The 144,179-nt window shown below is 34.4% G+C and overlaps 2 protein-coding genes across 7 annotated transcripts; both read right to left on the bottom strand.

Moving 5' to 3' along the window:
* Window positions 1-19,997: 19,997 nt before the first annotated feature.
* On the bottom strand, window positions 19,998-46,262 carry LOC129231612 (uncharacterized). Of its 3 annotated transcripts, none has more exons than XM_054865975.1 (7): window positions 46,062-46,262; window positions 36,690-36,879; window positions 33,125-33,381; window positions 30,461-30,614; window positions 29,474-29,735; window positions 23,323-23,454; window positions 19,998-20,340 (listed from the first exon to the last, which is right to left on the bottom strand). In XM_054865975.1, the coding sequence occupies exons 1-7, from the start codon at window positions 46,063-46,065 to the stop codon at window positions 20,182-20,184; spliced, it is 1,158 nt and encodes a 385-aa protein (XP_054721950.1). In that variant the 5' UTR covers window positions 46,066-46,262; the 3' UTR covers window positions 19,998-20,181. The 3 variants fall into 3 exon arrangements, with proteins under 3 accessions (XP_054721950.1, XP_054721952.1, XP_054721951.1); XM_054865977.1 differs by having other exon boundaries at window positions 30,461-30,609; window positions 33,312-33,381; XM_054865976.1 differs by having other exon boundaries at window positions 36,690-36,864.
* Window positions 46,263-59,005: 12,743 nt separating this feature from the next.
* On the bottom strand, window positions 59,006-138,746 carry LOC129231361 (proton channel OtopLc-like). Of its 4 annotated transcripts, XM_054865656.1 has the most exons (10): window positions 122,999-123,051; window positions 118,109-118,236; window positions 95,057-95,276; window positions 92,231-92,498; window positions 86,696-86,804; window positions 79,819-79,884; window positions 73,993-74,278; window positions 71,622-71,797; window positions 69,487-69,649; window positions 59,006-60,055 (listed from the first exon to the last, which is right to left on the bottom strand). In XM_054865656.1, the coding sequence occupies exons 2-10, from the start codon at window positions 118,172-118,174 to the stop codon at window positions 59,103-59,105; spliced, it is 2,307 nt and encodes a 768-aa protein (XP_054721631.1). In that variant the 5' UTR covers window positions 118,175-118,236; window positions 122,999-123,051; the 3' UTR covers window positions 59,006-59,102. The 4 variants fall into 4 exon arrangements, with proteins under 4 accessions (XP_054721631.1, XP_054721629.1, XP_054721632.1 ...); XM_054865654.1 differs by lacking the exons at window positions 118,109-118,236; window positions 122,999-123,051 and adding an exon at window positions 138,537-138,746; XM_054865657.1 differs by lacking the exons at window positions 118,109-118,236; window positions 122,999-123,051 and adding an exon at window positions 102,871-102,929.
* Window positions 138,747-144,179: the final 5,433 nt, after the last annotated feature.

Here is a 144,179-nt window from a genome sequence, read left to right as displayed (position 1 = left end):
ATGTCAAATTTTTTGTGTCAGTAAGTTTTCAATGGAGATTATTTCTCTAAATATTCGTTAGGGGAACTGAGTCCCATATTAAAAGTTAAATTTTGTACTTTTTGACTCATTTTTATTTTTGCACCAAACTTTCAATAATCTTAATTCTGCATTTGATGTTGAACATTTTTGCAATTGGAAGATCTAAGACTAACGACTACGAAAATAAAGGTCTTGCAGATTAAAACGGAGCACCCTGTCTATACTATAGTACCCGCACGGCGATGCCCGTGCTAAGAAGTTGAAAAAAGTCCGTTGAAGAAAAAAAAATCCACGCCCCCCTCCTTCTGATGTGAAAGGAGCTTTTTTCTTCAACTAAAATGCGTACACAACTTTTTAAAAGACCAAATAAAGTCTCTTTGGAATATAAAACTATTCGCCAAAAAACATAAAAATATTAACAGTAGCTTTAAAACTCAAAATAATCCTTCAACAACATAGTTCATTGCTTAACGTGCCAAGCAACCACGCTACCGTAACCCTGCCCTTCAGCGAGTGAAGTAGTTTTTTTCCCTACAATTTCAAATTTTCGCCAATTAAACAATGCTATAATAAAAACGTTATAAAGGGCAATCAAAATTGAATAAAACGAAAAATCAAACTATTTACTTAGATAAGTAACTATCTTCAACTATAAGAACAAAAACAAACGATGAAGAAGTAAGGAAAACAAAACATAATAGAAAAATCTTACAAAATCAAATTATGTACTTGAACATCGAAAAAAAAAAAAAAAACGCATTCAAAAATCTGTTCGCTGATCATAACAACGTAACATGGGAATGGTCTCGGAGCTATCGACACTGTGGGCCAGCACCCTCTCGATGAGTTAACTTACCCCACCATCTATTAGAAATTCATAGAACTAAATAATTAATTAAACATTTAATTTGCAATTACAAATATTTCGGTCAATCTGATTTTTAAAAAAATAGCCTTCCTCAATAAATTTACTATTCAACACAAAAAGAATTTTTCAATCCGAACCAGTAGTTTCTGAGAATAGCGCGTTTAAACAAACAAACTCCTCAGCTTTATATATATATATAAACATTATTTTAAAACATTCGGCAATTTCTTGTTGAAAACACAGTACCTTCAGTTCAGCCTTTTTATTTAATGATTTTTCGCTGCCACGTGTTATGCGTATATAAACGTTTTGCTGTAATTGAGCAGCAATCTTTTCTGTTCAAAAGTATGCAATAGAAAGACTATTGAACAAAAGTACAAAATTATTTTTAGTAAAAATATGATTTATCTATTGTAATGCTCGGCACACTGCATAGTAATAAAAAAGCAACATCCACGGATCATATGCCGCTTCAAATTGTCTCTGACTTTTGTTTTGGCATAATGAAGTATACTTTCATTCAGATTTATCAAAAAATAGAAGTAATTTAGCACGATCATTAGTAAAACCAGGAAAAACTTGTCAAATACCACACGACAGGAGAGTTTTTACTTTTTCCTGAGGCAGAATCCAAAATCCGGATAATTCTGAAAGCCGGAAAGGTTGTGGTTCCGAGCATTCCGGATTTGGGGTCCCATACTGTATTTCTCGAAATGAAAATCATCAACATGAGAAATAATTCCGAGCAAAATACGTAAGTTATTCTCTTTCAGGCAAAGCAGGGCATCTCCAATGACCATTGTATATTAGTTTGCCAGATGGTGCCGTAGTTACAATATAGAGACATACAAACTCCCAAAACTAGAGGGTTAGTCAAAATGAATATAGTGATTACAAATGGCTATAACTATTCAATAAAAAATAATTTATCGATAATACCAACACAGAATGTAGACGAAACTTCAAACAGTTTGCACAAGTTATAGATGTTCTGTGTGACTTCCCTTGGTCTCACGGACAACATCAAGACGGTAGTCCCTTTCACGCCATTCATTCTGAAGCATTTGTTCAGTCACCGATGAAAGTGCATTACAAATGCATACTTTGAGTTCTTCAATTGTTTTACAGGGGTAAAAAATGTACGTGTCATCCTCTTCCATGCCCAAAAAGGCATAAGAAGTAATATATAATGCTAGTAAACTAATACATAATGAAAGTAAAACTAATATCTGTATCTTTTTTTTTTTTTTTTTTTTTTTGTAGCATAAATAAATCATTCTTTTGCTTGTAGAAAAAATTAGGAAAGGGTTTTTTGTTCAGATGATTTCAGATGAAGACTGGCAACACTCTACTATTCACAGAATATTTTCTGTAATTTATACTGAAAGAGAAAAGTATTAGCTTGAAATTGATACCTAATTCCGCTTAGCTGATAGAAAAATAAAGAAATCGGAGATTTTTCTAAATTCATACCAAAAAAGTGACCCCAAAAAGTGATCAAAAAACACATTTTTGAAAAAAATTCTCCAAAGTTTAGTTTTTGTTCAAAATGTCTCAAAAAAATAAATTTTATTTTTCTTATAGACGTCTATTTGCAAAAAATTAATGGACAAATTCTGAGACATGACGGCACATGACATTAGGCGATTTAACGTGAAATGACCCATAGGCGAGTCTCAAAGGCACATCTCTACGTCTCTATAAAATTGCATCCAAATCGGAGAGGGTCAAGAGGAAGGATTTGAAAAAATAAAGCGACATAGAATGGCTCAAATAAATATAGAGCAGGGGTTCTCAAACTTTTCCACCTCCCAGCAACCTTTGATAAATTAGAATTTTTTTACAGCACCCTAGTGCATCTCTACATTTTGAGATAAGTGCATAAGTGTATCAAATAAAGCTACCTCAAAGATTCAAAAGCTAAAATCTGGTTCCTTTATGGTTGAATTGCTGCGGCTTTTGCATATTAATCCCATGGCTCATAAAAACTAAGAAAAATAAACAAATAAAACCACATGAAAGTTTAAAATTCAACTATGCTTTACAGCAGTTTTAGCAAACCGATTTGGCAATTTTAGGAACGGCCCTAATGGGGAAAACTTTGGGCAAATATTACATCATGGAGAATTGAAGACAAAAAAAAAAAAAAAAAAAAGCCAAAAGAAGTATCAAACTAAAACAAATTGAAAGAGTTCAATACCAATGCATAGTAAACCACATTTGATAAATTCAAAACCATTACCAAAAATTCCATTTTTACTTTCATGGAAAGGAGAAAGATCAATCATCATTTTTGGGGCAACTGATGATTCTTTGTTTTCTTTGGGGAGGGGTCCGTACTCATGCATATAATTCGTGCACGTATGTGCAGCATTTTTGTTGCACATAATCATATACATCTGATACTCCAGCATCATATTATAAGGACACCGCACCGGAGTGCTAAGAAAGCTAACCATGGTCTTAAAGGAAAACAATCTACTTTTCTAGGTGATCAAATTACAGGAAAAAAAGATGTGCACTACAACATTTATCTTTGTGAATTCATCAACTACATAAATTAAGCAGGGCTCATAGCAAGTGGAAAAAAATATATAGGAGTTTAAAAAGAAAAATATTAGAATTTGGTACAAAAATATATAGGAATTTCGAAAAATTATAGGAGTTTGGTAGAAAAACAAATAGGAATTTCGAAAAAATATATTATGTAGTATTTATGGACCACATGTTAGGAAAAAAAAAAACATTGTCAAACCGATTCTACATTGCATGAAGTCATGGCAATGTGAAGAGAAACATGTATGAGAGCAAATGAATTTTCATACCCATAGGAATTAGTGAAAGTGAAACACTCAAACAAGAAAGTAAGCCGTCGGAGCACAACTGGAAAATCATTAAAGTCCTACTATAGTGACCACCGCTTTTATGAATTACATTTGTTAAAACAACTTTGAATCAATGAAGCAAAAATGTGCTTTTTTCTACGTGGAATTTTACATACAATTGAAGAGAACTTAATTAACTTTTTGGTCAAACAAGATATCATTAGAAGTATGCTGTTCATCAAAATATCCATACTCTGATTATTTAAAGAATTTTTTCCTAAACAGGATGAAAAATGAATTATAAAATTCAGATTTTTCGTTATGTGCTTTGAAAAATTCATCTCTTATTGATTACTAAAAAAAGTTAGAAATTAATTCAGACATTCTTTTTTCAATGTCATAAATCTGCCTATAGTCTTTGGTATTGGTACCTCTTTGCTTCAATGTTAACACTAAGGATGAGAAAGCCAAGTCCCGTCGACTCCATGTCTCTCTTAGTCTTACCGGTTTTGTTGAACTTTTCCTAAGAAAACTCATCAAAGTGTGCAACACTCTGCCTCCCCCCTTGTTTCACTATTTACAGGGGGGGGGAATCATTTTACTAAACGAAGAAAAAAAAAACTTCACTTATGCATCACATGTTTGTGGAAAATGGTCAGTCATATACGCTCAATAGGGTGGGTCGAAAAACAATTTTTTTTTAATTTCGCTGACGGGTAGTGTGGAAAAGGTGCCATTGGTGACACATAGCAGTACTCACAAAAAATTTGAACTTTTTTGAACAATTCCTTCACCTGACGCAATTGCGTTAAAGTTTTGGAAAAATGAAATTTTTTATGTTTTTTGAAAATTTTGTAAAAAAAAAAAATATTTCTTTTAAATGATTGATGGTGCAGAAAAGGTGCTACTAGTGTAACAAAGTTCACATAAAAAATTTGGATTTTTTTGCAAAATTTCTTGATCTGCCATAAATGCTTAGAAATTTTAGAAAAATGCTAAATTTGATGTTTCAGCTAAAAATTGTGGAAATATTTTGTAAAATATTTTTAGTGATGGAGACGGCAAAAAAAGTTTATTATCCGCCCTAAAGTCACATTAAAAATTAAATTGTGAATGATATTTATTTAATTTGCTGCAAATACGGGAAAGTTTTGGCATTAAAAATAAATAATGATAATATTTTTTTTAAGGTTTATAAAAACTTCCTCCAAAAGATACGAGACATTTGATAATCTGCAATGATAAATAGTTTGACAAATTATCTGCTTTTTTATTTTTAAAAGATCGTTTGTGTTACAAATTAGTTATTTATTACAATTGAATTTCAAAATGTGAAGTAAATTGATTAAAAGTGCTACACACTGCAGTGCACAGCTCTCAGCCTGTTATTCATTCAAACCTTACGCAACAACTATTCAGAACTTACCACGAGGAGGTGACTGTACAACGAGTTCCGCCCACCCTCCCACCTACAAAATATTATATTCACATTGTTTTGCATTCTTTACACAACAAAATTCTTCTTCAAATCAAAGATTGACATTTCTTTCCTGGATTGTATCTTTGCTCTGATAAAGGTATCTCTGCCTTCATGGCCACATACGTGCATAGCCGCTTCTGTCAATATTTTAATTGTTCTTTCCACAGCTTGCGTGTGACTTGGAAAATGGACTGAAGCTTCATCTAAAATCGAGCCTGATTCTATATTTCTCCGGATCTCTTCGGATGTAAGATTCTTTGTAATTGAAGGCTCACAAAGATCGGTTGAAAGCCAGTCAATGCTGTCGTAGTACTCAGTGGCCATAAAATTAAGTTTTGGAACCTAAAACTGCCTCACTTTTCTGATCTCTTTCTTCTTTGAAAGGCGGCATTCTTTGATTCTTTTCCATGCCAATGTTCTGATTTCTTCGTTTTCGTCAGTCACCATTGCTAATAGTAAATTCTCGGGTTGACTATATTATGCATTCCTTTGAACTACCGAATGTACTACCTTCTTTAACTCTTCAGGGAGGAAGTTAGAGAGTTGAACTATTTTCCATAAATGTTTAAGTCCATCCGCGCACCCCGGTCGCTTCTTCACTGCAAACCATACAGGCGCAAAAACACGTACTACGTAATTCACAAGTTATTTCAGGGTTTCACTTAACTCCAAGGTACTAACGTACAAGCACAAAATTCTGTAGGCAGTCATGAGCCATCTAGACTGCGTAATGTGCCCTGGTTTTTTGTTCTGCAGCTCTGGAGAGAAGAGTCCAGTCGAAACAGCTTCGCAAATATCAAACAGATATTTTTGATCAGTGATCAAGTTTTCTGTGTTTTTCCTTTCTGATATCCATGGCATAGGAATAGGCTCGAATGATTGCACAAGCAGTTTTTCACACTCCATTAGTTTGACTCCGACTGGGCCGGAAAAAAACTTAGGTCCACTTGTTCCCCCGTCCAACTTGTTCATCAGATGTCGGAGTGGGAGTTCATTTGTGTGTAATATGCACACTAAATGTTGCAGTTCTTTTTTTAAATTTTGTTTCGAGACATGCTATAACACCATTGTTCTTCCCAGTGTTAATGGAAGTTCCGTAGCATCCGACTGCTATTAGTTCAGATATATTTATTTTGTTCTTATCAAAAAAATCAACTAATGATGCAGCTATTTCTTTGCCATGACCAGATCGAGGTGTCACGTGTCCCATATATTAAAAACGAGGTTCAGACAACAGAGTGATATGCTCTTCAGTTTTCTGTCGACGATATCGCTTGTGCTTTCTCTTTTCAATAAATAACGTTTTATCTTTTCTTCCATCAAAAAATACGCTTTTTATTTGTAGTCTTTCTAGATCTTCTTCCTTCTGTATCTTTTTTCCTAGTTTAATTTTTTCTCTTTTGATCTTACTCTTATCGACTTCTTATGTTCGTCACACTAATAACTAATTGTTTAAAAAATTTAATAAAAATTCAACATCATAAATGCATTCTAGGCAGCTCTTGGGAAGAGAATAAAGCTATTTTTCTTTTTAGAGTCCTATAAAAAGTGTGGAAGGGAAAATCAGATATTTTGTGACGAGCCTAACAGGCCCTTCAACACATAATTCAAATTAGGCTCAATGAAAAAGAAATAAAAATTCAATTAAAAAAATAAAGAAACTGAAATTTCAAAATGTAAATAATAACTGAATATATATATATATATATATATATATATATATATATATATATATATATATATATATATATATATATATATATATATATTTACATCAAATGTATGCTTGAAACATTGCAGGCAGCGTTTCTTGAATGCTTTATTGGTAAAATTTTCATGTTGTTCTTGAGGATTTTCAAGCAGCAATTATTCGTCGAAGGCATACATATTGAAAAACTTTTTACCAGATTCAAAAATTTAGATTGTTATCTCAAAAATGATTAACACCTTAACATTGATTGAGTTTAAAATTTTGGTCTATATATGTACAGGTTGACATTTTCATGGAATGACCCAGCAACACTTGCCATGTGGTATGAAATATTTACTAGTCAATTAGAATTTTATTAAATGACACCGCCAGAAGAAAATAATTTGATATCAACTTTTGAAATGAATTGATTAGACACATAAAAAAAGGAGTAGAGTTTTTTTTTTTTTTTGGAACATCTTATTGCAGCCAAGAAGGGAGGTCCACAAATGGACACTTGATAAACCACAACTTTATAAGACGTACATGTATATCCGGGTTAGACAATAAGTAAGAATATACAGATGCCTGAATGCAACCAACATACATAAATACATACAAAACAAAACAAAAAAAAAACCTAATTAAAGAATTCATTGGTGTTCGAAACGGAAATATAGGTTGAATTTTAAGTGGGAAATTTCTCCTGGACACAATTCTTCCTTTACTTGTCCAAGAAGTAATGTACATTCATTAGTACTTCTAAAAGTGTCGGATTTTAATTGATGAGAATTATCCGAATAATCTAATTTTTTTTTTTTTGTGGTCTGAGGTGGCATCATATAAAATTATATCAGATTTTCAAGACTATTTTACAAAGAGCATAGAGGTACTCTCTTACCCCAATAAATATATTGTAACGGATCCGGCGCGACTTCCACTTTCTTGAAATGAAGACACAGTTCTTGATAAAAACACAGGAGCTTTATTTACACTATGTACAGGAGAAATCGTTAACAACTGCTAAATTATTCATCAGCAATTAAGCAATTATCACACAACACCGTAAACTCAACGTTTACACACGTATTTACTTCCAAATACGAAAACAACACAGCGAAATGCCTCGCTATAAACAGAGCCAATACACTAACGAATTCTCAATCGAAACTCAACTGTTTATCCATCGCTAACGGCTTATACACACCGAAAGAAATCTCTCAAATATTCCACACGCTTCTGGAAAAAAAAAGTAGACCGTTATCAAATTTTATCAATGAACAAAAAGGAAATAGGGGGGTCGTATCCTTTCGCCATATGGTAAGGGGTTGTATATTCATTACGGGAAACTATTTACAGGTTACGTTACTACAATAATTACTATTTACAGGATTTGTAACATTGCCCCCTTCCTAAGGACTGCACGTCCCGGGCAGTACAATCCCCAGAAAGGGTGTCGAACTTCTATCACAAGTTTACAAATATTCACATTAATTAATAACTAACAGATACAGAAAACACAATAATAACAAGAAATATTACTAAACACTAAAAGCAAAAATTATCTACAACTTTTATGTTATCAACCACGGTTGTTTACGTAATACTCATGAACTATGGCCATAGTATGGGGCTAACCGATCATAATGTACAACCCTAGGCTTTGCATTAGGTGATTTTTGGATCCTCACTACGACGTCATTCAGTCGGTTAAGGACTTTGTAGGGTCCATCCCAATGCGACTGCAATTTGGGTGAAAGACCTTTCCGTCGGATGGGATTCCATAACCAAACCTTGTCGCCTTGGTTGAATTCATGTCCAGTAGACCTTGTGTCGTATCGGGTCTTCATCTTCTCTGCCGCGATGTTGATTCGCTCTCGTGCGAAGTTATGAACGTCTTCCAACCGGGCCTGGAGATCCTGGATGTACTCCTCAGGCGATGAAGGCGCATCCGGAGGACGACCGAAGACGAGATCACATGGTAGCCGAAGCTCTCGTCCGAAGAGCATCTGAGATGGGGCTAATCCAGTTGTCTCGTGGACAGCACTGCGGTATGCCAGCAGGAACAAAGGTAGCTTCTTGTCCCAATCCTGTTGATTTCTGGATACCATAAGCGAGAGATTATTCAGGATTGTGCGGTTAAATCTCTCCACCATGCCGTCCGATTGTGGGTGTAGTGGTGTTGTTCTAGTTTTCTCAATTCCGAAAATTTGACAAAGGCCCTTAAACACAGCAGAGATGAAATTCCTCCCTTGATCGGAATGAATCTGCAAAGGTGTTCCATATCTCGAGATCCAATGTTGGACTAGAGTCTCTACTACGGTGGTAGCCTCTTGATCTGGAATGGGATATGCTTCCGGCCATTTGGTGAAGTAGTCGATGGAAACAAGAATGTATTTGTTCCCATCAGCAGTTCTTGGTAGAGGACCCAGGATGTCGATCCCAATTTGTTCGAAAGGAGCTCCAACGTTGTACAGATGTAGCTTCCCTCTGCTTCTCTTCTTCGGTCCTTTACGAGCAGCACAGGCGTCACAAGAATGGCACCACTTCTCCACGTCATCCTTCGCCTTGCTCCAGAAGAAGCGCTCCCGAACTTTATTGAGGGTTTTCAAGACACCAAAATGTCCTCCAGTCGCACTACTATGTATTTCTTTAAGAACATCTGAAATCCTTGATCGGGGAAGTAGTAACTGCCACCTAGATGTTTTGCCGTCGTCAGATTCCCATTTCCGGTACAGTACGCCGTTCCGTAAATGGAGCGAGTTCCATAAAGCCCAGTATCTTTTTGTTGCAGGAGTGAAGGTGGAAACGTCCTGCCAGCTAGGGCGTCGACTGTCACTTTCCATGAACTCCAAAATTGGTTTTATGTCGGGGTCTTCAAGTTGATCTTTTCGAACTTGGTCATCACTCCATGGATCAGGTTCTGATGAAGTTGGAGTCACTGTCACCTGATAGGCAGTAGGGCTATTCGTTCCATACTGTTTCTCGATTCGGGAACAATAATTGCAGTTCTCAGGACAGGGTCTCCTTCATAAAGCGTCTGCATTACCGTGAGACAACCCTTTTTGGTGCTTGATCTCCATGTCATATTCCTGGAGCCGCTGTATCCATCTGGCTATCTGGAGTTCCGGATTTTTGAAGTTCAAAAGCCAAGTTAATGAGGCATGATCTGTCCGAAGCAGAAATTTTCGGCCGTAGAGGTAATGATGGAAGTGTTCTACAGCTTTCACTATGGCCAGTAACTCCTTTCTGGTGATGCAGTAATTTCGCTCCGACTTTGATAAGCATTTGCTCCAGTAAGCGATGACATGTTCATTTCCGTCAATTTCTTGGGATAAAACAGCTCCGATGCCCTCGTTGCTCGCATCAGTGTCCAGGATGAAGGATTTTTCAGGCTGAGGATAGGCGAGGATAGGCGTTGATGTTAAAGCCTCCTTCAGTCGTAGAAATGCATCTTCGCATTCTTTGGACCATTCAAACTTTTGCTTGCTCTCCGTCAGCTTATGCAAAGGTCGTGCAATGTTGGAAAAACCCTTAACAAACTTCCTGTAGTAGGTGCAGAGCCCCAGGAAACTTCGCAGCTGATGGATGTTTTCGGGACGACTCCAACTCTTGACCGCAGATACCTTTTCTGGATCGGTTTGTACACCTTCAGAAGAGATGATGTGACCAAGATAGTTCACTTCCCGGCGGAACAAATTACATTTTGACGGGCTTAACTTCAGATTGGCTTCCTTAAGCTTTTGCAGCACCTTCCTAAGATTTGCCAGATGTTCTTCGAAACTGCGTCCCACGATGATGATATCGTCTAAGTAGACCAGACAGGATTCGTAAGAAAGTCCTCTTAACACTGTCTCCATAAGACGCTCGAACGTAGCTGGTGCATTGCAGAGGCCGAAGGGCATCACTTTAAACTGCCATAAGCCTTGTCCAGTTGTAAACGCTGTCTTCTCTCGGTCATCAGGGTGTATCTCAACCTGCCAGTAGCCGCTCTTCAAGTCCAGGGTCGAAAACCACTTGTGTCCGGACAGAGTGTCCAAGGTGTCGTCTATCCGTGGAAGAGGGTAACTGTCTTTCTTGGTGATTTCATTCAGCCGCCGGTAATCGACACAAAATCTGGTGGAGCCATCTTTCTTTCGGACCAAGACGATGGGAGAGGCCCAAGGACTGGATAAAGGTTCGATTACATCATTCTCCTTCATCTCTTTCAGGAGGGTCTCTACCTCTTCCTTCTTGGCGAACGGTAGTCGTCTTGGATGCTGTTTAATAGGGGGTGTTCTCCAGTGTAAATCCTATGCTGCGTTAAATTCGTACGGCCAACATCCTCCGATGTAGATGAAAACAGATGCTTGAAGTCATCCACCAATTGTTCCGCAGCAGTTCTTTGATCTTTCGATAACGGCGCACTCCCAATTAACTTCGATGTCAAGGACTCGGAAGACACAGTCTCGGGGGAAATGATTCTTCTAATGATGCAGTTTACTGGAGTACAAGTTGCCAACACTTCACCTTTTCGGATATTCCTTGGCCTTTCACTCACGTTGGCGACTCTCACAGGAATTACATCTGTTACAAATTCTGTAAATAGTAATTATTGTAGGAACGTAACCTGTAAATAGTTTCCCGTAATGAATATACAATCCCTTTTTCATATGGCTAAAATATACGACCCCTATTTTCTTTCTTTTCATTGATAACGGTCTACTACTTTACAGAAGCGTGTGGAATATTTGAGAAATTTCTTTTCGGTGTATTTAAACCGTTAGCGACGGATAAACAGTGAGTTTCGATTCAGATTTCGAACGGAGAGCATTTTGCTCTGTTTATAGCGAGGCATTTCGCTGTGTTGTTTTCGTATTTGGAAGTAAATACGTGTGTAAACGTTGAGTTTACGGTGTTGTGTGATAATTGCTTAATTGCTGATGAATAATTTAGCAATTGTTGAAGATCTTTCCTGTACATAGTGTAAATAAATTTCCTGTGTTTTTATCAAGAACTGTGTCTTCATTTCAAGAAAGTGGAAGTCGCACCGAATCCGTTACAAATTGGCGCCCAACGTGGGGCTACTTCAGGACTTTCTTGCAGTAAGTGTGACTTTGGACATTTTTTCATAAAGACTTTTTAAATTTGGACTTTAATTTTATGGTGATTACTCGCGCAATGGATGAACAATTAAAACAACTGCTTGATGCAATCAACTCTGTGAAGAGTGATATGGCGTCTAATCAAGAACAATTAAAAAATGATATGGCGGCTAATCAAGAACAATTAAAAAATGATATGGCGGCTAATCAAGAACAATGGAAAAGTGATTTAATGGTGCTGAAAAAGGATTTAGCTTCTAACCAAGAGGAAATTAAAAACGACCTTACTTCGGTAAAGACTGTGATGGAAAATAAATTTAATGAGATAGAGCATCGAGTTGATGCTTTTGATGAAAAATTTGAAACAGTAGAAAACCGTATCGCAACAGTTGAGAATCATGTGGATGAGAAAATTAAAGACATGGAAAGGAGATTGGCGACCGCGGAAAGCAGCTCTGTACAGTTTTGCGCTCCCACATCTGCTGCTCGACCGTCCATTAAACTGGCCACATTTGATGGGAAAACTTCGTGGCAGGTTTACAAAACTCAATTCATGATAGTGGCGGAAGCGAACGGATGGGACTTTGCTACCAAGGCCTGCCATCTTGCAGCATCCCTGAGAGGTGACGCAGCGAACATTCTTCAGACCCTTCCGGACAGCCAGCGCCTGGATTTCGCCGCCCTCACATCTGCGTTGGAGCTTCGCTTCGGTGAGAAGTGCCAGAAAGACTTCAGCCGACTCCAGTTGAAGTCCCGTTTCCAGAAAACCGGGGAAACACTGCAAGAGCTAGCGGCGGACGTCGAGAGACTGTCTCATCTTGCTTTTTGCGACTGCCCTGCGGATGTTCGAGACCACCTGGCACTCAACTACTACATCGACGGGGTTCGAGATCCGGAAATCCAGAAAGCTCTACGGATGGCGGATGTCAAAGACCTGAGTTCTGCTGTTGTGTATGCGATGAAGTGGGAGGCCGCCCAGCAAGCAACTCGTGTGGATCGCCATCTAATCCGGACTCAGGAAGCTGATGAGTCTGATTCCAGGTCGTCCCACCTCGCTGAACTTGAGAGACAACTCGGTGACTTGACAAGACATTTGAGCAGCACAACAGCCCAAAAGAAACAAGAGCAGAAGTGCTGGAAATGCGGTAGTGAAGGACACCTGCGAAGGAGTTGTCCGGCTCGCCAAGCTACGCGAGGGCAGGAAATCACCACCACTAAAGCTCTGCAGATTTCCTCTTCTAGTAGTGGCAGTGATGGACTTTTCATTTACGCACATGTAAATGGGAACCCCTGCAGACTGATTGTTGACACTGGAGCCAATGTGACAATCATTAGGACAGATGTGGCTCGTGAATTTGGATTGAAACTGCTGTGGACATCGCCACGCGTAAGTCTCCAGACTGTGACAGGCGACAAAATTGAGATTGACGGTAAAGTGGACTTGGAAATAGTGTTTGGGAATGCCACCTACCATCATACGGCATTCGTCGCTAATATCACGGACCCCTTCATTCTCGGATTGGACTTCTTGAAGAAATATGACTTCACTCTCGACTTCAAGACTAATGAGCTGCACTCGATGAGAGAAGACATAGCCGTTTTCCCTGCAGAGAGTGATGTAAAATCCGCTCATCAAATAATAGCTCAAACAGATTTATCGATTCCCTCAAGGTCAGAATCATTAATACCTGGCTCCCTTGAAGAAAGCAATAGTTTTCGATTTGGACTCATTGAATACCCTAACCTAAGCAATAGCCTAAAAGGAGTACTGGTAGCATCTACGCTTGTGGACCTTTCTAAGGATGTAATTCCTGTGAGAGTCGCCAACGTGAGTGAAAGGCCAAGGAATATCCGAAAAGGTGAAGTGTTGGCAACTTGTACTCCAGTAAACTGCATCATTAGAAGAACCAATTCCCCTGAGACTGTGTCTTCTGAGTCCTTGACGTCGAAGTTAATTGGGAGTGCGCCGTTATCGAAAGATCAAAGAACTGCTGCGGAACAATTGGTGGATGACTTCAAGCATCTGTTTTCATCTACATCGGAGGATGTTGGCCGTACGAATTTAACGCAGCATAGGATCTACACTGGAGAACACCCCCCTATTAAACAGCATCCAAGACGACTACCGTTCGCCAAGAAGGAAGAGGTTGAGACCCTCCTGAAAGAGATGAAGGAGAATGATGTAATCGAACCTTCATCCAGTCCTTGGGCCTCTCCCATCGTCTTGGTCCGAAAGAAAGATGGCTCCACCAGATTTTGTGTCGATTACCGACGGCTAAATGAAATCACCAAGAAAGACAGCTACCCTCTTCCACGGATAGACGACACCTTGGACACTCTTTCCGGACACAAGTGGTTTTCGACCCTGGACTTGAAGAGCGGCTACTGGCAGGTTGAAATACACCCTGATGACCGAGAGAAGACTGCGTTTACAACTGGACAAGGCTTGTGGCAGTTTAAAGTGATGCCCTTCGGCCTCTGCAATGCACCAGCTACGTTCGAGCGTCTTATGGAGACAGTGTTAAGAGGACTTTCTTACGAATCCTGTCTGGTCTACTTAGACGATATCATCATCGTGGGACGCAGCTTCGAAGAACATATGGCAAATCTTAGGAAGGTGCTGCAAAAGCTTAAGGAAGCCAATCTGAAGTTAAGCCCGTCCAAATGTAATTTGTTCCGCCGGGAAGTGAACTACCTTGGTCACATCATCTCTTCCGAGGGTGTACAAACCGATCCAGAGAAGGTATCTGCGGTCAAGGGTTGGAGTCGTCCCGAAAACATCCATCAGCTGCGAAGTTTCCTGGGGCTCTGCACGTACTACAGGAAGTTTGTGAAGGGTTTTTCCAACATTGCACGACCTTTGCATAAGCTGACGGAGAGCAAGCAAAAGTTTGAATGGTCCAAAGAATGCGAAGATGCATTTCTACGACTGAAGGAGGCTTTAACATCAACGCCTATCCTCGCCTATCCTCAGCCTGAAAAATCCTTCATCCTGGACACTGATGCGAGCAACGAGGGCATCGGAGCTGTTTTATCCCAAGAAATTGACGGAAATGAACATGTCATCGCTTACTGGAGCAAATGCTTATCAAAGTCGGAGCGAAACTACTGCGTCACCAGAAAGGAGTTACTGGCCATAGTGAAAGCTGTAGAACACTTCCATCATTACCTCTACGGCCGAAAATTTCTGCTTCGGACAGATCATGCCTCATTAACTTGGCTTTTGAACTTCAAAAATCCGGAAGGCCAGATAGCCAGATGGATACAGCGGCTCCAGGAATATGACATGGAGATCAAGCATCGAAAAGGGTTATCTCACGGTAATACTGACGCTTTGTCAAGAAGACCCTGTCCTGAGAACTGCCACTATTGTTCCCGAATCGAGAAACAGTATGGAACGACTAACCCTACCGCCTATCAGGTGACAGTGACTCCAATATCATCAGAACCTGATCCATGGAGTGACGACCAAGTTCGAAAAGATCAGCTTGAAGACCCCGACATAAAACCAATTTTGGAGTTCATGGAAAGTGACAGTCGGCGACCTAGCTGGCAGGACGTTTCCATCTTCAGTCCTGCAACAAAAAGATACTGGGCTTTATGGAACTCACTCCATTTACGGAACGGCGTGCTACACCGGAAATGGGAATCTGACGACGGTAAAACATCTAGGTGGCAGTTACTACTTCCCCGATCAAGGATTTCAGATGTTTTGAAAGAAATACATAGTAGTGCGACTGGAGGACATTTTGGTGTCTTGAAAACCCTCAATAAAGTTCGGGAGCGCTTCTTCTGGAGCAAGGCGAAGGATGACGTGGAGAAGTGGTGCCATTCTTGTGACGCCTGTGCTGCTCGTAAAGGACCGAAGAAGAGAAGCAGAGGGAAGCTACATCTGTACAACGTTGGAGCTCCTTTCGAACGAATTGGGATCGACATCCTGGGTCCTCTACCAAGAACTGCTGATGGGAACAAATACATTCTTGTTTCCATCGACTACTTCACCAAATGGCCGGAAGCATATCCCATTCCAGATCAAGAGGCTACCACCGTAGCAGAGACTCTAGTCCAACATTGGATCTCGAGATATGGAACACCTTTGCAGATTCATTCCGATCAAGGGAGGAATTTCATCTCTGCTGTGTTTAAGGGCCTTTGTCAAATTCTCGGAATTGAGAAAACTAGGACAACACCACTACACCCACAATCGGACGGCATGGTGAAGAGATTTAACCGCACAATCCTGAATAATCTCTCGCTTATGGTATCCAGAAATCAACAGGATTGGGACAAGAAGCTACCTTTGTTCCTGCTGGCTTACCGCAGTGCTGTCCACGAGACTACCGGATATGCCCCATCTCAGATGCTCTTCGGACGAGAGCTTCGGCTACCTTGTGATCTCGTCTTCGGTCGTTGTCCGGATGCGCCTTCATCGCCTGAGGAGTACATCCAGGATCTCCAGGCCCGGTTGGAAGACGTTCATAACTTCGCACGAGAGCGAATCAACATCGCGGCGGAGAAGATGAAGACCCGATACGACACAAGGTCTACTGGACATGAATTCAACGAAGGCGACAAGGTTTGGTTATGGAATCCCATCTGACGGAAAGGTCTGTCACCCAAATTGCAGTCGCATTGGGATGGACCCTACAAAGTCCTTAACCGACTAAATGACGTCGTAGTGAGGATCCAAAAATCACCTAATGCAAAACCTAGGGTTGTACATTATGATCGGTTAGCCCCATACTATGGCCATAGTTCATGAGTTAATACGTAAACAACCATGGTTGATAACATAAAAGTTGTAGAAAAGTTTTTTTTTTTGCTTTTAATGTATAGTAATATTTCTTGTTATTATTGTGTTTCCTATGCATTATTGGTTATTATTTAATGTGTGTATTTGTGAACATGTGATAGAAGTTTGGCACCCTTTCTGGGGATTGTACTGCCCGGGACGTGCAGTCCTTAGGAAGGGGGCAATGTTACAAATTGTGTAAATAGTAATTATTGTAGGAACGTAACCTGTAAATAGTTTCCCGTAATGAATATACAATCCCTTTTTCATATGGCTAAAATATACGACCCCTATTTTCTTTCTTTTCATTGATAACGGTCTACTACTTTACAGAAGCGTGTGGAATATTTGAGAAATTTCTTTTCGGTGTATTTAAACCGTTAGCGACGGATAAACAGTGAGTTTCGATTCAGATTTCGAACGGAGAGCATTTTGCTCTGTTTATAGCGAGGCATTTCGCTGTGTTGTTTTCGTATTTGGAAGTAAATACGTGTGTAAACGTTGAGTTTACGGTGTTGTGTGATAATTGCTTAATTGCTGATGAATAATTTAGCAATTGTTGAAGATCTTTCCTGTACATAGTGTAAATAAATTTCCTGTGTTTTTATCAAGAACTGTGTCTTCATTTCAAGAAAGTGGAAGTCGCACCGAATCCGTTACACATCCTTAGAAAGGTCCACAAGCGTAGATGCTACCAGCACTCCTTTTAGGCTATTGCTTAGGTTAGGGTATTCAATGAGTCCAAATCGAAAACTACTGCTTTCTTCAAGGGAGCCGGGTATTAATGATTCTAACCTTGAGGGAATCGATAAATCTGTTTGGGCTATTATTTGATGAGCGGATTTTACATCACTTTCTGCAGGGAAAACGGCTATGTCTTCTCTCATCGAGTGCAGCTCATTAGTCTTAAAGTCGAGAGTGAAGTCATATTTCTTCAAAAAGTACAATCCGAGAATGAAGGGGTCCGTGATATTAGCGACGAATGCCGTATGATGGTAGGTGGCATTCCCAAACACTATTTCCAAGTCCATTTTACCGTCAATCTCGATCTCGTCACCTGTCACAGTCTGGAGACTTACGCGTGGCGATGTCCACAGCAGTTTCAATCCAAATTCACGAGCCACATCTGTCCTGATGATTGTCACATTGGCTCCAGTGTCGACAATCAGTCTGCAGGGGTTCCCATTTACATGTGCGTAAATGAAAAGTCCATCACCGCCTCTACTAGAAGAGGAAATCTGCAGAGCTCTAGTGGTGGTGATTTCCTTCCCTCGCGTAGCTTGGCGAGCCGGACAACTCCTTCGCAGGTGTCCTTCACTACCGCATTTCCAGCACTTCTGCTCTTGTTTCTTTTGGGCTGTTATGCTGCTCAGATGTCTTGTCAAGTCACCGAGTTGTCTCTCAAGTTCAGCGAGATGGGACGACCTGGAATCAGACTCATCAGCTTCCTGAGTCCGGATTAGATGGCGATTCTTACGGGTTGCTTCTTGGGCGGCCTCGTATCTCATCGCATATATCAAAGCGGATTTCAAGTCGTTTACATTCGCCATCCGGAGGGCCTTCTGGATCTCAGGATTCCGAACTCCGTCGATGAAGTAGTTGAGTGCCAGGTTGTCTCGAACATCCGCAGGACAGTCGCAAAAAGCAAGATGAGACAGTCTCTCGATGTCCGCTGCAAGCTCTTGCAGGGTTTCCCCAGTTTTCTGGAAACGGGACTTCAACTGGAGTCGGCTGAAATCTTTCTGGCACTTCTCACCGAAGCGAAGCTCCAACGCAGCTGTGAGGGCGGCGAAATCCAGGCGCTGGCTGTCCGGAAGGGTCTGGAGAATGTCCGCTGCGTCACCTCTCAGGGATGCTGCAAGATGACAGGCCTTGGTAGCAGAGTCCCATCCGTTCGCTTCCGCCACTATCATGAATTGAGTTTTGTAAACTTGCCACGAAGTTTTCCCATCAAATGTGGCAAGTTTAATGGACGGTCGAGCAACCGATGTGGGAGCGCCAAACTGTACAGAGCTGCTTTCCGCTATCGCCAATCTCCTTTCCAAGTTTTTAATTTTCTCATCCACATGATTTTCAACTGTTGCGATACGGTTTTCTACTGTTTCAAATTTTTCATCAAAAGCATCAACTCGATGCTCTATCTCATTAAATTTATTTTCCATCACAGTCTTTACCGAAGTAAGGTCGTTTTTAATCTCCTCTTGGTTAGAAGCTAAATCATTTTTCAGCACCATTAAATCACTTTTCAATTGTTCTTGATTAGCCGCAATGTCATTTTTTAATTGTTCTTGATTTGCAGTAAAACTTGCAGTCAAATCACTTTTTAATTGTTCTTGATTAGCCGCCATATCATTTTTTAATTGTTCTTGATTAGCCGCCATATCATTTTTTAATTGTTCTTGATTAGTCGCCATATCATTTTTTAATTGTTCTTGATTAGCAGCCAAACTTTCAGCCAAGTCGCTTTTCGCAGCATTAATTGCTTCCAGAAGTTGTTTTAATTGGTCATCCATTGCGCGAGTAATCACCATAAAAACAAAGTCTATAAATTCAAACAGTCTTTATGAAAAAAAATGTCCAAAGTCACACTTACTCCAAGAAAGTCCAGAAGAAGCCCCACGTTGGGCGCCAATTGTAACGGATCCGGCGCGACTTCCACTTTCTTGAAATGAAGACACAGTTCTTGATAAAAACACAGGAGCTTTATTTACACTATGTACAGGAGAAATCGTTAACAACTGCTAAATTATTCATCAGCAATTAAGCAATTATCACACAACACCGTAAACTCAACGTTTACACACGTATTTACTTCCAAATACGAAAACAACACAGCGAAATGCCTCGCTATAAACAGAGCCAATACACTAACGAATTCTCAATCGAAACTCAACTGTTTATCCACCGCTAACGGCTTATACACACTGAAAGAAATCTCTCAAATATTCCACACGCTTCTGGAAAAAAAAAGTAGACCGTTATCAAATTTTATCAATGAACAAAAAGGAAATAGGGGGGTCGTATCCTTTCGCCATATGGTAAGGGGTTGTATATTCATTACAGGAAACTATTTACAGGTTACGTTACTACAATAATTACTATTTACAGGATTTGTAACAATATCTAATCTACTACCCCAAGAAATTAAATATTTTTTAGTACTCTCAATGTCCTTATTTCTTTATCAAAAATAGCTTTAAGTAATAATTTGTACGTCAGGAATAACACCAAAATATTTATTTCATAAGGTAAACTAGTACATACTGCAAAAACAATAGTGCATGTATAAAGTTTTATAATATTAATGTACTGCAACCTGAACAGCAAAAAAGTAAATTACTTAAATATTGACATTAAACAAGATCATGATAGATAATACTATTAAATATTCTTTCTTTCGGAAGCTAAGAATTACAAATATTTAAATCTCTCTTTTTATGATATCTACAGCCACATTGACTTTTAGCGCCAATTGGGAATTCTCTCCATTTTTTTCTCCACAACATTCTAATCTTTTAACAATTTTTTCCAAGTTTTCAATTTTCTTCATTAGTATTTCTATTTTATTTTCAGATAGAGCCTAAAGATGAAAATTGTAAGAATTATACAAGAAGAAAAAGAGTTTAACTGAAAATTAAGAGATAAAATCAAACATTTTTAACACAGTTTAATACTTAGAATCATTTTACATTTATTTTTGGTTACAAACAATTAAATATGAGGCAAACAATTGGATTATAATTAATAACACATAAGATAACAAATTCATTGCTAATTTTAATAACCTATATAGATAATAACATATGAATAATGGTTGGAGGAACTTTTACAACATTCCTACTTTCAAAATTAAGAGTTTAAAATATGTGCAAACTTATTTCTAGTATGATTGTTTTGGTCAAACCTTACTCACTCTATTTAAAAACTTGTTAAAGCTGGCCAAATGTGCAAACACTGGTTATGTTTATGTGAGTGGTAACAGCTTAGTAAAAATATTACTAGTATAAGTTTTTCATGAAGGTAAGTAGACTCTCTATTTTAAAGTGCTTGGCTGGCTCACATTGTGTGTAGATGCAACTGTAGGACTCTAAATACTACATATAAAATGTTCATACCACCAGTTATTGGCCACACTAATGAAGTTCTCAGTACTGCTCCCAAAAGTACCATCTAAAAAAGTCTTCGAGGTTTTTTAGAATCAAACCCTCCGAATCCTACCTGGTGCAGTAAAATCCACTCCTGTTGTTGCTATAAAAACCTTTACCAAGATAGAACCATTTTATAAATTTTAATCTCATTTCATCTGTTTTTATCTCATTAAATCTTATTTCAAAAACTTAAAAGTTTGCCTGATGATCCTGGTATTATGAAATTACAAAGTCACTAAAAATACCAGAATTCGGCATACCGGTATTGCAACTATTACAAGGTAAGAGGCATTGTAAAAAAAAATTCTGGCAACCAAAGAGAACTATCTAAAGGCAATAGAATATTTAACTAACTGCTTATTGCTTATAAACTTTAAAATTTGAAATATTCTATCAGAAAACTTTGCGCAGCTGTATTCAACACTATGGTTAAACAGTACAGAACTCAACAAAAAACAGAAGGAGTGAATGTATAGAAAATTTAGGTTTATCCTACTATTTGAATATATAAGCATAAAAACTTTTTTTTTTAAATGTTTCGTAGCCAGTATATTATAGGCTTTCAAAAGTTTTTGAGCTTTTTTAAGCCCAAAAAAGGCTTTAAAGTTATAAGTAAATTTTCTGCAAAACATACTTTATTTTTTTATTTAAAAGAAAAAAAAACACTCTTCTCTTTTGAACAAAGCAAGAGCATGATATGTTCATACAAGAAACAAAATATGATTCAAATGTTATTTGGTACTCCGGAGTTGACTTATTAAATCTACCAGTAGGAAAAACATAAAAACTGAATTTAGACAATAGGTAGGACCACTCTACTATCCACAGGGAACTTTTTCTCACTTTTACTGAAAGTTTAAAGTATATTCTTATGTCTCATATGCAAATCAGCTAAATTGGCTGAAAACTAAATAAATTGGAGAGATTGGTCTAAATTCATACCAAAATGGTGACTCAGTTTAGTGGTCAAAATTCAAAATTTTGAAAAAAATCTCCAAAGCTTTGTTTTTATTTAAAAAATCTCGAAAAAAAATTTGAGGTCACCTTATCAGATATCTATTTATTAAAAAAATAATTAACAAAATCTGAGACATGACGGCATGTCCCATTTGACACAGAAGGATCCCTTTTCATTTTACAGTCATTGAAATGTATCAACCCAAAAGAAGTCAACAAAGGTTGAGCAACCCACAATCAAAACCTTAAGGGCTCCACTGCCATTGGCTCAAAAAAAGTAAAAAAAACATTTTTGAAAAACAAAATATTTTTATAACTACAAAATCAATAAAGCAATAATCTTAAAATTTCTAGCTGTTTGCCCAATTTTTTCCAGAACAATAGAATTTCTTGAGTTCTAAAATACAGCTTCATGATAAGTAGTTTCTTAAGAACTTTATAAACCAAATTTTTGGTAAGTCAAGTAAAAATTAAGGAAGTTTTAACTTGGATGCAATTGGATTGAAATTTTTGAATGATTGGAGTGGAAAAAGAATGAAAGTGTTTGTCTTCAACGGAAGATACAACATGAGGGTTAAAAATAATTATCAGCATAAAGTTCTCAATGTTTAAGCAATAGAATTGCATAGTGGACAAAAATGATCATATTACCGAAAAGGGTGCAATTAGATTGTGCAATGCATAAAAAAATTAGGCCTGGTGGGCAAAAACATAATAGCACACAAAATGCAAAAAAATGGGGAAGTAATGCTTGTACACTAAAATCCCTCTAATGTGGACACTAACGGGACAAATTTTTTTGTCCGCAATAGAGGTGTCCGCAGGACAGAGGTTTAATAATGTTATTTGCATTGGAACTGGGAAATTAAAAATTGTCTGCATAAGAGGTGTACCCGCCTTTGAGGGGTGTCCATTAGGAGGGGTTTTACTGTATCATGAAATATTGTTTTAAAATTATAATTTAATGTTTAGGAGTTAAAAACGCAGCCAGCTTGAAGTATACTTTTCTGTTTGGCACAATTGGAGCGGGAGTGGGAGTCTGAAATCCTTTCAAAAAATGGGATAAAAATACATGTATTTTGCACCAGAATTCCTTTTTGGACAATATTGATTAAAACCCAAATTTTGTCCATTGGACATGAAGCTATAAATGATTTAATCACACAAATCAAGTTAAGTTTTTGATTTTTATTCAAGTTTAAATTTTGAATTCTACAATTTTTATATGAATAAATTCAGATAAAATTTTAATTGTTTACTAACTTTTATGTTCTTTTCTTTAGTTTATTTATTTACAAGAAAGAAAGCTACATTAGAGAAATACAAACTTCAATGTTTATACAAAAAAACTGACAACCATGAAATTAACCTATAATGCTATGGTTAAAATTAACTCTACCTATAGTTTAACAACGCATGTATGCACTAAAATACGGAATATCAACGAAAAAACATACCAGTTTTTTCTTGGATTCAATATGTTTGAACTGTTCTTGAACATTTTGAAATAATTCAGTTTCAAGCAATTCCGCTGGTTGTCCATCTGATACTATCAACATTTTATCCCAATTACCCATAAATTCTTCCACCTGAAATTGATAAATTCTTTTAAACGCTTTTGTCCACTTTTTCTTTCTTTACAGTTTACTACAAAAGAACAAGTCAACTATCTACTCAACAACCAAAACAAAATTAGCAAAAAAGTATTTTATAAGTGACATTTATGGCATTTGAAAACTTGCCTCTAATTAACCAATTTAGATCAAACAATATATAAGTGACAGAGAATCTTCCTGTTCTACGAAAAGATACATTCACAGTGATTGAAATCAATTGATTAAAAGATCAATTGATTAAAATCAAATGATTTTAATCATGATTTCATTCAACTATTAAAAAAAATATATTATAGATTTGGATAATATTCTAAGTTAAATCCTAAAAACCCTCTTAAAAATTCTAAACCTCAATATTTATATATCTTTCTTAGTCACAGTAAAAGCATTCTTATTTATCTTTAATTTTGTTCCCAGGATTTATCTTCATTTGATTTTTATCCATAAAAAGCAGAGGAATGTGGGGCAAATTGAAATGGCGGGCAAAATGAAATGGTGAAAAATTTACTCTGCTTTTAGGGACACATATCAAGTAATATTTTATTTATGTTGTAACACATGTAGTCATTCCAGTCAAGAAAAAATTACCTTTGAAAATCAAAAAATATAATAATGAAAGCAAATTTTCAAAAATTGATACTCATTTTGTAATATTTAGTTGTATGCAAAAAAATATATTTTGGTAATATTAAATGATAAAGTTCTTGTTATTAACATTTAAAATAATAATTGAGATCTACTAATATTCAGTATTATTTGTTTAGTAATAATATTAATAAAAATTTTTTAATAATAATTTATTTGTTTCATAGTAAGCTTATTTGTGCATGTGGGGCAAAGTGAAATAGTTCATTTAATTTACTTGTTCTGACTTTTATTAATTCACTTACGTTATTCATTTATTAATTAGTCATTTACATTTATTTATTTAATAATTCCTTTATTCATGCATTCATTCACTAAATATTTTATTCCTTCATTTATTTTTTTCTCGTATATTAACTTATTAATTTATGTATTTGTTTACTGTTTCGTTTCCTTTTCATTTATTCATTCATTTTTTTTATTTACTCATTTGTTTGATGAAAAATATCTTTGATGACCAAATAGAAAACAATTAGTTAAAAAATATCCTATATTTCACTTTGCCCCATGAAAAAAAAGGGAAAAATTTCTACCTTTTTTTTTGAAGGCACAAACTTACGGCCAAAAATTAAAAGTAATGTTTTAATGCAAAGTTTGTGGTAAAATACATTGCTCTTTCTTTATGAACTGCAATTTTTAGAATAAACTCCCAATTTGTTCATTATAAAAAAAGTAAGTTATCTTAACTATTTAACTTTGCCCCATATTTCCCTACTCCCCACCCCCTTACAATACACCATCTAAAAATTACAATGTTTAGCTTGTAACAAAGGGCCAGCAGACGCTTTTAAGTAGCAAGCAAAGTGTTTTCATCTCAAAGTCAGAGCTAAAGCATTTCAAAAAGCAAATACCAAATAACTCACTATGGCATCCAGAGACTGGAGTTTTACCCTTGTTTAAGACTCATTCCAGACTACTAAACCTTAACAAGTTTAAACTACAGTCTCTGAACAATGTAATAGGTTTTAGGTACTTGCTTGTACTTTTGAGTTAGTCACTATTTTTTATTATTAATAACCACTCTAACACTTTTTCTAAATGAAAACAATCCGACAATTTTATGGCACTATGATGAAATGTGGGTGAGAAGCAAAGAACAATAAAATTTCATAATGCTGAATATAAATACAGTGGTAGACATATTTATAAGACACCTATCTAATTTTACAAACAGAGAAAGAAAAGATTCAGAGCTTAAAATGCTTTATCAAATATATCAAAAACATAAATTAATTCTGTTATCACACGTAATTGTTTTACAGAAATTTTATTTTAATGGAGTTTAATTAAAAAATACATAAATACCATGGATAAAATTATAAGACACCCTAACGTTTTAATTAAAATACCTGCCTTTTTTTGAAAATAATGTGTAATATGCAAATTTTCGGCACGTTGCCGTAACGTCAGAACACATTTTACGCACTTACAAACATGCCATGAAGTACAGAATTAAAATAAAGTGAAATTTGCAAAATTTGGTGATTAAATGGAACGGGTGCTTCAATTAGTAATATTTCAAAAGTTATTAAATGCTCTGGATGAACAGTTAGGAATTTTTTGGAAAGAAGAATTAATGGATCGATGATTAAAAGAACTAGACGTACTCCTTGTGTTTGTCATCAAGAGACAGACGTCATGTGCTTTCGCTCACTACACAGAATAAAATGACCACTACAGGCATTAAAAACGCTTTGAAACTGAATTGTTTAAGGAGAACCATTCGCAGAGTGTTGCATAAAGCTTTTTATGTGAAATATAAAAAAAAAATGAAGAAAAAAACACTGCTTCAAAGCACGCACAAAATGGACCATCAAAACTTAAACTACAAAACACTAAACAAACTATGGCCTGGACCTCTAAATGGTACTGTGTTCCCTTTTGATGAAAAAAAAAGTTTAACCTGGATGGTCCTGACGGGTTTCAATATTATTAGCATGATTTACGGAAGTCTCCTCAGGTACTAATGAGCTGCCAAATGGGTGGAGGCTCAGCAATGGTTTGAGCTGGTTTTTCGGCACACGGGAAAACGGATATTGATTTTGTGGATTCATGAATAATTTTCTAAAAGTATAAGAATTTTCTTGAAGATCAACTGGCCATATACGGTGAAATTCTTGTGGCCAAAACTACACGTTCAGCTGATAAAGCGCCAATTCATGCTTCACAAAAACAAAAAAATGGCTTTCAGAGCAAAGTATCTATGTTCTCCCGTGCAGGATTTTAGTTTGTGCAATTTACCAAAATAGGAGTCAGTTTATATGTGTCAAAGACCAAAAGAATGCTATGAAATGTGCTTGGGAAGAACTGTCTTGAGATATTATGTTAGAATTGATAGATGCGATGTCGAATTTCACTTTTCATGTTATAAAAACCAATGGCAGCTTCACTAAATATTGAATAACCATGTTAGAGGACTTTTTTAAGATTCGAGTTCCATTAGTGTCTGCTCTGCTAACTATGTTGACCACTGTATTTAGATAAAAGAGGTTTAGATAAAACGGTAGGTCTCTTATAATTTTGTCCATTATGTTTTTAAGTTTGCCATTGTATAGCCAAATATCATTAGAAAAAAATTAATTTTCAGTCCTGTTTTAATCACCATTATGAATAAGTTAAAATATCATTTTAATGAAATGGTGGTTGCACAAAATATATTCTTCAAATAAAAAGACTGAAGTTCTAAAATTTATTGTAAAATGTATACTGTAATGGATGAATGATGGGATAGGATGGGATGGGACGGGACAGGATAGATAGATAGATACAGTTAAATCCTATTTCAGTGAAATTCAAGTGACCACAAATTTTGTTTGTTTTAACAGGAATTTGTTATAATCAAATTAAAGCAAAGTAATGACAATTAAAGAGAAACTGAACATTTGCTGGAATAGATATTTCATTGAATCTGTATTCATTAATATAGAAACTTTATTATGCATATACATTCACAGCACAGTGGGCAAATAAAAATAGGCAACTGTGATTTTACGGAATCAGTTCTACATATAAATTGTTAAACTTAATGTTCAAAATTTGATTTGAAAAAATCCAAATTGAAAAATGTATATACATATTTTACTCTAATTTGAATTTTATCTAACAAAACACTACCCAACAAGTTTATTTTTCTATATTTTTTGGCACAGTGTACAGTACCATCCATAGTTTGATTACAATACAATTCCTTGTCATTAGAATTGGTTTTACATCTATCTGATTTTGAGTGTTTTTTTTTTTTTTTTTTTTGGTGAAGTAAGTTTTAAAAATAACAATTTTGAATTCTGTTAAATTGAAAAATGTACGTTAATTAATAACTGTTATTTGTAAAATCCATCTCATAAATAAAAGAAAACAATTTAAATATTAAAATTTTGATTTCAATAAAAAGAAACTGATTTTTTCAATTAAAGAAATCATGCTTGTTTTAGATCCTGCTTTGTCTTAATCCCTCTGTTTGAGCAGTTCATCAAGTAACTCAGTAACAGAGTGGTTCAGTTTTATCCATTTGAATGAAGCTACAAAAATTATTACAAAAGAAAAAAAAGCTTTCAAATGCCTACATAAATGACTAAGATTTTATTTAAGACAACCAACATAACAAAGAAAATAAGATTCCATTTTAGGATCCTTATTCTTCTTCTTCTTCTGTGTTTAAGATAAACTTTATGTCCTATTTTATACTTAAAAATGGATTTAATGAAAAATTGTGAAGAAAAGCACAAAACATAGTATCAGCATCTTAAATTTATCAGGAAGATATAATCAAGTAGTTGCTTCTTCCTAATAATGCATCAGCAACATTGCAAACTAATGTACTAAACAAAGTACAAGAGTTGCACAACTGAGGTTAAACAACACTCAAGAGAAATGCTTACGTTTGAAACTAATAGGACTGAATTCAGAGGTAATTGTTAACTATACATTATGAGAAAGCATTAACAAAGTTCCACTGAATCAAAAATTTTTGGTGTCAACCCCAAATTCTTGCAACTAAATGAAGTCAACCCCAAAATGTTGCACAAGACGAATAATTTGTTATAATTAGTGAATTCTTTAACTGTAATTTTGTTCTAATATTCTCTTTCACAATGACTTAACCCCTTAACAATCGGATAATTTTCAAGAAAACGGTCATAAGTGTCTATTTTTTTATTTAAGAAAATTATATAGAAATAAGTGTATGAACAACATGTGCATTCAATTTTTCATTTGCAATATGTTTTAGATTGAAATTAAAAAAAAGAAATAAAATTTTATGAAAAGTCAACAAGCAAGCCCAAGCAAGCAGCGAAAATTTAAGAAACACGTCTTTTAAACATTAAAAAAGGATTTTATTAATCTTTTGTGTAATATAAGTAAAGATAAGTAAATTTTTCTTGTGTGGTAAATTTCAAAGCTTGAGATACAGAGGCCAACATCACAATCTGGTAAGTTAGTACCAAATTTCCTTTCTTCATCTCTGCAATTACATTTAAAATGGACTGGTGCTGCCATCTAGTGTATAAAGAGAGAAATAAAATGTATTCCGGGCAAAATAAATGAATTGGTTTTAATAGTTTTGTCTCGTTAATATTGCACACCCCAGCACGGCAATATCATGGGAGCGAGAAATGGAGGTCGAAACCCCAGCACAGCATTTTCACGGGAGCAAGCGGGAAGGGGTTAATAAAATGACAAACATTAACAGATATAAAAAATATACAAAATAAAAGTAAAATCAACAATGTAAAAAGGTATTAATTTGCAAAGAATGCCGACTCATTTTACGAGGCTGCAAGGAGTCCCCTTTTCAATGCAAAAAAGTGAATGTGCGGCTGCATGCTCCAGCCAGGAAATCCTAATAGTTTGGCACTCACCAAATTGGTAATACCCTTAAACACAGCAAACCCCAAGCGTGAATAGCATAGCTTCAATATAGAATGTCAAAAATCCTGAAACAATCTAAAAAAATCTGGTCTTGTTAAAGTGTTGTGACAATCTAACTTTGGCTTTGAATAGCACCTAAAAGTTTTCTAACAAACAGTTTTGAAATTATCTCTGAACCCCAGAAAAATGTTTACTTAAACAAGGAAAAAGCTACAAATAAATAATTTCTTCAAGTGTTAATTATAAGGCAATAAATAATGCATCATATGCCACTTGTTTACAAATTATATTTTTGTTAATTGTAAATTCTGTCTCATAAATTTTGTATTATGCATTTTGAATTTCAGACTAATAAATTTTTGAATATCCAAATCATGGCCACCTCTTGAAAGCGGTTATGTACACCCAGCAGTGACTGTTTAGAGGTGTTACTGAATTATATCAATGAAAGAAAAAGAAAGTAGAGACACTGACTTACTTGTAATGATGTACTAATATCCAATAAGTTTTTCCTAAAATCCTCTTCAATTTTTCTCTTTATGCTGTTCATTGTAAGATGTCTGTTAATTTCTTGATTTTGTAGAAAATACATCTTGCAATGCTCCAATGTAGAATTTAGCCAATGGGTTCCCACATTTCCACTCATAAACAAAGCCTGATAATACGAAGGCAAAAATTCAAGTTTCAAGCTTGTATCTTCAATAATTTCATTGATTGCAGAGATTAGGTCTTCAAATATCCTGTTTAAAAAAAATGTGTGAACGTAATGAAAATATAAAATGGTAAAAGCACTTTACGGAACATACAAATAATATGAAAAAAGAGAGAAACTACAACACAGAAAATTAGACTAACTTTTAATGTAGTATTTATGTCAATCTACTGTAATGCTAGATTAAAATCGTGAGTTAAAAAAAAAAAAAAAAAAAAAAAAAAAACTGGTTTGTCCCTTTCTGTTTATCTCTGGTCATGCTGGAAGTAGACTCAAGAACTCAAGCGTAGATCAAGTTTCTGGTTTTTGAAGGGGTCATTATACTGAAAGGGGTTATAAGTGCAATATTTGGGATAAACTGGGGGAGCACTAATGCCCTTACTTCTCAAAGTTGTAGTTCTGGACCTCTTCCTTCCAATTCCAGACTAGAATGGACTTTGAAATCATCATTGCAACTGATAGAAATAAACTAAACCTTGACATGCCTCCATTATAAAAAATGAAAGTTATGCAATTTAATGATGCATAAATGAGAGATACATGTGACTCACGGATGCATAACAGATAGTTAAATTACATTAGTTTATTATAAACCAAGTCCTCATGAAAAATGATTTATATTTTTTGTGAGGACTTCTGATGCACAACTGACAGAGTGCATAACAGAATTGAAAAAATGTGAGAGATAATTGACATATAAAATATAAATCACCAATAGAGTACTATCATAAAATACTATGAAAATAATTTTACCTCTTAAGGAATGTATTAAACTCAAAGATTAAATCTTGACTTGAGCATTCAAAATTTTTCTCCTGGATAGAAACACTATCTTCAAGAGCACCTAATTTGGAATTAAGTTGCACAATATCTTTTGCACCTTGTTCAACTTCTGCTAGTTTCTGTTCTGAAAATTATAAAAGAAATATATTTTAGACAGCATTCATAAAATGAAACATAAAATAATGAATCAAATCATTATGGAATTTAGAAGCTGATTGCATGATTTGAGTGCTCTAATATTGGTGATTATTTTGCAGAAAAATAGGATATGTTACAAGCTTGCTTATAACAAAACATTGCATATTTTATTTTTTACTATCAAAACAGTGCTCACATAAACCACTTGCATCGTATTTCACTTTCCAGCAAGCAAAATAATAATTTAAAATTACTTAAAACGTCAAAAAAAGAAAAAAATCCTATCTTGCTTATAACTTTGCTAAAAAAAGTCATAGAATGCATTTGTAATCCATCACCATTTTATGAATTACCTAACATAAATATAAAGACAAATATACAATCTTTAGGCCAGATTTTTTTTTTCTAGTTTTCTGATCTGTTGCATAGATTATATCAATAAGAATAAATAATTTAAAAGTAAATAAATCCAATCAATGTTGTATTCCTTCCGCATCTCTATCAGCTTTGGGGCTGATATATATATATATATATATATATATCAGCTTTGGGGCTGATATATATATATATATATATATATATATATATATATATATATATATATATATATATATATATATATATATATATATATATAACAAGATTTTTCCTCCTGCTTAAGTAAAAAGGTTTTATTGGCATTATTGTATCGCAAGCTATCAGAACAAAAAGAATTTGCAATACCATTTCTGCATTTAAGCAAGAAATTTCAGTACTCAAAAACTTACTTTTTAATAATAACTTCCCTAAAAATCTAGTTGAAAACATTTGCTTAAGTATAGCCTTTGATGAGCATTTCGCTTCTTTTGAAACTGTTTAACTGTGTAAATGTATGATACAACCGTAACAAACCATTTTTTATGAATCACCGGGGTGGATGAATTTTTTACACGTGGGAAACAGGCGACTCGGTATGTTTATGGATTGATTTATGGATATGTTTTTATGTTTTTAATGTTACGTTGACAACTGGAATGTATTTTTATCAGGTTGAACAATGGATTGGGCTGAGTTTACGTGGATTTCAAGGTAAGACAATTTTGTTATAGGCAGGTACTGTCCCGTAGAAGGCTAATTATCGGAACTTGTTTTCCTAATTAGTCGAGACGAAACCCCCTGCTTTTAGTTTTAAGTTTGAGCTCTAGTTTATTGTTTTTAGTTTAACAAGTGGTGCTTTTGCCCATTGTTACCCTTCTACTTAATAGCTGTTTGCAATTTTCCTTTTTCTCATCATTAATTATTTATAATTTGTTTAATATTTGCAATTATGTTTGCTTAATTTTTTATTTACTTGGCTTTTTAGTTTTGCTGCGTTGCGCATCTATGGGCTCTTGGTGTGGATTTTTCAATATTTTTCACTTTTATTATATATATATATATATATATATATATATATATATAAATGAAGTCATATTTTTTTCAACATTTTGAGTCCTTCCCTCCTTCGTCACACATCATGCTATTTTTCATAATTATGTTCTAATTAAAAATGTGCGATATCACACTTTTCTTACCCCCTCCCTTCCCCTTCTCAGCCCCCCCCCCCAACCCCAGAGGCTGATATCATTTGTGGATAGCTCCTTTGTCATATTCGAGCCATAATCTAGTAGCAAAAATGGAAGTAGCGAGAAAGTGGAATGGCAAAACTGCTTTTACAAGACACAATTTGTGAATACTTGTATATAGCACTTCTAAAGGTGGCACCCATCATCTTTGGAACTTAAAGATAAGTTTCAAATAATGGATAAAAAACCCTGAATTTTGAAGATGATTTTCTTTTTTTTCGCAAATTTTCTTGGTTTTTCAGTACATTTGAATTTCCATACAATTTCTATTGGATTATCAGTTCAGTCGACACCGTATATGTATGAAAAGTAGGTAACAAGTCCTCAAAATCAGAAACAATCAGGTACAAATGCCAATATTTCAAGACACTTCAGGATGTTTTTATATTTTTTAGTAAAATAAAGAATTTTAGTATAAATTAGGTTTTTTTTAGAGGAAAAAACTGCTTTAAATCAAGATAACTTTTAAATGCAACATAAGTAAGAGATAAATTTACTATCACAATTGGAATTGAAATCAGTGCTTTAAGCTGAAAGAGGCACTACACTATTGTTCAACTAATATTTCAGTTTTACTAGGGATGCATGCAAAAAAAAAAAGGATGGTTTTATTTTCTTAAAAATCACACAACTGACTGTCATTCCTAAACATATAATGTAACAAAAAGCAGGTAATATAACAGTATTAAACTCAACAAAGATTTAAAAAACAGTGTAAGTTCAAGAAATCATATATTACAAAATATTTAAAAAAAATAATAACAATAAACCAAGCAAATAACAAACCGAATAAAAACAATGAGCTGTTTTATTGGCACTATCTACCTTGCACAAAGCAGCAAAAAAAATGAAGAAAGGTGATGTGCATTGAAATTGGAAAATTATGTCATACCTAACAATGATTCTATATGGGAAAGCTTTTTTACTTGTTCTTTCCTATCAATACAAAATTCCTTTCCTTTTAAAATCTCTTCATAATTTAAATCCATTGCATGCAGTTCATGCTCTAAAAGAAAAATTTCATTTGCAAATTCTTCATAGATATTATTTAACAGCTTCATACTCTCTCTTTTTAGTACCTTTTTTTCTTTGTATAAAGCTTCATAAAGATTTTTCTTCTCTTCAATATGGAAGCACATTTGTTTTTTTCTGAAATGAATGAATTACATTTAAAAATATTTAACTATACATACATACATAAATAGGACAGCCAAAATCCAATGTGGTCAATATCAGATCCATTTTTTTCTGGTGCTGTATTGAGTTTGGCGGTATATTGAACAATAAAGTGTAATATCCCAAAGATATGCAAAACAGTAAAGTTGAGAAATAAATCAAATAAAAGTATATGATAACTTCTATAAGTTCAAATTGTATTGAAAAATAGGCAGTTACACCCATTTATGACTTAAAATGTAATAAATATTTTAGCGTTCACCCTTTAAAAATTTTATCTGAAATATTTGTGCTAAAGCAGTAATGTTCAAGATATTAATTTGACTTTTTTCTTTTTCTTTCTTTCTTTTTTTATAACGCCTATTTTTTTTTAATGCCTTTTTTCTTTTTCATTTTTTTCCCTGTTGCCAAGTGCCTGAATCAAATTTTAACTGTAAAAAAAAAAAAAATCTACCCATTTACTACACTGTAAAAACAATTTAGAAATGCTCCTGGAAAAAAATAGGCAGCTAACGTGGCCAATATGTGCAGGAACATACCTTGCAAAAAACAGGAATATTTTGCTAAAGTGCAGGCACCTGCCTGAAATTATCCTGGAATCTTTATGAAAAGTTCAGAAATATTACCAGGTAAAACCATGGTCATGTCTCAAGGAACCTTCATAGAAAGCTTAGGTAGGTTTGAAATAATAGCTTGGCACATTCCTTATTAACTAAAAAAGCTCCAAAGCATTATGGCCGAAGTTAACACATGGCCGAAGTTAAGACAGAATTGCAAGGACAGACCAAGCATTTCACTTGCCTGCAGTTCTTACAAATTCGCAGAATCCAAAGACTTATTCCCTCTCATTGGGAGCTTAGTCAATTTGAACTGGCTGTAATCGAACTGAAGCCAATACACTTAATAAATACTGAGTTAATCTTTAAATTGGTAACTAAAATAGTTTCCACAGCAGTGACAAGTCTACGTTTATGCAAATTGTAGTTTTTCAGGAAACATTATGACAATGATGCTCAATTTTCACAGTTCAATATGTGTGCATAGAATGTTTTTTCAAACTGTACAAGCTCTTGTAGTGTGTTTTTGCATATCATGACAAACCATTTGTATTTATTGTTCAATAGCAATGAAAAATATAAATGCTTTTCAGTAAGTTACCGCCCTATAGCCAGGGCTAAGGCAGAAATACATAAAATACAACGCCAGCTCAAGTCATTCCATCCGAGGACTGCAGTTTTTTGCTTATTAGCACTCGTCAGCCTGAAATAGGAAGTGACTGAGCTGGAGGTGGAAAACCTTTCAAGAAAACCAAGAGTGCCAAACAATCTAGTAACTAATATAGAATTAGCACTGACCAGACGAGTGACCGAAGCAATGGTTCGGTTCAACTCGAAAATTGAAGGCAAGGCATGGTATATTAAGTAAGTTACCGCCCATTAGCCACGGCTAAGGCAGAAATACATGAAGGAAGGTTTTGCCTTCAATCTTCGAGTTGAACCAATGTTTCGGCCACTCATCTGGTCAGTGCTAATTCTATATTAACTACCAGTTTGTTTGGCACTCTTGGCTTCCTTAAGAGGTTTTCCACCTTTAGCACAGTCACTTCCTATGTTGGCCTTATGAGTGCTAATAAACACGAAACTGCAGTCCTCGGCTTGATCACTCAAAGATGGAAGGCAAGGCTTATCTTATTTTCAGTAAGTTACTGCCCTATAGCCAGGGCTCGGATGGAATGGCTTGAGCTTGGCGGTGTATTTCATAAATTCTTCTTTTTTTTTTACTTTGATAACCTGTCAACCTTCTGAAAGGGCGATAAGTTCCAATCTCATGTTTTGCATGGTCCCTTTCAACTTTGAACTCTTAATATCTATTTGAGTTTTGGTTGAACAAATGTCAAGTTTTTTGCATTAGTAACAATTTTCAACGGAGATCATTTCCCTAAACATAAGTTGGGGACCTAGGGGTATAAAAAGATAAATTTTGAATATTTTGAGTTTTTTTTTTCTCACTTCAACTTTCAATATCTGAACTCTGCATCTGGTTCAGAACCTTTTTGCAGTTGGAAATACACATCTAGGGCTAACTGTTGGGAAAATACAGATCTTGCAGGTTAAATTTTAATACCCTATGTTTATACAGAGTGTTCAGTTTTAACCTGCAAGACTTTTATTTTTGCAACGGTTAGTCCTAGGTGTATACTTCCAATTGCAAAAATATTCGAAATCAGATGCAGAGTTAAGATATTGAAAATTTGTATCAAAAATAAAAATGTTACAAAAAATACAAAATTTAACTTTTTATACGGGCCCTAGGTCCCCTAACTTATATTTAGGGAAGTAATCTCCATTGAAAGATGTGACTAACACAAAAAACTTGACATTTGTGCGACCAAAACTCCAGATATTCCAGTTCAAAGTTTTAAGGGACCATACAAAAGATGAGATAGGAATTCGGCGCCCTTTCAGAAGAATGACAGGTCGTCATAGTAAGAAAAACAAGGTATTTATATTTTTCATTGCTGTTCAAAAATAAATGCAAATGTTATGCCAGGATATATACGCAAAAACACAAGACAAAACCTCAAATAATTTGAAAAACCATACTCTATGCACACATATAATTTTAAACACACGTTAACTGCTATATTTTACCACAAAAGGCGTTATTGACAGGGAATGAAAAGTGGTGTAAGTCACAAAACGCAGCGTTTCATATCTCGGTGAATATTGGTTGTACTATTTTCAAACTTTTTGTGTTGGAATTGTTTTTTAATGGAAATTATTTCCCTAAATATAAGTTAGGGGCCCTGGGGCCCATATAAAAAGTTACATTTTGCAATTTTTGACTCACTTTGATTTTGCTTCAAACTTTCAATATCTTCACTCTGCATCTGATTTTGAACATTTTTGCAATTGGAAGTATACATTTAGGACTAACGATGTGAAAATAAAGGTCTTGCAGGTTAAAACGGAACACCCTGTATATATCACCATTATAGAAATATATATAACCATTTTATATACATATATATTTATTTATTGTTTCTTTAATACCTCACGTAAAACTGAAAAAGTAAGGCATGAAATAAGTTTTTTTAAGCATCACTAGTGAAAAATAAACAATTGACATTGGAACTTTTTTTTAACTACCCTGAAAAAAATTGGACTTTTGAATTACCTCTGTCAAGTGTGAATGCTTTGCATGGGTCAACTAGCTCTATGTATTTTTCAAAAACATTTACACATTGTCTTTACATAAAAAGAAAAACATGCTCATACTACCTAGTAAGTTTCCTTTCCATTTCACTAATTTTAATTGAAAACATTTCTTTTTCAAGTTCTGTGATCTGCTCTTTGGTAAAATTTTCAATTTCATGCTTCGACTTTTCAACAACATTTTTCGCACTTTTCTTTCCATTTGATTTTTTCCTGCTGCCTTTTTTCTGTCTCTTTGATGCTGAAAATTCAAAAGCTATGAGTAATATTTAGATTATTCTGAATCAAATGTCAACCAATTTTACATATTTTCATTGATTACCATAGAATAACTCCAAATTTTGGGTTTAGCAGATATCTCATGCGGCAAAAAATATTTGCCGACCAAATTCCATAAAATTTGTTAAGCTTTTGAAATGAGTTGCTTTTAGGTGTAATGAAATAGAAGTTAAAAAATGAATATCAACATTAGGAAGGAAAAAGGTGCAATCAAAGCATTAAAAAAATGTTTTAAATTAATAGCATTGGCTCGCATGCTTATTATACCAGAAAAGTTTTTTTTTTGTAATTTTTTCAAACAAGAAAATCTTTAGAAAAATACAAAGCTTTTCCTCTAATTAGGTTTTCCATCTCCAGCTCAGTCACTTTCCTATGCCGGGCTGATGAGTGCTAATAAGCACGAAACTGCAGTCCTCGGCTGGAAATGACTGAGCTGGAGGTGTATTTCACGTATTTCTGCTTTAGCCCTGGCTAATGGGCGGTAATTTACTGAATATACCATGCCTTGCCATCAATTTTCGAGTTGAACCGAACCATTGCTTCGGTCCCTAGGCTGCTCTGTGCTAATTTTACATTAGCTACCAGTTTGTTTGGCCCTCTTGGCTTCCATAAGAGGTTTTCCATCTCCAGCTCAGTCACTTTCCTATGCCGGGCTGATGAGTGCTAATAAGCACGAAACTGCAGTCCTCGACTGGAAATGACTGAGCTGGCGGTGTATTTCATGTATTTCTGCTTTAGCCCTGGCTAATGGGCGGTAATTTACTGAATATACCATGCCTTGCCATCAATTTTCGAGTTGAACCGAACCATTGCTTCGGTCACTCGGCTGGTCTGTGCTAATTTTACATTAGCTACCAGTTTGTTTGGCCCTCTTGGCTTCCATAAGAGGTTTTCCATCTCCAGCTCAGTCACTTTCCTATGCCGGGCTGATGAGTGCTAATAAGCACGAAACTGCAGTCCTCGACTGGAAATGACTGAGCTGGCGGTGTATTTCATGTATAAGACATTATAGTCTAAGATCCGGCTGCAAAATTCTGCACTCATCGAATATAAAGTCAAAATCAAATTTTTATATTAGATTATGAAAAGGACAATGTGTTTTGGCTAGGTTGCCTAGCAAGAAGTGCCTGCAAGTATTTTTTATCAAATTAATATTGTTTGAAATTTTGGGTTAAAAATGACACATTTGTTATTGAAATAAACTATACTCTACTTCACAGAAATAAACGTAATGAACTTGAAAAGTTGCGGTTGCCGATGCGCAACTGGCCGCAACCTATTCACAGCCACATGTAAACGGGTACTATTGGTGCACAGTTATGCACTCATAAAGTATAGTCATCATTTATGTATCAAATTAAAGCTAATTTTTTTCTGAACGTGTTAAACTAAGGTTGTCTATGCAAAAATGGCTGCAAGTGGGGGTTGCCAGCAGTTAAAGATTGCTTAGAATGAAAGAGTTAGTGCTTTACAATATTCGTTCAACAGGGATGGCGATAGCCAGCTCTATGCATGAGCTTATCCAGAGGGGGACAAGGTGGGGCAGCTCCCCCCCCCCACTTCAAAAATAAAAAATATTTAGAATTAAAAACAAAAAATTAAATTAATGGTTGTTTCAATTTCTAAATTTATCAAAGAGTTCATTTGTAGTAACTTGTTTCTGAGTTTGAAAGTGTTATACATATTCTTTGGGAACTCATTGAAAAGGGAAAGTAATTGGTGTTTAGTTGGGATAATACCGCACTCATTTTAGAATTTCATTGCTTCCAAAATCTTGGAATAAAACAGAGGAAGGCGCTAAAAATCTGTCTCCTAACTGCCCAAATGATGGGCCTTTTCAGGTGCGCCACGAACTTCAAATTTTATCAGGTTGGAAACTCTCAATGGGCCGAATGGAACTCCAAATTTCCCCGATGATAATTCGCCTAAAGAAACTCCAAATTTTGCTGAATGATATTTTTATCATATCGTCAAACAAAACTTTCTGAATGGTGATATATTTGCCATATTGTTGAACAAAATTTGCCGAATTTGCCCATCAGGGCTTCCCTACGGCTGCTCTCCCCCTCTCCTTCCTTGGTGTAGCTGTATACGCCCTTGGTTGTACGAGTTTTTAAAGTCATCCAGCATGCGTTGATTTTTAGTGCTTTCAACCAACGGTGCAAATAGAAGTACAAACAAATTTCAAATGCTCCAAAAGAAATAAACTTAGTAAATTTTTGTTGGTTACATTAAAAATCCCATATACATATAACATGCATTTCTAAATAAAAGGTACAATGTCTTCCATCTATAAAATTAGAATGAAAGATTAATATTTGTGAATAGTTATTTATGAAAAGACAATTATATTATACAGAAAATGTTTCTGAAAAACAAGAAAATTATTTAAATATTTTTACAATACAAATTAATTTTACCTTTTATTGAGGAATTAATTTAATTTTATATGTCTATGGGATTTCAAATGTAACCACACAAAAATTTATTAATTTCATTTCTTTGGAGCATTTGAAATTTGTTTCTACAACTGTTTGTACCGTTGGTTGAGAACACTAACAATTGAAGCAAGCGCGATGACTTTAAAAACTCGTACAATCAACGCCGTATCCAGCTCAACCATGAAAGGAGAGGGGGGGGGGCAGCCATAGGAGAACCCTGATGAGAGGGCACTGTGACCTCCAAAAAATTTTCTTATTCGGCATATTTTGTTTGACGATATGGGAAAAATATCATCATTCGGAAAGTTTGGTTTGAGAATATGATAAAAATATCATTCGGCAAAATTTGGAGTTCCTTTAGGCAAATTATCATTGGGGAAATTTGGGGGGGGGGGGGGGGGGGAACATCATCGGGGAAACCTTTAACAGCTGGCAACCCCCACTTGCCACCATTTTTGCATAGGCAGCCTTAGTTTAATACGTTCAGAAAAAAATTAGCTTTAATTTGATATATAAATGATGACTATACTTTATGAGTACATAAATGTGCACCAATAGTAACTGTTTACATGTGGCTGCGAATAGGTAGCAGCCAGTTGCGCAACGGCAACCATAAGTTTTCAAGTTCTTTAGGTATATTTCTTTGAAGTAGAGTATAGTTTATTTCAGTAACAAATGTGTCACTTTTAACCCAAAATTTCGAACAATATTCGTTTGATAAAAAATACTTGCGGGCACTTCTTGTTAGGCAAAACACATTGCCCCTTTCATAATATAATATAAAAATTTGATTTTTACTTTATGCTCGATGAGTGCAGAATTTTGCAGCCGGATCTCGTACTATTAAGCTCTTGGCAGAATATGTAAGTTAAGTTTAAAGAAAATATGTGTACGTTATAAAAAGTTTAAGTGCTTGTTTAGTTTCTTCAAATAAAGAACATTAGGTAGCTAGTCTCAAAGCTGAGCTATGTTATAGAAATGTTCAATTCAATTCATTTTTGTCAATTAAGTTTAAGGCCATCTGCATAAAACATCATTCAGATAGTAGATTTCTCAACTTACCCCACATTTTTTCAGTATCACTACAAGGTGAACAAGCATGTCATTATTCTAAAGGTTGATCTCAGAAGTTTAAATGCAAGAAAGATGCAACAGAAACTTATTTTGATCTCCTTGAATTGAATTTCAATGCAGATCTTTTGAGATTATTTACAGTAATTTCCGGCAGAAACTCTGCATTAAGTTAATCTCTGCACTTCAAAAAAACAGGTCAAAATTTTTTTTAAATGCTCAGAAACGCTGCACTTAAAAACGATGATTAACTTAACTTTCGGATATCAGGGTAGCAAATACTGCCCTGCTAAATCGAATAGCATCCGTTCCAAGAAAAAGTATTCCATTAAGCGGGGTATTTCATTAAGTGAGGAAATGTTCTTTACCTTTCTAAATTGACTATATTTGTCTGAAAACATAATAATAATAAATCAATAGCTATATAAAGGAAATAGTTAATGTTACTGATAAAAAGTTTTCGAAATAGGCTAAATAAACAACAAAATAGTTTAATAATTAGTATATATATTAGATGTAGGGGAAAAGGGGTCTCACATGTGTGAACATGGCATGTTTTACTAAAATCACTTCATGTAAAAAATCTGGAACAATTCTAAAATAAGGACAGTACCAGTTTTACTTCTCGGATAAACATTTAGAGCAATGAGTCATTTTATGTTTCTGTGGTGGCAACTGCTTTGTTTTAGCAGGTGTTGAAAAAAATTGAACACTGTCTTCTTCACGTGATAACATTTAAAAAACTAACTACAAATATAAATCTAAGTACTACAAACAACTGCATGAACATTCAAGTAAACTTGACAGTATTTCAATTTTTTCATCAAATTATAAATTCTTTATTTTGCGAGTTAGCTCTAAAGTAGACGACAGGGCATTTGTGAACACAACATCTCTAGGGGCATAAGTGAACAGTTCTCATAGCCGCTCTCTGTAATATTTTTATTACTATAGGATATTTTAAGTGTTAAAAAATGTGTAAACATTTATAATTATTATTTTCCTATCTAATCAGTTAGTAAATTTATTATTAATTGTAATAAATACTGTTAAATATTTGTTTATGTTTATTTTTTAAATTTTTTTGTTATTAAACACTTGGGCAATAATTTAGTGCTAGATAATACTAACAGGAAATAAAAAGACAATATATTTTAATTTCATTTAAAACTGAAGTTCAAAATCATTTTAAAATACATTATCAAACAATGCATGAAGCTTAAAAGCAAAGTATATAAGGAATAATCCTTACATAATAAAAAAATTCTTTGTATTATGTAGTCATATAAGTTTTTTCTAGTCTATTCAGTGATCAGAACAGGCTATGAGACTTAAAAATTTGACAGTGCACAGTTATATAGTTGGGAAATTTTATTTCTTAGTGGAACAATAACTGTACAGTTGAAATTGACGCAGTATAGGTTGTAAACACTTCAACATATTTGTTCTAGGTATACATTTCATATTGAAGAATTTTCCTTTAAGCTATGATGCTTATCAAGCATTTTTTACCCATGTTCATATGTGCTCCAAGCTTGTTCACATGTGCCCCCCCTCTAGGGGCACATGTGAACAACTGGAGACATTTTTCAAAAAGACCATTAAAGTAAAGAAATATTTTTTTAAAAAATCCTGAAAAATTCTATGATACAAAATAAAGTTTATTCAATCATAAGGATACTTTAGCGCTGAGAAATTGATAATATTTTTTGAAATGTAAAGAAATGGAAAAAATTGCTCCCATGTGCCCCTTTTTCCCTTACATATGAAAATTATAAAGTTTCTTACAACTTGAGTTATGAAGTTTTTTTTTTTTTACCTTTTTGAAAAATTCCGTAATAGTGGATTGCTTGCTCAAGATCTTTTGGGAACACTTTTCTTTGACTGCCTTTTCCTCCTCCTGGTCAACTATGTTTTACATTCAATATTTATATCAATCTTTTATCTTTTAAAATGTACACCTATATCTCCTTGTGTTGTTTAATTTAGATATCGACTGCGTTTTTTTTTTTGTAACGGCAAAGACAAAAGAAAGTTGATAGAATAGTGGAAATGTTTTGATGGAATATGAATGTGGTTTTTGTCACTGGTTACCGGCAAAAAATATTACTTCATATTTTAACCACAATATATGCTCTTACTTAATTTGTTTCCAATTTATTCAAAAGTTCTCAGCAAAAATATTTGCGGAAACTGATCACTATTATTCGATTATCCGGGGAAATTATTTGAAATCTTTATCAGGAATCTTTAACATTGAATGTATGGGGAAATTTTCAGTTACAGGAGGTTTTGTTCATATTAAGCAGGGTATTTGTCTACACATTACCAGATTAAAAGGGACTGACAGTACTCATTAAAAATCATATTAAAAAGAAAGAATATACTCACCTATCTCTGAATCCCACAACTTTGAAAGATAAAATCAAGAAAAAAAAGGAATCCTGCATTTAAATCGATCATTGAATTTTGAAGAAATGTCGGGAACATTTTGCCACATTTTTTTTTGCAAATGAACTTTTAACAAAGATAGAAAGTGAAATTTTATGATCATGTTTGCTATCTAGAATGAGCAATAAACATATTTCTAAATGAAAAAAATTTGCTTTTGTTTAGTTTTTAAATGGTTTGTTTTCGTAAAAAAGGATTTCTATTCGATATGATGCTTTTATTCTGAACTAAAACCAGTAAAAAACAGGTTTTTCGTTTTATACTTCCTAACATTCCTTTCAAGATTAAACATTGATTTTTCTTTCTTAAAAATCAAGCTCCAATTTACTTGCAATCAACAGTACAAAAAATTTGACATGAGGGAATTTGACTTTTACCCAAGTTTTTTGCATCACAAACCTTACATCGGGATGCATCACTCTGTTTTTTTCCCCTTAAACTTTCTTGTTTAAAGATTACAGAATATATACAAGGAAAAAAATTGTATATCATGCCAGATAACTGTTAACAGATTTCAGCAACAGCACGAAATTATTATAAAAAGCAGCGTAAAAATGCAAGATAGCAAAATTGTAGATGCATGTTTTGAGTTAACAATGAGCCTATTTTTTCAATGCAAAAAAAAATGTTAGAGTATGGAAGGCAAGTCATGCACTCCATTCACAAGCTCACATCTTCTTGCATTAAAAAGGTTTTTTTTTTTTTTTTTTGTAACCGATAGTGTTGCTACGGGGGAGGGGTGTCATCACGAATTACCGACCTGTCTGACACCTGTCCTAGGAAATATGCTGCTTGACATTTCAAAATACCTGTCTGCAATTATTATCGCTATTTTGCTCTTTAAACTTTGATCCCCCCCCCCCTCCAAGTGATTATATTATGAACTTAGTTCATCAATGAATTTTTTGTAAAGAGCTAAAAACAAATGTGCACTTCATGCATGTTTTGGAAAAAGTGCAGGTCTAACTCTTCACTATTGCACTGTTAAGCAAGATTGGATTGACACACTACTAATTTAATACTAGTTTGAAAAAAATTAAAACAGCAACGATAATGGACTGGCATTTGTGTACATTGGTCAGGGCCGGATTTACGGGAGGGCAGGCTGGGCTACTGCCCCGGGGCCTCCACAACCAAGGGGCCCCCACAAAATTTTTTTTACAAAATATCCTAACTTTCACGGGACAGCAAAGTTTACATTTTTTCTCCAAGACTTTTTTTCTTTGCATTTCTACAAAGGATGCTTGCACAAAATTAATATTATTATCGATATATCAGAAAGGGGGGGGGGGCCTCCACTCCTTCGTTGCTCCAAAGCCTCCATACTTCCAAATCCGGCCCTGACATTGGTGCAGTATCAATGCATCCATTCAGAGAAAAATTCTAAACCGGTTTAATGATGTGGGATCCACTGTTTTTTAGTGATGCATTGATGCATCACCAAAATGCATCGATAAATCACTAAACCCTAGTAGATAGTATATAACTGCATCAGAATATGTCGGCACCTAGTTTTTATTGTTTAATTAAAAGACTTGGACAAAAATGGAGAAGATCAACCAAAGTAAAGGTCAACTAAAAATGTCTTGTCGATTTTTGTAGAGAGACCGAGTTTTTAAAAAACTCGACAATATATATTGTGCAGTTTAATTTTCAGTTTTCATCACTTATTGCTAACGTGATGGCACTTTGTAAATCCCTTCCAAGGATGCCCATCCCCTCCAAGAGCAATCGTACACCTATCCCCCCTGTGATAAGGACCCGCTCCTTATGGCAGAAGAGAAAAATACCCCTGAAAATAACGTTAAAAATTTCAATGGCAGTCTAAGCCATCGTGAGCACCCGTCATTTTCCCATAACATTTTTTTGGAGACTAAAGATGCTGTTTTGATACATCTTCTTACTTCTAGCATTTTTTTCCTGCCAAAATATCTTTAAAATAGAAAAATTAGATGATATAAGGTCTTGGAAGTATGGGGATGTGAAAGAATTTTCCTGCCAACCCCTAGAGTTTTCTGTGGAATCTCCAAGGCACATGTAAGGATGAAAATCAGCAATACTTGTGAGCTCTAAGCTCCCATACGTTCTTCAAAAATGGGATTTACAAATTGGCCTCACAGGGGAAAGAAGTCACAAGCAACAACGGTAATTGCATCACACAGAAGATATTGCTAAATGTTTTAAAAGCTAGATCATTTTCTTCCTCTTCATGAATGGTCAGAACTTTTAAACTAGATCTGATACATAAAGTCAGTTGCAGTAAAAGGAAACATGGGGGTGATGGAAACAAACCATGCGCGTCAATATGTGTAATTTTAAAGGGTGGACTAAGATTTCTTTAAAAGGTTTTCAGTAATTAATTTAAAAGGATTTTTTAAAACTTTCTGCCACAAACTTAATTTTTAAGTGATTCTGATGAGGAGTATGTCCTTTTTCAAATCGGAATTTCAAATCATTGGTCCATAGGCGACTGGTGCGTCAAAAAAGTGGGGAGTCAAATAAAATGGGAAAGGAAGGGGGGGGGGGGGCAGCTTAGATGGGGAATGCTCCTATAGCCAAATTTTTTTCTAAAAACTGGAAAATTGAATTCTCATGTCAATATAAATTAAATGACCTTCTCTACAAAATTGGAGACACAGCATCAAAAATCGAGACAGGTGGTCACATTAGACTTCCTTTTTCCAATTCAAAGATCCAATTTAATTCTTGATCAAGAAAAATATTGGAAAAGCCTAAAACACTTACTGTTAAGTCAATTCATCTCTCTTTAAACATGTGAATCAATCAATACCATTATTTTTGGATCGACCATCAATGCTGAACTTAGAAAAGAGGAGGAAGCTGCCTAATGCTGCGGTCATTTATAATTAATGGCACTTAGAAAGGTAATGCTACCCCAAAAGCCTGAAGAGGGGGGGGGGGGGTTACGAATAGAGGATTGTTGGCATTTCTATCAATTATATAACAGTCTCAGCTGTTCTTAGTTTTATTATTTAGTAGGTACTTGTTTAGTTTCTTTGTTTTTTGGTGATGATCTTGTAATAGTGTATTTTTTTATTCATATAAAAAGTTCAAAAGTCAAAATTATTAATTTTTCAACTGTTCATCAAATGAGTGGCGACTAATATTTGCACATATTTATGCAGAAGATGAAATGAACACTTAATGTACAATAAATTCGAAAACAAATACTCACACATAATATCCCTGTTTAACTGTTTTTATTTAAAAGCAGCACATTAGATGAAATGTTTAACGGATTTTTTTTTGATCCATTTCAGTTTGCGATTTTCACAGAAAATGTGCACTTGTTTTCTCTCAAATTAATATCAAGAACATATATATCGTTCTATTTGAACAATGTAAACAAAAACTACTGATGAGTGATGAAGCTCGCTTTTATGCGTGTCCTCTTCCGGCAGTGAAATTACGGATCGGGAGCTGATTTACCAGTAGAGCAGCATGAGAACTCTCATTGGTCCTGGGAGTCACAAGCTGGGATTTCTTCTTCTTTCTTAAACTTTTGAGTTGAGAACAAAACGAAGTGAAAAATTACACCCGGATTCCCAAGTGAAACACTACACAATCGCAAAAAAGACAATCGCAACCAACCCGATTTGCAATCGCTGTTGGATGTCGAATTCAAGTGAAACATTTTGGACAATCGCAAACGGGAAGTCGGAATAGGAGCTGCTGGTCGATGATAATCGCATGTACTTGGAGCAAGAAGAATAGTGCAATTATAGAAAAAAGAACGAAACACTCGTTCGTATTCGAAAACTAATTAAACTAGAGACACGCGTAAAGTGTTATTTTTTCTGATGTGCAAACTCTCTTCTTAATTCCGTTACTTAATTGTTGTCAAGGAATCGTCTGCATATTAAAATAAGCTTCAAGTTTAAAATTTCCTATAAGAACTCATCTTTTTTTTATCACATATTTGGTATCAGGATCATCATTTAACATGTATACAAAATTTTATTTAATTTGCTCCTGCCATTGCTTCCCAATTTGATTGAGAAAAAAACATCTCGTAATGTTAAAAAGATTTCTGATACTTTTTGCATATAAACCTAAACTACCTTGGGTACCGGAAATATTGTTTTTTATATCAAAGTATAAATCAACCCAACAATAAAAACGTCAGTTCTTTTTCAAAAATAAAATTTTGAATTTTTTTATGAATTATGAAATTAATATTTTTAAAAAATATATTAATTTGAATTTTTGGCATCTTGAATTCAAATTATGTTTTTCGCAAGCACGAGCGTGTGTATGTATGAATGCGCGTGTGTGTTTGTGTAGGCGCATGTGTGTGTGTTTGTGTCGGTGCATGTGTGTGGGTGCGTGTGTGTGTGTGTATGTATGCATGTGTGTTTGAGTCTGTGTGCAGGCATGAGTATGTGTATGTGTGTGTGTGTGTGTGTGTGTGGATAGGAGTGTGTGTTTGTGTCTGTGCGCAGGCATGAGTGTGTGTAGGCGTGCGTGTGTGTGTGTAGGATATGGACGCAAGCTGGAGACGGTTTTCGCAATAGGAGCAGCATCATGAGGCCGGTCGACGCGACGGTGGTGCTGGCAGAGGGTGCTGGTGAGAAAATAAAATGATAGGACGCCAAAACAATCGTGATTGCTCAAAAAGTATGATCCGGAACCATAATATTTTAATGGAAAAACAAACTAGAAGAGATTTTACACAGATATCTAAAATTTGGGCCTAAAATAATTAGTAATTTTTATTATATGCTAAAAAATCAAGTTTTCTTCTGCTTGAGGGTACGTATAATATTTTCAAACTGAAACAGTAGATGTTGATTTCTATCTGAAGAAAGAAGAAAATTGGTCAACAGAAGAATGTAATCACTTAAAATATTTCACTACTTCACAAAGAGTTATTTTTATGTCACATTTTCCTGGTCGGGGAGGTCAGGGGTTCGTGTTTCATTAGGAGAGAAAATGGGATACTTGCAATTCAAAGACCAAAAAACGCTTTCGACTTAAATCTTATGTAAAATTTGTTTGCATAAAAAAGAGGCAACCTCAGCTTCCAGCAAACTCAAACAGAGATAAACTTAGCGCAGCTGCTTCTGTTTCTTGAAAAAGAAAAACTAAACAACTTACCCAGTTTTTCATGCCGAAAGTTTACAAGAAGTCAGGCAGAGGTTACAAGAGGAAGAGGTAGTGCACGAATTTGGGGGTAAAAATCTCCTCCAACTCCAAAGGACTTGGTTTTAACCTTATTGATGATCCTAGTACTGTAATTTATACATACACTGGTGTGCAAAAATTAAGGACGAAGTCGAAAAATTAGCATATCAGCTGAACGAAGAGGCAGAGCGGACAGAAAGACCAATCAGGAGATTAAGTAAGGTGATGTACGGTAGCACATGCGCAGATATGCAGGCAGACGTAATGGGGGAGTGTCTGAGTAGTATAAAGCATGTTGTCGGTGTAAGATCAGTATTTCTGGCAAAGAGATTGCACGCCGTATAGCAGTTAAAATCACACCGAGTTGCTGCCTCAGCGAGAAATGGCGAATAATCAATCTGTTAGACGACATCTGGATGCTTTTACCCGAGGTCAAATCATTGGGAAATTGGAGGAAGGCCGCAGTGTGACAAGTGGGGCTGCAGAGTTCGGAATTGTGCTCACAGCATCGTTTCACGACTTTGGAGACAATTTCAAATTACAGGAACAGCTATCCGGGGGTTCAGTAGTGGTCGTCCACAAGGAACCACGCCCGCAGATGACCGGTACATTGTCTTACAAACCAGAAGAAACAGGCGGCAGACAGCGGGAGAAATCGCTAGACACACGACACAGGCGACTAAACGACCGCTATCGCGTTTTACCGTGGCCAGAAGACTGCACGGTGGTGGTCTGTTTGCACGACGCCCTATACGGTGTGTACCTCTAACGCCTGCCCATCGGAGAAGGCGTTCTCTGTGGTCCCGGGAACACCGGAATTGGAGAGACAATGAATGGGGACGAGTACTCTTTACAGTTGAGAGCAGATTCAGTCTGAGTAGCGATTCTCATCGCATACTCATCTGGAGAGAGCGGGGAAGTCGCAATCTCGTACCTTACCACCAGTAACGATTCGGGAGCTTCGATTGGCGCTGCAAGACGAATGGGCAGCAATGCCTCAACAACTCATTGACATCCTCATTCTCAGCATCAGCAGACGCTGTGAAACCTGCCTAGCAGTCGGGGGAGATCATATCCCCTTGTGGCATCTTCAGTCCTGTGCCCTTTTTGATGCCGCGCGTCCATTGTGCGACGGGGATGCCCGACCGAACTCTGCGGAACTGACGGACAGCTATTCTTCTACTACCCTTTGTGTCTGGGTTGGATTCCAGCACCTGAAGAATGAACCCGACTAGCTGGCGACATTTTGGACAGTTTCAAAATTGAGTGTGTCGAGTCTGCTGTCAAGCCTGGCCGGTGATCCGCTTTGACTTGCCGCAAACCTGCAGACGTGGAGGTGTATCCTCATGTTAATGAGGCGCCGGATCAACCAGCGAATCCGGGCTGGGAGTTCTCGACGGAACCACTACGTTGCGGTGCTCGTCAACATGTTCCCACCAATGGGAAATTTTAAGGGGGCTTAACTGACAAGCCCCTTGCCTTCACGAAGATTTTTTGGTCTGAACTTTGGAAGGGCAGATTGCTCTTGGACTTCACTGAAAATAGGTGCCCATAGGCATTCTCCGGTTTCATATGTGGAACCGTGATTTTTTTGTGATCACCACGAGGCAACTGCGTTTGCCATGAGAAAATTGTAACCCCATCTGTCATGATTAATCGTTTTTTATTTTTTTTTTCTCTGTAAATAAATTTTTTTTTGTTCCATTTTAAAAGGGGTTTTCCTTTTTTGTTCGTGGTGTGACTGGCGTTAAATTGAAAGCTGAATTTTTTCAACGCTACTTCTGTGACTCACTACGTCACAGCTAATTTGGTGGCAGCGGTGGGATCATGTTTCAGAGAGATTGAAACAGACCCATGTTACTTTGGTCTTTCTATTTTTTTAATGTATTTTTGAAATATAATTCTCTTCAAAACGTAAGGTTATTTTTACCTAAAGTAGTCCAAGAGCTGATCGAAACTAAGTTATTTTGTGTGTGCCTTTCCCCCTACTGGATTACTGATGATAGAAAAGGACGCAGAAAAGGGTGAGTCCGGTCTTTGTTTCTTGGTTACCGATGAGGCAGCTTTTGTGGGTTTTTTTTGAGAGAGAATGTAAACTGTGTAAAAGGTGGAAAAATTGAGGTTTTAATGTTTGTAAAAATTTTCAATGTTTTCGAAAATAGAATTTGACTAAAGGTTTCTTGTGAGAATTATTCTGTGAGTGACTGCAAAAAAATTGTTTTGCAGATCTGTGATATTCAGTTTGGAAAGGAAAGTCATATAAATTAATGATTTATTTTGATGATATAGATTTCAGGTTAATTAAATCTAGTGAAATAGAGCTGTAGAATGATATTTATGTGCATGCTGTTATTGTGAATTGTTGTATTTTGCATGTAATAATTAGGGTTTTGCATAAAAATAAAAGGGGAATGCTCTAAAAATCTATTTGTGCAAAATGGGTTCTTTTCTTTTTGAAATCGAAAAAGATAATCTGAGAAAGATAGCCTCGGAGTTTGGCGTGGAAACGTCTGACTCAGATACACGTCGGTACATAGTTAAAGCGATTGTAGGGGCTGCAGATTATGATGAAGAATTTGCAAAATCGACTTGGAGACTTTTGAAAGAAGAGATAGAAAGGGAGAGAGAGCGGGAAAGAGAAAAACTAGAGAGAGAATGTCGGGAAAGAGACAAAGAAAGACAATTTGAACTAGATAAACTGAAACTAACCACCGCTGCAGAAACGGTTAGCTTGAGTTCAAATGGGTCAGCGAGTACAGATACTTCTAGGAGATCAAATTTAAAGCATCTGGTCCCAAAATTTGACCCGAAGCAATTAGATGTCTCGTTATTTTTTGAAATTTTTGAGAGACAGGCTAAGAAAGAGGAGATAGAGGAAGAGAGGTGGGTTTCCTAGCTTATTCCTTTGTTGCCCCCGGAAGTAGCAGAGCTAATTGTGAAGGAACCCCTTGAGAAAAGCGACGATTTTTCTCACATGAAGCGCCTGTTAATGAAGAGGTTCAAACTAAATTCTGTGGAATTGCGGATTAGGTTTGAAGAACATAATCGGAAGTTTGGTTCCTCCTGGGCAGATCTCACCTTCGAATTAAGAAGCTATCTAGACAATTGGCTAGAAACCGCGGAGGTAAATACATTCGAGGAGTTAAAGGAGTTATTGCTCACGGAGCAGTTAAAAAAGAGAACCCCTGCTGAGGTGAGGGAACACTTTTTGGACTCTTGGGAAGAATTCCGTAAGGCGTCAGACCTCGCTGAAAGGTTAGATCACTACGAGAGCCTTCGGCGTACTTTCAAAAAATCGGAGGGAAAACAAAACGACCCCAAAACGCACAAAAAAGAAAAATGGGTGAAAGGAGGAAATGATCCGGCAAAAACTAGCAATACTAAATCGGAAAGTGCTAATAAGAAAGAGCCCCCCAAATGGGAAAAAAACAGTAATTTCGAAAAAAGAAAGGAAATTGTTTGTTATTTTTGTTCACAAAAGGGACATATAAAACCCAATTGCCCTGAATTTAAGAGAGCGCAAGGGGAACAAATCAATCATATTGGAGACACGAAAGAACTAAGCGAGTGTTTTGCCCCTTATATAAGTACTGGGAAAATAAATGGGGAGGTTCGGAAAATCCTTCGGGACAGCGGGGCCTCCATCGATGTCTGCCCCCGCAGTTGGATCAAAACAGAAGATTTTACGGGAGAATATGTTTACGTGAAGCAACCTTTAGATGAAGAGTGTAAATGCTTGCCTTTGGCAAAAATATACATAGAGACCGACAAAGGTTGTGTGTATTCTAAAGCAGCGATAAAAAACACGGATAGCGACGCGAGATTCTATCTTTTGGGGAATAGGACAGCGGAATTATTTTCTCGGTCAAAATCAAAACCAGAGGCCTTAAACGCAGTCGAAACGAGGGAAAGTTTACTTCGCAAACAGGGAGGAACGGAAGTGAATCCCACAACACAGGAAACTTTGAACGCAAACGTTTTTCCCCCTCCCGGAGTGGAAGAGTTGGACACTTGCTCACTACCCCCCATAGAGCCTTTTGAGGGATTAGCGTTAGCTGAAATAGATTCCAAATCATTCGAGAAAGAGCAGAAATTGTGTTCTGTTCTAAAGCCCTTGTGGGAAGAGGTTTCGAAAGGGGAGGGAAAGGATTTTAAATGCATGAAAGGAAAACTGGTCCGTCTGAGTAGATCTAAGCTGGGAGAAGAAAGGGTGCAGCCAGGGCCTGATTAACGCACGGTCCGGCGGGTCCTCGGACCTGGGCACCACAAATTTAGGGGCACCAAAATAGACCAGCCTAAATTCACTTACTTACTTCCTTTCTAAAAAAAAAAAAAAAAAAAAAAAAACTCATTTTATTTTTCTCAACTTTAAGGGAGCGGGGGCTCAAAATTTTTTAAAAATCAGCTCAAAAACTCATAAAGTTAAAAAAATTTCGCGTAAAGAAGTCGTTGTCCCTTAGCTCTGGAATTCCAAAAAAATTACTCAGATGACATAGATGAACATTTTCCAGAAGAATTAACACTTTCAAATGTTTGCAAAAGGTAACCCTTCTGCTGGAGAATGTTTTAAAAGGATAAGATCACTAAACATTACACATACATTTCCGAATGTGAATTCACCCCTGCAGCTTCTTCTTACTTTGCCTATCAGCAGCTGTTCCAGTGAACATTACTTTTCATTTTTGAAAAGAATCAAAAATCATTTGAGAAGCTGCGTTTCTCATTATAATTTACAGGTGTTTTCCTTATTGACCATTGAAAATGCTGTGACATCAAACATAGGTTTCGATTATTTGACAGACACATTTGCCTCTGTTAAAGCCAGAAAGAAGCCTTTTTAAAACTTGATGTCAGAATTAGTAAGATTTTTTTTTTCAGTTTTAAATTGTTTTTTAACTCTTTTTCGCCTTAAGAGGCAATTTTAACTGTGATTAGTTTGGTGACTATCAAGTGTTTGGTATTCAAATCCCAGGTTTCCTTTTAAATCTAGTATTGTTCCTTTGTGTAGGTTCTAGTACATTAGGCTTCTAGTATAAAACATTAACTTTAAAATCGTAAGAATTTTTTCATGGGGGGGGGGAGGGGCACCAAATTCTACTCAGGACCTGGGCACCAGTTTGGCTTGATCGGGCCCTGGGTGCAGCTCTGTATACCCTCGAGATTGACAGAAAAAATTATGAAATTTTGTCATGATGGCGCGTCAGGCCATTTGGGTGCTACAAAGATGAAGGATAAAGTGTTGCGTCATTTTTTTTGGCCGAATTGTTATGCTGAAATTGAGTCGTATGTGAGGGCGTGTGATGCTTGTCAACGCGTAGGAAAGAAAGGTGATCGAAAGAAAGCGCCTTTAAAAATCGTGCCTATCATTTCAGAACCGTTTGCAGTCATAAATATAGATGCTGTGGGAGTTTTGCCCTTATCAAAAAATGGGAACAAATATCTAATAACGTCCATCTGTATGGCCTCAAAATATCCTGACGCTATACCTGTGGCCGATATTAAGTCCCCGAATGTAATTGATGCCTTGTTAAAAACGTTCTCCAGGACTGGGTTCCCTCGGGAAGTGCAAAGCGATCTAGGGCGCTCCTTCACCAGTTTATTAACGACAGAATTCTTTGACAGGTTTGGAATAAAGGTTAGACACAGTTCTATTTGCCACCCGTCATCAAATCCGGTTGAAAGGATGCATTCTTCCATCAAACGTGTATTAAAAGCATTATGCGTGGAATCGGGAGAAGACTGGGAAAAAAATTTACCGTTGGCTTTATTTGCCCTCCGTTCAGTAAATCATGAGAGTACGGGATTTAGCCCAGCCGAGCTCGTTCATGGGAAAAATTTGAGGACTCCGCAAACTTTGCTCTATGAGAATTGGATGGTGCCAGAAGAATCTGACCCAAATGTAGTAGAGTACATTCTAAATTTGACCAACCGTTTGAAAAGATGTCAGGATTTGGCGGTAGAAAAGATGAGTGAAATGCAGGTACGAAGAAAGGCTTGGTATGACAAGAATGCTGTGAATAGGCAATTTAAGGTGGGTGATCAGGTATTAGTACTGGCGACAAATAAAGCGAATAAAATGGCAGTGAACTGGATAGGTCCAGGAGTAGTTACGAGCAAAATATCAGAAACTAACTATGTTGTCGACGTCCCTGAGAGAAGGGACAAAGGCACCATTTATCATGTGAATTTACTAAAACCATATCATAAGCGCCCCGAGCGAGTAAATTTAATAATGGAGGAGGAAGTAGAAGATGTGGAACAAGAGGCGGAAATCCCTTATCCCTTGCCAGACCCTACCCATTTTGATCTCCAAGAGATGCTTCGGGCGAGCAATTTAGAGAAGCGAGCAACCGAAGAACAAATAGACCAACTAGGAACAGTGCTTCAGAAACATAGAAGGGTGTTTTCATCGGAGCCTGGGAGTACTAAATTGGTCACTATGGACATTGAGCTGACCAGCGCCGACCCCGTGAGATCGCGAGCTTATAGAATGTCTCCGCGGCAAACGGAAATATTGCGCGAGGAAATAAAAAGACTTCTAGATCTGGGAATTGTGGAAATCGGGCAGTCAGATTATACCAGTCCCCTAATTTTGGTGGAGGTACCTGGGAAAGATCCCCGACCTTGTGTTGACTATCGAAAATTGAACAAGATTACTCGCACAGAATTTTTCCCATTACCAAATATTGAGGAGGTGGTTGAGCGCGTGAGTGCTGCTCCATACATCACGCTAATTGATTTGACCAAGGGGTATTTTCAAATTCCGCTGACAGAAAGGGCAAGTAGGTACGCTGCTTTTGTCACTCCTTTTGGTACATACCGGCCGAAAAAAATGATGTTCGGGCTTTTGAATGGACCATTTTATTTTGTCAAGCTTTTATCTCAAGTGTTGGACGGTCTAGAGTATTGCACAGCAGCGTACGTTGATGACATAGCCATCTATTCACCGACGTGGGAGCAGCATATGACGGATATAAGCACGGTGTTGGAAAGGTTAGGCCGGGCTGAGCTAACGGTTAAGCCATCTAAGTGTCGGTTCGCGAAAGATTGGATAAAATTTTTGGGTCACGACGTCGGTTCGGGGAAAAGATCTCCTAGCGAAGCGAAGGTGAAAGCCGTGCAAGATTTTCCCACCCCCACTAACAAAACACAGGTGCGATCGTTCCTCGGACTGGTAGGATATTACAGCAGGTATATCCCTAACTACTCCAAGATAGCAGCCCCCCTAACGAGTGCGTTGAAAGGGCGGATTAGGAAAGAAAAGGTAGTTTGGACAGAGGAATGTGATGAGGCGTTCCAAATTCTAAAGGGAAGTTTGTTGAAAAGCCCCGTTCTGTTTGCACCTGATTTCTCTAAAGAATTCGTCCTTCAAACTGACGCAAGTGACAATGGGATGGGGATAGTTTTAGCTCAGATCTCTGACGGGGAAGAACACCCTGTTGTTTACCTCAGTAAAACGTTTTCTAGAGCCGAAAAAAACTATAGCGTTGTTGAAAAGGAGTTAGCCGCTGTAATTTTTGGATTGAAAAAACTTGATCACTATTTAAATGGCCAAAAATTTAAAATCCAAACCGATCATAACCCCCTCACTTTTCTGAGGGAAAGGATGGGAACTAATGCTAGGCTTACTCGTTGGGCATTGTGTTTGCAGCAGTACAATTTTGAAATTGAGCATAAGCCGGGAAAATTAAACGGAAACGCGGACGGCCTTAGTAGACGGGACCCATAACAATCCCCGAGGCTATTTGTAAATAATCGCGGTAATTAACAGACTATGTGGGTTTTTAATTGCCATACATCGCATTTTTTTTTTGAAATTGGTGTTTTTAATCGTTTTTTTTTTTAATTTTTATTTTTTGGTCGTCGAATAAAATTGAAGTTTATTTTGGGTTAATTTTTTTGTGTTGTGGGTAACATATGTGAAAACTTTTAGATCACTTAATTTTTCTGTAAGCTACTGAAATTTTAAAGTTTTGGACGTCAGAAAAATCATTAAGGAATATGATGCACTTCCAAACTGAATTAAATGACGCAGGTTATGCTTGTAAAATTTTGTCTTTGACGAACTTAATTTGAAAGAGTTGGCAGACTTGAAAACCTAAGGTTGGTTCACGCGTCGGATGTCTGTACTCTTTAATTGGGTTTGTTTTTCGAATTTGTAGCTGTCTTTTCGGGAGTCGAGTTCTCTGACCAATGGACACCCGCGTCTTCCTAAATTTGATGTGGTTGCACATGCAAATTTTTCTCTCAAGGGGGAGGAGCTGTGGCATCTTCAGTCCTGTGCCCTTTTTGATGCCGCGCGTCCATTGTGCGACGGGGATGCCCGACCGAACTCTGCGGAACTGACGGACAGCTATTCTTCTACTACCCTTTGTGTCTGGGTTGGATTCCCGCACCTGAAGAATGAACCCGACTAGCTGGCGACATTTTGGACAGTTTCAAAATTGAGTGTGTCGAGTCTGCTTTCAAGCCTGGCCGGTGATCCGTTTTGACTTGCCGCAAACCTGCAGACGTGGAGGTGTATCCTCATGTTAATGAGGCGCCGGATCAACCAGCGAAACCGGAGTGGGAGTTCTCGACGGAACCACTACGTTGCGGTGCTCGTCAACATGTTCCCACCAATGGGAAATTTTAAGGGGGCTTAACTGACAAGCCCCTTGCCTTCACGAAGATTTTTTGGTCTGAACTTCGGGAGGGCAGAGTGCTCTTGGACTTCACTGAAAATAGGTGCCCATAGGCATTCTCCGGTTTCATATGTGGAACCGTGATTTTTTTTTGTGATCACCACGAATCAACTGCGTTTGCCATGAGAAAATTGTAACCCCATCTGTCATGATTAATCGTTTTTTATTTTTTTTTCTCTGTAAATAAATTTTTTTTTGTTCCATTTTAAAAGGGGTTTAGTCCTTTTTTGTTCGTGGTGTGACTGGCGTTAAATTGAAAGCTGAATTTTTTCAACGCTACTTCTGTGACTCACTACGTCACACCCTACTAAAGACCGGATGTTTCTTGCTGGACACCCATCACAGGGATGTTTCGGCCTTCAGTCGCATTGCGCTCTATGCTACTTTTTCAATAAAGCTTCTTTTTATCCCTCTGATTTCTCTTTTAGTAAGTGTTGCTTACATTATACATGTCCTTACGTATTGGGGATCTTACGGTATTAAATGTGTTGATTTGGAAAGCTTTTGTACAAAGTTATATTGAAAAAACCGTCTCGTCCTTAATTTTTGCACACCAGTGTATATTGAACCGCATTCCCACATTTTTTTTTAAATATTTGAGTTCTATTTAAATCTTAATTTAAATTTGAATTTTACACTGTATCTAATGGTTAGTTTTGAAATTCGATACTTAAAAAAATACTATATTTTTACTTACATATACAATTTTGCTTCCAATTCGGTAACTTACACCCCATGGAATTAAACTAATAACATGTCTTGTTCGTTTTTATCAGTTCTTAAGCAGTGTCCGACCACGTTTCCAGTTTAAAATTGTTAAGCAGTCAGCTAAGGGGACTCCGTATGAATGCGTCTAGCAGTGGAAAAGAAAAAATAGCAAGCAGATTTTTAAGAACATGCTTCGTTCATTTTGTTGTGTATCTGCTTCGAATTTGTCAAGTAGGCATCTTTGAAAACTAAAAGAAACAGCAAAGAGGTGTACGTGGTAAAAGTAACAAAGTGGTTAAAAATTTTGCACTTCCGTTTCCTCTCTAGGCTATTGGGTGGCAAATGCTTGTGATTTCAAAAAATGCATACATTTTTCATTGTAATCTGAGTATTTTTGGCAGAATATTAATGAGAAACGAGATACTTTAGTTCATTAAGAACTTGTTTTAAGATTGTTATTTATTAATTTGCTTATGACAGGTAATCGTGTCGTGAAAGTAAAATTAACGTTTATAATTTATTTTCTAAGTATTTAAAAGATTCTCAAAAATGTGAATCAGACACTGCTCTTTTGTTTCTCTCTTTTTTTTTTTGAACTTTTCCCATAAGAGTGCATTTTTAGTCAATAAAGTAATTCTATATGTGGAATTTTTCAAAACTTTTGACGAATATAGTTTTAAAAATAATTTTTTGTGATTTACTTTGTACAAAATTTCAGTTCTAATCAAATGCTCTTGAGACAAGATGAAGTTCGAATCTGCTACGTCCACTAAATGACTGAAAAAAAGTTTCACAAATTTAAAAAGAGCCTTAGAAGTGGAAAGGCTTTCATATGACTAATTGAAAAAAACAATTTATGTAGCCTACTTTCACTAATTACATGAAAAGTTTGATACTGGTTATTGAAAGAAAATATTTTAAAAGACTTGTAATGTGATCCTTCAGATTTTATAGTAATATAATAATTTTCAATATTTTGTGAAGCCAAATAAGAGGTGGTGCCTGCATTGAAGCATGAGTTTAAGTAATCTAATCAACCTAATAATTTGGGGCTGAAAATACCTCGCTCACAAACGTGGGAGTAGCCAGAGGGCGGAAGGAAAGGGCAACTCCCCCACCCTGAAAAAAGCCTTTTATCCCCATGCTCCTCCCTAATGTCACCAATCATAATTTAAAATTACATTTTTAGGACATCAATTTTAAAAAAAATTCTGGTGGGGAGGCGCATAACTTCGTTTTCCTTGTATCTGACCATAAATAGCATAAAATGTTTCCTTTCTTAATCTTTTGTGAGGTGGGGTGGGGACTTTTATTTCAAATTTTTTAATTGTTTGACACTGTAGGGGGGGGGGGGGTTAACCACTATCTTGTTGCGCCTATGCTTACCCCTCCATAGCGGGAATTCTGGCTACGCCCATGCTAACAAGGCTTATTTTAACCAAAGTCTTTGTAACGAGGCACTTCCTTTTCCTCAGGACTTATGTTCTAGAAATTACTTTTATTCTATTTCTCAGAGGCCTAGCTATTAAAAATGCTGAATATTCGTATTTTCCACTTTATTGTTCTTTTAAATTGGAAAAAATTTCGACAATAAACAAACAGCTTTCACCAGATGTCATTACCTTTATTAAAATGTTTTACATAAACGTCTTGCGTTTTCTTAAGTATTACTACCGCTAAAATGATAATACAAACTAAATTTATGCTTCTTTCTCATAGGCTGATTTCCACATATCAGCCAAACACACTGAAGAATGAAATCTATAAAACAACATTAAAGGCAACGTTGTATGGCCAACAAACATCCATATCAGGTCACCAAAATACTCTTCCTGGCCGTGGTAATGCTCAACACTTTTCAGTTCAAAAGTATTTACAACCCAGAGAGTTAAGTTGAGTATGATTAAAAATGTAATAACTTCCCTTCCAGGTTTTCTATATCGATGTGTCTGCGAGTTGCTGCACCGCCTTAGACCGTCAAGAATAAATGGTGTTTGTACAACCACTTGAAAAGTCACCAAAATATGAAGGGCGAGCCTAGTATAGTTGGAATTGGCGAATTCGGCTGTGACAGACATAATTCCATGCACGAAGTAAAATGGCAATGGAACAAAAAGTAACACATCATCAAGAAAAGTGATTGGATGTTCACTAATATCTAACTTCCGTATTTGGTAAAATGAAATGCAAACTGATAATAAACCTATAACAGTTAATACACCTTCTTGCGCAGTATGGATATCAATAGCTTTTTGTTGATAACCATCAGTAGTCATAGAAACAAAAAATATTATAACAGTAACTATAATAGTAAGTAAGAGGAAAAGTCCAATAAATAATCCTTTGTTTGCGGAATGACAATCAGCATTGATGACAAGATTGCTTTGATATGCTATTTCATCGCTGCCAGTGTATTCGTCTTGTGAAATGGTGTGACGCAGATGATGCGGATTTGCATTCATGTGCTCTTTTCCAATGTTCTGCCATACGATGAACCAAACTCCAGCTAAGAGAAGGTTATACTCTATTGCAAAGGGATATAAATACGGAATAGCACTCAAAGAACGTGTTGACAGAACTGATTCTGCACTACAAAAGTAGGGGTTGTCCCAATTTTCTTTCCTTTGAACAATGATGTGAAAACTGGCAATATCTAAAAATAAAACATAATTACTTTTAAAATATTTCATTAATATATTCTTCTCAGTCATGATTTCAACAGATTTGTTTCATTGAAAATTTGCTGGGAAGACACGAAAACTTTATCAGATACTTGTCTTACATGAACATGAATATTACTAAGAAACGTGGATCATACGTCATTTAGGTACTGAAACATTTATGACTATGACTCTATAGTTGCGTGAGTTTAAAAGTGAGGTTGTAACAAGAACAAGTAGGAAAGATATTTTCTCCTAAATATGCTAACATTAAAATAAAATCAACTTAAATGGTCTTAGTAAACTGTTAGAATAAAAAACATATATATACTTTTTGAATACTTGTTATAGATTTTATTGAGTTGATCCATCCATTACTTTTTAGAGATAATTTTTGTTCGTTTAATATTTTGCCAGTTCTGTTTGATTAAGCTTCCTCCTTCTGAACATCCCCCAAGTATGTTTATTACAGTAAATTGGAATTGTAAAGCATGGGTGCCCCTAAGATCAAGGGCTTACCCCCTTAAAATCACAAAGACACCCCCAAAAGCAAGAGCTCCCCCCCAAAATGAGAAAAATACCCCTCAACCCCTCCAAAAAATTTCAATGGCGCAGTCTGCGCCATGACCCCCTTAGGTGGGCACCCCTGTGCAAAGACTAAAATACTTTCCTGCAGCCTGGTATGAGGAACGAGCAGAGGACAATATAGACCACTCTGCACTTATGAAATCTGAGATTAGGATCCTATTACAGGGCCCAACAAATCCTGAAAGCCAGATCACACTTGCAACTAAAAATACACCTTGGCGACAAGTTATTTCAAAGCACGAATAATTTAGAAGCCATGTTATATACTGAATTTTCCCACAATAGAATTTTCCCACAAGCTCTAAGAAATAATTTTTCTGGTGCTAACAAATTTTTCCTGGCTCCGAAGATTTTATAATAGATCATATATAAATATCTAATAACTCGCTGAAGCTTTGAGAAGATATGTTTTTTCTTGTCCGAACTCTTCTATAAGCAACATTTTGTACAGAAGGGTATAACAAATTTTTAACCTCGGAAAAATGCAATTTGGTACATTGCACCAGTTAAAAATAATTCAGAACTTCAAAGTAACCTAAGCAGCAGTATTAAGACTACACTTTAAGTGAGGATTACCTAAGTATATTATATATATTCTAGTTTGTTGTAATAGTATAAAGATAAAATACTTTTCCTGCAATCCTGGTATAAGGAACCAGAAGAGGACTCTATAGACCACGCTACAGTTGGAATCTGGAAGAAGTACACTGCTCAAAACAATTAGGGGAGCAAGCAAAAACGTGAAGAAAACCGGGCGAGACGGCCATGTATTGGCATACAATGGATAGTACACGCGTATCAATGCGCAATACAGAAAAAAAGACGTAAAATAATTGGAATTAAGTTTTAATGCTTTGAAAGTATGGAAAAAACGCTAAAAGATGATTTAGGGCAACAATTTGGTTACATGTAAATGATGAAAAAAAGACACTGTTTAGACATGATGCATAAGTTTTAATAAGGCGTGTGGGCTCCTCGAACACCTAAGACTGCTGCACACCTGTTTGCCATGGATGCGATGAGGTTATCTATCTGACTTTGGGGAATACTGTTCCACTCCCCAAGAAGTGCAATTTCCAAGTCTCGAACAGTAACAGGCGGCCTTGGTCGCGCAGCAATGCGTCGTCCGAGCATGTCCCAAACATGCTGGAGTAGATTCAGGTCAGGAGAGCACGCTGGTCATTCCATACGCTGTATTGTTTCAGCTTCAAGCATGTTCTCTACCAGACGAGCTCTATGCGGTCGGGCAATATCATTCTGGAAAACAACGGAATCTCCAATGGCTCCAGAGTAAGCGATGACATGAGGTCGCAGTATCTCGTATGCATACCTTCGGCCAGTCAAAGTGCCATTCCGAATGATATGCAGGTCCGTACGTCCGCCTATGCTGATTCCACCCCATACCATCCAACCAACTCATCTGTATTGTGACTTTTCACGAATGAATGCGAGGTTATTTCGAGTGCCCCTGTCCCTCCATACGAGAAAGCGTCGGATGTCACACTCCATGCTGATTTGGGACTCATCTGTAAACAACACTTGGCTCCAATCATGTTGCTCCCAATCTCGATGTTCAACATCCCATCATCTTCGGGCAGCACGGTGGCGTGGGGTCAACGGAATGAGGACCATTGGCCTACGTGCATAGAGCTCTCCCTCATGAAGCCGATTACGTACTGTTTGGCTGGACATCCTTCGTCCTGTTGCCAAGAGTAACTGTCTTTGCAGCTGCGTAGCATTCTCTGTTCTGTTTCGACGGGCTATTAACAGTATATACTGGTTATCAGTTGCTTCAGTGGCATGTGACCGACCTTGCCCTGATCGACGTTTAACATTTCCTGTCTCTTGGAATTGATTCCAAAGCCTTGCAACAACACTTCTGGAGACTCAAACAGCGTCCGCGACACTACGTTATGTTTGCGCGGATTCCAGTCTGCCTATAAGATGTCATGTCATGGATTCCGGTAAATCACTCTGTTAAGACATTCTCAAGTAACCTTGTCTCAAGAAAAAATACTGTGCAATCGAATTTCACAGTTACGGCAATAAAACGGACGTTTCTGCAACATCTCGATTTCTGCTCTTATCTCCTTTTTCTGGTTTTTGACCTCATGAACACTGATTGGCATATAAAATTTTCTTTTTCCGTTTCCTGGTAGGCTTAAAATTATGGATGTTTATATGTACATACATTTTATGTTATTTATTAGTATGCATCTTTGCGTAATTTTGTTAAAACCATGTGCTCCCCTAATTGTTTTGAGCAGTGTACATTACAGGATCCGATAAATACCGAACGTCAGGTTACCCTGGCAACTAATACCCTTGCAATAGACGTTGGTGACTAGTTCTTTCAGAAGAATAGTTTAGAAGCCATGCTATACTTAGTTTTCTTACATACTAAGAAATAGTTTGCCTGGCGCAAACAATTTTTTCCTGGCTCCAGATATTTTATAATTGATCATACGTATAGTACCTCGTCGAAGCTTTGAGACGATATGTTTTTCCATCCGTGCTTTCTGTGAGCAAAATTTCTTACGGAAGGGAGTGACTAATTTTAAACCTCAGCAAAATTCAATATAAGATTAATTGGGACATATGCACCAGTTAAATATCATTCTGAATTTCACAAAGAAGCCTAAGAAAAAGTTTTGAGACTACAACTTTTCAGAACTGTTGTTGAAATTGATCGTCTTAATGTTAAGTAATTATTTAATGTTTAAATGAAATATTTAATGCTTTTTAAAGTAATTTTTAACAATTATTTTACCACTTACAAAACTGTTTTATGAAGAGCCATGCTATAGTTTCTTACGGTTCAATGCTTAAATACATTTTTAAATTAGTTAAAATGTCATACAAGTCTTAAAAGCTAGATAAAATATACATACCATTTTACAATTATTAAAAGAATGAATTTTACGAAATTATTGTATTGAATTTAATTGCTATATGTGAAAAAATAAATAAATAAATAAATAAATAAAAATGTATTGGTAAAATTAAAATATTTAACTAAAACCTTTGATCAAACCTTTGAAATTTTGCGTAATTTTTTTAAAAGCTTTTCAGAAAATATCAGCAGGAAGATTATCGGTGAACTTTTTAAAAGTGATCCATGGGAGAAAAAAAAATGTTTTTAAATGTGTTGCAAGCGTTTTTCTTAAATCGGCAAAACACATTTTCGCATGGTGGGAAAATAACCTAGTTACATCCCTGGCACTGTCTGTTAAGGCTCAACGAGCTGTTAACAGGATATATCCGTCACCTGTGCCCCCCCCCCCCCCCCATGGTAGCACGTGGACGATGTTGTCTTGGTACATCAAACATTCTCTGTTCCTTTCCTTGGAGAACTGATTCTATAATTTTGCAATAACACTTCTTGGGAATTTAAAAGGGACCAATTTACATCTTGTATATTTGTCCGGATTCAAGATTTCTGATATTACTCCTTGCCATGGACTTAGGTAAATCACTTTGTTTTGACTCCGTTTCCTGATTTTTGACCTTATAAGCGCTGATTTTCATATCCAGATTTTTTCTTTTGCTTTCTACTATGCTTTACATTACGGATGATTTATCTCATTTTGCTTTATGCTAGTTATGAGCGTAAGTTACGTTATTTGCGCATTTACGTCAAAATTATGTACTCCCCTATTTTTTTCTATTTCTGACCAGAATAAATTTATTCATAGTTTGCCATAACCTAGGCCGAAAAGGCTTAGTAACTGCTGAAAAGGTGCTTGGCCACTTTCATTATATGCTCTGATTTTGTTTTTTTTTTTTTTGGTGGGATTTTGCGATATTTATGCTATCTAGTGTGCAAATTTCAAACATCAAAATGAATTGAATTTAGGAGTACAATATTTGAAAATGGCCTCTTGGCTACAAGACGAATTTTCAAGTTTTTGTCTCATAGACAGTGCTTTACGATCGGAAGAAAGGAAAATCAGATGGTGCAAATTGTGGCAAAAATATTTCCACTATTATCAGCAGAAAAAGAGTGATCCAAACACATGATAAAGCAAGATCACACTGCTCAAGGCTATTCATAAAAAAAGATAGAGAGAGAGAGAGAGAGAGAGCTGTGCTGGGCTGTTTCAGCCACCATACTACTCATCTGATATTGCTCCATCTAATTTCACTTTATTCCAATCTACACGAGACAAAAAAAAAAAAAAAAAAAAAAACCTGAAAATTCAAATGATTATTCGATATCCAAAATGTTATCTCCAGATGTTTTTCTGAAAAAAAAAACGATTAATATCTATCTGCTTGGGATTGAAAACACAGCTAATGGTCGTTTATAACGAGGGTAATTATATCGTTGATCAAAAATAAGAACTTTTCAAAATTTATTTGTTTGAAAAACTACAATGCTTTCTGGCACAAAAGATTTATTTGTGACAGCAAAATATCTATCTATATATATAAAAATCTCGTGTCACGATGTTTGTTCGGGGTAAACTCCGAAACTACTCAACCGATTTTAATCAAATTTCATACCTATGCGTCATTTGGTCCAACTTAAAAGATAGGATAGTTTTTATAATTTTTTATTGCAAATTAAGTATTAATTATACAATAATAGTGTGAATTAATTGTTTAGTTCTAAAAATTTTTAATAGATGGCGGTGTAAGTTAATTAATTGATATAACTCTAACATCGTTTGACTTACTGCTAAAAACAATATGCTAAAAAAACCCGAAACGTTGCTTATCATTTTTGTAGAGCGTTTCGGGATTTCACAGCTTTTTATTTACTTCCTGAGAAAATCAACTATATTTATCAAAAAGGTTTCTGAATTGCTAGAAATTGCAGATTTCACACTATTGTGAAAAATATTTTTCTCCACCAGTATCAAGATTAACTGAATGTTTTTAATAGGTGTATCGGTTTCAGTTTGATCATGGTTCGTCCAGATCGTCTCAGCTCCCAATGAGAGCGAAAAGATGTCTGGATCACGGAGTCTTTAAAAGAACTGCTGGCTCAAGAGTTTGTCTTAGCGTTGGCAATGATTGCATTAATGCTGTGGGAATTTAATTGGAAAACCAAGACGGTTCCATACTTTTACATTAAACCTACGTTAGGCTTCTCTAAATATGCCAGAATCATAACTGGCTTTAACCAGAAGACTACTGATTTCTTCGAAAATATTCCAGGATAATTTCTGGAAGGTTACCAAATTTAAGCGGAAAACATTTGTTTTCTTTCTCCCCCCCCCCCAAGAAATTTTTAATATCATTAATTTTTGTAAAAATACGTTCGCAACAGAAAATTGCAGTTACAATTGCATGGTCAGGCATTGCTGCTACCTTTTTTAGATGGTAGACGAACAGCACATTCAGCTTAAAAGTTGCCTTTTAGATATTCATAACAAACCAAATGCAATGTGTAACATTAAAGAAAAAACGCGGAATTGCTGCAGTGTTGGAAAAGAGATTGCATTATAATTTGGGATAAGTGTACTGTGGTTCATAAGTAAAAGCATGCATTCGAAGCACATCATAGGATTATGCAAGATTTGAAAGGCAACGATAAACTTTTAGGTGGTATTGTCTGAATACTGTCTGGGGACTCCCGGCAGACAATACCAGTTGTTCCGATGAATTCAACGGATGTTTAAAACAATCGTTTTGATAGCCTAATTTTGAGATGATATGGTTGACCATGAACATGCGAGTACAAACGCAAAATGATCTATTCGCACAAGAATTTTCTAATCAATTGCTGGGTGTTGGAAACGGTGAAATTGAAATGTATCAAAATACACAGTACATCAAATACCCTGACAATTTCTGCACTGCTGTTGAGACGAAAAGTGAAATAATTGAGAGTGTATTCCCGAATAAATTTAATTTATTTTATTGTGATTGCCTCTGTAATCGAGTTATTTTGGCAGCAAAAAATGTTGATGCAGACGCATTTAACTTTTAAATGCAACAGTTGTTGCCCGGTAATTTGAAAAAAAAAAAATAATTAAATCGATACAATTGCTGATTAGAACACATCATTAAAGTTTCCAACTAAATTTTAAATTCTCTGTATATACCAGGAATGACACTACACAATCTGCAGTTGAAAATTCATTCACCAATTAATCTTCTCCATAATTTGAACCCAGCCAGGTTTTCACAAATATACACGTATAGTTATCAAAAGGGTCACCGGAAATGCTCTTGAAGCAGAAATTTTGACGGGAAAGTTTAAAGGAGGAATCATCCTGCTGCCATGCATTCCATTAATATCATCAGAATCTCCAATACAACTTAGAAGGCTTCATATTCCGCTTCGCTTTGCCTTCGCGATAACCATTAATAGATCTCAAGGCCAAACAATAATGTCGATTTGGACAAGGAAAGTAGGTGTTTCTCCTATGGGCAATTACATGTAACCTGCTCAGGTGTGGAAAAACCATCAAATCTGTTCGTGTTAGCAAAAGACAGATTTACCAAAAGTAATGTGAACAAATTAGTACAAAGATAATTTTCAATTTTAATGATTTAAAATAATCGAAAAAATAGTTCGAAATCAATGTTATCTACCTTATTTTAAAAATTACACTTTTATAGTTTATCAGTTTTTTTAGTATATTTTGTGAGAAGTCATTGATTAAAAACTATAGTTAAAGCTGAGATGAATAAAATGTGCATACAAGAACTGTATATTGGTTAATGCTTAATTTCAACATTATGATACTTTACCTACCACTTTCAAGTTATTTTGCACCATTTGACGAAGTAAGTACACAGCAAAAAATTTCCGAAACGTTTCTGAGTATTTCCGTGTAACGTTTTAGGATTTCAGTGGTTTTTATCAACTTATCGAAAAAATCAAGTAACATCGTCAAAACGTTCTCTGAATTGCTACACATGGCACGAATGCAGTTCCTCACTGTTGTGAAAAATATTTTTAGCTGCCAGTTCAAAGATTAACTGAACGTATTAATAAAGTGTATCGGCTTCCGTTTGACTACGAAATGTATATTCGTCCATGCTAATCAGCTCACAAAGAGAGCGAATGAGTATGAACTACTTGAATTGCAAGCGCGCGAAATTCGTGGTACATATTTGCAAATCTGGGTTTGCTTTGGCCATGTTTGCGAAGCTGCTTATGGAGTTTTTTTAACAAATCATAAAGGTGCCAAACTATTATATGATATCTACCTAAGTTTACTCTTAAGGCCATGTTTGCAATACTTCTTATGGAATTTTCTTATTAAATCAGAAAAGTGCCAAGCTGTTATGTTATACTTACTTAAGTTTTATCTAATGTTCGGGAAACACGACTGGCTACAAGCGGGAAGATTTCTGAATTTTTCAGGAGGCTTCAAGGAGAATTTCAGAAATGTTACTGAATTTTATCGGAAACCGTTTCTGATTTTTGTAAGGTATCTTACTGGTAGAAATTGGTCACATCAGCCGCCCATTATTTTCCAGGAACAATTCTGAATCGTTTTAACAGTGATACTCACTAAATTTAATAAACATAAGTATAGAAAGTAATGCTTTCACTGTAGAAAATTTAGTTAGTACTTTAGTAATAATTAGTTAGTTAGCAATTTAGTAGTCCTACTTCGGCCAAACCCGACCATTCTCAATTCCCTGTAATTTAAAATCGACTGAATATTTTCCAGCATTGTTAAAAATATTGATTTGATCGTATAAAAATAATGAGTAAAAATTTATTTTCTATTATCAGCCACAGCAACGCGTGGCTGGGTCAGCTAGTATTTATTTAAATAGTAAATGTGTGAGTGAAACGCCTACATTGTTTATAAAATTAGTTGTCACTAACTAGTGTTCGAGAAAAATAAATCCTGTTCATATTTTCAAGTTGAAAATTTAATGTTTTGACCTTAGAACAAATAAAATACAGAGTAGAATAATTCGCCTACGAAAGCGAAATGGCAGCTATAATGAGCGTGAAAATTCGAGTTTGAATTAGAACGAAGTCCAAGACGTACTAAAAAAAGTCCTTACGCAAGTCGTGACTATTTTAGAGGTTCCGAAAGTATTAAAAGTTAAGCCAAAAAAACAGTTATTTTTATTGGGATCAAAATTTTAAAATTTTCGAATTTGTTTCCATTGCTAACTTTGCAAATGAACGTTAATTGCCTTTTTAGTTAATATCTACTTTAATTTCAGTCCTATAAAGATCGCCCCGCTCTACTTTAGAATCGGTCTCATATTTAAGGGCATTTGGGTTTCAAAGCATTTTCAGAACACAGTTAATGGTTCCAAGTATGCTTAAATAGGCCAAGGAACCATCTGACTCATTGTTGTGAAACTCATTTTTGGGTTCCAAGGAACCTTTAAATGGGTTTTTTCGGAAAATTCAAGATTTTTTTAAAACTTCGCTTTTCCAATAACACATGAGGCAATGAGAAGCAAAGGGATGTAAGTGACAAAATTAAAAATTTGGAGATAACCAGTACACATGGTAGGTGAACCTCTCCTCTGTCTTGGGGCAAGAGATGGTACTAGTAGCCCTGGTAGTTGCTGCTATACACATGATTTAGAAAAAAAAATCAATGAAAGCCTACCTAGGATGTTAGCTTTAAACGCGTTTTACTTAAAACTTGAAAATGTCCACTTACATCCCTTTGCTTTTCGCTGCCTCAGATCGAATACAAACATGCATCGTACGTTTGCTTCCTTAAAGGTTTGAAAAAGGGGCAGAATTATGTTTAACGCCAGAAAAGGAAATTAGCAATACTCGATTCTTCATTAATTATTTTAACGACCAAACGTTTGATAAATACTTTGATTAGTTTTATGTATTTAATGCCGAAACTAATCACTTATAAATTCGAATAATAAAATATAATGTTACCGAATTCCATGCTGGTTATATTATCGGTAAAATTGTTGTTGCTTTTGTGAGTATAATCTTCCACTGCTTCTTCAACAATTGTTCCAAACCAATTACACAGACACGTTGCAATTAGATGCATTATACCAAATCTTGCCAGTATCCTATGCCGATTTATAACAATCTAGAGAAAAGAAGGAATTAATAGGTGGAGGAATAAATCTTTTTCTTTATCCATCAATCCCTGTATACACACATAAATGAACAATTATTTCATTTTATCTCTTTAAGAAATTCAGCTATTTTTATGGGAGCAGAAACAGGACAATGTTTTCACATAGAAATGAAATCTTTCAAAGAGTAGTTTAGATTGATCTTGGAGAACTAATTTTTGTTATTATCGCAATAATGTTGAGAATTGTACATTACTTGGTGCAAATTTACGCATTTCATACTTAAATGTAATTAAGATACTTAAGATTTGAAAAATAAAACTGTGTTAAAGTATTAATGCAAATATTAGTTCGGGAAACAAGTATGAAATTGAGTTAAATAAATACACCTAACTTTGTACCAAAAAAGTAAAATAAGAAATAGCAACGTCAAAAAGCACAAATTCCAGATCACTGCAGACACGTGTTTCGGCAATACAAGGAACGCCTTTTTCAATGCAAAAGAAATGAGTTTATGGATGAAAAAACAGCTGACAAAAGCCAAGAGCCAGCTAAGCAAACAGCTTAAAAATAAAAATAACGGATAAACCAAACACCAATCAGAAAATTATAAACCAATAAAGAGCCAATGGGAATGAAAACAAAGAGCAAGAGCTTTCTCACAGGTAATGTACAGGAGAAAGAAAGAATTCGATTGGACGAAGATTAAGACATAAAGCGAAAACAAAAAAGGCAATGTCAGTAACCCTGAACCGCAAGAAAACAAAAAACTGAACAGAAGAAAAAACACCAGGAAATGAAACAAAGCAGAAATAAAAATTTTCGAAAAAAAGAAGAATAAAGACAAAAAGAAAAGGGGAAAATAGGGGCCGCATTGCAAAACAAGTAAAAAATAAACAAAGCAAGATGGATAAAAATGAATGGAAAAATAAAAATATGCAATATAGAGAAAAACGGACGATTGAAAGGACAATATTATAGATATAGATGCTAGAGAGTGGAAAAATACGGAACAGCTTTAGTATCATTAACTTCGTCAGAACTGTTCATCAAATATGGACTGATTCCCAAATGTCCAAATCTGATGAATTGGGGGCATTTTTGGAAAATTTGATAAGAGTTAAAATCGAAAGAGTGATTCAAATCCAACAATGTTGGGCAATACTAGATTTATTTAATTGTTGTTTTTTCGCATAATTTTGAGGCTCTTTTAAGCAAAATTTTTAAACACTCCGAGTCTGTCCAACAAAGGCAAGCTTACAACTGCAATTAATATTATAAGTTCCACAACTAAGAGGATGAATGGCATCTTTAAGAGAAGGAAATGAAAATTTATTAATAGGAGAGAGCAAAACCTGGAATTGGAAACGTTTTAGAATCTTAGCAACCTGATGGTTCACAGATGGGAAGAATGGAAAAACAACCAAATTCTTTTTGATGAAGGTTCGGTTAAGAACACTAGTTTGGGATTTATTTGAAAGTATTTTCTGCAATTTGTGCTTTTTGACGTTGTTATTTCTTACTTTAAGTCTGAAATTGTTACGTCACATCTTATTGTGCACAAAATGAGAATTTAGTTCATCTTACCACAAAATGGGGTACTTATTTCCTGATATTTTTAGCATGCAAAAAAAAATATACTGTTGAAAATTTTGACCAACTTTAAACTACGGATCCTACTTGCAGTACTTTAAAAAAAGTAGGTAATAGTGAGAAGCAAATTTCGAGAAAACTTAGAAATGCTTAGCGCTGCGAAGATTACAGCACAAATTAGATAGCGCATCGCTTCGGAAAGTGTTGGTGAAGCAATAAGCAACTCATAAGAAATTTGATTAAATATGAAAGTAAAAAAAAGTAATAATAATATCATGTAAATGCAAAAATATTTAATGTGTTTATAGAACTTTTTCAAGTTTCCTTGTTTCTTCTGAAGAAAGAAACTCTTAAAATGTAATGATTTTCGTAAAACTGAAACGCACTTACATTGGAGTATTTGAAAGTCATAAATAGTTGATAGAATGCATGAATGGGTGAAATGACGTGGAGTATAATAGACGTCGGCTTCTGGCAGTTGAGTTGTTTCTTTTCGACGTCGACGTAATTTAAAATATGCTGTCCAAGCTGTAGGACTTGGTAAATTAGATATCCAAAACAAAAAGCTGCAAATAAATAGGAGAAATAGTTATACATTTATACGAACGAATTTGAACTTGGAAGTTCTGGTCATTGTTTATGTTAAATCAAATATTTAGCTAGCAAAGCTTTACGCATATTAGAAAAAATACACTATGTTACCCAAAGCATTAGGACACATTCAAAAACTCACATTTGTATTTTATTTCGAGAAATAAGTGACCAATTGTTCTGTAACTTTTACCACATAAAAAGTATGCTCCAGCTGTCATTTTCCAATAAAGTATTTTTCACCCATGCATTTAGGGCATCAGCAACAAATTGAGGAAAACAAAAATGTGTTTTAATCATCTCTCATCGTAAATAGCTAGAAATATGTTGTAAATTTCAGACCCGCAGGTTTGCAACATTTGCCAGCAATCGTTCTGTGTGAGTTAAAATAAAAACAGATTATTTGCGCACGACCCCTCACAACTCGTCGCCTTTCCAAGAATTGATGAAATTCGGCTCCTTTTATCACTGATAACTTTCTAGATTTTTAAGATATTGAACTGGAATTTCATTGTGAGTTGAAGAATCTAGTTGGGTTTTAGACTGTGAACATTAAAATTGCTATCTTTCGCACATGCGCAGCGAAAAATCAACTGCATTAAATGTCCATATTTTATTAAATTTTCAACATTTTGACTTCAAATTTAAGTATTATGATTCTCTTGTATGCTGTCAAATTTTCTGAAACTTTGGTTAAGTTTTGATGGAGAACTTTGCATGATACATGCCAAAAACGTTCAAATAAAACTCATAGTTTTGAAAGAAATGTTTATATCTTCGTGAACATCAGTGATACGTTCTCAAAGGTATATAAAACAGTTATACATAGTAAGCTAACAAATTTCTGAAGTTTACAGTTCATTCTCAGCTATTTACGATGAAGGATGATAAAAAAAATTGTTTTCCTCAACTTGTTGCTGATCCCCTAAATGCATGGGTGATATAACTTTCATTGGAAAATAACAGCTGGATCATACTTTTTATGTGACAAATGTTACAAAGCAATTGGTCTCTTAGTTCTCGATAAATCCATAAAAATGTGAATTTTTGAACGCGTCCTAATACTTTTGGTGAAATAGTAAATTCGTACCGAAGAAGCAATTTTGTTACAAAGATATACACAATGGCTTATTCATCGAATTTAATTATAGTTGATAGGATCATAGTTCTTCAATTTTTTTTTGCTCAGAAAGAAAAATGACTAACTAAAATGAGGGTGAAAATTCAATTTATCTTTATTGTGAATATCTAATAGTTGATTTAATCGTTTTCTTTGTTTTGCTTTAATCGTTGATTTAATAGTTATTCTTTATCAAAATAGACACACCAATTTTTGTACATGTTTATTTCTTGGCAAGTTATTCTTTATTAAGAATAAAAACGTTTTTGCCATGCACTTCTTTTTCCCAACTTGTGTTTTACTGTAGAACTTTATGCATCATGTATAGAAGTCGATAATTATTGTAAAACCTTGGAAGCCAGAAAACATTTTTTTGCTTTAGGCAAATTATTTTTAATAGTTTATCGGGAAATTCTGTGTACTACGGCTTCGCAAAGATTCTTATTCTAAAAGAGCTAGTCACCAAGGTGCTTTTTTGAGTCACCCTGGCGCACTAGCACTCGAGATGTGTCAGACCCTGATCATGTATAGTAAAATTAAAAATAGGTATGAGAGGTGAAAAAAACTCTTTAGCCTTAGCGGCATAAGACCAGTGGATTTATAACGTAGATTGACATATGATTAAAATCTAATAATTTTTTTCTCCTATGAACTGGTTGAATAGTTTATGTTGTACCTGTAATTCTATTTTTAATTTGAATAGCTCTATACCAGTTATATCATTCATAAAAATAAATAGAATAAAATAAGTCCTCTTTCATGGCAACAAAGAGAAAAAATAACTTAAGATCATTTTTTCCTTGTAGAGAATTTAAAATTTTGCTCTTCCATTGTCGATTGTCCTGAGTTAGTCCGTTGTCCCCATAGATGCAATAGATACAGCCTTTTCCGACGATGACTATAATTAATCAGTCAATTTGTAACTAAATAAAATACAGATTATTGATATTCAATTGATTGTACATAATCAACATGTTATCCTTGAATCAGACAATCTGGAACTATAAACACCAATACAGACCTACTTTACTGATAAAGAAAAACAGTTACCTGCTGAACCTATTTTGAGATAAAAACTTCCACTATGTCTTCCCATCAAGAATCTGTATGGAGGTGGTCTGATTTTTTTTCCATCTGAGACATTCCTCACTGCTGTGTAATCATATCCAGAATTGATTATGAACTCTGTAGCAGTGCTGAAACGATCGCTGTTTTCTTGCATAGCATCTTCTGTTTCTTTGAGTTGCTTCAAAACTTCTCTTTTGTACATGCATAAATCAAAGTGGAAGATGATTAGCCATAACAATCCAACAGCGGCGATAACGCTGCTAAATACCTAGAGTAGTTCAAGAGAAATTTTTCTGAAAAGTTATTTTAGTTGCTAATCATTCATATTTAAATTTAATCAGACACGAGTGCTTTAGAGACTGACCGTCTATTGTAATGACTTGTTTGAAATTATTTTGTGTGTCATGTCATACTGAGTATTTTTTATAATAATCATTGCTTGCTAGTTATTTTTAACATTACTATCCCATGTGATAGTAAAGAATTTTTTTCTGAAATATATCATGTTTTAACATATCATTAAATTAAAAGTAACAGCGATCAAAATTGAACTTAAAGAATATCATAATTATGTAAAGCACAAATTGTAAGGAAAATACTGCAAATAGCAGTTTTTCAAGGCTACAACGAAGCAATCCAACCTTCTTCTTAATCAAAATCGTTCTTCGCTCACGACGTTTTGAAGCATTTTTGAGGTGATGCAGAGGCTTTATTGATAATTTTAGAAATGAAACACTGCAAAAACGATTCCGAAACAATGCCGAAAAGTAATGGGTAGTTAATGGGCCCAATGTTTGCCAGGAATATATCTATACTAATATTATAAAGAGAGAGAGCGCGGATTTTTGTACGTTAATACGTACCGGGTAATCTCCGGAACCATTGCAACTATTTGAAAAGTTCTTTCATTAGATGAAAGGAGCATTCTTACTGAGCAACATAGCCTATAAATTATGCATGTATGTATTTATACTAAATTTTTAAAACAATAGTTTTTCTTTGCTACCAGTTTATGTTTCGTACTATTTTATGTACGCAAAAAAAAAAAAAAAAAAAACCGATTATCCCGCCTTTACAATGACAATGGTTTAAGGTTCTCTTCGAACTGAATGCTGCGGGATGGATACACGTGAAAGAAAAAAAAATCACGATGTCAGTATAAGAACAGCTAAAAGCTTTACATGTTTTTAGGCGACACAGGATAAGGTATAAAGCATTCTACTAGCCTCAGAGGCGGCTCCAGGGCCGTGCAGTCCATGCAGCCGCACAGGGCCCGACTAACTAAAAGTGAGGCCCAAGGCCCACAATACTTTTGAGGCCCCCCTCTCTCTTCCATCACTCAAAATTCGTCACTCAGTATTCAAATCACTCAGTTTTCAAAAGAAAATATTGACCTACCAAACAATTCCTTTTTAAAAGATTTTTTAGATTCATTAGTTATTTAATAAAAAATGAAAAAACAACTTGTAAGTCTTCCTAAGTTTGTATTAAACTCTCAAGAAATCAAGTTTTCTTATTCATATAAAGCCAACTAAATACGATAAAAACTAATAAACTATCAAAAAAGTGTTTTTTTTTTCTCCAATTTATAAATCGAATGTCTTGTTATTTTCTTTAAAATGAATGATTATTTAATGCTATGCATAATTTTTTTTTTAAAAAAAATTGAGCCACTTTGGAAGATGGGGCCCCAGGGCCAGGCATAGTAGGCTTGTGCGGTAATCAGGCCCTGCTTGTATTATTATAAATGTCTTTTTTTTAATTCTGTTTTTTTACGTCTTTACAGAACAAGCTTGACCTAGTTCAAAGCTCTATTGAACGTAGGGCCCCATAAAAATGCAGAACTAGGACGAACAGGGCTCGTCGAGAGCCCCCCCCCCCCAGTAGGCGCTCCACCCATGCAACTAATACTACTCGGATGTGCACCCCATCCCGCCCCCCTTAAATGTCGGATCCCGAGTTTCTGGTAAAAAGCTGACACCGCCTCTCGTTGGTCGCCTCGAGATTTACAGTTAGATCTCTTCTGAAACAGGAATTCGAAGCCTCTGCTCCAGTGGATCGGCACCGGTCTTCGAAAAATGTGACCAGACCTTGGAGATTTTTACGTTAAAAATATTTCCTTATTAAGTTATATTTATGGTAGTATTTATATTTTTACGTTAGTTTTGTGATTAATTTAAAAAAAACTTTTTTTTTTCGAAGTTTTTATTATGTAGTATAAATACCAATTATTAGGAAAGAGTTGGAAAGAGTAGGACTGCGGGAGAAGTGGGACAGCTGCATTTATGCATTATAAAGCGTAAAAAATTATTTCTAATTTGTGCAGTATAGGTGTTGCAGTGTAGAATCAAGCGAGAGTCAAAAGCTGATACAACTACAGAGCTTTCTAGAAATGTATTTTTCTCATTTTACTTCGACTTTTAAATGCAGCTATCCCCTTCCTCCTGACTCCTCTTTTTTCTCAACATTAATTTATTATTGTTAGCATGGATGGATTTACCAAAAGCTGAACAAGTTAAATCTTAGGGACTCCGCTTTGTTGACATCCCCCGACTCCCGAAAAACTGCATGATTCCCTCCTAAAAAAACTAATAAAAAAAAAAAATACATATCATTTTTAAGTGCTTGAAAACTTTGAACATTTTGGAAAATGTAGTTACGAACATTGAATTTTTAAACTTCTAACGAATGTGAAGGGAAGGGAACTGATTAGTGTGTTAAATTCAGTAACATTCGGCATAAAAAATGTGGTTATCGCGTTTCTGTAACATCTTGCTTAAGATATTTTTTTGTGACTCACATGTTTCATATCTTGCTAGTTATTTATTCCCAAATTCAGTATTTTAGAAGTTCTTATTGTTATTGCTTGCTTTTTTTATCTTACTTTCAATCCACACTGTTAATCTTTTTAGCACAAGAAAAAAATATTGCACAACCTCTATTCTTTTTCGTTTTCCATACAACTTGTATTCGAAAAAATATTGTTGTAATGAGTTTCTTACAAGATAAGAACAATTTGGTAAAATGACACAACCAAGTTTAACTGTTCTAGAGTCCTTGAACTTAAGTATTTAAACCTACGTGAAAAGGGATACAACTTTATTTATATCCTAGTGTATAAACTATAAATTGTTTGAATGACTAGGATGTTACTCTCATGTTACCCATTTATTGTATCTCAACACCATTTCTTTCAAGAATTTTATGCATTTTTTTACTAATGGTCCTTTTTTTGTCGGTGGGTTTGGGGAATGATCAACTATACCGGTCGATGTGAGCAAGTGACGATGCGTTGTCTTTTCTCCTTCCTTTGTCGATCAATGTCAACGATTTGTTGAACCAAAAACTACTTTTAAATTTGAATTATCTTAATTTGCAAAAGACTTTTTTTCCTGATATTTTTGTAGCTCTAATTATGCTTCATTAAGCCACAAAACGCAGTTTTCTCTGGGGGAGAAACCCTTTCCCCCTCAAACCGGGGATATTCTAGATCGCATTTAAAGTGGTCCTTGAATTATTCTCCTCATACTCCCCTCCCTCCATAATGTTTTAACTCGAACAAGGTCGGGACAGTTTGCTAGTAATTAATAAAATACAAGCCTTCAAAAATGTAGCATTTAACATTAAAGAGAATGCTGTTCAATGTGACCATTTTTCAATCGCATGAAACTACTAAAATGAAAAAAAAAAAAAAAAAAAGGAGGAAAAAACCCAAAATATATTCTGCATGTTTTTATATAGGCATAAAAAGAACCTGTACACCAAATTTCATAAGAATCTGTTACCATGCGGCCACCACTTATTTGTCATTTTTGCTCATTTCATGGAGTGACCCTAGTGTGAAACAAACCGAAACAGCCCGGTCCTATTCCGGACCCATTTTGGACCTCGCTGCAACAAAATCCGTAGGACCCCAGCCCAGAGACCAGCAGTCTGTATTTGCAACGTTAATAAGTATTAGGGCTAGCTTTTTTTTTTCTTTTTCAATTTTCTTTTTGAATATCTTGGGCCGTTAGGCTCCGTAAGGACGTGTGCTTCCCCGCACTGCGGGGTCTGATTGTACGCAGATCCGGACTTGCGCTAAAGCCTATGTAGGTTTATCAAGAACAAAAGAAGAAGGGTTGCTCACAGAGGCGTAGGAACTTTGTAGAAGTAGGGGGAGCTGGGACACAGTATAAGAAGTGTCTGGAATCTAAGGGGCAGAAGCAGAGGCGCAACCAGAAAATAATTTGGGGGGGGGGGGGGGCGCTGGGAGAGAGGCTTTTAAACGTTTTCCCCCGTAAAAAAATGGCTTCGAAGTTTCCATCTCTTATTGAATATTGTATATATACAATTGTTTATGGAGAGAATGAGGGGATTAAACTTCTCGTTTTGAAAAAGAGTCGGTTAGTACTCGAAGATGAGCACGTAGAAATAGAGGTGTTTTGGGGTCTCTCCCGGAAAATTTTCAAAATTCTTGTTCTAAAATCGAACTTATAGGTGATCTTTGATAATGTTAAGGGGAGAAAAGGTTCGAGTACCCTCCCTGAAAAATTTTCGAAATTAATGTCTTAAAACGCGATTATATATCATATTTGTTGCCTTTAGTGAAAATATGACTCGAAGGATTGTCCTCGATCGATTTTTCGAACGATTTACATCTCTGTTCCAATATTTCGAGTTGGAAGTCCTAAAAACGTAATTGTAGACAACCTTCAACGATGGCAGGGGAAAAGGCTGTACCAGAGCTCTACTCTGGAATTTTTTCAAAATTGAAGTCCTAATAGAGAGCGTTTTTCAATGATGTAATCAGAAAATGTTCAGGTTTCTTCTTCTTAATTTCTTCAAAATTGTAGTTGCTGAAAAACGCGACTGTGGATCATATTTGTTGGCGTTAGGGGTTTAGCAATTTTTTTGAAATTTAAGTCCCAAAAACGGAATATTACATAATCTCCCATGTTGTTGGAGGGCAAGGCATTCAAAGGACTCTTTTCCGGAAATTTTCAGGGAATTGAGCCTTGAAAACAAAATTTGAGGCGCTCTGTAATAATTTTGGAGGAAAGGGGAGGCTTCGACAGCGTAGCATTTAGAAGATTTTCTTATTTTCTGAGAACTAGAAAAAGGGGAATAGATGAAACAGGAGGGCGGAAAAACAAAACGTTGGATATGTGTTAAAATGAATTGTTCACTATGTATTATATTGTTCAGATAAATTTTTAGTTTAAAGTCTTTGAGTCTTTGATAGAAACTATAAAATATTGTTGGCTTTTTTTTTCTCGCAATAATAGATGAAAGATAACAATTTTGACATAAAAATATATCTGTAAGTGATGAAAAGATCGTAATTTTGAGAAAGCAAAAAAAATAAAAAAATAATTTGAATTTTGACATCTGGAATTCAAATTATGTTTTTCGTAATCGCGAAAGTGTGTGTGTATGTAGGGTGTGTGTGTTTGTGTCTGTGTGCAGGTATGAGTGTGTGGGTAGTTGTGTGCATGAGTGTTTGTGGTAGGGGGGGGGGGGAATGTGCATGTGTGTGTAGGAATATGTGTTTGTGTCTGTGTGCAGGCATGAGTGTGTGGGTAGTTGTGTGTATGAGTGTTTGTGGTAGGGGGGGGGAATGTGTATGTGTGTGTAGGCATATGTGTTTGTGTCTGTGTGCAGGCATGAGTGTGTGAGTATTGTGTGTAGGTGTGTGTGTATATGTCCGTATGTATGCGTGTGTGTGAGAATGTGTTTGTGTATGTGTGTAGGTGTATGTATGTGTGTATATGTGTTTGTTTTTACGTGCGTGTATGTATGCGTGTAAGTGTAGGATATTGACGCTACCTGGAGATGGTTTTCGCTAGAGGAGCAGCATCGTGAGGCCGGTCGACGGTGGTGCTGCAGAGGGTGCTGGCGGGAAAATAAAATGATAGCACATCAAAACAGTCAAATGAAAGCAATAAGCAATCGTGATTACTCAAAAAACAAGAATAACTGTAACTTCGTAAAGTATAATCTGAGGGGTCAGATAACTTAAAATGAGATACAGTGGCTCCCAAATGTGTTCGTACACCTTGAAATTTTGTAGTAAAATCAAAATAACGCGAAACTGAACTCGAATATGAAGTCCATTTTTTTTTCACACCATTCCTATGCCATTCTCAATAAAACCCAGTAGTTTTTTTTTCAAAATATTGCCAGATTTTATTTTTCAAATTTGTCAAAAGACGAAGGGTCAGAGAAAAAAATACGCCACAAAAGTCATCGCACACTGAAATATTTTCAAATAAATTCATGATTAAAATTATCATAAGTTGTTTTTTTATTATTTTTGCATTGTGATGACACACTGTAAAGTCATTTGGCTTTAATTTTTTGTTTATTTATGCCCTAATATTCTGCTTATTATTTTAAAATGGCAGCTATGCGCATAAACCAAATACACAATTCGAAATTTGATGTTTTTTCTCTTTCAGTAGCCGTAAATTGGTTTGAAATGTCTCTAAATTAGTTAATTTATACCATTCTATAGTGAAGTGCGTGATAAAATGATTTAAAGACAAGAATCGGATCGAAAACAAGGTAAGAAAATGTCAAATGCAAAGTTAACAAAGCGTGATCTGAGATTTACAGTTAAAAAAATGATGAAAAATACACCTTTGAGTGATAAAAATTTTTCTGCAGAATTGAATGAAATATTTTCGTTTAATTTTCCCCTAAAATTATTCGCCAAGTTCTCTGATTACCTGGATTGAAAGGGACCTCTTCCTGCAGAAATTTTCTTGATCGTGCGAAAAACAGAAAGCTTACGTTTTCCGCCGTAAAATCAATGATAAATAAGCTCAAAACATTTTGGAACAACGTCTTATTTAAAAATAAAAATAAATTCAACATTTTGGGTTAAACTGTTGCATAATTGTAAATAGAAAAAAAAATGAGAAATTAAATCTAAAGAACTTAGTTGGGATCAGTTAATCAGGACGGTGAAGGTGTTCTTGTGTGAGGGTGCAGGACTTGGAAGTTTGAAAATTTTCGATGAATCATGCTGTTCAGTGAAATATTTTTAAAAACAATTTTAAATTATTAGCCCAAAATTTGGCAATCGGAAACAACTTCGTTTTTTTTTAAATCAAGATAACGATAAGAAGAACACGTTTCGTTTGGTGCCTCAAATATTGTCATTAAGCTTAGAAATATCTCCTCAATCGCCAGATTTAAACTTAATAGAACATATTTGGAGATATCTGGTGGATATATTACGAAAATACACTATTGAAACGGAAAACGAATTAGAAACAGTAAGACTCGAAGTGCGGCTGAACACTTACTCAGAAGTTGTTCAAAAAAAAAAAAAAAAAAAAAAACAATGAAATCTATTTCCAGACGTTTAAAAGCTGTTGCTGATACTGCATGATATTCTATTAAATAATAACTTAGTAAAAAGTTAGATTATTTACTAGTTTTTTTGACATTTTTTCAAAGTGTACGAAGACTTTTGTAAGATTAAGTTTCTGGCACTTTTTGATTATTGATTTCTTAGAAATCAAGTTTTATTATGTTATTAACAATTTTCATGTAGTTTTGTTAAAAAATAAATCATAGATCTTATAATTAAATACCCGTTCCGAAATATTAATTTTAACGAATAATGGTGTATTTCATTGAAAATCGTAAGTGAACGAATACTTTTGGGAGCCACCGTAAGTTTTTGGAAAGTTGAAATTATTTGAAAAAGTTCAACATTATTTGAAGTACAAACAACCTTAGTAACCTTTTTTTAGTCATGTCTGGAGCACCTTCCATGTTATTCATATATAAATGCCAAACTGTCTCATTATTATCTCTTTTTGTGATCATTGGACTAATGGCGAATCCAGGGGGGGCGGCTATGAGGCTGCAGCCACCCCCATACCAGAAATAAATTCTTTCACCCTCTGTCTATGCATCTAAATGTTAAAAATATATATATATAATTTCCTATACCATTCTATCTTTATCAATTAATTTGTCTTCGCTCTTAAGGTTGATATACAAATTTGAGATAGTAACAGGAGTGTTAGTTTTCCGAAATTTCCCTTCAAATTTCCGAACTTTTTCCCTACCTGTTCCAAATATTTATACATTTACTCACTGAAAGAAAGAAAGGAGAAAAAAGTGTAGATATAATAGCTACTTGTTTTTCTTTCTTTCTCTCTCTTTAATTTTCGTGTTTAATATCAATTCTTAAAATTTTGTCTTCTTTCTCGCTGTTTTTCACTATTTGTTTAACATCTTTCAGCTTTTCTTTCTTCTATTTCATTTACATCATCTTGTCAGCGTAATTGTTTTGCATCCTTAACAAGAATTGAAAATTTTGACTTCAAATTGCATAACAAATATGTCTAAACGAATGAAAAAACTTTGAATATACATTTAAAATTTAGAATTTTAACACTGAATACCAAATTTTAGATAATTTCAAATGCAACTCAGAAAGATTCATTAGTCACTAACACCCCTAGATAGCAGATAATGATACAGAACACTTTCGTTTACATCGATAAACTTTGGTAATGCCAAGGAGACCTCAGCAAGAATTTTAACTACCTCAGCCGCCCCCAGAACAAAATTCTGGATTCGCCACCGCATTGGACAAAAAAAAAAAAAAAAAAACCGCATGAAAAACTAATAAGAATATGAACTGAACTGCAATGCCGCTCTCGAAAGCCGAAACACGAGCTCAAGGTGGGGAGCAAATATATATTGGTACTGGTACTGATTTTCGCAGGCCGCGGGGGTAGAGGCCACTTTTCCGCATTTCTGGAATCAAGAGATGTTTTAACAGTAAAAAAGGGTGAAGGTGAATTCAAGTGCACTGACCACTCCGTCTGCCCCCTGCTTTTGTCGCTTATTGGGTGGAAATTCCAAAATTCCTAGAAAAGGCAGATCACATTTTTGAAATCAGGTTTGAGGAAATCAATGTACGGCTATAAGCTGCAGTGCTAGAATTTTCCGGGGAAGCTGAGCCGGTTTGAAATATTCCAGGAGGAGCTCAAGCTCCCCCGGTTCCGACGCCTATGGTTGCTCACAAAGAGAGGTTCTGCTCCGTGATGGCGCTAATCCACGAATCCCCCAGGCTGCACTGGTCAAGTTCAAGTGGGATGAGCTTGACCACCCGACCTACAGAGCAGATATGTCATCGCCCTGCGATTTCTATGTGCTTGATCCTATAAAAGAGCATTTGAAAGAGAATTGCAAAAGGAGTCTTTCAGTTAGTTAAGCAATGGGATCGTAGTGCTCAGACTAGAGCCCCTTGAAAAAGACAGGCTGACTTATCCGACATTTTGGTTCCAAGACAGAATTGGATCCAACCTCGTTTCTAGTATTTATAAATACGTCATAATATTCGCTGGTTGCTAAGTCGTAAAATAATTAATGATAAGTTGAGTAAAATGTCACTTTAGGTAAATTTTGAAAGATAACTTCGTTTACAAATTCAGCTAAAATGTATCGGGAAATGTTTACGGTAATAAACCTCATTTTCATACCTTATTTGTTTTTAATTTGTATTAATTAAATTGTATTCATCCACAGAATAAAATAATCAAACATCAATCGGGCAACACACCTAAAGTTTGGGCACCAGTTTTCTGCAATGAGGCTTTTGTACAAATGTTTATTTTTTTCGCCCGATAATTTTGGAACCAAAATGTCGGATAAGTCAGCTCCCCTTATATAGGAGCCTTAGCTCAGACCTACTGTGAATAAAGTCTTCATTTAGATCCACACCATAGTTTTGTACCCTTTTCTTTTGCACGACCCTTACAGCGCTGCTTTTCAACCCTGAATATTTCTTGTTTCTGAATCTTAATCTTCTAATCCCTCTGGCTTAGCTTCCAGAGAGCCTTGCATGACACAAATTGCGCATTGCGCACTGTACTCAACTACCAAAGTTTTTTTTACTTGAAAACTAGTTCTAGAATATAAGTGTAACTGGTAGTTAAATAAATACTATTTACTGTTTTTCTCGTTTCGTAAATTTCCCTTTTTACTGAAAGAGATAGTTATTTTGAAGCACTAATAGTAATTTTGCATTGATAAACGTATTATTAATGGTATCAGTATGGCAAGTGGTCAAAGTATTTTGTGAGTTATAGTTGGAATATGCCGTTAACATTAATAGTAAGGGAATCCATGTTGCTAAATGGGGATTTACTCGAGCATTCTGGGGACCTACTAGACTTTGTAGTACAACTATACGATATGTAGCGGACAGAATTGGATCCAGCCTCGTTTCTAGTATTTATAAATACGTTATAATATTCGTTGGTTGTTATGTCGTAAAAACAATTGATGATAAGTTGAGTAAAATATCACTTAAGGTGAATCTAGAAAGATAATTTAATTCACAAATTCAACAAAAATGTATCGGGAATGTTTACTGTAATAAACCTCATTTTCACACCTTATTTGTTTTTAATTTGTATTAATTAAATCGTCTTCATCTACAGAAAAAAAATAATCAAACATCAATCAGGTAACACATCTAAAGCTTGGTTACCAGTTTTCTGCAACGAGGTTTTTGTACAAATACTATTTCTTTTTTTCCCAACACTTTTTGAAAGTCAGTCCCCATTATATAGGAGCCATATCCCCGCCTGCAGTTCTTTCGCAGCTACGGAATCCAGAGGCTTATTAGTTCTCATTGACACCGTATCCAAACTGAACAGATCGTAGCTACACAGAAGCCGATATCTTTAAAAATAACGCTGAGTTAATCTTGAAACTGGTCGCTGAAATATTTTTCACAAAAGTGAGAAGTCTGCATTCGTGAAACATTCAGAAATTCAGGAAAAGTTTTAACAAAAATACTTGATTTCCACAGGAAATTGGAAAAAACCAGAGAGAAATCCTGAAACGTTCCACGGAAATAATCAGTGACGTTTCCGATTTTTTTTTTCCACGGTGAACAGCTATTTGCAGCATTTTCCTGATAATTTGTAGTTTACTTACGTTGTGTTTTTCTTTTTATCATGTTTAAGTAAGAAGTACTTTTGAGCTTTTTTTTCTTTTTTATTCATTCAATTGACAGCGATTACTAAAATAAAGTTCGCAAAAGATTGCGTTCGCGTGTCTCGGGGTCACAATAACAGTATTTTAAAGCAAAGAGATGTGAGTTTATGCACGGTGTTCCGTTTTTTAACGTGCAAGACATTTAATTTCGGAACCGTTAGTCTTACATGCATACTTCCATTTGCAAAAATGTTCAAAATCTGATGCAGGGTTAAGATATTAAAAATTTGAAGCAAAAATAAAAATGAGACCGAAAATACAAAATTTAACATTTTATACGGGCCCTAGGTCCCCTAACTTATATTTAGGGAAATAATCTCCATTGAAAAATATTACTTACAGAAAAAACTTGACACTTGTGTGACCAAAAATTGAAAGAGATATTCGAGTTTAAAGTTTTAAGGGGCCATAGAGAAGATGAGATTGGAACTTATCGCCCTTTCAGAGGAATGTTAGGTTGTCGAAGTAAATAAAATAAGTATTTATAATTTTCATTGTTATTCCAAAATAAATGCAAATGTTATGCCTTGATACGCAAAAGCAGACTAAGCAGCCTCGAACAATTTGAAAAATCACACTATATGCACACATATAATTTTAAACCCTTGTTAACCGCCATATTTCCCCGCAAAAGGTGTTATTGACGTCGAATGTAAAGTGGTGTAAGTCGCAAAACGCTGCGTTTCACAACTCGGTGAATATTGGTCGTACTAATGTCAAACTTTATCGGTTGGAATGATTTTTTAATGGAGAAAATTTCCCTAAATATAAAGAGACCTAGGGCCCGTATAAAAAGTTAAATTTCGTATTTTTTGACTCATTTTTATTTTTGCTTCAAACTTTCAATATTACCTGCATCTGATTTTGAACATTTTTGCGATTGGAAATTTGCATCGAAGACTAACGGTTGCGAAAATAGAGGTCTTACAGGTTAAAAAGGAACACCCTGTATGTATCTTAACAAGCTAGATATTCTACCAACTCTTAAATACAGCAATCCGGTTCGTATACTTCAAAATTGATGGTTCTATAACGGTTCTATTAACGCGAATTAGTGTAGAGACTGCGACCTGCAGTAAGATAAAGTGAGTCACTTTATAATTCCAACTGATTTATTTCAGTTCTAAATATAACATACAAAACCAAATACCTGAAGAATACATCAACGGTATTTCTCAATTCATTTTAACCCGAGACCGTAAAAATTAATGAAAATATTTCTCAACTGATAAGGTTTTATTTTTTATTCTTTTAGCAACAAAAATAAATTAATGAAAAAAAAAATCGAACTTCAATACGCGTTAAAGAATTGCTGCAAGTTCCTTGTAAGATTTTCATTATGAGTCACTCCGAATAAAATTCAAATGTAAAAATAAGTAGGTATTTTAATTTTTACAATTAAGTAAATAAACTTTTGAGAAACAAAGTTACAGAAAGTTATGACAAGCTAATGTCGAAAATATTGTAGAAAAGTTTATTCTTAATGTTTTTTGAATAAAAATATTTGAAACGCGTGCAAGTAAAAATCTCCAAGGAGCGTCAAATTTTTACATGGGCTGGTGTCGGTCTTTCAGACCAAAGAATCTCTGCATTAAAAGATACACTGGAAATAAATAGCAAAATTCATTTGTAAGGAATTTATTTAATACATTTTAAATGAAATATTTACCTCTGATATTACTCGTTGATCTCTGTGCTGATCATTTAGGAAAATAATGGCTCCAAGCATGACGAGAAACACGGCATAAATGCCACTCATTAGTACTGATAGGCTATTTCTGAAAAATATGCAATAATTATTTTACTATTTTTGTGAAGGCACTGCAAAACATCAAATAAATAAAGGAGTTCTTTGAGATAGAACCCCTTGAAAAGGATAGGCCGACTTAACCGACATTTTGGTTCCAAGACAGCTTTGGATCCATTCTTGTTTCTAGTATTTACAAAAACAGTAGACCCTCGTTTTACGCGGGGTTTATGTGCCACGGAAATGCCGCGAAAATTAAGACTTAATATTAGTGTTAAAATAGGGGTAACAGGTTCCAAAAGCAAAAAAAAAAACTTCTAGTGATGACTAACTGCATAAAAAATGTGTACTAATATCAATTTCTATGCACAACATGCATAAAGAAAACAAACTAATTTTGTGTTCTGTTTATAAAAAGGTTCTGGCTATGACAGTCTTTTGGCAGTCGTTTAGAATTTTTTTCTTTGCAGAGCATTAACGCATCCATGATCACTTGCGTCATTTCCATAATAAAATCTTCCTTCGCTAACAAATCAGAAATATCGTTTCAATTGTCTAGGAATGGCTCAAAATTTTCAATGTGAACTTTTTTGGTTGTGTGTCACCGATGTCGTTACATCCTTGTTGGTTTTGTTCTCCTTTGTCACTCCTAAAAGCTCTTCTTGAAGTGAGTTCTCAATTGTGTGAGTTTAACAACTACTTCAGGAAAGAGCTCTGGAACCAATCGCATAAAATGTCTCCAGTGACCCTAACTCAATTATTAGCACACCAAAATGCAGATTATTACGTATAGTCTGCAATTTTTAGGAGTTTGGATTTTGAGAGAGGGGAAAGTTTTATCTGTATGCGTTGTCGCATCCGCGTAAAACCGAAACTCTTCCACGTAAAATAAAATAAAGGTGTCAAATTTTAAATAGCGTATAATCGAAACTGCGTAAAATAAACCCGCGTAAAACGAGGATCTACTATACACTATAATATTCGCTGGCTACTATATCGTAACACAATTGATCATAAGTTGAGTTAAATGTCCCTTAAGGTAAATCGAGAAAGATAACTTTGTTCGAAAATTCAACAAAAATGTATCAAGAAATGTTTACTGCAATGAACCTCATTCTCATACCTTATTTGTTCTGAATTATGTATTAATTAAATCTTCTTCACTTACAGAATAAAATAAGCAAACATCAATCAGGCAACACATCTAAAGCCTTGGGCACCAGTTTTCTGCAACGTGGCTTTTGTACAAATACTAATTTTGTCAACCGACAATTTAGCCGGACGAGTTAGGCACCGTTATATAGTGGACTTACGTTAAGATACGGTCGAATTCGCTTATGACGAAAGTAAAGGGACCGCGTGATTTTCTCGTTATAACGGGCTGGTCGCAAAAGACACCATAACAATTCATACGGTACAGGGTGTCCTGAGAAAGACTGACTGTCTTAAAAAATTTATAACAGGAGAATGGTTAATGATAAAAAAAAAAGTTCTTGCAGAAAATTCATGTGTGGTGGGTGCTGAACTTTTTCTCTCAGAGTTCCAAATTTTAGTTCAAAAATGTTTCAAAAGATGGCGCTGCACATAGTAAGCCTTTAAGTCAAATAAGAATAGAAATTCAACGATTTTTCTTCCGATTGCGACATGTGATTACAGCCAACGATTATTTGAAAATTTTGTTTTGTTCTCTTGTTCATTATTTTCGAAAAATTATGATGTAATTCTCTATTTTTTTTTATTTACGGGCTTACTATCTGCAGCGCCATCTATTGGAAAAATTTTCAACTAAAATTTTGAACTCAGGGGGTAAAAATTTACGGCCCACCACATGAATTTTCTGCATGAATTATTTTTTTATCATTTACTATTTTTCTGTTATAAATTTTTGAAAACAGTCAGCCTTTTTCAGGACATCCTGTACTTGCTTTGTTTTTTTTATTTCTGTACAGTACCAAATAAGTTTGCTTATTTACTTTAAACTGTCTTGTAGTCTCTTTATTACATTGCCATTTGCTCACCTGGCTTCTAAAAATGTTTTCAGTTTTTCTGTGCATCAGAAGTCAAAGACATTGAACCGTAAGAATTAGCTTAGCGTCAAATTCTGCACATTTGTCGTTATCGTAGTCGCTCTCATTATTTTTTTTTCTACTACTTTAGCTTGAATTAGAACTACAAAAACCTCGGAAGTAGGTATCTCGGAAGTGATAGCATAATAGCTTCAACAAGTTTAAATATTTTCACTACGCCGCATTTTTTTTTAAATGGCCGTCATCACTTGTTCGCTAGATTTATGACTCATCACTAACTTTTGATTGGCGTCAGAATGTTGAAGGAGTTTTTCCGAACAAGGATAAGCTGAGCTGGAAGCCAATAGAAATTTTAAGAATCATAAAGTGAAAATAGTGATCGCTTCCTTTCTGGCGCGAGTAGTTAAAATTTTACAGGGGGAAACTAACAATAGGGGACAGCTGTCCCCTCACTCTTAACAGTAAAAGGGGATATGTTTCTTCACTTTTCAGAGCAGAAAATTAATGACCGATTGAAAAATGATTTTTTTACAGGTTGCATTATTCCACGGAAAAACAAAAAATAAAATAAAATAAAATTTCCAAATAAATCTTTCTAATGTCATTTCGTAAGAATGGAACTTTGAATTGGAAGGAGAGAGTCTACGGTAGCCGTCCGTCCCGATTTTGATGCCATATTCCACATTTTTAGAGGTCACTTCGTTAGTAATGTTAAAGGTCAATAATCTTGCCCAATTTTACAAAAAAAAAAAAAAAAAAGTCAGCTTCAGAGGCGCCACCCCTCTCCCCACTTCTTTGACCCCCACTTTTTTGGTGCACCAGGCGCCTGTGGTCGGTGTTGATCTTTTTAATCATCTAAACTGATTTTGTATGTATCGGTTATCTGCCTACATCTACCTCATGGGGAAAGAAATTACTGTCTCCATGTAGTCTCTGGGGTAAATAGAAACACACTGGGGAAAAATTTATCAGAATTTCATACTCTGAAACAGTTACAGAATCGAAGATTTCATACCCAGTTACTCTCAAGGAGCGCAATTTTGGTAGTAGCATAGAAAATTTTGTCTTTCTAATGATCCAGTAGGATGAGAAGGATTAAAGTTTACACATTCCAATCCTTCCCCCATTTATCAAAGATAACGCTTATTTTTTTTCTTTTTTCAATATTTTTGAATATTCGTATAGAGACATGTAATCGGTCACTGGCGACAATGGTGACCTATCCCAAAAAGTTGAAAAAACATAATAATTGAAAATCTGATTTTAATACTTTCTTGCCACAATATTCTCAGAAAGTTATTAAAGCTTGACCACGGAGAGAGGGCGAACGACCTTGAAGCTGAAACATCATTTGTTTCATTTGTAATAAGTTGTATGTTATCATTTTGTAATAGATAGAAGCAGAGCGAACGCCTCTTACTACTCCACGCTTTCTGACTGATTCTACCCATTACAAATGATGCTAATAATGTTCCCGATTCAAGGTTATCCGCCATCTCTCCGCGGTCAAACTTTACCTAACTGATGCGTTGTGGCTTATAATCTATATAATGAACAGTGGCACGTCATTGAAGTTTCATAATTCAGAAGAAATGTTTTTTTAAAAATTTAACTATAAACTAGTCGCGTTCGGCGGCTCGTGCAACCCGGTTTTTGACGATGTATTAGGGTTACTTCGTCGCCTACTGCCGCCTGCGGCGGAACTTTACGGCTCGTCCAACTCACATGGCGTGGATTGGATGGTGTACACCAACGAAGGGGTGAAGCCCATAAAGTAAATCGTCTTCTGTGGTGTCCTTTAGGTGATTCACCCCTTCTTGTCAAATGCGATGGTACATCATTTAGTGAGAAGTACATTAATAGAGTCGAAAAAAAGTCCTAGCTTTGCAGAGGCGAGAAAAACTCAACGTCGAAAAAAAAGTTCCATTCAATAACTCAGGTTTTAAGCAGAAAAAGAGAGAAAAATTATAAACCGTGGGAAAAAGAGTTCCCGACCGATTTGAGAACACTGCAGACTTCGGAAAAAAAGTTTCTAAGGTCAAATTTTGCTTGGTGTCAAAAGTGCTTTTTTTCGGGCAGTAGAAACGTTCTTGAGATTAAAGTTTTAATTAATATCGCCGCTAATTAAAGTAGTAGAAAAACGATTTCTTCCTAAGCATGATGCCAGAAAAAATACCAATCTATCGATACATGATTCAATCATCAATTCTCTGGCGTTCGGAAAAAGTTACAGTTACATAGATATATAGATACAAAGATACACTCAGTTTTTAACAGTATAAGATTATTACATCAGACTATAAATACCAACAAATAAATATATCATCAACGTTTTGAGCATATTGTAGCATTTGCGATCAAATCAGTTAAAAGTAGTTTTACGTAAAACCTTGATTTTCTCTCTTTTTTTTAAAAAAAGTTGTCACTGTTGTCACCAGTTGACCGGTATTTTACAAAACAAAATTGAAACAATAGGGTGGTGCATAGTAAGGCTCTGATAAGTTGAGCTATGACCTTGATAATGTTTTCCTCTCTTTTGGTTAATAAGGAAGAGTAACTAGCGCTGAGTTGAGTTGTGTTATCAATCGATTTACAAAAGCATTCCAAATTCCAACGCAAAATCCAACACAATAATGCGGTCCTTTTTCACTGAACACCCCCGAAAAAGAAATATCATTGCCAAGGGCATAACTCAGCTTATCAGAGACACACATCAATTTTACGAAGAAATTATTACATTTTTTTTTTTGACATTTTACGTAAGATAACAACAAACAAGCAAATATTTGTTTCTTACCCAATTCACTTCAGAAGAATTCTTATTTTCTTAAAATAGGGTAACGGCACCAGTAACTGAAATGCCGTATTTAACATCGCTCTCAGGTTAACTCAATTTTCTGAGCCTTTTAATGCATTTAGATTTTTAAAACTATTTTTCCGTCATGCAACTATACATCTCATCTAATATTTTGCTGCTTCTAGACCATTTGAGTTAGTCAATTCTATTTTTATTTGCTCAATTTCCAAAAACGATCCGACCCCAGTAACAGACACCAACAATTCTGATGATACTCAGCAACAGTTAGGATGAAGAAAGGATGCGTCATGGACAGAACTACCCTTTTATCTTCAAAATGTGCAAAAGTTCTTTATTTTTAGATCTAAAGCCATATTTAATTCAAATGAACATGAAACACCGGCAGACCTCGTGGTGGCTGTTCATAACCTTCTACCTCTGCCTTGTAAATACCAACTGGCTCATAAAATTCACTCTGATAACACTAGATGGTTGCACGGTATTCATGGATCGCATCAACATCAGTTTTACCCGCCTAAAAATCTTATTATTTAAGTCCAAACTAAACTCTGTCTGTTACTGTTGCCGTTACCCTACCTGCTCAATATGAAAAATATTTTAAAAACAACTTACGAGTTTTCAGTTTTTCTTTTTGGTGCATCTGTTTGGCTAGCAGGTACATTAATGACAGAAATGCTATCGCCATAATACTCTGGTGGCAGAGAGTTGGCTTGTCCGCCCGTCGGTTTTCGAACTCGGTGAAGTGAACCTGTATGGTTTTCATTGATATATCTTGCTGAGAGGGCCCTTCTCAAAGGCCTTGGACTGAGGTTGATAAATGGACCAGATGGAGGAATAACTAAGAGATTATTCAGTCTATTGCTATTACTGTTCATGAAACCTAAAAGGGAAAATGAAGCAGCTTAAATTGTGAATTTAATTGTAATAAGAGAATTATCCTTAATGTTTGTTTCATTAAAATATGTGCTTTGTTTCATTCGGATTAAACAGTATTTTAGTATGGCGATGTTTCTTATTTTTAACAATTTCATTGTACCACACAGGGGTATAATGGAAACATCAAACATTTTCAACTGCTGAAACAATGAAAATTGTTCTTAACCCGGTAGAACTCACTTGCAATGCAGCACACAAAAGCTCGCGCGGGGTACCTGTATGACCCCATCTATTAATTTTTGCTTAATGCAATTTATACATGTAAATTTTTATAAAAGTTCATTATGAATTTGTAAAACAGATACTTTTACGTATAAAAAAACAATTTATGAGTCTTTAAATTAATTACTGCAACACGTTTCCAAGAAATACTTGATTAATTTCAAAAAAAAAAGAACGAACGAAATAAAGAGGAAAAAAAATACTGAAAAGACACTTAATCCGCATTAAACTATTCATGCGTTTATCACAGACACAATTGGAATGAATCTTAAAAGTAAATTTTACACATTTAACGCAAAAGATTTGAGTTTTTGGATTTGACCCCAACTGCAGATTTCCTTCGATTCCATGACTTTCGCAGCAGATTTTCAAAAATATTCCAGCTCAATTCCGCGCCGAAAACAAGAGTCTTTCCCACCAAAGTCTCCGAACACAGTAAAACATTGTCAAGTTCATAGCTCAACTAACCAGAGCCGTACTATACAAACACGATTACGTTTGCTAAAGGAATAGCTTTGAAAAAGAAGCTGAAAGCACCTCGCGGAGCAATAAACATAACTTGATTGCTCAGTAAAAAGTCGAATGAATTATGATTAAATAAAAGAATAGGATATAAATGATTATAAGAATTAAAACGCAGAAATTGAAATAACACAAGTAAAGCGCTTTTAAGTTATAAAAGAAAATGCTTCTTTTATTAGAAGAAACCTGACATCTAAGGAAAAGTGAAAAAAAAAAAAGAAGAAGAAAAATAAAGTATTTAAAATTAGACAGGAGTCTTAAAAACAAATACTGAAGCAATTTATTGTTGTAAGAAGCAGCAACTCGTACCAAGAGATTCATAATACACAGTAATATTTTTGTAAAAATTGTTAATTTTGAAGATGAAATTGAGGTTTAGTTGTTTCTCATATATTAAATCTTGAAAAGTAGAAAATACACTCTATAACTAAAAAAAAAAAAAACGCCCATAGAAGGAACTCACAGAATGAAGAGAAATTTTACGCACGTAGAGAGAACATTGATGTAAAAGAAATATTACAAAATGAAAGCAAAATGATCATTTATTACTGGAAAAATTCTAAATGAGTGGAGATTTTGGTATCCTGTAGAGTTTTCTACGTCATCTCGTACTACAGCTACTGTAAAAGCGTTGCTAGTTCAATAAAACTCGTCGGCGGTCTAACTGATCGTCCCAAGAGATCACATATATGCTCGATCTGTGAGAAAACATCAAGGTATCGAGCAGGCTGGAGAAAGTAATATTATTGAAGATGAAGTTCTCTGACACCCTTGCTGTGTTTGAATGAACGTTGTACAGTTAAAACTGGAACCCGGGAGCCCTGCCATGAGGGCTAATGCATATGATGGAAGCATGATACAGGCATACAGTTAGATTGTCATGGTGTTGTGGAATAATTTTAGGGGTGACCATTTATCACAAGACATGGCAACCGATATTATCACCCTAGCTGCAGATGCGGTGTGCCCTTGAAAACAAAGGCAGGATTAGAGCTTTCACACTGGCACCACCGTTTGGAATAGTGGCGACAGGATCGGACTGCAACCGAATAGATGCAGATCGTCTTTAGCAACGAATCCAGATTCATTTAGGGTATTGATGACAATCGTGTACCATTGTAGAGAGCCCGTTGTAAACACCCTAATAGTACCTTTACTTTTTAGCTGCATACCGCACTCCCAGCTGGGGTGATGTTATGGGATGCTTTCGAGTACACCCCCTAATATTGATTCCCAGCACCATGACAGCCTAACGGTACGTTTGCTGCATGTTTCAGACACATTTGTTGGCAGGGAGCATTTTTTTAAAAAGACAATGAGCAATCACACACGGCAAAGGGTGTCAGAGATCTTCCTCTTCCCATACCGCCAGATTTGTCATATATCGAGCATATCTGTGATCGCGTTGGACGGTAAGATGCACGGCATACTAGTTTTATCGAATTAGTTACTCGTGTTTAACAGTAAATGTATAAGAAGAAGATCGTACGATATTTTTAAGCCTCAATCTCGTACATTCTTGCCAGATATAGCCTAACAGGGTACTAAAACTTTCTTTCATTCGAAAATTTTTCCTGTAATATATTTCCATTTTGCTTTCATTTTGAAATGTTCGTACTTAGACTTACATTTATCTGAATTGAAAGCATTTGTAAGATAAGAAGTAAAGTAGTATAAACCAGCAATAAAATGTTCATTTGAAATACATATACAGACTGTTTTATTAAGCCTAATGTGGAAAATAGAAGCAAAACAAACCTGCATCATGCGTAGAGGGGGGTGCCGACGACACACTTTCTCTACTCAAGGAAATAGTATCGTCTTCAGGCTGTGTCATGGGAAGACTGCCCACTTTTAGTGTACTACTATTGCCCAAGCCACTGTCATTTGTAATGGACGGAGTTGAGGTGAGGTCGACTGAGCGCATAGGCAGATTTGGATATTCAAAACTTGTCGGGTCACTATCCGATCTCCGACTCTAAGTTAATAAAATACGTAATTATTACATCTGTGCAATTTGAATTTGTAATACAAAAGACTAGAAATCATACAAATGGGGAAGTAAATAATGCATTAGAAATGTTGTATAGTTTGATCAAGAAGAGATGACGGATGAACAGAAAGCGGAAACGGATCACTTCATTTTGTAAGTGGTAGGATCAGCGATGTTGTACGAGAAGTAAAAACTTTACTGATTTCGCACTTTCGCTGATCCTATTACAAAATTAAGTATTCGGTTTCCCATACCAGTTCATCCGTCATCTCCTGCGTGATCAAACTATACTCATACCCTCACTCTCAGAGGTTAATACGCATCGTAAATACATCTCTCATTCTAACTCAGCAGCAAAATACAGCTTCTCCAATTCAGAATTAGTTTCCAGAAATTTATATTTTTCTTTCCGTGCTTGAGGCCTACTAGACACGGGGCAACTTAGTTGAATCAACTGTCAAAAAAGTTGCCTGTCAACTAGTTGACTGACGTTTTTCGTTGTCTTCACACGAGGCAACTTAGTTAAATCAACTTTTCTTACAATGAGCCGAATGTATTCGAGCAGCTGCTCCACAACGCTGTTCAAACTGAACCGAGTTTACTTAACTAGTTGACTCGTGTGGAGAGGGAACCCTCGGCAGCGTTTCGATGTTTTTTAACTTATCGGGATGAGAATGGTAGCGGCATATGTGCCTGGTGTGCCTGATGAGTTGACTGTTGTGTGAAGGAAGCCAGGTGATTCCTTCACACAACAGGCGATTCCTTTTCTTTTTTAAAGCAACATTCACATACCGTCCGCACGTCACGTCAGCGACGATTTTTTCACCATAAATCCTATCAACGTGACGAGATGCTACATATTTGACGTCCGTCAAGTTGAGAGTTGCATTTCATTGGTCAAGATGGGCGCACTCTCTCAATTGGGTGAGAGTACTGTCATGCGCTTTACGTGCGTCTGCAATTCATGAAAGCTTCTCCCTCTTCGGAAAACGTACGTCTGTCCAATTAACGTGGCGAACGTGACGTGCGGACAGTGTTTGAATTACGCCTAAGAGGCTAAATTTCCTAATAACTGCCAGTTCGAAAGTTTATTCAACTAAGTGCGTAGTAAGTCTCGTGTGTAGGAAGGATAACTGATAACTTTTGGCAAATTCTAAGTGTATATTGATGTAGTACGATAATTCTGTTCCTATATTTGTTCGGTGTATTAGTAAACAATCTAAGGGATAACTCGGTGGGGTGATGCAGAGAAAATGTACATTAGTGAACGATGTTCTAAATATTATGCTCCGCACCCATAGTTTATCGCTTTTTATTATCAAAAAGTGTAAAACAATGGGGCGTTGCATTCACAGAAACATAAATATGCACTACTGCTATATTATAAACATAATAACTTTCATCTTTTGTTTTAATTATGCCTGTGAACGTAATTCAAATAAATATAAATACTGCGGGCAGTTTCTTTACTGAAAACCTGCAATGAGACTCGTATGCAACGTGCGATGCATTCAATTCTATCATTTTTTTTCCTTAACTTTTTTTACAACGTGAACTTTTTTTCTGATATGGGCCTTAGACGGGAAAAGTTGACACTTTGGTCTTACACAGATAGCTTTTAATGATTGTTTAAAGTATTTTAGAGGGAATACCCCCTACAACTCTCTCCTTGATAAAAATCTTTATGCTTTTGAGCTTTTCCCCTCCATAACCCATGACAAAAATGATGATGGTTAATGTAATGCTCTTTTTCTCACCAGGTCAAAATAACGGCTACGAAACTAAAAAACTGAAAAAAAAAAAAAAAAAAAAGAAAAGAAAGGGAAAAGGAAAAGCGAAGAAGAAATAAATTAGAGCTATCTCCAAAAAGAGGTGGGTCATGGGGTAAATGGCGGTCTCATTTTGGTCATAAATTCATTCAGGGGTCATTTTACATGGGAATCAACAACTCCCCCATGCTTTGCTTTGATGTTTTGAAGTGGGACCTTGACCGTCATGTTTTAAGTAATTTCTGTTTTTTTTAATAAGCCAAGACTATACTTGTGTGGGCAAGCAAACGACAGTATTTGTAGAAATGAGTTTTCGAGATATTTGAAGAAACGCATTTTGGATCCAATACTAACAAAACGGAAGCGGTGAAATTAGACGTTTGTTTCGTGCTTTTACTTCAACGGAAGTCAAATAAGGAAGCTTGTACAGCACAGCTAAAGTGCAATGGGTGAAAAAATGCAAAAAAAAGCCAAAAAAAAAAAAAAAAAAAAAAAACAGGAAAAATTTCTAGTTTCTGCCCTTTACCTGCTCATGGCAGTATAGGAGTATGGTTTTAGAATAATTGTTCTGTCTAAAAGCATTTAAAGAAGTGCTTTTTAATTGTTCTAAGGCCCCCCTTTTCCATTTTATTTGCGAAATATTTTAAACGCGAAATAGATTTTTCGACTGACATGGGAAGAAGGATTTCTGTCATAAGAGGATAAAAATTCCACTTAATTTTTTTTAACTATTTTTTTATTTTTTATTATTATTCTCATTTTGTTATTAATTTTTAGTTGCTCTAAATACATTCATTGAATTTTTTTGGGCAACAGAATATGTTGTGATTCAATCTTTATGATCAAAGCCACTTCCTACTTTGCTATTTCATTGAAAATAAACAATGATACGATTATGAAATGAGTGACGCAGAAGACAATTACGGTTTTGTTATTGCAACATAACTATTGTGATTAAATCTCTGTTTTATTATTAATTTACAACCGGTCTGACTTTGTTCATTGAGTTATTTTGCGTTACGGAATATTTTCTGCTTCATCTACCATGATCCAAGCAATTTTGCTACTTCTTTGAAAACATGCAGAGAAACGATTGCAAATTTGATCAATGCCATAGAATAAGGGACAAAACTGGGGAAAATTTTTAGTCAACAGTGGCAGATAGTAAATTTCGTTAGTCGCCATTTTTTTGAAATAGCCCCTTTTTTTCAACCCAAATTTGCTCGCGGTACATATTTTTTTAATTCGTTGAAATTAGTAATTCGAATACATTAATTTATGTAAAATAAAGTATGTTTAATACATTAGCTCATATAGGCTTCGTCAAGATTTTGATGAATTTTTTTTTACCGATTACTTAATGCTTTTTGTACACTTAGTTAATTCTGAAACGACTATTGGTGTCGAATGACAAATGATTGTTTTATCGCCATTTTCTTCATTTAGTCACTCTGTGGGTGGTGGTCACCGCTATTTTTTCCTTTTACAGTAGAAGACATACCTTTTTCTGTCTTATAATTTCCATGGAGAAATTCAACTCAAGGTAGGAGACGCAGAAATATTATAGAGCAAAGGAGAAATTGTTCTTAAAAAATGCACGTGTCAAGGAAAAAGAATACATTATGCAAAGTGATTAAAAATTTCGCATCTTTCTTGTCACTTGCACTCTAAATTTAAACTAGAAATGCAAGTACAAATATACGTCATACATGTAAGTAGATGATAGGAGGGTATTATGAAATAGTCGAGTAAAGTGGAAGACAAAAGTTTTGACTTTGATGCCGATATCACGTAGGAATATAGTGAATGAGTCAAACAGAATGCCCATACACTGAAAGAAAATTTCGAGACGTCTCAGATTATTGCCTTGCAACGCTCTGGGACTTCACTGGTTTCGATCTATTTCCTGTGAAAGTCAAATATCTTTTCAAAAATAGTTTCCTGAATTGCTATAAATTGCACAAATGAGGACTCCCTGCTGTGAAACATATTTTTAACTACCAGTTTCAAAATATAATCAATGTTTTTATTAAGTTTTTCAGCTTTCACTCTAGCAATTCGTACGGATTGGCAAACCCAATTTGCCAATTTTTGCCCCAAGAAAGGGCAAAAAATGGCCTCCGGACACTAGCTTTGCAGAAAGTAGGGGAAAAGATCTGGTTAGTGTTGTTTTCTTTCATCAGCTTTGGTCCTTTTTTTCTGAGATTCATTAGAAACTTTGTTAGGAAATCAGAATGGTGCCAAGCGATTATTCCTCGAAAAGAATCCAGGTTATTTTCCGGTAAGTCACTGAATTTTAGCAGGAAACCTTCCTGTTTTTTACCATATTCGTTACTCGTAGAATTGAGGCACCTTAGGTACCCATTATTTTCTAGGAACATTTCTAACTTGTTTTTACAGAGTGGCACAGTGTAATGAGAGAACTGACTCTTAGTTGTTGTACCACTCGCATGAGAACAAAATGTGTTTCGAGATTTTCATTTTCAAACCTTTTAATCTACTAGTAAACGTGTGACTTGAACAATAATATTAACTGAAATATGCACACAAGAAACTGCAGTTTGTTATACTGCGGTCATTTTTTAGCTGACAAAGTTTGGTCTATAAGTTTAAAGATTCAATTTATAAGATGGCGTGCCGGGTATTACCGAATATCGGGTATTAAATAATACCAGATATTCCCCGCGATCTTTGACCCTGTTCTTTCAGTAGTCCTGATTTGGTCTTTCCGAATAACCATTACCTCCGATAAAGAGGAAGTCACCTGACATTAGTACCTCTGAAAAAGCAGAAGAAGAAAAGAGGAAAAAGAGCTCGATATTTTTCGATAACAACCAACTCATCATGAGCGCGTGCTAGCAGTCCCTATGTAAAAAATAGTTAAATGATCAACTGGGAGATAATTTAAGAAAGAAAGAGTCAGAAGCTGCTTGACCATAAAAGAAACCGATCGAGTGAAGTTTTCCAATGGTTTAAACCACTTATTCCGTATTACCTAAAATTTGCTATTTATTATGTACCAGATTTTTCTCGGCGTGAAAATATTTTTTTTTTTTTGCAACTGATTGTTCATTACAGATATGCGCTCATGACTGCTGGTAAGCGCTCATGATCATTTGGAGATTTTAATCCAAAAACTAGTTAAGTTATTTATAGAAAAGTAAGAGATATTCCATATTTTCCTCCTCTCTCATCTATTCTCTTATCAAATGAACATTTTTATTAACCTTCAACAAAATGTGAAAAGAAAATATTATATAATAATTAAAAAAATCAATGAAGCATCAAAACTCTTAGTTTACAGTTAATAACATCAATTTTATTTCATTTTTATAATTTCCCTCATTCCTTACAGGTTATCAAGTTGAAAGATATATTAACTCATTCTGTACTAAAAATATTTCTTTCTTGCAACTTTTCTTAAAAATTTTAAATGGCATATAGACTTTTTCAGGGTTTACAATTGGGAATTCACTTCAAGTAATTAAAATATCTTTATACCTCCACGCCTCTTAGTAACATACATTTTTTTATGGCTAGAGTAAGTTATGATTTTACTATTTTATAACAAAGTATAATAGTTTACCATCATGTATGCATTTATTTAAAGTTGAACCTGTAATAACTTTATTTTTTTTTAAGAATTCATCTTCCCTCCCCTCTAAACAAAGACAGTTTCATGCATAAATTTGCAATAAAAAGCACTTTGGTGTATTTTCCTTCACAGAAGCTATAATTGATACAAAAATAATAATCAATAACTTTTTGAAAATGTTGATGCACGATAAATAGTTAAAAATGGCAATGCTTATCAGCAATGCAAAACGCTTTCGGAAATGCATATAGTGGTTGGAAATATTACAATAATGCAGAAAGAACAATCGTGTGTTCACAATTATAAACACATTTCCATTCAAAAACATAGTTTTTTTAAGAGCTGTTTGCTTCCCCCTCCCTTCCTAAAAAGAGTAAAACAGTTTAACAGTACCATACCGACGAACAAATTATGCATAAAACATGGTTTAATAAGCTGTTCTTCGCGAAAAGTGCAACCGAAACAGAGTAATGCTTAATGACTTTGAAAAATTCCTTTCATCCATTATTAGAGCATGACCCCCCCCCCCCCCAAATATGCCTTTCAAAATTGAAAAAAATGCCCTGAAAATTAACATAAAATGCACTTGTAAAGATAAACAATACACTTAAAATTAAAATAATTCCTCTTATCCATATGCAAAAATTTCAACCTGAAGTATTCTTTTTTTCTAAATTTACATATAGTTGTGTTAAAATGTGCATGTTAAGTGAAATTGTAATATAATTTTCATTAAAGTTAAATGCTAAAATAATCAAAGAATAAAGAAGAAAGGAGAAATGTAGGGATATCTACAGTTTTTCGCTTTTTTTTATAAAATTTTTAATTGTTTTGAGTATTTTACTATATTACAAGAAACCGGAATTTTTCGGCTTATCCTTTTTGATACTTTCAAATAAGAAAAAACATCTCTTGTCAGACTATTTTTTATAACTCGAAAAGCTTTTCAACAATTACAGATGTGATTTTCCCCCTGAAAACTGAATAATACAACTCAGATAAAATGAAAGAAAGTTTTACAATGAGTTAATTCCCAAAAGAATTTATTTGAACAACATGTTAGGCTGATAAGAAGGTTTCAGGCGATATATTGAGAGTTGCAATATAATGTGCAAAAATATAGCAATTGCAGATTTAAAAAAAAAAGATCGTATAAGAAATAGCCATAAGATGTAAAAGAAATCTCCTAAAATGCCCTAAAACATGCCCTAAAATGTAAAAACAGTGCATTAAAATAAAGATCAAAATACTCCAAAATCTTTTAAAATGATGTGAAAAAGTTTTCAAAATGACCTAAATGTTAAAAATAGCAAAAAAGTTTCAAAAAACGTAAAATAAAACAAATATCTGGGCCAAAATAATGTGCAAAGATATGGCAATTTAAGATTTAAAAAAAAAGACCGTATATAAGAAATAACCATAGAGTGTAATAGAAATCTAAAATGTTATAAATTCCCTAAATATAAAAACAATGCAGTAAAAGAAAAAAAAATACTCCAAAATCTTTAGAAATGACATGAAAAGTTTTCAAAAGGACCTTAATGTTGAAAAAGCATAAAAGTGACAAAAAAAAAAAAAAGCAAAATAAGGCAAATGTCTAAGTCAATATAATGTGCAAAAATATGGCAATTTCAGACTTAAAAAATGAACGTATTAGAAATAACCATAGGGTGTAAAAGAAATCTCCTAAAATGTTATAAATGTCCTAAATAAACAATGCAATTAAAAAAAAATCCAAAATCTTTAAAAATTACGTGAAAAGTTTTCAAAAGGATCTAAATGTTAAAATATAGCACAAAAGTGCCAAAAAAAAAAAAAGCAAAAGAATGCAAATGTCCGGGTCATATTCAATACTAATAAAACGCCTCCAAATGAAGAGTTTCGGGGCAGAAATGTAACAAGCCACAAGGAGTGACTTCTCGATCAACATTTTCGTTTCTCATAGCTAAAATTGAAATAAACATGACAATAGATAATGTCACTTGTAGAAAAACACATCTGGTTTTAGTATTGTAGAATATATTTTTATAAGTTGGAAAGTGGCCCACTGAAAAATTCACATCATTGTGGCATATTACATTCTTGCCCGTGACCTTCAAATGCTCAGTGCGTAATTGCAAATCATCATATTTTCCAAAAAAAGGTTATTAACTAGAAAACTTGTACAGGTCCACAATCATGTCCTATAAATGCAAATTTACAGCAAATAGCTTACCTCAGGAGGGGTTTCATCCAATGGTTTCTGGATATACACAACGATACCACAATTACCGTGTCTTCTCATTCTACTTGTAACCTGAACTACTCATTCTAATGAACGCCGCGATGTACAGCACTGTAAGTGATGCAACATTTTCATGAAATCTGTTTCGAAAGTGAAGTGAATGGCGAGTTTTTAATGACATTCCGAAATTGAATTTGAAATATTTGCAGTAGACTAAAGCGTGAATCATTAGATCCTGAAATGATTCATTTTGAATTAACTAAGACAATGTAAACGTTGTATTTTGCTTTATTTTGAATTTTGCTTAAAATTTTCTTTCCGGAAAAAAACTTTATCAACATTTTCCATACACTTTTTGCATTGTTTAAAACCAGTTTCGTTGAATGGAAAAGTGCCATGCACTTTCTTCCTGCATTTTATTAAAGGATTAGATTTGATTAAAAGGTATTATTTTCTGTGTTTTGATAAATTCAATTTTACGATTATTTTGAACGCCTTTAAAAAGAGCAGCGTTTATGGAATTATCGAGCCAAAAAGAATGCCCTTCATAGATTTCTCCCAACATGTTTACTTAAATGAGTTTTTCTTTTAAAATACGCACGTTTAATACGCCATGAAATTACGTCGGCGCTTAGTATTTGTTGTTTTTATTCAGTTGCGTTTAATTTGCATTTAAGCTTCCTACCACGTTTCAATTAGAACCTTTATTGCATTTCTTTCATTGCTATTTCTGTCCCAACAACTTGAGTTTCATTATTGTACTTGAACGCTAATTGGTTAAAATGGTTTATTTTCCTCTGTAGTTGATCTTTAGAATACTATATATTTTTTTGGCATAGTATCTCTCTTGTTTTTTTTTTTTTTTCGAGTTTATTCCTTATTAACAATTTCTTGTCTTTCCTTTTTCTGGAAATTGACTTCTTTTCACAAAGGGAAAGGTCTCCAAACTATGAACAGCGGGTCAAAAGTGGCACATGAGCATCTCAAATCTGGCCCGCTATAGCGAGGCACATTTCAGATGCCTTAGTTAACTAAGTTATGAAATGGTATCAACCAAATCATCTACTCATGCTTAATACCACTTTAAAAAATTCTCATGTATTTATGTTTTGCGAGTCATTTATATTTGAGCAATAAATAATGTTAACTTATATTTGAAATTCACATCAAATTGCACACAAAATCTAAGTCTAAATATGTTTCCTAAAATTAAAGCAAAGTAATAAACGTATTAAATACTAGGATAAACACAATACTAATCGTTAAAATATTCACTACAATAATGTAATTCAGCTCCCGTATTCTCTCTTCATCTATTTAAAAAAAAACATTATAAATAGTTGTACTTTTTTTTTCATTTGAAATGACGAACTGTAAGACCTAATTAAAAAAGGTAGAGATTGGAGAATATTCCGCCTCAAGAAGAGATGTAATGCCATTTGCAATAGAACGCCTAAGTGTATTTACATATTGTTCCAGAATTACAGGATCTTGAAAAGGAAAATGTCAAAAACATAAAAAATTCACTCAGACAGAAACATAAAATAGATTTCTGCAAGAATCGTGTCATGCAAAAATTGGAAATGTTTTCCGCTAAAAGTCAGTAACCTTCCTGAAATTATCCTGGAATCTTTCTTATGAATTCAGTACTCTCTTCCGGTTAAAGTCAGCCGTGTTTCTGGAACCTTCAGAGAAAACTTAGGTGGGTTATATAAAATAGTTTGGCACCTTCCTGCTTTGCCAAGTAAGCTCCAAAAAGCATTGCTGCAATTATGGCCAAAACTAAAACAGAATTGCAAGCAAGAACCACGAATCTAACTTGAGTGCAATTCTTTCATAACTACAGAATCCAGAGACTTATTCGCTCGCATTGAGAACTTCGTCAATCTAGAACCCCTTGAAAATGACAGACCGACTTATCCCACATTTTGGTTCTAAGGCAACTATGGATCTGACCTTGTTTCTAGTATAAATACGTTATAATATTCGCTGGGTGCTATGTTGTAAAACAATTGATGATAAGTTGAGAAAAATGACACTTCAGGTAAATCTAGAAAAATAACTTAGTTCACAAATTCAACAAAAATGAATCGGAAAATGTTTACTGTAATGAACCTCATTTTCACACATTATTTGCTTTTAATTTGTAGTAATCAAATCTTCTTCATTTACAGAATGAAATAATCAAACATTAATCATGCAACTTATCTAAAGCTTGGGTACCAGTTTTTTTTGCAACGAGGCTTTTAATAAAAATACCAAATTTGTCCCCTGACAACTCCGTAGCCAAACGTCAGTGTCAGATGAATCAGCTCTCCTGGAATAATAGCCTTAAGTCAATGTGAACGGGCCGCCAGCGAGATAATGCCGATAAACTTATTAAGTTTAAGCTCAGTTAATCTTTGTACTGGTAGCTAAATTTATTTTTTACGACAGTAAGAAGTCTGCATTCGTTAAACTTGTAGCAATTTAGAAAATTTTGACAAAGATACTTATCTTAGGAAGTGGATAAAAACCTGTAAAATCCCGAAACGTTTCACGGAAATAATCAATAACGTTTTGGAACTTTTTCCCAGTGAAAATGAATTAACGTATTTGCAAACACTTAGTAGCATCCGAATCAATACCGAAATTTAAAATAGTAAAACAAGACCAATGGGAAATAATCAGAATAGGAAAACCTAATAGATTACAATCTGAACTACAATGCAAGAGGTAATCAAATAAAGGAAATTTTTCCTAAAAATGAGAAACGAAAAGCAATGTTAGAGACTTTTGTTAGAAGTTATAATGTTTGAAAGAAAGCAATGGGTTATATCACATGATTTTTTTTTCATTTAGTGTTGACTTTTCCTTTTTTCCTGTTTCTCATACGTTAGTTACGATATAACTGGAACTGCCGAAATGTGAGTGGAGGTCAAAAACCTCGTTTCTGAAAGTTTCCTTACTTGAACAAACTCAGATGTTTTCTGTCCTTGACAGACTTTGAGCAGTGACGAAAATATTCGAATTTGACCTAATTATTTTGTGCATGTTTTAATCCCATATAGAGGAGAGAGAATTGAGATTAATGTCAAGGGGGGGGGGGGGGGTTCGTCTTCCCGAAAGCTGTTTACCACGGTTCGCATCAACTTACAAGCTGCTTCTGCAGAAATTAATAGATTCAAAACAGCAAAGTTAAAAGATTTTATTGATGTCTCCACTACGGATTTTTCATTGCAAATATTTAAAACTAATGCACCCGCACTGCTTTGCCCGTAGTAGAAAATTAAAAGGTCTTTTGGTTCTCCTCTATATTTAAAAATAATGTATGATGCATTTCTCACCAATTGGCTTGCCCATGTTACGGTTCCACGTTATGATAACTTGGTAATTTACTCGTCCATCTTATGATAATTTTGCTCTGGAAAATGTTCTTAAAATTGGAATAGAGAAAGAACAATATTGAATTTTCGAAAAATCGCTTCGAGGTGCACACCCCCATGCTACAAACTAATTCTGTGCCAAATTTCATGACAATTGGCAGAACGGTCTAGGCGCGATGCGCGTCACAGAGATCCTGACAGACAGACAGAGATCTGGACAGAGAGAGATCCAGACAGAGAGACTTTCATTCAGCTTTATTATTAGTAAAGAAAAAAATGGATTAGTAGCGATGGAAAACCTTATTGTAAGATAAAAGTATAATACAAAGGATGTATGTGCTGAAGGTATTGATTTTCCTCCCAGTTTTGATAAGTCCTTTAACCTCTCAAGAAATCCACTATTCTGTGATTGTAGAATGAACCACTAATGTTAACCATGACTAGAAAATAAAGCCTGTATTTTCTGGATTTGCTATTGTGAAATGTGGATTCTTATAGCTTAATTAGGAAATCATGAAGTAAACAATTCAGAAACGATCCTAGAAAATAATGGGCAGTTGATGTGCCCAATTTCTACAAGTAACATTTCTTGCAAAAACCGGAATTGTTTTCCGCTGAAGTTCAGTATCCTGAATGAAATTATCCTAAAATTTTTCTGAAGAATTCAATAATCTCCCCCGTTAAAGAAAGTCGCGTCTCTGGAACCTTCAGAGAAAACCTTTGATAAGTTTAATGTAACATCTCGGCACCTTCCGACTTTGCCAAGAAAGCTCCGAAAGCATTATTAAAGTCACGGCCAAGCTAAGATAGAATTTTAAGCAAGTATCATGAATCGAACTCGCCTACTTTTCTTACAAATTTACGGAATCTAAAGACTCACTCGCTCTCATTGGGAGCTCAGCCAATCTGGATGGGCCGCACTCACACCGAATGTAATAAAACTATTAAATACGCTCAGTTAATCTTTATACTGGTAGCTAAAATATTTTTCGCAACAGTGAGAAGTCTGCATTCGTGCAAATTGTAGTAATTCAGAAAACGTTTTGACAAGGATACTTAATTTTCTCAGGAACTGGATAAAAACTTGTGAAATCTCGAAACGTTCCACCGAAATAATTAGTAACGTTTTGGAACATTTTCCCAGTGAAAATGAATTGGAGTATTTACAAACAGTTAGTAGCATCCGAATCAATACCGAAATTTAAAATAGCAAAACAAGACCAATGGTAAAGAAAGCAGAATATGAAAACTTAATAGATTGCAATCTGAATTACAAGCAAGGTAATTAAAAAAAGGAAATTTTTCCTAAAAATAAGAAACAAAAAAGCAATGTCAGAGACTTTTGTTAGAAGTTATGTATAATGTTTGAAAGAAAGGAATGGTTATCAGATGATTTTTTTTTCTATTTAGTTTTTTTTTTTTCGGAATTTTATTTACATTGTAAAAGCAACACACTTTGCTTAGTGTAAAAGCATTACATTAAGCAAATTTTGTCCTGGTTCGTAAAACCGAATTCAGTTCTAGAAGAGTCAGTTGAGGTAAAGGAAAACATAACTGAGACACGCATCCCCTGCTACAAAGCTGATTGGGATACAGAGAACTTGTGTAGAGTCCCGGTTTCTCCATACGGATAAATTGAAGCAAGGAGATAGAATTGCTTGCTTATGATCAAATTTCTGTCAGAGTCGATTCAACTTTTGTTGAGAAAAGTTAATAAAAATGGGAACTGTTACCCATGAAATTCAAAATTTCGATCCAAATTTTATTGCTAAGCGCTGGATCAACCGAAAAGGGGCGAGTTACGGCTAAAATCGAGTTTTTAGAAGTAACGAAATAATTAAGATTGCGTCAAGTGAATGACTTCCTAAAGCTCTATGTACGCAAATACAAACTGTTAAAAAAAAAAAAAAAAAGAGAGAGTGAGAGATAGAGAAACCAATTATAAGGTAGTAAAGAATTAAGGCAACGGCCTTAGCTAGAAACAGCGGAACAGAAAATATGCAAAAAATAAATACAGAACATAAATTAATTAATTAATTAAAAAGAAACAATAAATAAATAGCGGTCGAGAGCAAAACTTACTATTTGAATAAGAAACTGCGTTATATTTAAACAGAAGCTAGCTGCATTTAGGAAAATAATAAAAGAGGAAAAAAGTAAACTCTTGTGCGTGAGGGAAAATCTGCAACACAATTTGAAATAGACTGCTGTTATTTAATGATTGGTCGATACATTGAAGCTTTTGTTTGTGAACAACCATGTTTCGAGGAATTTTACTATCGAGGTTGATTATATTAAAATTTCAAACCCTTAAATGCAAGCAGAATTTATTGAAAACCAATATTATTACTAAACGTTATTAAACTGAAAAGGGGTGAGTAGCGAATAATCGGGTTTTAAAAGTAACGAAATGATTAAGATAGTTTCAAATGAACAACATCCAGCATAATGTATACCTACATACTACTACAAATAAAAAAAGAAAGAGAAGAAGGGAGAGAGCAAGAAACCAATTATAAGGTAGTAAAAAATTATTTTCAAATAAAAAAAAACCGACTTCAAAAAACAAAGGGAAACTTAAAAGTAAAAAATAATTGGTCATACTTACAAACGATCTCTTACCAAAAAGTATAAATCAAATTTATTTTACAACTCCTGTACAAAAATCAACTAAACTAAACACCCAATTATAAAATAAACACTGATTTTAATTACTATACGAGGAATTATTTTAATACCTAACTAGTTATATACGATCTCTTAATTTCTAATAACCATTTGAAGTCGGGGCCTCCTATAAACTACTACCTAACGTAACAGAGTAAGTTTAGTTTTAAAGACTTTCGCGTTTTGTTAAATTAGTGTCGACTCAGGATTTGGTGGGCAGTCAGTTACGAAATGTCTTCAGTTCCCCTTGAATTGAACACAAAATATATTTCAAAACTGAAATACAGTAGACCCTCGTTTTACGCAGGGGTTACGTTCCACGGAAATGCCGCATAAATCGAAATCGCGTAAATTGAGACCTAATACTAGTGTTAAAATAAGGGTTTGGTTCAGTAGATAACCGAATACTTTATTCTAGTGATGACTAATTGTATAATAAGTTAAATGTGTAATTATATCGACTTTGATGCACAACATGCATAAAGAAAACATAAATTAATTTCGTGTTCTGTTTATAAAGAGGATCTTGCTATGATAGTCTTTTGGCAGTCATTAAACATTTTTCTCTGTAATTCTTTGCAGAGCATTAACGCATCCATGATCAATTTCGTCATTCCCATAATAGAATCTTCCTTCACTAACAAATCAGAGGTGTTCTATTTATAAAGAGGAGCTGACTATGACAGTCTTTTGGCAGTCATTAAGAATTTTTCTCTATAATTCTTTGCAGAGCATTAACGCATCCTTGATTACTTGCGCCACATTCCATGATAGAATCTTCCTTCACAAACAAATCAGAAAGATAATTTCTATTGTCAAGGAACGACTCAAAAATTTTCAACATGAACGTTTTTTTAGTTCTGTGTTATCGATGTCGGTATCCCCATTGCTTTTGTCCTCCTTTGTCACTGCTAAAAGCTCTTCTTCCAGTGAGTTCTGAACTGTGTGAGTTTAATAACTTTACTTCTGGAAAGAGCTCTGGAACCAATCGCATTAAATGTCTCCAGTGACCCAAGCTCGATTATTAGCACGTCAAAATGCAGTTGATTACGCGTAATCTGCAATCTTTAGGAGTTTGGATTTTGAAAGAGAGGAAAATTTTATCTGTTTGCATTGCCGCATCTGCGTAACCGAAACTCATCCGCGTAAAGTAAAATAAAGGTCTCAAATTTTAAACCGCGTATAATCGAAACTGCGCAAAATGAAACCACGTAAAACGAGGGTCTACTATATAAAAAAAAAAAAAAAAAAAAAAACTTTAATGACTAAATGAAGTTATTTATTAGCAAAAAAAAGTTTACATTAAATTAATTAATTCAACTATTTTCGTAGCAAATTACATTTAATGTACTGATTTGCTACATGAGTGATAAATACATTAGTAAGATTATAATTAAAATTAACAGGCGGCTCCGTGAAAATCAAACACCCCGATACGTAAGAATTAAATGTTGTTCTAGACAAGATTCCTCCGTTTAAAAAATGCACTGTTCACACCAAACCCACTTGACCTGTGAGTGACATATCGCGCAGCCGACGAAAGCTGGTCTACATAGCCACAACATATGAAATTTAAAGTTTCTTAGATTTCTCCGAGACCCCTCATCAGATCCAGACAAAATTAACATGGACAATTTCTTTCCAAACAAAAAAAGAATTTTTCAAATCGGTCCAGTATTTTTGGAGCAATACGAAAACATACATAAAAAGCCGCAAGATGAAATCATAACCTCCTTTTTTGAAGTCGGTTGAAAATACAGGCAATGGTTCTAACTGGAAATAGAACATAAAATATGCAAAAAGTAAAGGCAGAGCATGATTGAAAAAATTAATTAACATGAAATAATAAATGAATAGAGGTCGTGAGTAAAACTTTCCATTCGATCGGAATAAGAAACTGGGTTATATTTCAACAGAAGCCAGCTACATTCATAGGAAAATAATAAAAAGCTCGTGTGCGTGTGAGAAAACTTCAGCACAACTTGAAATAAGCTAAGGTTATTGATCGGTAGATACATTGAGGCTTTTGTTTAAGAAAACTTACATTTCGAGAAATTTCATTACGAACGTCGATTAAATTAAAATTTTGAACCCTTAAATATAAGCAGAACTTATTGAAAACCAATTACTACAAACGTTGTTATGTTGTTAAGTTAAAAAAGGGTGAGAAAAAAGAGAAAGAAAGAGGACGAGAGATAAACCAATTATAAGGTAATAAAGAATACAGACAATATTCCTAAGTAGTAATAGAACAGAAAATATGCAAAAAGTAAAAGCAGAACATAACTAAATAAATTATTTAAAATGAAATAATAAATAAATAGAGATCGTGAGTAAAGCTTTCACTGTAAAAAAAATTCCGAAACGTTACTGAGTATTTCCGAGTTACATTTCGGGATTTTAATGGTTTTTACCCACTTCCTGGAAAAATCAAGTATCAGTGTCAAAAAGTTTCCTGAATTGCTATAAGTCGCACGAATGCGGACTTTTCACTGTTGTCAAAAATATTTTTAGCTCCCAGTTTAAGGATGGGGTATGAATGTATTTATAAAGTGCATCGGCTTCAGTTCAATTACGGCCCGTCCATGCTAATTAAGTTTCCAAAGGGAGCGAATCAGTGTGGACTACCTTTGCTTTGCAAGACTTGCAGGAGGGTAAAATTCTCGTCATTTACTTGCAATTCTGGTTTAGCTTTGGCTATGTTTGCAATAAGGCTCTTGGAACTTCCTTGATAAATCAGGAAGATGCCGAGCTATTATATTATACATTCTTAAGTTTACTCTAATTTTCCAGACACGCGACTGGCTTTTAACGGGAAGATTTCTGAATTTCTCAGAAAGCTTCCAGGATAATTTCAGGAAGGTTACTGAATTTTAGCAGAAAACGTTCCTGGTTTTTGCAAGTTCTGTTACTAGCAGAAATCAAGCACATCAGCTGCCCATTATTTTCCAGGAACGTTTCTGAATCGTTTTTACAGTGTTCCATTCAAGCGGAAAAAGAAACTGGGTTATATTTAAACAGAAGCTAGCTACATTTATAGAAAAATAATAAAAAGCTCGTGTGAGTGTGGGAAAAACTCCAACACAACTTGAAATAAGCTGCAGTTATTTATTGATCGGTAGATACATTGAGGCTTTTGTTTAAGAAAACTATCATTTCGAGAAATTTTTATTACTGACATCGATTATAGTATTAAAATTTCAATCCTTAGATACAAGCAGAACTTTTTTCAAACCGTTCCTAAAGGCTATATTTCTAAATAATCGGTACCCCCCTATAGCTCCGATCAAGAAAGATAGATTAAAAATGTCAGACATGTTTACCAGAACACCTCAAGAATAAAAATATGGTCTGGTTTAAAATAAAGTATTAATACTTCTTTAGCAACAGAATTTTAAAAAAGTCTTACTTGGGGAGGGGGGGGGATACTATGGCTGATTGGTAAATAGTAAAGAAAGGAATAATTCTTGAGGATTATACATGTCAATTGCAGTAGCATAGAATTGAAGCAGTCAGAAGTAAAGGGTTGTAAGTCGACATTTTCAAGTTTTGAGAAAAGCGCGTTTAAAGATAACATCCTAGGTAGGCTTTCATTGATTTTTTTTCTTAATCATGCTGTATAGCAGCAACTAGTATCAGAGCTACTAGTACCATCTCTTGCCCCAAGACAGAGGAAAGGTTCACCTACCATGTGTACTGGTAATCTCGAAATTTTTAATTTTGCCACTTACACCCCTTTGCTTCTCACCGCCTCTTATGTAAAGTGATGGACATTTTAGCTCCGTTAATAGTGCTTCTGTAGGGGTGTGCCGCATTTTGTACGCTGGGGTATTAATGTGGACTATCCATTTAGTTTTACACCGTAAAAACTGTTCAAAAAAGTTTCTGGAGAATAATGGGCAGCTAATGTGCCCAATTTCTGCCCGTAGCATATCTTGCAAAAAACAGCAATGTTTTCCGCTAAAAATCAGTAACCTTCCTGAAATCATCCTTAAATCTTTCTAAATAATGCAGAAATATCGCCGGTTAAAGTCAATCATGTTTATGGAACCTTCAGGGAAAACTTAAGTATGGTAGGTGCATAGCATAAGTTGTGGCCATTGTACCAGTTGTGGCCATTTTCACATTCAAACCATAAATACTAAGAATATTGAGCACTCTAACTAATCTTAAAGCTTGTTTTGAGGGAAATGCATGCAAAAAAAAAAGTTATTTCTTCTATATTTTACTTGATATCATATTTTGATATTATAGGAAAATGTTTGACGGAATGCACTTTGGAATATAGTAGTTTTTTTTTTCTTCAGATTTTATGGATAGGCAAGAATCTCTCCTTTCCGGCATTCATTTACAATCTTTTTATTGATTTAATCAATTCAAATGTGTTAAACGATTTCGTTGCAATTCTATCGAAAATTCAGCAGTTTGTTTCATTATTGTTAAAGTTGTTCCTCAAGCAGGACAAGAAGGCCGGAACTGGCTTTTGGAGCAACTACACTGTAAAAACGATTCAGAAACGTTCCTGGAAAATAATGGGCAGCTGATGTGCCCAATTTCTGTCGGTAAAATACCTTACAAAAACCAGGAATGTTTTCCGCTAAAATTCAGTAAACTTCCTGAAATCATCCCAGAAGTTTCCTGAAAAGTTCAGAAATCATCCTGTTTTAAGCCAGTCGTATCTCCGTAACTTTAAAGTAAACGTAGGTAGGTATAGTATAATACCTTGGCACCTTACTTATTTATTAAGAAAGTTCCATAAGCAGTATTGCTAACACGGCCAAAGCTAAGCCAGAATTGCAAGCAAGCGTCGAGAATTTTACTCTCCTGCAATACTTGCAAAGCAACGTAGTCCATACTTTTTCACTCCTTTTGGGAGCTTAAACAGCATGGACATGCCGTAATCGAACGGAAGCCGATACACTTTATGAATACGCTCTGTTAATCTTTAAACGGGGAGCTAAAAATATTTTTCACAACAGTGAGAAATCTGCATTCGTGCAAGTTGTAGCAATTCAGGAACCTTTTTGACTATGGTACTTGATTTTTCCAAGAAGAGTATAAAAACCATTGGAAAACCCGAAACGTAACACGGGAATACCCAGTAACTTTTCGTAATTTTTTTTACTGTGTACTGGTTACCATCAAAATCTATTTTGTCGAAATCATTAATATTTGAGTCGCTCAAAGGTAATGAATAAAAAAAGAAATACGCATTTTTGTTTCTAACGAATTATTTTTTTCTAAATTTTGATTTATTTATTTTATCAAAAATGTACGTAATGAATATTTCGTACATGTTTCGTGTTATGCTTCAAAAAGTAAGAATAATATTATGTACTCCTTTAAAATGTACAAAAAGCAGAAAATCCCCCCCCCCCCCAAAAAGAACTAAATCACTTTGGCTTCTAAATGGTTTACTTAGCAGTAGCAATGGATTTGCATGCACCTCAAAGAGACATTCCATCACTAAACCATTCGAATCCTTAGATATTTATATTACTGATAAAGAGAAGCGGGGAAAACATCAGAAGTTCACAGGCAGTGTTGATTTTTGCCGCCTGTATTGGTCCAGAGAGGAGGAAGGATGGAGAAACACGTGTTACATTCAAACCCTTTGGTAATTTGAAATTGTAATTAGATATGTTCCGCATCTGTCTTTGCACTCGAGCTATTCCAAATATTTTAGAATTTGTCAGTTTATTTTCCTTTGCTTACATATTCGAACTTCTTTTTTCTATTTTAATGCTTTATGACTTTTGGTTCGTCAAACCATTTTGTTAAAAATGATTTATGTTTTTTTTTTTTCCAATGGCAATGCAATACAAAGAAAAAGTAAAAATGCAACAAATAAAGATACAAGAAAAGAAGCAACAGATGGAACAGTTAAAAAAAAATGACTAGAGCCATCGCCTTATGTAAAAGGTCTCTAGCTAGCCAAAATCAAATATGTTTGTAAATATGAAAAATGAAAGGAAAAAAAGAAAAGAAAAGAATGAAAAGAATTTTTTACAGGAAAGAATATCAGATCGACCAGAATCAATATTGTGAGATGCCAAAATTTTCCCGAAAATCGAACTTACATGTTTCGGACTTATATGTAATAGACAAGTTAATTGATTTACAATAAGGCTGTGATTTGGTGTTACTAGTGTGATTGCTTAGTGCCGAATATTTATTACACCCCCGTCTTAATTTGCGTTGTAGATTTATAGGAACTCAGTTCATTTTATGATTCTTTTTTTCAAAGTCATGTGATTTTTATTCACCAGATGGAAATTAGACTCCTTATGTTGGCAAATAGGTCCTGAAAACTATGCAACTCTAAAATTTCTTTTATTAAAAAAAAAAAAAAGCTTTATTAAATTTAGGCTCTTATGTTCGCATTAAATTCTGTAATTTCTGATGTCTCTTTAAATGTTTCATTCATTGATTATTAGGAGGGAGAAGAGCAAAAGGATCTATATATACACACTACAGGGGAACCTCGGTGAGGATCACGGGAGGTCACTGTGACCTCCCCAACTGTTTCTTATTCGGCAAATTTTGCTGACGATTAGGCAAATTTGGAGACAATATTGCAGCACTGAGATTTTTTTTTTTTTTTTGAAGCTTTTGTGTGTGAATTATTTTTTAATGATGCCTAAAGTTCCACCTTATTAGATGTACATACTCGTACTTAATCATTTGGTAAAAATCAGATATAAATTCGGTAAATTGAGAATTATCCCTTTCCAAAAAAATTATGCTTGGAACCAATGATCATATACACACACAAATACATACATACATGAATACTTACACAGAGACCGACAAAAAAATGTAAAATTTTAGGAGCAAAAGAAAGCAAACTAGACGTCAGAAAATCTCAAAAAGAAATTTCTCAGAGTTTATTGGAGAAATCGAGTGCAACATGACTTCTGAAAGAACTAGTTTCCAAATCATTTTTAGTCGCCTGGGTGACCTTGCACCAGGATGTGTTGGACCCTGTATATAAAGTTGGAGCGACAAATACAAAATTGAAAGCACCAGAACATTCGTGGTTAGAAAAGTTGTGCACCCATATCACTAAAAAAAAAAGCTTTATTTGTTTATAATGACCATATAATATATTTTGCCTTTGACGGATAATTGAAAATTTAAGATTTTGAAATAAAATGACTTTTTGCTCATTACTTTTGGAAAATGTAAAATTGTATGTACAAAAAGAGCTGAGCGCTAAAAGGTTAGGTTATTGTACCTTCTAGAAAAATATGCCGTATTAGGCTGATCGGATTATATCTTATCTTTCCGAAGATCATACGAAATTTTAACACTTTTGAGAAATTACATTTTGGTTTATTGCAATTATTTCTTTATAGAAGACAACTTAGATGTATTATTGATACATTTTCCATGCGTCTCTTAAGATTAAAGTAATTTCATCAGCAGTTTCTCAGAACACATCTCTTGTACTTGAGAAGAGAAATCATAAGATAATTAAATATGTAGCATCCAGATCCATAATTTCTGTACTAAAGTATAAAATCATCCATTCGATCAATATAAATGCTCAAATGCTCTTTATACAAATCTGTCCCTCATAGCCAGAAGGACATAAGTCCCATTATGGTAATTTTAAAGGAGAGAGGAAAAAAACATTTTCTGGATGGGACAAAGAATGGGACATGCGCTCGTTTAACCCTGGTAAAAATAGAAAAGGATTTTTCTTTTTAATAATTGCGTTCACATGGCTCGATGCGGGGAATGAGCTTCTACATATAATTTACTAATAAACGGAAAATCGTAATTTTTGGACTTACGTCCAGCTGGCTTGGAGGTACAGGAATAAGGTTTCATTAAAACAAACACGTTAAATTTCAAAAGCTTAAATTGATCGTTATTCTTCATTATTAATATAGTCGTAGTTATATATTCGGAGGAAATCGTCTTGTAATTTGAAAAACGTTACAAAAAACAGATCAATTCGTACTATAGTATAAAGTAAAACCTGTAAAGTTGACCACCCTTGTAAGTTGACCACCTGTCCAAGTTGACCGCTATTTTCAGGCACAGAATTAGATTTTATCACATAATTCAACCTCTATAAGTTGACCACCCTTGTAAGTTGACCACTAAAGTAGTGCACCGCAAGTGGTCAACTTACACAGGTTTCACTGTATTAGGAATATACTATATATATCCAACTGTCCTCTAATCTGAACATCCAACTATCATCTAATTTGAACATCCAACTATCCTCTGATTAGAACGTCGAACCATCCTCTGATCTGAACATCCAACTATCCTATAGTTGTGCCCCCGCACCACTTAGGATACACGAGCGAGGGAGAAGTTTAGACTGCAATCGCTGGTGTCTTAGACCATTCGTATAACTTAAGGGTGCATTCTTAAGGTTTTTTCCTAAAACTGATTCTGCATACACAACCTTTTTATATTCCTTTAAAGTACTAATTAATTGCCTTTATATATTATGGAGATAAATAGTTAGTATGAGAAACTTTACAACTTATCTCTCCCTCAAAAGCCATTACATATAAGTGTGCTAACTACCTCTAAATAACGTTATTTCATGACTGTTTATGAGTGTTACTCACAATAATTTTCATATTTTCGCACTTACATTTTTCTATGCTGGGTATATTGTGTTTATAATGTAACAACAATGAAGTTTAGAATGTAACCACATAACGAAACCTTTTACAACTTAATTACTCAAACACAAGGAATGCGCTTACAGTTTTAAGGTATTAATAAATACATGAAATGGTAATAAATGAATGCCTCTTGGCTAAAATGTAGACGAAAATCAACGACATTATAAAAGAAGAAATTTGCTCATTTATGCTTGTATAACTTTGTTGATGATGTATATGATATATTAACTAATTATTTTCTGTAGAATTAAAGATATTTTAAGGGCTAGTAATTTTTGGCACCAAAAAAAGAATATAAACGCGTGATTTGTAAAAAGAAAGTGTCAGAAATAAATTATTCTGAACAATATACAAAAAATGCGTAGACAACATACAAAAATTACTAAAATTCCTAGCAAAATGTTACATTATTTATGACGTAAGTTTCCATTTTTCAGTCTTGAATTATGAGCACTTGTTTACCACGTGTATTGAATATGAATTTGCATGCGTCCGCCAAGTGAGAATTGACATAACGTGTGATAAGAATGAATACTTATTTACCTGGAATATTTTAGTCCTAAGGCTCAGTCGCTGTCTTGAGCGAGGTCCTTTAATCCTTCCCGACATTTTGGATATCAATCCAATATCAAAAAACCACACATTGTTTGCTTGCCATTAAGCCCATTCCTCTGAAATAATCGGTTATTTAGCTCAATCGATTTAATATGAATACTGAAACAGGAATCTTAAAGCATGTTGATCTCAGTCACATTTAGTTTTATCACTGACATATTTATCGATCAAAAACTAGTTAATTCCTCCAGATGTAAGATAAGGCTATTGTTCAATGTGGTAAACTAAAAATTCTAGTTGTCAACGAAAAGTTAATCTAAATTATATTTATCAATGACCTTTATTTTTTCTCGAGTAATTTCTCATTACATCTGTCACGTAAACTTCACAGATTACGTATAATTAGAGTTCAAAACCTTACTTTGTACACTTCAAAAAAGTTTATCTACTAAAAAAGAGAAAAAGGGATAGAAAAAGTTAAATTTCTAGAACATTTTACGTAACTGTACTTTTCGCGGAATTTGTTGAATTTGTTAATATTATGAGTCATAAATTCATTGTTTACTTTTTCTTTGTTTTTTTTTTATAAAAGTTGGTTTTAAGAGAGCTTGTCATCGCATTGCATTTAAATAAATAAACATCCAACCTTATTTCTTTATTCAACTGAATATAGCGAAAAAGCTATTGTTACTTTGTGCTACATTTCATAAAATGTATTAATGTTGAAACGTCTAACGTCTTTAATAAGTTGTTTCAATTAAAAATTTTAACAATTATATAACGTAACTAAAATCTTTGAAAGCAGTAAAAAATCTAAAAAATCTCTAATTAGTTGTTCCTAACATAAATATGTGGCAGAAATCACTTATTGTGCCCCTGCAGTGTAAAAAAACTTGTAAGGTTACCAGTATTAACGGGTGTCACATTACACGAATTCTGAAGTGTGTAATATCATTGTTTTAAGAACTTTTTCGTTTAACAGTACAAAAAAAAAAAAAAAAAAAAAAAAACGAAAGAAAGAAAACATCCTAGAAACCTCTCTTTTAATTACTCGTTTGTTCAATATTTATCAAATTCATGCTTTTTCACAACCAATATACACCAATTATATATTTATTTCAATATACAAACAGCAGCACATTTTTATTGCACTAAGAGAGGAAACAACTTGACTGGTGTCCGAACAACAACGCGCGATTCTCACAGACGGATCGCAAAGCAAGAACTTTTACCGCTCGATTACCAAAGGCCGGTTTTCGTTACGCTCTGAGCCGATTCTGATCTTTATGCATGCGCTTTGAATTCTACTGAAACCATAGTGCAAGGTTCCTCCAACAATTTGAACTTTTAAAACAAAGATACTACACACTTCAGAATTTGTGTAACGTTGCAACCATTAATACTGTTAACCTTACATACTTTTTTTTTTCACAGTGAAGGCATATAAATTTTTAACTATTGGTGTCGACTTTATCATTGAAAGTATTTAGTGGATGGTACTAGAAGATTCTTGCTAGCAAATTCATTAACAAAACACTTCATGCCTAAATAAAATGAATAAAATAAATTTTATTGTACTAATCAACTATTTGACTTATCGATCGCCCCCCCCCCCCTTGGGCTGCCCTGTGTGTGTGTGCCAGTCTCTCGTATGTTGCCTAGATGAAAAAAAAGGATGAGTTAACTCAAAGATAACAATGTAACAATGTTTTCCTCTGTACAGACAAAATAAATGATAAAGAGCGTTTTTAAATAACAAGGTGGCAAAATGTCGCAATGTTGCCCTTTATACAACAACGTTGATTTTATCGAGCGGACTGAGTAAAAGTACTGTAAAAAAGCGCCATTTCATTAAGAAAAATAAAATGATATTGATTGAAACCCTTTTGATAAAATATGAAGTCATACAAAGTCCGCGCAACTTGTTATTAAATCTTTGCATTTTTGTTGAAATCTCAATGTAGTGTAAGACTAGATAACTCAAGCAAGCAATATAGTGTTATACCATTATCTTCAATAAAGGCAATTTACAAATTAAGTGACTTAAAAAAAAAGAAAAATAACTCTGAAGACCTCTGAGCATTCACTGAAATTCTACCCAAACATAGAAAAAATATATTAAAAGTTTAAGCCGTCAAAAAATTGTAATTTTGCAAAAACAAAAAACAAAAAACAAAAAAAAAAAAAGTGAAAGAAATGTGAGGAAAAAAAATGAGCGATAATCTCCACTCCTCTTTCTTTTTTAAAGAATTTTTATTTTTATGAACTAAAAAAAAATTTGTTGAGATTAAAATGATTGAATGTTTTCATTTCAAAAAAGGTAAAACAATCGCACACAATAAATAAATAAATAAATAAAAAACCTTTTTTTTCCATGTTTAACCGTTGAATTTCTTCATAACAAGAAAAACTTTCTTCGAGATAACCGCGAAACTAGATCATTATTCACTTCTGTACGAAATTCAAAACTTTTTTTTTGAACTATAACTGCTATCTTTAATCAGAGATAATAAATTCCTTTGAGGGGGATGGGATGTTGCACAAAGTTAACTCCGGAAATAATTAATTATCTTTTACATTTTAAACTCTTGTTTCTGCAATTTAGTTATCAATTACGAGATAAAAGATCCGATTGTGGGTGCATACGATGAGATATACGATGATAATTTGCTATGCACTTGATTTTAAACAAGATATTAGTTTCAGCAGTTGTGCATACGGAACGAGATTTGCTTATGTAATCTTCTTTAAATAAACCTCTGATTACGTATTACATCAATCTAAAAAGTAAATTGTATACTTTTCATTATGAAAATAGTGAATGTGTCGTTTTCTTGCTTAGTTCCAATTAAAGTTTATTTAGTTACTGAATTCAGTGTTTGAAGAATTATTAATTTTTGACAGATATATTAAGACAATTTATATAAATCGTAGAAGCCATAGATTCTTTTTCGGTATGAATTTAACAATTCTTAAAAAATCGATTGCAGTGGACTCATCGATTAAGTCACTGAGTCCTGTACACAGTAAAACTTATTTTCAAGACGACTTTACGAAAGGAAAAAACTTAAGCTCGTCGCGTAAAATAGCTTAAGTAAAAATAAATAATATCACATGCTTCATTATTACATGAATATTTCTAAATTTTATTATTATTTGGTAAAACGAGAACCTTTCCAGCTATAGAAGAGATAAATGTTGACTGAGAAGTAATCATTTGTACACATACTCCTAACTGCATTTGTTACTAAATTTTAAACTGTAATATTAAAATCAAAATTCAGAAATATAATTACTTCAAACAGTTTTAAGCAAATGCGTTCGCGTGCTTTTTTTCTAAGCACGAAATTTAATGTAAGTGAAAAAACAAACAAAAGTTGTGTTTACGTTGATACATCTGTCTTTGTCTGGTATTTTTGAGTTTCCACATGGAATCACGAAAAAGAGGGAACAAATTCATTATTTGAAATATTTAACATCTAAAAATTTAGTGATCGTTATTTTGTATTTGTAAAAAAAAAAGCATAATGTATCAGGTTTTTAATTGAGTTTACGAAAATCGAGTGATTATATCTATCATTTGAAGATGAGGTTTTCAGTTATTCAGATTTGAGGTCTAAAATACTTCGGGATTAAATTTTTCTTTTCAACGTTCCTTTTTTTATGTTTGAACCCGTATGTATGATTTTAAAACAAAAAAGAACAGTAATTTGATTACTGAACACTCAGTAGTTTTCCTAAACAAACAAAACGAAATCGAAAAACTATAGATAACAAGTTGCACTGCTATCATTCAGAGTAAAATTAAGCGACAATTTGTTTTAAATTGCCCCACTTAGAGTTTAAATTTTTACTGTATTTAATGTTATAAAACGGAAGAAACATATCTAAGTTATTGAGTAGTTATCTAATACTAAGAAATAATAACTATTAAAGTCATTTAAAATGAATTTATTGGTTTGGTTCCAAGTTATTCTGCCATATCTGTCACGAAAGAAATGGGATGCAAAATAACTTTCTAATAAAAGTAGTGGTCACTCTGAACCACAACAGAAATGGGATGCAAAATAAGTTTTTAATAAAAGTGGTGGTCACGCACACACACTCTGACCCACAACAGAAGTGGGATGCAAAATATTTTTTAAATAAAAGCAGTGCAAATTTAAAGCAGAAAACTTAAATATTTAAATATTAAAAAGCTTACCCTTTATACTTCAAAACATTATAAAGATTTCTATCATTTCTGATATTACATAAGACTATTACAATGTTGGAGGTGTAGTTTCAGCAACTTCAAAAGTAGCTACCAAATAGTAACGTCAGAATTATTCAATGATGCAAGGAGCTGCATACAATATCGCTAATTTTTTTACATACAAGGGTATTAGTAGCCCTATTTCATAATCTAGCCAGAAGAGTACAGCTCTGGGACATCTATAATTTATGATATTACATCGACTATTACAATGTTAGAAGGGTAGTTCAAGCAACCTCAAAAGTTGCTACCAAATAGTATAGTCAGAGTTATTGAATGATGCAATGAGCTGTGTATAATATTGCTAACTTTTTAACATAAAACAAAAAGGGTAGTAAACCTATTTTATACCTTAGCTAGAAGAATACAGCACTGGGCGATTTAACTTTAAAAAAGTAAATATACCAAAAAAATGAAGTAGCGCAAAGTTTACCGAGATGGCTCAAATTTACCCTAAATTACTGTCCTGAAGAGAAAATTAGTTTAAGATTAGCTGTAGTTTTTTTTCTTAGAGAATATATTTAAAGTTAATACAGCAAAGTTTTTTTCTTTTGAATTCAAATAAACCAATAAAACTTTGAATTAAAACAATTGAGAAATAAAAAAATTTTGATCAGTCTTACCATGCATTTCTCAAAACAAAAACCAAACAAAGTTTGCTTTAGCACAAAATGTATAAATGTCAAAGAAACGGATTTCCCGTAAGAAAGCTCTTATATTCATGTGAGTAGAATGAAAAGGGAGAAAAAAAATAATAAAAAAGAAGAAAAAGAAGAAAGAAATTGTCTGTAATATCCGACTATCTTCGTTTTGACGTGTTGGAGCATTAATTTGAATGTTGCTTAGCTTGCTCTGGTTTTAGTCGTTTTTTAATGACGCTTCCTGGAGCAAAATACCTGAATGATTGTATTTTTGTGCAACCGATGCAAGGAAATACATTAAATAACCTTCAAATTAATATTCTTAAACATGAAATGTAAGCGAAAAAAATGTACATGCAAATAGCATGTCATTGCAAACTGATAATTGTTCATGGTGATGAGAGAATTTAAGATACTTACACTAAAATAGAAAATCATTTTTTAATAGTGCATGACATAGTTTTAGAGTAGCACATAATATTATTTTGATACTATTCGGCGAATTAACCGTAATTCTTTGTCAACTTTTATTAATTAGATTAAAAAAAAAATATTGTACTGTTTTTTAAGTGGTTTTTTATAGATTTCAAAGTTATTTATCTAAGTAGGGTACGAATGTACGATGATACATCTTACGTTGTTCAAAATTTCATGTTTCGTAACGGAAATAAAATTGACGACTGATTTGAATTTTAAAATATTTGTGAGATTTCTTTTAGAGGAATAAAAACCTTATGTTGTAGTAATTTACTGAATTTCTGTTTTTGGCCGTCGGATAAAAAATGACTTCACTAGAAGTTTATCTTCAATTAAAAAAAAAAACTTTGATCATAAATGAAAAGAAATTTTAATATGAAAGAATTTGTTTCATTTTATTCTTGGTCACATTTGATAGTAATTTAATCGAACAATTTAAAATTACTTTCATAAGAAGCTATTAAATTAACTGAAGTAAAAATAAAAAAAAGAAAGAAAGAAAAATAAGAAAACAATTAACTTCATCGATATCCCTAATTCCTTACTGCCAGGGCTGAGGAATCGGAGGGAGAATGAACAACTCCAACTCCCCGAAATTTAAAAACCTTCGACTAAGACTCCGAATCCTCTACCACAAAACCAATCCGATTCCGACTTCACAAGCACTGATAGAGTTGCGGACTTTGAGGGAAAATCCCGACTCCGACTGTAACTCTTTGAACTTTAAAATTTCGAACTTTAAAATTTCGACTTCCAACTTCGACTCTGACTCCTTTACCCCAAAATCAGACAGACTCCGATTCCGCAGCCCTGGTTTTTGCAGCATGTTATATTATTATGACTGAAAAGGTAAAACTGCTTTTTATATGTATTATTTTCATAAAAATACTTCAGAACTTCTCACTTGAACCATTTTTTTTTTCACGGAGGGGAGGAAGAGCGGGTGAATCTTTCATTTTTCTGCATATTAATATTTGGAGTTGTTAGCATGTACAGGCTATCACTGAATAATTTTTAACTCACTGAAAAAAATTAAGATTGTTTTCGGTAAGAAGTTTCAAATGAAAACACGCTCCTGAGCCATTATGCTTATGCAGTCGAACTCGCTTATAACGAGCACAAAAGGGCCACGATATTTGTTCGTTATAACCGAGTGCTCGTAAAAACGAGTTCGTGAAAAAACCATAAAAATTCATAAAAGAAGCGTTTTTTTTTCTTTTTAATTACTGTACAGTACCAAAAAAGTTGGTTACTTTGCTTTGAACTGTCTGAATGTCTCTTGTGTGGGTTCTTGAGGAATACACATATGCACACAACTAGTGATTGCAATACCGGTATACCGAATGCCGATATTTTGAGCGTTTTCGCAATTTCGTAATACCGGTATTGGTGATATAAAATACTGGTATTTTCGGTATTAACTGAAAAAAAATTCATTTTTTTAAAAAAAAGTTTTCAATTTAATTAATTAGATATCAACTGTTATTTTGAATGTGCATTTCTTTTTCGAGGAGACAGCACCAAAACCAATCTATTAGTTTAAAAATTAGGCTTCAAAAGCACGAATGTGCAGAATATTGCTAACGGAACTAATTCAAATTGATTTTCATGCCTGGATGGTGTGATGAATTGCATCTTCGTGCCTTTATGTGCATCATATTTTTATTTCTTCCGCTTCTTTGGTCATGCACTTGACTTCTGGTAAAAGCTAACTTCAAGTACAATTACAAATGTATTCGTACTATGAATAATTCGTTCCAATCATCAATTTTTATTTTCTGCGTTATTTACGGATACATTTTAAAAATATTTGTCTCAACTGTACTGAATTTCGAGAATAAACTTTTCTTGTTAAAAAACAAATGGTAATTTGTTTTTTCCGATACTGGTGTACTGCCCTGTCTCATTCTTTAACTGCATATATAGCGAGACAATATTTCATAATAATATATATTATCCTGAAAATTTGCCTAGAGAACAACTAGAAAATATTTTTAGATATTCTCATAATTATAAAGAATTTTGAAAAGGAATCGAAAGCTAATAAAATAAAGAAACAAGTTCAAATTTAGTTATATTTAGAAAATTTTAAACGAAAATGTTTCCATAAAGCAAACACAAATATAACTTAATCAAAAAAAAAAAAAAAAAATCGTTATGATGATTTTAATATTGGAAAACAATCGTCTCCCTAAGAGAAATTACAACTAGTTCTAAATAAATAAAAAAATTGTACACAATACAAAAGAAACACACACACACAGATGCACAAAAAATGATGCAATCAAAAACAGCACGCAAGAGTTCGAATTATTTGAAGATGATAAGGGCTTCTAGGCAAGTAGAGAAGGTGTACGTGCATTATTAACATTACCAGCTGCCAGCGTGAATTCAGAAAGTCTTTTTAATTGCATTAAATTTGAACACTAAAATGAGTTCCAGATTTTGTGACAATTCAATGAATGCACTGCATTTTATACTAAATTGATTGTTTGTTATAATAATTGATCCATCATTTTATGTTTGTTTACAATAAATTTTCATAACTAATGCACATTTTTCACAAAACTACGAAATATGGTCTCAAAACGATATGTTTTTGGTCATTTGTTGAGAAATTTCTAATATCTGTATTAATACCTTTATTCCGGTATCACGTTTTAAAAATACCGAATACCTGTATTGAATTTTTGGTCCGGTATTGCAATCCTTACACACAACACATGAATAACTTTTAAATGTTTCTTTTCTCCACAAATTAAAAAAAAATGATCTCTTGCTCCCAGGATTTATGATTTGTCACCAACTTTAGCTGACTTCGGAATGTTACGCAAAAAAAAAAGGTAAGTAGGGCTGGAAGTCAATTGAAATTTTATGAAGCAGAAAGACATAGCTCGCTTTAAGCGGGGTTTTCTCGTTAAAAGCGAGTTATGTTCCCATAGACATAACATTGTACCAATCAAGTATTTCCGATTTCCTCGCTAAATCCGGATTATCGTTGAATCCGGGCTCGTTATAAGCGAGTTCGACTGTATTTCAATTTCGTTTTCTCAATGACAGTGAAAAGACGCGTTTGTGTGATCTTTCTCTCTTATTTTCGCTTTCTTCTTTCTTTTTAAAAATATTTTCCTATAGAAAATCTCTTAGACTTTTGTCATTCCTTTAAGACGCTATCAAAAAATTTTCATTAACATTCCTTTGTTTGAAAGGGACGACAGCTAATCTGACAGATGCTTGGTTACCTTGTCATCGTAAAAAGCAACCTTGGCAACTTGCCACGGTCCATGAACTACAAACGCAATCACATTAATTGTATACAAATATGAGGTAAGATTACTTGTGAAACCTTTCTTCAATTGTATTGATTCTATGACTTCTTATACTGAGCAGTTGGTTATCAGCTTTTATCAAATTCTCAGTAATTCAGTTTTCCTTTTTTAACAAAATTTTTAAAAAATAATATGAAATTTTAATTATTTGCCCTCTTTCATTCGGTGAATGACATTAAAAAAGAAAGAAAAAAACTGTAGTTATATTTAAGTTCCTGAGCCAGGTTTTTTTTTTTATTATCCCTCCTTTTTAAATGTGCATTTAATACGCTATTCACTATTTGCCGCTTATACATTATTTCAAGTCATTCTTACACATTTAGTGTAAGGGTACAGTGGACGCCGGTTAATTAAATCAGAGGTTAATTGAACCAATCGCTTTATTAAATCAAATTGCCAAAAACAGAACAAAATCCAGCTTTATTGAATTCGCCGCTTTATTGAATCAGCAGCTTTATGGAATCAAAACTGTTTAGAACAATGGTGATTCATATAAGCGACGGTCACTGTATTTCGAAAAAAGGCTGTTTCCTAGATTTTTAAATTTCAAGTGATGAAATGAAACTAATCACGCGAATAATCATCTTTATTGTTACGCAATGCAAATTACTTGCATCATTTGAATGGAGGAAAATTATTTTTTATGAAACGAGAATTTTAAGATTTTGTTCATTGCTTACAAAAAAATGTTTTCAGTTCTAATAAAGTAAATATAAACCTATTTCTTTAAAACGTAAATAGATAAACCATTTATATCAGTTCTACATATGGCCAAAAATTGGCAATGGAGTGGAATTAATGGAATAGTATTATAATACAGCTCATTTTCATCAATAAAAGTGCTTCAACACTGCAGGAATTTAATGTGTTTTACATCATTGATGATTATAACCGTCAGGCGATGGAAAACACACCTCACAGAGTTAAAAAGCATTTCAGAGGGTATAACTGACACATGGTGGCGTATAGCTTCGTTTAACTGAATCAAAGAGGTAGACCGATCTCTTTACACACGTGACTTGAATAGTCCGACAGCTAAAAGCCACAAGGTGTGAGATCTAAAGACTTTGAGGACAATTCTAGCGGATTATTCTTTATTTATAAATGTATTGCTAATAAACATTTATCACGCTAAGATAGCATTTATAAACGCAGAAGTTATAGATAAAACTTTATCAATCGTTTTATATTTAATTAAATATTTGAAAAAAAGCTTTTGAAGCTTTTTTTCAAATACTCAAATATGATCATTTGAAAAGCATTTCATAAATCAACATCAAAATAACATCCTAAGTAACTGGATAATATGCAACTAATTGATTTACTTCTTTAACGCATGATAAGATTGAATTCTATATAAAACACTAATACCAATTTTTAGTCAAAAATGTTTTTAGCAAACATTTTTTTTCATTATGAAATAAACTCTCCTGTGTTTCTGATCATTCCAGTGCAAACCGCATCGTTTTATTGTAAACGGTTCAAGAAATATAAGGCTTTGAAAAATCTACTGATTTTTGGATCAGCCCTGTACATTTATTCACAATAAAGGTACGAAAATATAATGGTAGCAGTTAATTTTATTCAATAATAACAATAAAAACAACAACAATAATAAAGTTATTACTCTTAGTAATGCGTTTAAGAAAGTATTTGCGAACCTCTAAAACACCAGTTAATGAGGAATGGGCGGTAAATTAATAATGTTCGCACAATATTTCATTGCAGATTTTTGTGAATATTTCATAGCATTCACTTCAGTAATAATCTCTGAGTCCAGTTGAACCGGAGAACTGACTTCCAAATGCAAAAGCCATTCGACGTTGTCAAAACAATATCTGCTATGAGCACACTTTTTGGATATTTCGATATTTGGACTGTTATGACCAGTTTACAAACCAAATTATCGTACCAAATGACTGCTACGTGACTCTATAAGCATTAACTTCTACGTTAAGAAAAAACTGCTATATGACAAGCGTGAACATAGCAGCTATCAGTTTGGTAACGATGAACTGATAGTTAACATTGATTTGAGAAAACTAAGGCTCCTATACAAGGGGAGCTGACTTATCCGACATTTTGGTTCCAAAATTGTAGAGCGAAAAAAATAGTATTTGTACAAAAGCCTCATTGCTGAAAACTGATGTCTAAGCTTTAGATGTGTTGCCTGATTGTAGCTTGATTATTTTATTCTGTAGATGAAAACGATTTAATTAATTCAAATTAAAAACAAATAAGGTGTGAAAATGAGGCTTATTACAGTAAACATTTCCCAATACATTTTTGTTGAATTAAGTTATCTTTCTAAATTCATCTTAAGTGACAGAAAACTCAACTTATCATCAATTGTTTTACGACATAGCAACCAGCGAATATTATAACGTATTTATAAATACTAGAAAACAGGTTAGATCCAATTTTGCTTTGGAACCAAACTGTCGGATAACACCCCGTTTGCACTGCGAGCTAAGCGCGCTCAACCCATCAATGCACTTACGAGCTAAGCGCACTTACTTTAAAAGTCGTTTGCACTAGAGAACGCACTTAAAGTTTAACTGCAAACCCAGGGAGGCTAAAAGAAGGAGCCTCATCTCCTTTGGCAGCGGGGCGAAAATGTGACCGGATTATTCCATCGCCAATGGTGGCGCTAGTGGTCCATCTCTCGCAGTTCGCTCGCCTGATTTAACCGACCCCGAGTATTCGACTGGGTGGATGCCGGCAGTTAGCTAGTTTGGGGCCATTGATACGAAAAATTTGTTGGAACTCAATAATATCGTGCGGTCAGCACGATGGACCTAAAATTACTTTCTTTCTTATATTTGTTCTAGAATTTAGACATTAATTCTGTGTGTCCTCGATCTTCTTTCTCCTTAGTTCTTTTACTCCAATTAATTTATGCAGTAACTTCGATCAACCCTCTCCCCCCCTCCCCCATAAATTTTGCATGATATAAGCTCATTTAAAATTAAATATTTCACAGTAATATGTGCAATAATATTTAGTTTCTTTTTTTGTTTACTTCTGCTGAAAAAGCCGTTTCCCCCCCCTTTTTTTTTCTGGTGGATTAATCTTTAAAAACGATAAGAAAAAAAAAATTAATACTTTGAACATTGAAAAAAAACTGCTTTTTCGTTAGTTAATTGTGAACAATTAAAAAAGAATCTTACAAGAAAGTGCTATTTAATTCAAGCGTTAATCTAGTTTATTGCTTATATTTATCAAGCTAAGTTTCGTTTTCACTTACCATAATTACTTGGTTCTTTTATTCCAATATTTGGTTCTGTTACACCGAGTTTCTTTATCCTGCACCACCCCCCACACACACAAATTTCGTGCGATATTAGCTCATATAACTTAATATAGTTCACTGTATTATGTGCACCAATATTTAGTTTCGTTTTTGTTTAATTAATTACTTTTGCTGAAATAACCTTTTTTTTCTTTTTATTTCGTTGGATTTATCTTTAAAAACGATTAGAAAAAATATTAAAACTCTGTATATTGAGAAAAAAAAATTGTTTATCGTTAGTTATTAGTGAACAATTACAAATAATGTTACAAGAAAGTGCTATTTATTACAAGCGTTGATCTAGTTTATAGCTTATATTTATCACATTGTGTTTCGTTTTCACTTACCATAGTTACTTTCTTTCTCCTCCTCCCATACATAAATTTCGTGTGATATAAGCTTACATAAAACTTTATGTATTACGTTTAGTTTGAAATTGTTGCTCTGCTCTGGATTTAAGTGAAATTTGAAGAAAAAAAAAAGCAAAACATAAATATTTTGATGAAAATTATAAGTTAAACAGTTCAATCTTAATTTCAATTGAATTCTCTACATGAGTGCGTTATTGAGATTTTCTACTACAGTGGAGTTTCTATTATTCAAGTTAAGCATATGTGAAATTTAATAAATAAGAAGAAAAAGGACATGGAAATATAACTAGAAGGAAACAAAATTAGTGATTTAAATTCCAAAACTTTAGTTGTTCATTGCTACTCTCTTTCTATTTTTTTAAATGAATAACTTTAAAATCAAGTCTTCTCGCTTACTCTTAAAATTAAATGCATAGTACTCAGAAAAATTATGAAAACCGGATCGTAATTTACGGGTTTTATTGGGAGAAAATGTTTTCAAAAGCCAGCTAAAATCATTTTTAGTTTCATGGCAAATGAGCAAAACAGCCATATCAAAAACAATATACAAAATAGAACACAAAATTGCACAACACATAACAAGAATGAATGCTCGCTAAAGTCGTAGCAGAAATACAAATTAAACACATCGAATGCAAAATATGCCAAAAACCTAGGGTGGAGTAAAGTATTCTATGCTTCTTTGAACAGCTTTCATGGCGAAAGTAGTTTAATACTTCCAAATATACAGGTGATAGTTTTTAAAACACACTTGTTTACAATGCTTCGCTACGAGCGAAAAGATATAAGTAGTGCGAGAGATGATACTCTAGCGGCCTCTGGCGGAAGTGGAATTTTGTTGCCAAACTGCTAACATGGAGATTCGTCTCCTTCGCGGCTTCCCAGTGTCGCTCAACTGAAGCGGCTTTGAGATGCGCTAAGTGAATGCGCAGTAGGTTAGCTGAAAACTAAGCGGCTTAATTCCGCCAGTGCAAACGGAGTGTAAGTCAGCCAGTCCTTTTCAAGGGGCTCTAGAGAAAACAAAGAGTAAGTAAAACTTTCGGCATCGATTTTCGCACACCGAGTCTAATAAGCGGAAAACAGTAAGATATAAAAATTTTTTGCAACTCCCTCCGTCCCAGACTAATTGCTACATTTAGGTCAAAAAAAAAAAAGTTTCAAATTAGTTGCTACATTTAAAAACCTCTGCATTGAGACTGATAATTTAATTGTATTTAAACACTTGAAAATCGCCCGTCGAGGTATGACGGGTAAAAATTGCTTTCACATTTGAACGAAGCAACTGCCTGCTTAGTGATATTTTGATAGTTGAAATTTTAACCCGAACTCCAATGGATTAGCCCTAAACTCCAGTAGATATCGCTAATTGGTGACAACTGTTTCGTTTTTTCATTCTCCTACAATTACAGTGTTACCAGTAAAACAGTTAAACTACCAGATCCAGTTTAGCCTTGTCAAAATAAAGCATTTCTTTGCATGTCAAACATTTTCAGAAATTATCATGCCATGGCTTGAACTTCATTGTTGGTGACGTCAGCGTTACTCGATCAGTGAATTGGCTGTTATACAATGAGGATTTTTAACCTGTTTTCAGGGTGATATGTTTTCAATCAATATTTAATTACCATGTAGTCCTTCCTTTCTTTTTTAAATCAGTCAAAATGTTGCAAGTTTAAAAAATCTATCATTCTTCAAGACAAGCCACCAGAAATTGTATTTTTGAAATTAAACTGTTTTTTTAAGTGCAAAATTTTAGAAAGTTTAACACCATTAAATAAGAAGTATTGAAAAACCTTCTACAATCAAGTGAGAGGTGGCCCTAAAACCTAATATTTTTTGGGTCAGTTGCACTCACTTTTTTTTTTTTTTTGCTTAGAGTAACTTGAAATTTTATCATTATTTTATTTTATTTGAGAGGAGCCGAAATGGATTCCGATTTCTGAAATCCTGAACGTTTTTCTTTCATATTATATTTTTTATGAAATAACACTATCCCATCTTGTCTTTAAACTTATTAAATACCTTGATACAAAAAAAAGTATCAGATGAATAGCAAAAAAAAAAACCTCTTTGGGCTGTCTCATGCTTGAAAAAGTGTTAGGCTTCTCAAACTTGCTATACTTTTGTCGAGTAGTGTAGTTTCAAAACTCCTAGGTTCGCATGCTCTCAAGTCACGCTCCATTGTGAAAAGACTCACTCCCCAGTAATCGTACTAAACTGTTTCCTATCTAATAAACTGTAAATTTACTAGAAAACAAAAATCTGTAAAATTGATGCACAGAAATTTTCATGGTATTTTTTAATCTCAAAATTACGTTAACCAAGTAGCATTTTAAAACTGTTTTGAAACTTATTAATTATTTTGTCAGAAAAACTTCAAATGAAAAGCATTCCTGCTCATAAAAAAATATTATACGCGGTAAAAGCTTCTTATTATTATATTGAAACTCACGTTGGAAAACGTTATTTACTGAAGAGATTCTGCAATACGGGAAATGAATTCACGGTGTAATGCCGTTAATTTTCAAGGGCAAATAGAATTGATGTCAGCATGTTTCTTGGTAACTTTGGAGAGAAAAGGCTAGTAAATCTATGCGCGGTCACATTTCTCATTAAAAAGTTCCATTGATTACACTTTATAAAACGATTTGATACGAAAGTTGATTTCCTTTTCCTACAAAGTGAAATAACGTTTATAATATTCAGAGTTTTTTTTTCAAACTACAATTAACAATTTTCTTTCACAGATATCAATTAACGCTTTGTAAAATATTAAATATAAAAAATATAAAATCAAGCATGTTATAACACTTACAAAAGATGCAAATTAAAACATTTTACGCAGCATAACAATAAAGATAAGTGAAACTGGAAAGGATTTTTCCGGCGCAATTTGAATTAACACACTAATTCAAGTTTTTGACCAAGAAAGTCAAATATCTGTTCTGACAAAAAAAAAAAATCTGTATTGAAACAGTTCCTGAAAATTAGGCACGGGTGATGTCGTTCTTTTCAGTGATCCATTCATCGGAGGATCGTTCATTTCTTTTTCCCGTTCATTGAACTCATTCATTTGAGCGACTTCGTTCATAAGTTAGTTAATTTTTTAAAAGTTCATTAAAATTATCAAACATAAATTAATAAGTACATGAAAAAACATTTTACTTTGAAATATTTGAAAATCTTGGAAATTTGGCTACAAAAATAATAAAACCTAATTCACTAACTTACCCGCTTAAACAAGATGGCGAAAAAAAGCTGAGGAGCAAAGGATGCCAAATGCTCAGTTATGGAGTGGAGAAAAAAAAACAAAATTATGTTTACTTGTGTTTTACTATAACTTAAACACTACTAATATAAGTAAAAATGAACAAAAGGACGAACTGAAGCAAATACAGTTAATTTTATTTTAAAGATCGTACTGTGCCGTTCATTTTGACCCTCTCGTTCATAAACGAAACTTCCCTACTGAAAATGTATTAAGGAGGATGGTAGCAAAACGGATAGGTACATTTTTATGACATAGGTTATTTTTATGACTTACTTTCCGATTTTTCATATTTCTTTGAACAAATTAATGACTTTTGCTTATTTATTTTTATTTTATACTTTTACGTGCCCTCACGCTTGCGTTCACGTTTGTTCAGAAATTACTTCAATTTGAAAGCATAATCTTGACTAATAATAAAGCTGAAAGTCTCTCTGTCTGTCCGGATATCGGGATCTCTGTGACGCGCATAGCGCCTAGACCCTTCGACCGATTTTCATGAAATTTGGCGCAGAATTTGTTTATAGCATGGGGGTGTGCACCTTGAAGTGATTTTTTGAAAATTCAATTTTGTTCTTTTTCCATTCCAATTTTACGAAAATTTTACCGAGCAAATTATCACAATAAAAGGCTATTGTATAGCCTTTACTCCCATCTACTCAATCAGGGATTCTCAATTCGACTGAGAGAAATATATTTCTGTTTGTAATTTCTTTTTGTTTTATATGTGAAATGCATATTTGTAAAATATATATATATATGTGTGTATGTATATATATATATATATATATATATATATATATATATATATATATATATATATATATATATATATATATATATATATATATATATATATATATATATGTGTATATATATGTGTGTATATATATGTATATATATTTCCCTGATTGAAATAAATTGAATTGAATTGAATTGAAAATTGAATTGAACGTGGAAAAGTAAATTACCAAATTATCATAACGTGGAACCGTAACATGGGCAAGCAAATGAACATAGCCAATTGGCGAGAAATTCATCGTCGATTATTTGTAAATATACATGAGAACCAAATGGCTTTTTAATTTTCTACTACGGGTAAAGCCGTGCGGGTACCACTAGTACAGAAATAAAAGGGACTATAAAGGAATTTTGAGACGTATGAAACTGTATTTTTTTCTCCTCAAGGAAAAATTTCATTTCGAAGTAAAATATTGACCGTTAAGTAAGGCATTAAAGAAAATCATTATTTTTAATAGGGCGGTAGATACTCGAGTAGTGAAATACGTTAGAGTTTGCAACGGATGATTGACTGACAAAAAAAAAGCTCTTATCATTTCTTGCTTATGTTGAATGAAAAAATAAAAGGTCTAAACAAACATTTTCTTTGGTAAAACTATAACATTCACAGAACATCAATTGTTGAGGGAAAAAACATAACGCGAAAATTTAAAATATGCTCTTTTTCTTCCAGAGCTATTTTTCCGTTGAAATTACAAAAATAATTAAGTTCAGAAATATACAGCATTTACTGCATGAAAGTGTTTATATTTTTTTAACAAAAAAAATAAGTTTGTATTATTTGGAAGTGAAAGACTTTGGGACTGCGAATGAAAGTGAGAAGAAAAAAAATATTTTTTTTTTTTTTTTTTGGTATCTTTTTTGAATGAGAAATCTAAAAATCGATAGTGTTCAGGATTATTCTTCATCACTTTTGTGACGGTAATCTCTTCAAATTTCGTATAACAAGATTTCTTGTAGTAACTGGCTGCTTATGCGATAACAAACTTTTAAAACTTCATGATCATCACAGAATACCTTCTTCCAAACAGAACTTAATTAAAAGACTAAAATATCTGACTTATTTGATGCCGTACTTGTCACTATGAACAGCGTGACTCCTTTTATTTCCACAGCAATAAAATCGGAATATTGCATTGATGCACGAAGAGTATTCCGAATACCAGAACATTGACACGTGATGCAATGAATCAGTTTTATATAGTATGTACACCTGCTTAGTATCACGCAAAAGTTAAGTGAAACAGTCTCCAACGGAACTTGAAATAAACTGATACTTAAACTTAAAATATACCGATAATGTAACATATTTTTTGCTTCTGAACCATAAAAATCTTCAGTATAAGAAGTTTTACTCCGATAATATTTGAAATCTTGATTTTAATAAAAAGTATGGATAAATATTGCTCAGAATGTTATCTGAAATAGACGAGCGACAGCATACGCATTTTATTCACGTGACTAGTCCGCATTTTACGCAGGGTGAAGTTAAATACATTAAAGTCTGATGAGTCACTTATTTTTTACATCATATTAGGGTAGCGTGAAAAACACAAATCTTAATATTTGAATGAATAAGTAATTTAATTAATTAAATTAAGTCAAATACAAAGATAAAAATAAAACTAAAGAAATATATATGATCGTAATACAGGTTTTAAGTGTTTTTTTTTTCTTTTAATTTTTCATTTCTTCGTTTAACTATGCATTATTTTATCTAAACTGGAAGAGGACTGAAAAGCAGTAAAAGAGTTTAAAAAAATAAATAAATAAATAAATAAACGATTTGATTTCTTTTTCAGTGCGTTTTAAAACTAATACGATGAACTAATTTTTCTAAGATGTTTCATGATTTTTATCATTCTCTCTCTTAACTCAAAGAAAATCGCACAAAAATAAATAAAAGATTTCATTTTCTTTTTCAGTGCGTTTTTTTTTTAAATTAATACAATTAATTTTTTTTCTAAGATGTTTTATGCTTTTAGATATCCCTCTCTGTATTAACTCGTCTTTCATTAAAACTTGTTTACTGCTTTATTCCCACTATTGAAGCTTCTTTCGTACTGGCATGTTCTGCTTCAGTTTTGAACCTTTTCGTTCTCCTCTCGATCTCTCCTTTTCGTTCTGCGGTATTCCATTTCTAATGCTCGTCGACGATTAATGCTAGTAAAACTAGATACAGCATATTATAATTAAACTTATTTACCATAAATGAAACTACTTACGGTACATGTTTCTTATATAAACCCAGTCGAGCATTATGCAAATTAACCATCAGCTTGCTAGTAATTCTTTATTATAAAGCAGTGTCTCGGTGTGGAAAATGTAATACACCATTTTCATTGGGTTTTTAATCATTTTAACCTTGTAATTATGAACATTTCATTTTAATGTTTTAAAATTCAAAATAAATGAATAGCGAAATCATTTACACTTGAATACCCATGCCTTAAAAATAACTATAACCCCATCCCTCGCTTCCTAGTCACCCTCCTCGGCAAGTAACTGAAATTGCAAAAAAAAAAGAAAAAAAAAACTTACACTATTCCTATATATTCATAATCAGTCAAAAAAAATTCGATCATTTTTTGTCAGTTTTTCGGAAAATAGTTCGTGCCTCAAAGGGTTAAATATACATGTTTTAACAGGGAAAGTGTGTGTTTAACGTCTTATTACATCGAAGTATGATTTGTTTTTCTTTTTGTAAATCAATCAATGTTTCAAAATTATCTTTGGTACACTCATCCCCCCCCCCCCCATCTTCCTAGCAGCGTTCCCCATAGGTTGAGAACTGAATAACATTTTTTTTCAAGTCATTCGAGACTTATTGGATTGATCATCAGCTTACGTAGCATGTGGAATATATAGGTAAGGTGAAACAAGTCTCAAATAAATAAAATGCTATAATTTGTTCAGTGCATGCAAATAAAGTACTTAAATTAAGAAACCTCTGAAATATACTGTTGTGTTTAGCACAAAAGTCGTATCTGCACATTTTATCAAAACTGAGTTGTAGTCACGACGTGATCCTTTATAACATATATTACCTACATCCTACATAGCTTTACGGTAATTTGTGAATGAAAAAACTATTTACAAAAAAAAAAAAAAAAATCTGAAAAAGTGAAATCTCAATCAAATATATAGAGGTATAAAACTTTCTCACTTTGAGCTCAGCTACAGATACGACTTTTGTGCTTAGTACGGTAGTATGCTAGTCAGAAACAAATCCATTTCCAAATAATTAGAAAAAACATATGAAAATGTCACTATACACAAAGGGAAAAAAAAAACGGTTTTGGAACAGGTTCTCTGAACATTTACTACTGCATTGTCAAATGCAATGTTCATATTGATTTTCATTTATAAGTGAAACAATACTTAACTATATGTTACTTATGCATCCATGTATGTTAATAAACATTTTAAAGCGTTACCAAAATCATTTTTGGCGTTCAATAATAACTTCACTATTAAGATTAAAATGAAAGGTAGAAAACGGCAGAAGTATGCTGTTTAAACACACTCTGGGCCATTATAATGCATAGCTCATTTTTGTGTAAAAATAAAAATGTATCTGTACATTAGGTTCAAAATCTTTGAAGAATAATACAAAATATGCTAAATACTCCAAACAAAGTCATCTCTAAGAACAATTTAGGGATCAATAGTTCATTAAAAATAATTGCTGCATTTAAAGTTATTTAAGTACCAATATGATAATTAAATATTATATTGGTACTTAAACTTCTCATTTGAATATCTTACCTTTCACCAATCGAAATAAGTCATGCTGAAACAAGCACGATGCATAAAAGGTTACCTAAAAGATTGAAAATCTTCACTTTATCGCACAAAAGATAATTGACCGAACAGTTAATCTATTGGAATCCCACAAAACATTAATATTTGTACAGCATTTTGCAGTGATTTATCAAGTAGCACACAAGCACACACTGAGTTGCAGAAAAACAAATATTACCTCGCTTTTGCAGGTTTGTGTGTCCTCCTCTTCTAGCACAATTAAACGATTTACTCCATCTTCAGCGGTGAATATGAACTTGGGGACCTCCATATCGTCACCAAAAGACATCATACTACTGGTTATTGAATCCGTTTCTGAGAATTTTCTTCCAGAAAAGTTACGAATGAGCGCCATTTTGTGTGTATCACGCAATGCCGGATCCGAGCGATTCATGACTCCTCACTTGCCTTGTTGACACAGGGAACCAGGTGAAATGAACTGAAAGTCGAGAACTTAAGGATTTTCTCATGACCAGAGCAATAACTAAGAAATTCGCGATGACGAATATTTACAACCTCTTACATTATATCATTAAAAAATGCGTGTTTAGAACAACAGTTCCTTGCAAAATGTATATGAGGTTTGACTGGTTAAGTAAAATATACATATGAAATCACCACTAATTAGTAGTTTTGGTAGCGCTAGAATGCAGAAATCCTTTATTCTACAGATTAATGCACAAATTAATTTAAGAGATCCGAACAGTTAATCTGCAGATTAACTAGGTTAATCTGTGCGTTACCTGCATTATCTGCAGAATAACTGATGGCAACACTTTGACAGAAGAATGATGATACCAACTGATGATACCACTTTAGGGTTAACAATTTTCATTACGGTTAAACATACTTTAATTTCATTCTGCAATATGCGTAAGTTATATGTCCAAAAAGCTTTTTTTAGCAGTAAATTCTTCATGTAAGCTCTGTGCCATATTTTCTTTAGAAATCGCTTAGATTAGCGTGCAGTCTCTAATTATGAGAAAATGTCATATATCAGTGGTTCTCAAACTGGGTGCCGTGAAAAGAGGCAAGGGGTGCCGCGATATCCATGGTATCCACATGTATGTTAGGTGAATGTGTCCAATAAGGCCATGTAGACCAATAAAGTCACCCCCTCCCCCCATTTTTTAATGAAACATAATAAAAATTCGCTATATCGTGTCTTTATCGTCATCATAAAGCCTGACTTATGATTAAGCCTTTTCAACAAGCAGTTTTTGATTAACAGGCACAATGTAGCAAAAGTTATAACAGAAGAAAGATGTCAAAACTATCTTATCTCATTTTACGGTAGGTTTTATTTTTCCGTGATTCACTGTAGTTTATTTGACTTAAAAAAAGCTGTTTGTTCTTCTTGAAGCCTAATTTATGTATTTGATAAATTCAAAGAGAACAATTGTCTAAGGATGCCGCCATTTTTTCCTATGATTTGATATCCTAGAAAAGTAGATTGTAGCCCAAAAAGACACCTGATGAATATGCAAAAACTGATGCCAATTCAGTCATAAATGAGCATGATATTTGGTTATGAACACTAGAATGGCCTTATTTAGCGTATTTACCTTATCTAATAGAGATGGACTAGGGTGCCGCAAAAAAATTCTATTTCGTCAAAGGTTGCCGTGAGTCGAAAAAGTTTAAGAACCCCTGTCGTATATAATAAAGAATTTCACTGCAATCTACAACTCTACATTTCAACATACCATTTGAAAAGTAAAAAACTAGAAGAATCTTTCATAATTAGAAATATTTAAGGTGCGGAAGTTCTTTATGCGTCAGACCCGTCATTTAGGAGGAGTCAATTACACGAATCATCTCACAAGCTAACTTCTTTCTGAAAATCAATTGACTGTAGATGAACCCGGCCATGGTGGTCTAATCAGTAAGACATCGGACTTGTGACCAGAGGGTCCCGGGTTCAATCCTAGACGGTCGAATATCCACCATCTTCATTAATGGTGACTGGGGGACGTTAAATATGCGCGTGGCCAAAAAGTTCTCCAACTGAAACGATTTCTCTGGGGGTGCTGAACTAGAGATTGCTCTGTTTCTGGTCTGTATCAAAACACCAGAGCTGTCTTCAGTGTCCCATCTAACTGGTTAAACCACAAACAGTGGTAGGTTCGGAGGATCCTGGAGGGAAAAGTGTACATCAACCCAGAAGTCGATGAGAGTCAATTTTTGAGCAATTTTTATACGCGTAGTGTACGTGATTGAAGTCGAAAAATTATTTTAATTTGAAAAATTATCAAACCAGATTAAAATTTTAAGTGAAATAAAATGTTATGAGATGCATATAATTTCATGGCTCCTATTACAAAACTACATCCTCTTATCCAAAATCCATAAAATTTCTTTTAATATTTTCCGAGAAAGATATAAAGCAGCTGTGTTTAGTTTTACATACTTTTCTCAAGGTCTAACAAATATCTTTTTATAAATCTTTGCCTCGTAAAAGTTGCTGTGGGAAATTTCCAGAAACATTTGGCAATTAAAACGTTTTACTAACAAATGATGAGCTCACATTGTGGTTTGTAAGTGTTTAAGCAACCTTCAACGCAAGGAAATATTTCTTTTCTTTATTGTAGGATATCGTGGAGTTAAAATAATTTAATGATAATTATTAACAGTAAAAACTGATACTTAGTCTTATCGAAGCTTACACTGCAAATTCCCTTCACATTGGGAACAAGCTTTTTTTATCAGTTTAAATCGGGAAAAGTGATTCCAGTTTCCTGAATGTGAACTAGTGTAAGAAAATGCCGAAAAGTTACAGATTATTTTTGGGAAGCGTTCCGGGATTTCAAGGATTTCCACCAGCTTCATGCTAAAAACAAGCGCATTGCGAAAAGTTTCCAGAATCACTACAAGTTTCACGAATGCAGACTTTTCACTGTGGTTCAAAACATATTTAGCTACCAGTATGAAGATATTCACAGCTTCTTTATTAGATGATTCGTCTTCAATAGTAACCGTAGATCCAAAGTATAGTTCCAGATAGTAGTAGCTTAAGTAGTGACATGTCAGCTATCTTGGGGCTAAAGGCCGCTTTCTTTCTAAGGCCGCTTTCTTTCTAAGTCTGCCGTAACGAAGTAACGTTTTTGCTTATTGATTGTGGATTAACATGGAGTTAATAACAAACCACAGTTAAGAAGCAAAACGCTCCTTTTTACCATAGCAAACGTAGGAAGAAAGCGTCGTTTTGCTTCAAAATGGCGGACGTGTTTCTACATATTCTACGATTCATTATTTTGCCCCATACAAGTGCTCGAATGTAGACTCTGGAATATTGTAGCTTTGCATTTGGAGTAGTCAAATAAGCTCTCCGATATTTGCTTGCAATTCTGCCTTGGCTGTGGCCATAGCCGCTTTATTAGTTTTTCTAGTAAATCAGGAAAATGCATATTACGTGCTATAAACAAATCTAAGTTTTCTTAGAAGGCTCCTGATAAATCCCATAAATATAACCGACATTTATTGGAAAGGTGTCTAAATTTGTCAAAAAGATTCTAGGTTAGCTTTATCCAGATGTGTTACTGGCGAAAATTAAGCTCACTTGCTACCCATTACTTTCCAGGTAAAGCTTGACCACAAAGAGATGGTGGATGACGTTGGAGCGAAAATACCGTTTGTATCATTCGTAATAGGTTCTTTGTTATAATGTTTTGTAATAGATGGGATCAGTGAGAATCCGCCCCTTACTACTCGGGGCTTTCTAGGTGGTTTTACATATTACGAAAGATACAAATAATGTTCCTGCTTCAAGGTCATCCGCCATCTCTCCGTGGTCAAGCTTTACGCTAATGAGTGTTTTCTTACAGTGTAAAATGTTTTCTGAATGTGCTCCGCCATGAAAAAAGTGGATTGAAATGTTGAAGGAGGGCAGGTGCTCCTTGTGGGCACTAAAAAAAAAGCAATAGTTCTGTACGTACAGATGATTGGGGTATTTACTAAAAGTGATAAACATTGCATTATTCTAATGAAAAACCGCGAAGAAAAGTTTGCACGAAAATATAAAAAACTGTATTTAAAAGATTCTGAGAGTTTTAAGGTGCTGTTCTGCTTTCTGACCTTTGTTTCATGTTTAAATTATTTTCATATTTTTAATTATCACCTTTTTTAATATTTTGACAAAAAGTACTCATGATCTTGACTTTAAAAATGTAAATACACCAAAATTTCAGTACGAGAAATATGCTTATTGCGAAATTTAAGGAATGACTGAAGAACAAAAATACAATGAAGGATAAGTCGCTCATAGCTGCATCTTGATAAACCCGAAACCCCATTAGTGCTTGTTATTATAGCATATGTATGATTTCTACTCAGACATTAATCGTTTACAGAGATCGAGGAATTAATATACTAAGAGGAATTTTATTGTTTTTAGACACCTAGATATAGTGTTTATGTTTTATTAGATTTGGTGTCTTTCATATTGACGATTAATGAAGTGTTACCTTACCAGAATCCAAAAATGCAAGTGAAATAAATGGTTAAAATAACTTACCCTTTCTTTTTTTAAAAAAAAGTAGGTAATTCATTTTGATACTCAGAGTACACCAAAATAGAAATAATTAATTTTATAATACAACTTGAATTGACACATTATTTTTGACTTTTGGCACTAAATTTGTACCTTCAAAAAACAAAAAGTGGAAAATATTCACTATTTTTTCCAAGGGGTAAAGTGAAAAATGAGTATTTTTTAATGAAGTATTTTTTTTTTTTTTTGATTATTAAAAATATTTTTGACAAAATAAAATGAGTAAATAACAGAATGAATAAACACTGTAAAAACAGTTCAGAAAAGTTTCTCGTAAATAATGGGCAGCTGATGTGCACAATTTCTGCAAGTAACATAACTTGCGCCGACAACCTTGTATAGTGGTCAGAGAAGTCTGACTGAGGATGGGAAGGTTCTGGTTTCAAATCCCGGATAGCGCATGGATGTAGATTTTCTTTCCTGTCTCTGTCCTTTCTTTGTGTGAATGTGTTTTGGTGCTGTGAATGGTTGCCTACCCTATAAACGGGTCCTTATGACATATGTGTACTGTGGAAGTTGGACTTCACACCAAATTACGGTACAGTTGAAAAAGTGAAGCAGCGCATCTAAAATTTCCAAATTACTTGGCACACGGCAACAACAACAACATATCTTGCAAAAGACATTAACAGTTTTTAACAAATGTCAGTAACCTTTCTGAAATTATCCTTGACACTTTCTGAAGAATTTGAAAACCTCCCCGATTAAAGCCTGTCATTTCTTTGAAACCTTCAAGAAAAATTATGTACGTTTAACGTAGTTGATTAGAACTTTCATATTACCTTTTCTACTTACTAAGAAAGCTCCAGAAGCATTGACGTAACCATGTACCAAGCTAAGAGGGAATTTCAAGTAAGAACCAAGCATTATGCTTGCAACACCGTAGCTTACTAGTGCCTTATTTACTCTCTTTGGAAGCTTAGTCAATATGGACAGGACGTAGTCGAACTCAAGATGATACATTTAAGACACACGCTCAGTCTATCTTTAAACTGGTAGTTTAAATAATTTTTTACACCAGTAAAAAGTCTGCATTTGTGCATCTTGTAGCAATTCAGGAAATGATTTTGGAAAGATACTTGATTTTACGGGGAAACAGATGCAAACCTGGGAAACGTTTCACGGAAATAATCAATCATATTTCGGAATTTTTTTTACAGTGAATAAATGATACATAATAAAACAATAAACGAATGAATAAATTAATTAACTAATGTATAACAAAAAAAATGAGTGAATGAAAAAACAAATGAAAAAGAAAATAATTGAATG

This window comes from Uloborus diversus, chromosome 10 (assembly GCF_026930045.1).
Source record: "Uloborus diversus isolate 005 chromosome 10, Udiv.v.3.1, whole genome shotgun sequence".
Classification (NCBI taxonomy): domain Eukaryota; kingdom Metazoa; phylum Arthropoda; class Arachnida; order Araneae; family Uloboridae; genus Uloborus; species Uloborus diversus.
This window is presented reverse-complemented; position numbering and strand designations above follow the sequence as displayed.

What these genes read in the sequence shown, in the direction of transcription:
- LOC129231612 (XM_054865975.1), bottom strand. An exon ending in ATGGAAAGGAAACTTACTAG is followed by an intron (nt 33,382 to 36,689) that starts GTAGTATGAGCA and finishes CATTCATTTCAG; the next exon opens with AAAAAAACAAATGTGCTTCC. An exon ending in TTGAATCCAAGAAAAAACTG is followed by an intron (nt 20,341 to 23,322) that starts GTATGTTTTTTC and finishes TTTCATCTTTAG; the next exon opens with GCTCTATCTGAAAATAAAAT.
- LOC129231361 (XM_054865654.1), bottom strand. Translation starts at nt 138,713, where the DNA reads ATGGCGCTCATTCGTAACTTTTCTGGAAGAAAATTCTCAGAAACGGAT. An exon ending in CCCCTCTACGCATGATGCAG is followed by an intron (nt 92,499 to 95,056) that starts GTTTGTTTTGCT and finishes TTTCCCTTTTAG; the next exon opens with GTTTCATGAACAGTAATAGC. An exon ending in ATCAACGAGTAATATCAGAG is followed by an intron (nt 79,885 to 86,695) that starts GTAAATATTTCA and finishes TTTTCCCGCCAG; the next exon opens with CACCCTCTGCAGCACCACCG.